Here is a 144179-nt window from a genome sequence, read left to right on the forward strand (position 1 = left end):
CCTTATCCGGAACCATTGAACTGGCGAGTACAGTACTGGTGAACTTCTCTGGGCAACCAAATTTTGTCATGATCTTCCACAAGCCCTCATGACTGACATTGTCAAAGGCCTTGGTCAGATCAATGAATGTTGCGTACCGGCCTCTGCTCTGCTCCTGGCATTTCTCCCGGAGTTGTTGGGCAGTAAACACCATATCGACTGATCCTCAGCCCTTTCTGAAGCCACACTGGCTCTCAGGTAGATAACCATCTTCTAGGTGAAGGATCAGCCTATTAGGGAGGACTCTGGCAAGACTCTTGCCAGCAATAATTAAGAGAGAGACTCTGCCCCCCATGATTGTCACAGGACAACCTATTTCCTTTTCTCTGTTCTATGAGGGAAGTGGGAGGGAAGGAGCATTTATTATTAAACAACTACTATGTGCTAGTACTATGCAAAGTGCTCCTCATTTGATCCTCAAAACTACACTGGGAGGCAGGTGCTATCATTAGTCTCCACTTTGCAGTTGAAGAAACTGAGGCAAAGAGAGGTTAAGTGACTTGCCCAGGGTCACACAACTAAAAAGTATTTGAGGTCAGTTTTGAAAAATTACTCTCCTCCAATTTCTGTCCCTTGAGGACCTTCCCTCCTTCAAGGCCTACTCCAGGCATCATCTCTGATTTTAAAAAGCAGAGAATCCAAGATCTCCCATGTTTATTTTTGCAACTCTTGAAAAGTTTGATTCAATGGAGTAAATATCCCCTTAAAGAATTATCTCTCAGGCATATCTGAAAATTATGCAAGATTCCTTTTAAGATGACAGGATATGACCTTGTACATTGACCTTCTCATCATTAATATTAGGTGATTCATAAAAATAGGGAGGCATATGCTTGCCAAAGCATTCCCCCCCTGCCATGGTGGACCTCCAGCGCAGGATCCAAGTAGAAGAGGGATTCCCTACAGATTCCAAGCTTTTCAATAGTCCCCTGCTTACACACGATGTCATATAAGTTGTACCCAGCTCCAGGACCTTTACTGAGGCTTCCTGAGCAAGACCCACAATCACTCAAAAGAGTTTGGAGGCCCCAGGAAAAGCCAGGTGGATGAAGAATGTTCACTGTCCAGATCATGACAAGTAGTTGGATGGGCTGCCTCTAGTGTTCATCTATCGGTATGATGAGGGCACAGTCTCTGGGAACCCCCTTGAATCTGGAACACAGTCTCTGGGAGCCCCCTTGAACTCTCCTTGAATCTTCCAACTAGATCTGGCCTTCCCCTAAGGCCATAAGCCTTACATTATCATTAGGCTCAAATCTCTACCTAGTCTCACCCTTTATCGCCCAGATACTTTTCACCCTCGATACTATCAGTATCCATGCCTTCAGCTACTTCCAACCCTTAATTCCATTCTCTTGGTTCCTGGACTCTGACCTCATCTTGTCCTCCTTAGACTCCTTCTCAAGACCCTCCCTAAAGCCCTTCTCTAGTCACCCCAGACCCCCCCTCCATCCCTCTTACAACCTTTGTGTATATAATCTCCATCTTGCCTCCATGAAGGCGCTCAGATTCAATCTAGCTCAGCTCAGATTGAATCTGGCCCGCTTGTGAAAACAGGCGTCACAAAGGGTGGGATTTCTTACGACAACCCATTATGGTGAATCCCTAATAAACTTTCTCTTTTCCCTTGGCTGAGAAGGCTTGAGTCAAATTCTTTCAGCGGGACCCGGCGTGTCAGTATTTTGGGGTCTCGAGCACCCCTAGAAACCTGTGGTTTCCAGCCATCATCATTTTTCTTAAACCTCTTCAGGTATACATATCTTAGACTAATATCACAAAAGAACAAGAGTTGGGCACCTAATTCAACAACAGAAAGTATGCTACATTGCTTCTATAGCCCCGAATCTGAGACAAAGCCAATCCGACTCAACTGCTCACTAGATCGCTCATCTGACTCTCCCAGTCCTCACCAACTTTCTTCTCTGAGGTGAATGGAGCCATGACCTGAGCCAAGTGCCCATTTCCCCTACACTCTGAGCAAGCATATGCCTCCCTATTTTTCTGAATCACCTAATATTAATGATGACAGGGTCAATGTAAAAGAAGATATAATGTACCTTCTCATATCTTGCCTTTGGGAAGTCTTAAACTGCTTTAATAACGCCAAACTTTTTCCTAAAACAAAAGGCCTGTATTTTCATGCAGATACTCTGCAGGTAGTGTTGTATGGCCCAGAGTCCCACAACACTACAGATTATGAAGAATTTAAAATTAATATTTCTAAGAGCCTTGGACTCCACCCTTGTATCTTCTGGCTCAGATAAGTGAGCTTTTGCCTAATCTTGCCTGGGCCCAGGCCTCCTCATCACTTCCCAAAGGCCTTCACACCAAGCTATCTGCCTTCCTCACCATCCTCCTCCTCCTGCTCCCATTGGAATGTAGATTAGGTCTACACTCACCCTTTATGTGTTGTCTTCTATTAGACTGTAAACTCCTCCAGGACTGGGTCAGTCTGGGTTGTTCCAATTTGTATCCTGAGGATAAGTGCTTAATTAATTATTTATCTCTCTTATCTATCTCTTGTTCTGCCCTCCCCCCCTTTTCTGAGCAGCCAGGTGACAGGATGGATAGAGCTCTGGTCCTGGAATCAAGACCTGAGTTCAGATCCTACTTATTAGCTTGTTCTTCTGACTTCTCTAGTCCTAGCTGATTTTCTTTTCCTCTGAAGTGAACAGAGCCACGACTAGAACCAAGGTACCTTGACTCCAAGCCCAGTGCCATTTCTCAGGTAACTTATTCCCTATCTTGGACCTTGGCAAGTCACTAAGCTTCTGTTAGCTTCAGTTTCCTCAACTGCAAATGAGATATTTGTAAAAAGTCCTTTGTACTTGGCACATGGTAGACACTATATAAATACTTATTCTCTTCCTCTCCTTGTAAGAGACATTTGTCACTGGCATGAGAGTAATTTTCTAATTAATTAACTATGTAGAGTCAGTCTTAGGGCAAAGATCAAGATTAATACAAAGCTAAAATAACAAAAATGATGCCCCAAAAATATGGTCTTCAGATAAAACAACTATAACCTGACTTATTTAGACAAGTTATTTATGCCGAAAATGGGAAATAGAACGTTGACACTATTTTATAATAATTTTCTGCAAAAGTTTAACTGATATAAATCAAATGGCCATAATAAGGAAACTAAAAGTCCTAAAACCATTTCATTCAGTAAACTCTTAACTTATTTGCCAAGAGTAAATGTGTTGGTAAGCAAAATGGGCTCTTAGCACATAGTTCAACCAAGTACCCTTGAAGAGTTTGGTTTTGTTTCCTTTGAGTAATTCAGTGTATTTCATTGAGTCTTACTAGGTGCTAAACCCCAGGCCCAAACCCCTATTAGGTGTAGAACCTATGTGGGTGTGGATTGGTGACTAGGGTGGGGCCCAAGGTGGGGCTGGCTAAGGGGAGGTGCTAACTCCAGAGCCATGCCCTCTTGAGTCTTACTAGGTGCTAAGCCCCAGGCCCAGACCCCTATTAGCACCCCTATTAGGTGCTAAGCCTATGTGGGTGTGGGTGTGGGTGTGAAGCTCCCAGGGTACCAAGGGGGTGGTGCTAACTCAAGAGCCAATCATAGCAGCCTAAGTTCTGGTCATTCAGATGACGTTTGATGACATCTAAAGCCCTATAAAAAGAGAGGACAGAGCCATTTGCACAGGGCTCTCACTCTTGGTGGCTTTTGGAGACTCCCGGGCAGCTGTAGCTAAGAAACCCTCCAGCTCGTAAAGCCAATGTTGGGACTTTGTTAAACTCTGGTAACTATGTATTGGGATTTGAATCAGACAAGGTCTGTCTGTTGATGTTTGTAATTTGTTTGTATTTGTTCTGAAGTTCAGGGTGCTGGCTTTTTCCCCTGAACTAAGTGAATGATATTTGTATGCTGAATTAAAGTAAGCTTGTCAACCCTTTAACGTTGCTTTCCTTACTAAAGCAGATTAAAAGAACCTGTGCTTTTGCAGGGTGCTGGTAGCATTCTTGTTGTTGGGCTTATGTTGGTTTTTCACCCCCACAACAGCTGCTAGCCAAATTGTTGAAAGGGTAAAGTTATAGCAACCGAAGGTAACATTGGTTTAGAATAAAATTGCTTTGTAAAATCATCATGGGAAAGATGATGGAAGATCGTGAGCAGTATTTCTTCATAAGGCAACAAGAGGCAATGCAGGGAAAAACCAGTTTGAAGGAATCTTGGTAAGAGACACAATTAAACTAAGCTATCACAAGGGCATCTAAGAATGAATCTCAAAGGAGAAACAATGAAGAGACAGAAAATGGAGAAAATCTGAAAAAACTTTCATGACTTTTTTTAACCATCAAAGTTACTAGAGTCACATTTGGATGCTAACTTAACAGTCATGGATAAGGAAGTAAAGATGGCGCTGAAAAAATGAAGAGAGGAACTTTCTAGCTGGACTAAGACAAGTAAACACGAAGGAGGTCCAGGCTGGAGGCATCACAACTCTTAGGGCCTCAAAGGATCACTTCCCAAGGTACCTGAAGGAAGTGAAGATACCAAAAGAATGGGAAAAAAATCTCAGACCTTATTATTTTCATTAAAGAGTCAATAACTGACAAACCATAAGTCTACTTTCTCATCTGTATCAAATGTCTATAAACATGTATTAAGCACCTATTATTATTGTACCAAGAACAGGGCTAAGCCCTGGGGATACAAATATGAAAAAAAGATAGCCCCTGCCCCCAAGAAGCTTACAATCTAATGAGGGAAGAACACATACAAAAGGAAGCTAGGAAGCAAAAGGGAGGGATGTGGGAATGTGAGAAACAGATGTTTGGCCTGGTCTCCCTCCTTAAATGGAGATTTTGGCTCTGCCCTCCGATCAGAGGGGCAGGTAAGGGGAGAAAACCAAATCTGGGTGAATCTTGAAGGATGATAATTCCCAGTGATGAGGTTTCTGGGGAGAAGGCTCAAGAAATAGAAAAGAGTGTCCTCAAACTCTATCAAGTCTATAGCCTCTTATTCTGTATTAAATACAGATCCTATGATCAGGCACCTAGCAATGGTAGAGACAATGATCATGTTGAAGATAGGATAGGAGGTAAGAACTAGATCTGTGACTTCATTGGAATAGGGTAGTGGTCCTCAAAGTATGATCTGCAAAGCCTTCCAGGGGGCCTGGCAGGTCAAAACTGTTCATAATTATCATAATGAACTATGTTGATGACTTTCCTCTTTTTACTTTCATTTTCTCATGAGTTTACAGTGGCTACATGACTTGTGAATTCAGGCTCAAGTCAAGACATCACTTTCCTGACGTCATTGGTCTTCTTTGCCAAGGAAGGACAGACAATAGATGAAGAAACAACAACAAAGCTTTAGCTACACGTAAAGACTGAGTTAATATGTCATCTGCAGAATCGTACTTGTGTCTTAGAAATGGACAAATCTATGAACATCCCTAGAGTTGCTGTTTTACCCGTATTCCTTGGAAATCAACACCAATTAATCATTGAAGATCCTTGATGTGAATGCTTGGCAACAAACTTGGGCTTGTTAGTTTTCCGGTACTAAGCTCAGTGCAGATCTGCACAGAGCAGATCAATTAATCAAAGCACATAACAGGTGCTTAAAACATGTTTACAGACTGAGTAATTTTGAGAGATGATTAAAAACAAAAACAATCCTGTTCCAAAACATCTCTCCCACTAGTCGGCTTCTTCAAGGATGTCTAATGTTATCAATACATCTTCTACCATATGCCGAAAAATATGCTGAAATATTTAGTGTTGAATCACTTTTTTGAATCTGACAGTTTCTCTGGGGACAACTATATTGACATTTGTACTAACACTACAAAAGCAAACTATTGTTATCCTAGCTTCAATTAAGGCAGCAGTAAGAATAATTATTGTATTCTTCATCCCATACTCAAAGTTTGTAAAAATGCCATTTTCACTTAAGAATGGCCTTGATGAAACACCAAAAATTATTAATTTTTATCAAATCATGACCCTTGAATATATCATTTAATACACTTTTTAATATCATGTGACAAAATGTAAAGTATGCATAACAAATTGCATACCCAAGTAAGCTGATTGTCTCGGGAAAACTACTTGTATAATTAATTATTCAAGTTGTGGGTGGAATATCACTATTACTTGAAAGACAAACTATGGTTATTCAGACTTGGGCATTTGGCAGATGTTTTCTTTATAATGAACAAAGTGATCTTATCATTTTAAAAAAAACCAACAAGTAGTATTGTCAACTACAAAATCTGAGCTTTCAAGGGAAAATTAAAAATTTTAGAATTCTTGTACCTATCACTGTGATCTTGGGCAGCTTTCCAATACTTAAAGACTTTTCTGAAGGGATTGGCCAATAATATTAGTGAATATGATTTGTTTTTTGGAGGGAGGAGGTGAGGCAATTGGGGTTAAGTAACTTGCCCAAGGTCACACAGCTAGTATGAATATGATTTGTTGATATCGTATAATGAAATGTATCCACATTTGCATAACTCATCCAATCAGTCTTTCCCAAACAATTAATTCACGATGCTACAAAATCACGCAGGGGTAAAAGACCTATTCAAGTATTCAAAGTACAAGACCAATGATTTTAATGTAGCAGAATATTAAAAAGTTTATTGATCATGTTTTAGATTCCACAGTGTAATTAATCCAAAAGAAAATACTACTTGTCTGGTTTTGATGTCTCAGAATATTCATAATTAACTGAAAAGGCCATTAAAATCCTCCTCCTTTTTCCAACTACCTATTTGTGGGAGACTGGATTTTATTCCCATACTTTGACTAAAACAACTTATCACAACAAATTGAATGCAGAAGCAGCGTCCTTTATTAAGCCAGACATTAAAAAGATTGGCAAAAATGTGAAATAGTGTCACTCTATCCACTAATTTTTCTTTTGAAAATATAGCTATTTTTGTAAAAGTGTTATTTATATTAACATGTAATATTCTTATTATTGCTATTTTTAAATGAATTAATAAATCTGTTTACATGTTGTCAGTTAAATTTCTAATATGGTAAATATTGATAGATATAACCCACATAAATAAGAGCTCTTTAGGGTTCTCAATAATTTTTAGGAGTAACAGCAGGTCCTGTGACCAAAAAGTTTGAGAATCACTGGTATAGGGAACTCTAAGATGAAGAAATTCCTTCTACCAATACAAATTGGCACCTTCTCTGCAATTTGTAGTCTTCAAAGTTTACCTAGGATTACAGGGGTGGGGGTGGGGGTTGGAAGTTGAGAAGGAAGGGAATAAGCATTTTTGTACTAAGCACAACAAACCTGGAAGATAAGGTGCCATTATTATCCCCATTTCACAGTTGAATAGTGGAAAAAGTATTTATCTTCTAGAGTGAGGGGAGGAGAGCTGGGGGGTGGGGGGGTTCCAACCTGGGGTGTGCATACCTCCAAGAAGTACAAGAAATTTATTAAGCTTGTACAGAATTTTTGATAAATAATTATATTATCCTATTGAAATGAATTCATTTCTCTATGTTATTTTTTATGTGCACATACTGGTAAACCATGGAATTTATTTCCTTTCATATAGAATGAGGAGTACAGGGACCCAAAAAAAGTTGGGAACCCCTGTTCTAGAGCTGGCACATTTTGTGTGATAATTTCAGAAATCATATTCATAAGAAAAGACTATTTAATAGGAGAACACTAGAAACTTCAGCCTTAGGATAGGAGAATTTGTTCTTCAGCAATCTGTAACTTTCCCGTGGGAATCTTATCTAAACTTTGTACTTTCTCCAGCACTAAGCACAGTGATTTACATAAAGCAGGTCAATTAATCAATCAAGCAAAAAGGATTTGTCAAATACCTAATATACACCAAGCATTGATTAGTCTCTGAGACTACAAAAGCAAAAATTAAACAGCTTTTGCCTTCAAGAAGCTTATATTCTATTGGGTGGAACCAAATGCTTTAGAAAAAAAAAAGTTTATTGAATTGCATTGAATGTATGTTCCCAGCAAATATTTTCTATTTTGATAAGTTTATGAATTCAGGTATGTGGAGGTAGTAGAGTTTGAGGGAAACATCTCCTCAGAAAAAGAACTTTAGAAACCAAAGAAACAGAGCTAGGGAGTCACATAAATAAGCAAGGACAGGAGGAGACCTCCACTGTCTTAGAGCTATCCAGTCCCACCAGAATATTCTGATGCGTTTAACTACAGAGAAACCTGATCGAACAAACCTGATCTCCAGCAACTCGAGACCCCAAATCACCTACCATCCTGTCCCTATTACACAGCCTCAAGACTATGAGTAGCTTCACCTGATAGACTCCTTTTGCCCTGCACACCTGGTGATCCACTTGGCAACTACCTACAAGTACCTATCTTTTTTATCTTCTTGGATAAGATAATTGGAGTCTTGTCTCTAGATTTACTGACCTCCAGTCAACCTCATCAAGGTTCGAGAAATTACTCTCTAGGAGGATTTTAGGACCTCTAGATTGAAGAATTCCCTAACAAATACTCCCTCCAATGGTCGGTTACCACCCAGGCATTGAGAGGGATCAGCAAATAATACTAAACTTGGAGTCAAGCTGACCTGAGTTCAAATCCTGCCTTGGATATTTACTAAGTGATTCTGGGCAAGTTACTTAATATTTCTGCATCTCAGTTTATTCATATGTAAAATGGGAAGATAATAGTAGTTACTTCACTGAGTGGAGATCAAATGAGATAACACATGTAAAGTGCTTTGCCAGTCTAGCTATTATTATTATTATAACAAGCATTTTTTTTGAGGCAATCAGGGTTAAGTGACTTGCCCAGGGTCACATAGCTAGTAAGTGTCAGAGGCTGGATTTGAAGTTGTGTCCTGTCTGACTTCAGGACCAGTGCTCTATCTAGGGCACCTAGCTGCCCATAATAAGCATTTATTAAGTGCTCACAGTGTGCCAGGCACTATGTTAGCCCTGAGGATACAAAGAAAGAAAAAAGTCCGTTCCCTCAAGGAGTTTATATTTTAATGAGGGAGACAACATGTAAAAAACTAGATACATACAAGACATATAGAGAGTGAACAGTTTAGTGGTAGCTGACTCTTAGTGCATGCCAATACTAGCCATGGGGTTTTCTTAGCAAAGACACTGGAGTGGTTCATTTCCTTCTCCAGCAGATTTGGGGCAGAGCTTAAGTGACTTGCCCAAGGTCATACAGCTAGTGAAGCATAATCAGCTAGTGAATAATACCAGCATAATCAATCATATCAACAACAAAACTAACAGAAACCATATGATTATCTCAATAGATGCAGAAAAAGCTTTTGTCAAAATACAACACCCATTCCTATCGAAAACACTGGAGAGCATAGCAATAAATGGAGCCTTCCTTAAAATGATAAGTGGGGCAGCTAGGTAGCACAGAGAGTAGAGCACTGGCCCTGGAGTCAGGAGGACCTGAGCTCAAATCTGGCCTCAGACACTTGACACACTTACTAGCTATGTGACCTTGGGCAAGTCATTTAACCCCAATTGCCCCGCCTTCCCCTCTCCAAAAAAAAATAATAAAATAAAATGATAAGTAGCATCTACCTAAAACCAATGGCAAGCATCATATGTGATAAGAATAAGCTAGATGCATTTCCAATAAGATCAGAGGTGAAACAAGCATGTCCATTATCACTCCTATTATTCAATTTGGTACTAGAAATGTTAACTTTAGCAATAAGAGAAGAAAAAGAAATTGAAGGAATTAGACTAGGCAAAGAGGAAACTAAGTTATCACTCTTTGCAGACGACATGATATACTTAGAGAATACTAGAGAATCAAGTAAAAAACTACTTGAGATAATAAACAACTTTAGCAAAGTTTCAAGATATAAAATAAACCCACACAAATCATCTGCATTGCTATATATTACTAACAAAGCCCAACAGCAAGAGATAGAAAGAGAAATTCCATTTAAAGTTACTGTAGACATTATAAAATATTTGGGAGTCAACCCGCCAAAACAAACCCAGGGACTATATGAACACAATTACAAAACGCTTTTCACACAAATAAAGTCAAATCTAAATAATTGGAAAAACATCAGTTGCTCATGGGTAGGCAGAGGTAATATAATAAAAATGACAATTCTACCTAAATTAATTTACTTATTCAGTGTCATACCATTCAAACTACCAAAATTATTTTACAGAGCTAGAAAAAATTATATCAAAATTCATCTGGAAGAACAAAAGGTCCAGAATATCAAGGGAAGCAATGAAACGAAATGCTAGGGAAGTGGCCTAGCCATACCGGATCTTATATTGTATCATAAAGCAGCAATCATCAAAACCACTTAGTACTGACTAAGAAACAAAGGGGTAGATCAGTGGAATGGGTTAGGTACACAAGAAACAGTAGTCAATGATTATAGCAATCTACTGTTTGATAAACTCAAAGACCCCAACTTCTGGGATAAGAACTCGCTGTTTGACAAAAACTGCTGAGAAAACTGGAAAATAGTATGGCAGAAACTGGGCATAGACCAACATCTGACAAAGTTCACCAGAATAAAATCCAAATGGGTATACAATCTAGGTATAAAGACTGATACTATAAACAAATTAGGGGAACAAGGAATAGTTTATCTGTCAGATTTATGGAGAATGGAAGAATTTATGACCAAACAAGAGATAGAGAACATTATGAAATGCAAAATGGATAATTTTGATTACATTAAATTGAAAAGTTTTTGCACAGACAAAGCCAATGCAACTAACATTAAGAGGGAAGCAGAAAACTGGGAAAGAATTTTCACAACTAGTGTTTTTGAAAAGGACCTCATTTCTAAAATATATAAACTGAGTCAAATTTACAAGAATACAAGTCATTCTCCAATTGATAAATGGTCAAAGGATATGAACAGACAACTTTCAGAGGAAGAAATTAAGGCTATCTATAGTCATATGAAAAAATGCTCTAAATCACTATTGATTACAGAGATGCAAATCAAAACAACTCTGAGGTACCACATCACACCCATCAGATTGGCAAACATTACAAAACAGGAAGCCAGATTTGAATTTAGGTCTATCCTGACTCCTGGCCCAGGGCCCTAGCCACTAAGCCACCAAGCTGCCTCATATAGAGAATGGATAGCAGGTAATCTGAGATGTGCAGGCATTAGTATCTTCCCACTCTAACTCATCCTCTACTCAGCTTCCAAGGTGATTTTTCTAAAGCATAGATCTCAGCAGAAGCTAGGTAGCTAGAACACCAGCCTTGGAGTCAGTAGGACCCTGAGTTCAAATCCAGCTTCAGATATTTTACTAGCCAAGTGACCCTGGGCAAGTCACTTAACCCCACTTGCCTCCAGAAATAAACTAAAGCCTAGTTCTCCTTAGGTCATTCCCTCCTCATTTCTCACCTGACTGCACTACTTAGGGACTTCACTGACTTTTTCCTCATGACTCCCCCCCAATCATTTCTCTCCTTTTTCAGCTTCTATATTGTCTTCTCCCCTAGATTGGAAGCTCCTTGAGGGCAGGGACTCTCTGGTTTTTAGTAATTGTATCCCCAGTGTTTAGCACAGTGCCTGGCACTTAGTAGGTGACTGATAAATGTCTACTGCTTAATGATTGCTCTGTGAGCTCTAATGGCTACTTAATCGCTCCAGGATCAAATGCCTGGCATTTAAAACTCTGGATAAGCTGGCCTGGTCCTATGCCTCTTCCGCACACTAGAGTCCAGCTCTACATGCTTGCCTGCTTTCTATTCCTTGAAAACAACATTGCATCTCCTGTGCCCATGTTGGCACTGGCTGTCCCTCAATGCCCTGCACCCTCCCCTCTTCCTGCTGGGCTCTAGACTTCATCAAGACAATGGTCAAATTTCTCCTTGCATAGAAGGCCTTGACTTATCCTTTGGGCTGCTAGTGCCTTCCTGTCTCCAGTTCCCTTATATCCATTCTGCACATATCTCATATGTACCCAGTCATTTACTGTGTCCATTAGAATGTCATTTCCTTGAGGACAGGGGCTACTTTTGGCTTCTATTGTATCCCCAGAGCTTAGCATAAGGCTTGTCATATAGTAATCACTTACTAAATGCTGATTGACCTACCAACTAGAAGGTAGGGAAACTAGGGAAGGCCTCCCGCTGAAGATGAGCTTTAAGTCGAGTCTTGAAGAAAGTCAAAGACATGGAGGTGAGAAGGGACAGCATTAAAGGCGTGGGGGCAGCTAGTGTGTCCTGTTTAAGGAACAGCAAGTAGACCAGTGTGGCTGGACCACAGGAAAGTACAATTTAACAAGACTGGAAAGGTAGGAAGAAGGGGCCAAATTAGAAAGAGCTTTAAATGCCAAAGAGAGGACTTTATAGTTGATCCTGAAAGGAACAGGCAGCTCATAGAGCAAGGGTTTTCATGGTCAAATCCACCTTGGCAGCTGAGTGGAGGATGGATTGGTGTGGGGAAGGGCTCCAGACAGTTAGAAATCTATGGTAAGAGGAGATGGAGGCCTGAACTAGGGTAGTAGCTACGTGTGATGGACATTTAAAGAGATGTTGTGAAGGTGGGGTTGACCTTGCCTGACTACAGAGCTTCAGACTGCCTGAGGACCATCTAAACCAGTTAAAAGGAAGGCTAACAAAGCCAAGTGAAGAAAGGAAACAAACGTCTCTTGACCCTCAGGACTTCGGCCACTCTTGAGCCTCTCCCAGCCTAGGACTTTTGGTTGTTCTGCAAAACAACTTCTTCTGTGCTTCCCTTGAGACTCCTCCCCCGTTGAAAAGTATTTCACCCTGCCCCCTCGGCCCCTCTTGGGCACAGCAACCCTTTGGTGCTTCGTGGGGGCCTTGGATTGCAATCCCCTCAACTCCATTAAAGATCCTCATTTGTGCTGCTTTGGCAGTACTCTTTATTTCAGGTTGCCAGTAGGAACAAGATTCGCTCTCAAAGAACTCACAATCTAATGGGGAACACAATCTACAAATAACCACTGCATACACACAAACATAGGTTATGTATAGTGGGGATATGTGGGTTAAGTGAGAGTGAAGAGTTGCGGATAATAACACATCAAAAAGCTTTTAATAAGCTCCTATTACGCCAAACACTTTACAAATCTTATCTCATTCAATCCTTGCAACAACCCTGGGAGGCAGGGATTATTATTACCCTCATTTTATAGGGCAGGCAGACAGGTTAAGTGATCTGCCAGATCCTATAGGTGGTGTTTGAGGCTAGATTTGAACTCAGGTCTTCCTGACTCCAGGCTCAGTGTCCACTGTGTGTGTCACCTAGGCACAGGGTAGACCGGGGTGACTGGGAGAATGGTAGTGCCCTGGATACTATAAGGAGGTTGGAAAAGGGAGGGGGGAGATAATGGTATAAATTTCTCTTTCCCCATTTTCCTTTCTCTTATCCCTGTCCTCCCCTACATCTTCCTGTAGCAGGGATGACCAGGAGCATCCTGGTCAAGGTCAAAGGGAAAGTCCTTTGTTCTGGTTTTGAAAATACCTCTCTTTGGAAGACGGACCCCCCACCCACTACCCACGTCAGTGACTGATTCTTAGTTAGAAAGGTATTCAGGAAACAGGGAAGGATTTTGCTCTAGAGGACCTTATCTGGAAGTCCAGATCAGGTACTCATCACCTGCATGAGCTGGGACAAGGCAACTCCCTTCTCTCTGCTGTAAAATAAAGGGCTTTAAGGGCCTCTAAGGCCCCTCCTTGTACTGTTCCTTGCACATTATTTTCCATCTCCCAACTCTCTGCATGCATCATCCCTCATGCCTGGAAGGCTCTTCCTTATCATCTCCATATCCCAGCTTCTTCCTTGTTCCAGCTAAAATCCCACCTGCTTCCCAGGGACACTAGTGCCTTCTCCCTAGGATTTCCTCCAATATCTCATTTGGATAGACAGCGGCTGTTTGCATGTTGTCTCCCCATTAGACTGTGAGCTTCTTGACAGCAGGACTGGCTTTGGTCTGGATTTGCAATCGCAGTGTTTAGCACAGTACCAGGCACCTACTAGAAGCTTAATAAATGCTTGCTCCCTTACTCCCAGTTTTAGATTTTGGCAAGAATAGCCTCCTAGATGGGGTGTGCTTGCCCATCAAAAGGAAGGGAATCGTTTCTTTTAAAGACTAAATCCAGAAGTGGGTGGAAGGCACACCCCACAGTGCCTCGATCTACTTTTCTCAATGAACAAAGTAAAAGAAAAGCATTTACTAAGAACATCTTTAAGTCTTTAACCCTTCAAGGAGTTTACTTTCTAAAAGAGACTACCGGGAGTAGTGGCCAGGAAAGGGAGTTAGGTTTTAGGAATTCTCCCAGAGGCTGAATGGAACAATAGGGCAGTCATCTGATTCACCTCCCTAACCTCCAATAATGACTCCATTTCTCCGGGGTTATCCGAGGACCAAGAATGCCCTTAGGGCAGGTAAACTCTTTATTTTCTCGTTGAGAGAGACAATCAAAGCCTGATCGTTTGACCTTGAAAAATTGACCTGGCTACTCAAAGCCACAACCCTTACGGTCCCTAAAGAATCTACCCCATGCCCTGTGGGCTTCTTTGGGCCCTCTTCAATCTTACTGGTCTACCCTCTGATATCTATAACATTTCTGTTTGAAGATGGTGACCAGCCCACACCTTTTTTGATCATACAGTTCTTTGAGGATAGAAAGGTAGGCATATGAGTTAGTAGTTGCTAGTATCCTTCCGAATGCTTTTTTTTTTAATGAAGAATTTTTCCTCTCATGATTTAGCATCTTCCTCTCTCCCAGATGCCTGGAAAATCGATCCTTCACTGCTTTCAAAATTGTATTGCCTCCAATGAGGTTTTATTCAGGGTGCATAATAATTTACAAATAGATCATTATTTTCTTTTTCATTGAGGAGGAAGAGGGGAGAAAAGTCTTCCAACCATTCCTGAGTAATTAGGCCGTTCATTACTCAACATTCTAATATATCCTCAGATCTGAGTCAATAAATCTGAAGAATTATCAGTGGCTTCTTGTCTGTCTTTTGAAATAAATTACCACCACATATGCACATTCACTGATCAATTCACTCAGTACATAAGGTGGAAAACTCGGCAAGCTCAATGATTTCAAGGCCGTTGCCACATTTCTTAACCTTTTAAACAATATTTTGTAAAATCAGTTATTCCTAGGGAAAGGACCACACGCAGACCCAGGGCTGTAACTAACAGATTTTAATTTTTTGTTGACTTTATAATCTACAAAGTCATAGGCAAGAATGCTGCACTAATGGGGCCACAGGAACAGTTACAGGGCCCATAAAGATAAATAATTGAGGTAGGGAACAATTTCTAGCTAGGGCTTGGGGTCATCACCAAACAGGCGGTGTTCTGAAAAACTCCAGTGCCCGAGAATGTGCCCATTCATTAAATATTTGTTAAACACTTATTATGTGTATGACACTGTGATAAACATTAAAATTACTATTAACTCTCATTAAGACAAAATATACAGTTCTCAGTAGAAAGATGGCAAACTTTCGGATTGTTTCTAAAATAACGTGGAAGGTGACCTTAAGTGCAACTTAATATCGAAGGCAGAAAAAGAGTGCATATGTCGTGGTTTCCACGACCAGTATTCGCAGTATAGGCAGAACTACCTGAGGGCAGGGACTGCTTTTACTTAGTATTGCCAGAGCTGCTAAGGAGTATCCCACACATAGAAAGCCCTTCATACAAGCTTGACTTGACTTGTAATAATTACACCTCACCTTCATTTGTGCCTGGGGATTAGTGACGTAAAGGTAACGCTTCGCTCGGCACACGGTCACAGTCTTCCCTGGGGCACTGATTTTTGCTCAGACTTGGGATTTAGACCCGCAGTTTGGGTCTAAGCGTGAAGATCATACTTCGGAGGTCAAAGGATTTGAGCACTAATCTTGGTTAGCTATAAGTCCTTGGGCAAAATCACCTCCTCCTTTCTGGGCCTCGGTTTTCCTCTAGGTAAAATGAGGATGGTCTCTAAGGTACCTTCGTGCATATGATTACTGTAGATCAGATGACCCTAGCTGGGCCTAGAAACCTAGACTTGACCTTACACGACCCAGGTCAAGCTAAAGTTCTCCGCCTCCAGCAGAGAGCCCCAGGACTCTTCACGTCCTGCTGAGGTCCCCTCGGAGGCAGGAAAAGAAGGAGGGGGAGAGGCGCGCGTCAGCAAAGACCCGACCCTAGGGGCCGAGAACTGTGGGCGGAGCGGAGGGGCCTGAGTGAGGAAAGGCAGGGACTCTGGGGTGTGGGGGTGGGAGTGCTGCAGAGGGTCCGCATAGTGCAGAGGACTAGCAGGGAAAGGTTGAAAGTGGGTGCGGGGTCGGGGGGAATAGGAAAGGGAACGCTAGAAGCTGAGTTCTGGGGTGGGGGTGGGGGGTCGGGGCAGGACTGGGCTGGGGCGGGACAGGGACGGCACTACGCGGCCCGACGCTGGGAAGCGAATGATGAAGGCGGGGCTAAGGGGCAGGACCGGGGAGGGGGCGGTGCGGAGGGATCGGATTAGGGAGGGGACAAGAGAGTTACGCGAGTGGGGCTGAGGGGCTGGGACTCGACTGGGGTGGGGTACTGCCCAGCCAGGGAGGGAGGGTCCAGCAGAGTTGGAGGGTGGGAGGCGGGGAAAACTGATCCAGAGGACCCCGACTGGGGAGAAGTGATGCTGTGCACCAGCCTGCTTGGAGGGACCAGATTAGCGAAGAAAAGTATAACTGTGGGGGCGGAGCTAGAGGGGGGCCGGACTGGGCTGGGGGGCGGAGCCGAGGACCGGACTGAGGATGGATCCCGAGGGGAAGGGGGGCGGTGTTCAGCAGGGGTGGGGGAGGGGGCAGCAATGATGCTCCAGACCAGGACTGAGGAGCCGGCGATGCCGTGGGCCGGGTTGCGAAGGGGGTGGCGTTGAGGGGCCGGACTGGAGACGGGGCGGGCAGGAGGCGGTGCGCTCGGGGCCGGGCTGGACTTGGGGCCGAGCCTGGCAGCGGGGAGGCAGTTCCGTGGTGTCTGTTCCGCAGGTGCAGCAGCGGCAGCCTGAGCAGCGACGGCTCCACGTCGTTCGGAGGAGGAGCAGAAAGAGAGAAAGCAGCGGAAAGGACCGGCAGTGCGCTGTCTTTGCGCGGAGACCGTGGCCTTCCTGCCCTGATCTCCACCGCCCGCCTGCACTGCCCTCCTGTCCCCGCGGGGCCGGGGCCATGTCGGGGCCGGGGCCGGGCCCGGGGGAGCCGGACGAGCAGTACGATTTCCTGTTCAAGCTGGTGCTGGTAGGGGATGCGAGCGTGGGCAAGACGTGCGTGGTGCAGCGCTTCAAGACGGGCAGTTTCTCGGAGCGCCAGGGCAGCACCATCGGTGTGGATTTCACCATGAAGACGCTGGAGATTCAGGGAAAGCGGGTCAAGGTGGGGCCGGCTAGCTAGGTCGGGAGGGGAGGCAGGGACGCCAGTTTGTTACCCCTACCCTAGCAGGGAGAGTGTGCCCCGGACTCCGGGAGAGCCCCTGGATCCTGGCCTCTGGGCTGGGAGGAGCGAATTTCCGATAGCGTTGCAGCTTTCTCCCCTACCCCCAATCCCCTAGAGCGAGTCTGGCCTTTGGGAAGGGGGAGGGGGTGTGTGTGTTATAGCTCCGGTGCCCTGGGGACTGGGGATGGAAAGAGGGGGCAGGACTGTGTTTTCTGCCCCCTCGAGAGACCTCTCTGTTCCCTCTTGACCTGAACCTGCCTTAGGCCTTGACCGGCGGTCCTGAGGCTGCTGGGTCCTCTTGCCCTAACAATTCTCTTTTCTCCGCAGAAGGGGGAAGAGCCAAAAAAGTTAGGATGGAGTTTAGGTTTCTTTTCGAGCTGGTCACTGAGAGACTTTACAGTGTTCTTTGTTACAGCCAAGACTCTCCTAGAATGTTAACTTTCAAATCCTGTTTGGCTCCACTCGGCCACCCCCTCCTCCACCCTCTTGTCACAGCAAGCTTGCGCCTTGGGGTTAATTTGGAGTTTGGTCTCCATTCGTTGCTGACCTGTCTGTTTCTTCCTTGGTGTTTCCTGGACCACTGTTAACTGGCTGGACCTCAGAAACTAAGGGAAGCTTACCCAGAATCAAATCCCCAGCCTTTTCCCCCTCCCACCCTTTTCACTCCTTCCAAAAAGGAAGGGGGGGTGCTTTTCACAGGATGAGGAGTGAGCTGGAAATAAACTCGGTCACGAAAGCTGCCTAGGGATAGAAACTTTCCTGCCAAACTGTCCGCCCTGTCTGGGACCTAGACAGAAACTTCTTTAGGCTATAGGTGGTGGAAGTGGTTTAAGGAAGTCCACACCCTCCCCACCCTTTGAGGGCCCCCTGGAGCCCGAGAAAGAGAGAGAGAGAGAGAGAGAGAGAGAGAGAGATGGGTGGGCAGGTCTCGGTAAACACTGACCCTAGAGCAGCTGCTCAGGAATTTTACATAGATGGAAAATTCTGGAAATTACTGGAGGATGGGAGTGAATTTTGACAATATAGCCTAAGGGACAGGGCAGTGTGGAGCAGTGGAAAGAGCTGTACTCAGAACTCATCCCAACTTTGATATTTTAGTGGCATGACCTTAGACCCTACACAACCAGGATCAACAGTTTCCTCACCTGTTAAATGGAGGTAATACTAGATATGGACTACCTTCCTGCTGTGAGAAAAAAACCTCTATATAAGCATGGATGTGACCAATTATTAGAAATCTCTGTAGACTATTGTGTGCCACCCTTGGGTCCTAGGCCAGAAGAAGCAGATGGCCAAGTGCCCTCAAAGTAAAATCAGAAAATTACCCAGATAACTCAAGGCAGAAGTGGAAGGAGTTTGGGCCTGGATTATTCACACAACTGCCTCCCAATAACATTTTACACTCACTTGGGGCTTTCCAATTTACAAAGCACTTTTCCATCTATGTTCACATTTGACTTTGTGAGAGCAGTGGACCCATTACTCTCCCCATTTGATGGATTCAGAAACTGAGGCTCTGAGAGGTCCTTTTGTATCCCCAGCACTTAGCACAGTACCTGGCAAAGAATAGGTGCTTCACAAATGTTTATCGATTAATTGATTAAACAACCTTTATCTGAGTGGTCCATCTAAAACCAGAGCCCAGCTAGCTTGGTTAATGTCTCAGCTCATTGTCGACCTTGGTCAGAGTACCCAGTTCTGTTTTTGTTTCTGGGAAAAAGTGAAGATAATGTCTGCCTTCCCTCTTCCTTATAGAAACTTTGATAAAACATGTAAGTCAATAGTGTTTTTGTGATCCTAGTGTTGGGAACGCTAGTAGGAGTCACAAAGGAAGTAGAAGATATTGTTCTTGTTTCAAGGAATCCACAATCTCCGTGTTTTTCTAAATGGTGTGTTTAGTTAAGGGAGGAGGACGGCTATAGAAAATTGCTGAGTAACTTTAAGAAGTGATCCATGACTTTCCCCTTTGGAACAGGTGGCTCATCCAGGTGGTTTGGGTGTGGGTGGGGGAGGGGGCGGTGCTCTAGGATAGGTGGATATTTTTGTGCATGATGCCAGCTGGTGGAGGGGGGAGGAGTGAAGGGGAAGAGTGTCAAAAAATACAGGTATAAATAGTGGTGGTGGTTTACATCTCTCAGACTGTCTGCCTACTCAGCAAGCATCTATAGTGACCTCATGAGAGATTGGTTGGGATCTGGGCTGGATGTGCCTGTTTACCTGTCAGTGATAACAGCCTGTACTTAGGAGGAAGGCTCTTGGTGTACTATGCCCCAGAGCACAAGTTAATGCAAGGTAGGTGGTTAGTTATTTGTTTCTCATGGTGATCTTAAAATGGTCCTTTTAAAGGTACCTGTTGACAGCCTGAAGCCTGGATCATTGGGAACCATCTGAGGTCTTTGATGTTCATTGTGAAGTTTCTAATAAATATATTTTAAAAGGTCTCATTAGAAACTTCACTTTGAATGTCAGTACCAAGAAACTTGTTTAGTAACTATTAACATTGAAATTAATTTCAATTAAGTGAAAGTCTCATTTCTGACACATTGGAAGTATGACCCAGCCTATGACACTTAACGATTAGTAGCCCAAGCAACATTCTTAAAATCATTTCAAAACAGATGCTGACTTGCTTTGGCAGAGGGAGCTTCTTCAATGGAAGTTCTCTATATCAATGAAATCATAAAATCTTGTCAGCACTTAAAAAAAGGGGGGTGGAGTAAGAATGGAAGTGACCTTAGCTAACCATCTCTGTGTTTTATACATGAAGAAACTGAGGGCCAGCAATGTAAGGTGACTTACCTTCCCAAGGCTACCTGGTTTAACTGGAATGGAGGGTGGAGTAGGAAAAGGCTTGGATCTTCCCAATTCTCCTATTTCTCATTCTGAAAATTTGGGTAAACTATTAATTTCTCAAAATCCCACTTTTTATCTGAACACTAGAGTGTTTAGGGAACTTCCCCATTCACGGATAAAAAAAAAAACTGAGGGAACTGGGCCAGCTCTAGTATTCTGTAATACTAACTACAATCCTCAGTGAACCAAATTTTTTTTATTGTTTTCTGCTCTTGACTTTCAGGAGAAGGAACCAACTCACAAGAAAAACAAAAGTCAGAATTTTATTTAAAATTTAAAAAGAAAACACTTCTGGGATATGTATTTGGGCCAGCACACGTTCAACACGATGTTCCATGCTTCCTTGACACTATACAATGAGCCTTTCTGTTGGGAACCAGTGACCCTGAGACACAGCAAGTTCCAGGATCATGAACCAAAAAAAAAAATTTAAACCTAGACTAGAAGTCAAGAAAGGTGGATTAAAGTTCTAGTTTGGTGACTAAATAGCTTATAGCCTTGGGCAAATCACCTGACTTATTTGGACCTCTCTTGGCCAAATATGTAAGATGGGAATTGGCTTGGATTGCCTCTGGAGTCCCATCCAGCTTCCAAGTTTTCTATTTCTAGTTATTTTTACTGCACTCCATTTAAAAAGTCAGGAAAATAGATTTAAATAATTTAGAAAGTTTTTCAACTACAGTTGAAGGAAAAGAGGGGGGTTCTGGCAAATCCTGGGGACTGTGGCACAGGGAATAAAATGCTGCATTCAGAATGCAGTCTAAGTTACAGCAGGTCAGCCTCCAACCTACTATAAGTTGAATCAGCTGGTTTTGGCCCCACTGATCAGAAAAGGAATCCAAAGACTGTTTAATGCTGATTTAGCAGAAAATGACTTTTCCTAAGGCCTTGAGGCTAGGGTGAATTGTGAAGTTACTATGACCTTCCTGCCTGGTGCATTGTGGGAGAATCAGGCTATCCCCCTCAGATCCAAACTTGGATCTAAATCCCCCAGGCTGCTACTTGGCCTGTTATCTCCAAGAACAGAGAGGTCTATTGCAGAAATGAGTGCACAGGACGAACATCTAATACATTAAGGGAAGAGCCTCACAGATGCATACCCCTACTCCTCCAATCTTAAGTTACAGAATTAACTTTCCATCTTCGAGAAATTTGTCAGATATCTCCTTGTGAGAAGGCCTCTAGTTTTAAGAGGGATACCCACTCCAGAGCTCTCCCTATGCTGAAATGTTCACCAAGTTTTGTTATCATCTGTTAACAGACTTCTTTAAGAACAGGGATGGGGTGAGGTCAAAGATCGTAAGTTTTTAAAATTTGTAGTCTGGTCTTCTTACAACTACCTTGCCTGTTTGGCTGTGACATGTTTCCATTTATTACGAAATTCTGGTTGGGTCTTGGCTTGGTTTGAATAAAAGAGGTTAGAAAATACATATACTGTTAGATAAGAGCGAAATTCTAGGTCAATGTGGGCTGGCTAACAAAACGAATTTAATTTGTGTCTGCCTTAACTGCAAAATAAACCATGCTTTGAGGCACATGTCAAAGAGAAAGTGAAACATTTGATATATATTTGATATACATGCTGGGCCATGCAGGAGAAATGATGGGCAGTTACCCATGGTCTTACTGTCATGTAGGTCTGCTTCCCTTTAAAATGAGAATGTTAAATATGGTCTTACCTACTGGACAACATTGGGAATATAGGAAATGACTTTTAAAAGGAGTAAAAGAAATAGATGAAAAGTCTTTAACCCTGAATGGGCTTAAATTCAAGCCAGTCTCAGTGAATATTCAGTTTTTTCACCAATAACTCAATTTTGTTTTCAGTTCCCAATTCTCTCCCTCTTTCCTCAACCCTTTGAGAAGGCAAGAAAAGCTGTATAGTCAGCATATTCATTTCAATGTGTCCTTTTTTTTTTTTTTTTGGCCGCTACGTGCCAGGCACTGTGCTAAGTACTGGGGATGTAAAGACAAAAATGAAAGACCAGGACCCTCACGGAATGATTCTCAGGAATAATTATTATTCCATTTTGGGAATAGTTAATGGCAGTAATTTTAAGCCACTTAAAACGTCCACAAGATGAGTAAGCTATTAGAAAGTCTTTGATAAACTTTGAAAACCTCACTGGAAGCAATACGAAGTGCTTTTTTCCCACAACTTAGTGAGATGGGTAACACAAGTATGATCCCCATTTTGTAGGTAAGAAAACCGAGGCCTGGATTTTAAATGACTTGCCCAAGTGTCAAATGGCTAGTAGGTGGCCAAATCTGGATTTGAATCTTGGACCTCCAAATCATGCCCTAGGTAGCAAAAAAACTCGATATTCCAACTTTGTAGGAAGGACTCCATTTAAATTGTAAAAGTTAATAATATGTAATATTCATATTAATTACTGAAATTAATAATACAATTAATGCATTTAAATTGTAAAACTTGCCCACACACATACTTTCTTATGTAGCCCCTATTTCAAATGCCTCTTTGGGCATCTCACAGTTCCTGATTATTATTGATCCATTGTGTGGTTAAAAAAAAATACTAGGAGAGACTACATCAAGCTGGTGAAAGTGGGAAGGGCCCTGGATTGAAAGGCAGAAGACTTAGATTACTATTTTAGCCACTTATTAACTGTCTTCACCTCTCTCAAGTCACTCCATTAGTGGCCTCAGTTTTTTTTTATCCGTGAATGGGAATGATACTGAGTTCACTGGTACAGTTCCGGGGAATTGTTTTGTGGACTCAAGTCACTTCATAAATGACTCATTAGAAGATAATGATTTCTTTATAATGGGCTATAAATGAGACCTCAGGAATGCCACCTTGTAGCCTGTTGGTTATACAAGATTTGTGTGTGTGTATACACACACATACATATATATACATATACGGTGTGTCACTGCAGTTTTTGGCTTTGTTTCAATTCTATTAATTATCTGCAGTGTGTAAACTAGGAAGCAATGTGGTGTAATGAATAACCTAGATTCGAGTCCTGTCTCCTACATATATGATCCCGGGCCAATCATTTTACTTCTCAACGACCACATGCAGTTTTCTTAAAACCTTCCTTAGCCTGACCTTGCTTGTAAAATAATTCGAAAACTACGTTTCCCAAGTAATTGGTTTCCTTTGTAACCCAAGTATTTTGTTTTATGCATTTAAAAACATCCTTCCTAGAAGGGCTCTGTAAACTTTCTCGGATGGACCCAAGGAGTGGATGACTCCCAAAAAAGATTAAGAACCCCTGGTTTATGTTGCAGAGAGCAGGTACCAATCTGCATTGATAGTTTTCTCTCTAAGTCCAGCACGTCTACACTTGACAGCCCCAACCCCCACCAGACCTTTAGTTTCATGGGTGTCCAGTGGGAAAATTTCCTCTACCAATGCTGATCAGGACCTTATATACAGAGAGTTGTGTGGGGGCTAAGAGATTAAGTGACTTGGCTAGAACCACATAGTATGTGTCAGGAGGGTGGGATTTGAATCCAAGTATTTGACATCCAGGCTATTGGGGGAGGGGGGTATGGAAAGCTAGGTACTATAAAGCTTTTTTTTTTTTTTAACAAATAACCGATTTGATCCTCAACAACCCTGCAAGATAGGTGCTATTGTCTCCATTTCACAGTCAAGGAAACTGAGGCAAACAAATTAAGTGATTTGCCCAGGGTCACTCAGCTAGTAAGTTTTGAACTCGGGATTCCAGGTTCAGGCATCCTGCACTGTGCCACCAGTCACTAATGTTTTAGGGCCAAAGACAACTCTCGTGACCTGTAAGACTAACATGGGAGCAAAGTTCCCTGTTGCTGAATCATTTAGTCACGTCCGACTCTGTGATCCCATTTGGGGTTTTTCTTGGGAAAGATACTGGAATAGTTTGACATTTCCTTCTCCAGCACATTGTACAGATGAGGAAACTGAGGCAGACAGGGTAAAGTGACTTTTCCCAGGGTCACACAGCTGGACAGATGAAATTCGCAGTTCGGGACAACAAAAATATTTTATTAGCACGTTAGAGTTTATGACCCATATTATGCCAGATTAATGGTATATTATATTATCAGTATCCTCACAGCAGGAGCTTTTTTAAGCCTTTCAAAGCCTGTCTGAGACCAGGATCACAGAAAATGGGATGATCTGAAGGGGACTTTGAAAAATGAGCTCCATCAACTCATGGAACAAATGAGGAAATTCAGGCCCCAAAAGAATCCTGGCTCTGGACTCCAGATCTCACATTGGTTCCACAAACAGCTCCAGTTGTGTCCGGGATCCATTGGGGAAATGACCAGGCTGAAGGAAATTCATGCCTTGTTATTACTTTCAAGTACTTGGGCAAGCAGAGCCAAGAGCTACCAGCACAGTTTTTAAAGAGGTCCTGCAGGACCTTTGGAACAGACAGATAAGAAATGGTTCTTGTTAATAGTGCTGTGTGTAAACATAATATGCCAGAATGCTTAAGCAGTTTGTTTACCTGAGAGGATTGAATAATTGCCATCTGGGTGACCCTGAATAGGTCAGCTACATGTACCTCAGACAGCTCCCTATCCTAGGCAAGATAGCTTGGTGGTTAGAGCATTGGACCTGGAGTCAGGAAAACTCCAGTGAAGATCCTGCCTTGGACATGTCAATGGGTGATCCTGGGCAAGTAGCTTAACTTATTGCCTTAGCTGTAAAATAGGGTGATAATAACACCTACTTCCCAGAGCTGTTTTTCCAGTCTTGTCCAACTTTTTGCGACCCCATTTGTAGTTTTCTTGGCAAAGATAACTGGAATGTTTTGCCATTTCCTCCTCCAGTTTATTGTACAGATGAGGAAACTGAGACAAACTAGGTTAAGTGACTTGCCCAGGGTCATATAGCTAGTAAGTGTCTGAGGCTGGATTTGAACTCAAAAGTCTTAACTCCGAGCCCAGCATTATGTCCACTGCCCTCTGAGTCATAGAATAAGATAACTCTTGTGCCAGTTGTTAACTATCTTTCCATAGATTTTAAGGTTTGCAAAATGCTTTACACAAATCATTTTTTTTGATCCTCAGAATCCATGTCATACTCCTAGTAATTATCTGAGGTGGCATTTGAATCCCAGATCTTTTTTTTCTCAAGTCTAACACCACCACCTGCCTCTTAAAAATTGCATCATGCATCACCCACCCCCTCCAAAAACAAAACAAAACAAAAAAACCTCTACTAAGGTGAGCAATTCCAGATCAAGAAAACTGGCCTAAATTCAAAGCAGTGAAACAGGTGAGGTTTGAATACGTTTTATTTATATAACATTTGGACTTAATGCAATCTCATCTATGAAATGAGATTTTTCAAGAGATGAATCTAATTTTGTTTTAAACAAGTGAAACAGTATTTCATATTTTATACAGTGAGAGAAGGTGAGTGTAGTGGCTGGGACAGGGGTGGGGAACCCATGGCCTTGAGGCCCTATGTGGTCCTCTAGGTCCTTGGGTGCAGCCTTTTGACTGAATCCAAGTTTTATAGAACAAATCGTTTTACTAAGGGGATTTGTTCTTTGAACTTTGGATTCAGTCAAAGGGCCGAACTTGAGGACCTAGCGGCCACATGTGGCCTCGAGGCCACAGGTTCCCCACCCTGGCCTAGGAATTGGCATCAGGAATAACTGGGTTCCAGTTCTACTTCTGAAAGAAGAGATGTGTAATCATGGTCAAGTTAGCTAACTTTTTAGTGCCCCAGACTTCAAAGAGTAAGTATCAGGGTAGAAGTTTCCATCCCAAAAGTTCTCTACACTGATGAAATTTCCCAGCTCAAGAAAACAACATTTATTAGCAAGGAGTTTATGAAGTTCATAGAGCAATGAATTAACCCCATTTTACAGATTTAAAAATTTATGCTCAGGCGTAAAACCTGAGGTCACACAGTCAGTAAGTAGCAAGGCAAATACCAAGCCTAACTAACTCTGCTCCTTGATAAGATCCCATGTCGTCACCTAAAGGGGTCTTCAAGAGGGGCTGCCAATTGGTGGCTTCCCTGCATTGAGTTGGGAACTGGCTGTCCAGAGCTCCACATGTTTCCTCTTAAGTAAACAAAAATGATCTAAATGTATGTCCCATGGATGGGCAGGAGAGGGTAAAGACTCCACTACATTAAGAGTTTTTAAAATCTCATTTATGGCAAACTTAAGTCAGCCAAATCTTTCCAATGAGGGTATTTTTTGTGTGTGTGTGTGTGAAACAGCCAAAAGGCATTAAGAATCAAGAGGGTTGGTGAAGTTTTTCCGTTATTGAAAACAAATTTGGTGATAATGTTTGTAATTGAAAGTCATATGCAATCCATGTGTCTCTGCATCGCCTGGCCTCTAGCTTGAATGCCTAGAAAGGAGATATATTTTCAGCAGCATTTGGACAACATCCTTGTTTGAATGAGAGTACCTCCCCAAGACGATTTCAGGTGTGCCAGGGATCTCTCAAGGTGTACATCCTTTTGGTTGTGAGTTGCATTCTATTAAACAGGTCATAATAAGGAGTTAGTTTTTGTTAGCATGTGTACACCACCTTCCAACACAGATCACAAGCCTGCCTGTGATATTGATCCTAATTTCTCTGAACTTATTTTCCTCTGGGAGGTCTTTGGGGAAGAGGGGGTTGGACTAGATGACCTCTAAGCCCCCTTCCAGCTCTAAATCTGTGATCCGATGAGCCTTACATCTTAACAGATGGTCTTTGAGGGTTGTGGGCCAAAAAAATTCATCAACTTAGAGTCCCCTTAGTAATCCTCTCAACTTGGCTGGACGGGTCCGAGGCTGGCTGGCATAGCGGTGTCTGTCCTTGGGCTCTAAACTGAAGTCTTTGCGCCATGATAAGACCGGTTCTGCTGGAGTAACTCGAGAACCCAGAGTTACCCCCTGCCACAATCGGCATCAGAGGAGGAAGTCAGTAGAGTGTCTATGGCTCATGAGTGTTTCCTTTAGAGGTAAGGTCTCTAAACTTAGAATGAAGACCGTACATTTGGATTTGGTTGTGTGACCTTGGGCAACTCACTTAATCTCTACAAGCCTCCATTTACCTCTGTAAGATGGTGGGATTGGACTTCACTAAATGATCTCTGAGGCTTCATCTGGTGCTAACAGTCTAGGATTCTACTTTTAAAAATTCTTTCTACGTAACAGGCAAAATGAACTTAACATGTTGTCCAGTTTGAGGACAACTATTGGCCATTTTTTGTTTAAAATAGCCTTTTAGACCCTTTCAACATGACTGGTCTGTATAAGGCAGATTGACATGAGCCCTCTCCCTACAACCTAGAATTCCTAAAGGCTTTGAATCATAGTTGTTCAGTTATTTTCAGTTATGTCCAGTTCTTTGTGACCCCATTTGGGGCTTTCTTGACAAAGATACTGGACTAGTTTGTCGTTTTCTTCTCCAAGTCATTTTACAGATGAGGAAACTGAGGCAAACAGAGTTAAGTGAGTCACCCTGAAGACTTTATTTTTGCTTTAATTTCCATGGGCAGAAGGAGCTAAACTCTTGGTATTACCGTATGTTTCTGTGGGTTTAGGCTTTTAAATTTTTTCATCATTTTCCATTCTCATTTCTTTCTTTTTTTTTTTTCTCCTTTTTTTGCTGTTTTCTGTTTCATTTTACAAATTGACTCGGTCTCTTTGAAAATAGATATACAATTCAAAGAAATATTTATTCATTTAGTAGACTTCAGAAGATCTAGATTCAAATCCTACTTTTGTACTGGGACCTATTTACTGCCCAGGTCCTGGGTTCTCCCTACATGTAAAATGAGAGTCAAACTAGAAATCCTGTGATCCTGATAGGTATATGCAAGAACCTGTACAAGGTGAGACAAGATCTGTGCCACATGGGAGCTCTTAGATAGCTAATATAGCATTTAGCAAATATCTCATTTGTTCCTCGAAACATTCCTGGGGGGTAGTTGCTATTATAATTATTATCATTTTATAGATGAGAAAACTGAGGCAGAGGTTAAGTGACTTGCTCAGGGTCACACAGCTAGGGTCTGAGAATAGATTTGAACTCAGATCTTACTACTGACTACAGGCCCAGGGCTCTATCCATTGAGCCACCTAACTGCCGCATGCTCAAAATGTGAGTTTATACACATGTATGGATCTTTTTATGGAAGACCAATTTGTTGAATTGCTTGAATCACTTCTTGTCTAGACTATTGTAATAGCTGGTGGATCTCTGAAGAGTTCAGTCTCTCTCCAGTCCATCCGCCACTTAGCTACCAGGTTCTAAGGCACTCCAGACTGGTCTTATCATGTCTCCCTCTCTTAACAGTTTTCACTGGCTCCCTATTGCTAATAAGGGAATGTACGTGTACACACACACACACACACACACACACACTCTCTCTCTCTCTCTCTGTCCTGCTGGCATTTAAGGGACTCCAACTCTCACCTCCCTTTTCAATCTTATTGCATACTCTCCCCACTCCCAAACTCTGCATTTCCAAAAACTAGGTTACTAGTTCTTCCTCAAATTCAGTACTTCCACCTCCTTGCATTTGCCCAAGGCATTCATCATGCCTGGAATGCACCCCCTTGTCTCTGCTTCTCTGTGTCTCTGGATTCCTTTAAGGCTCCCCCTCTAAAAGCTTTCCCTGATCTCTGATCTTTCCTTTCCTCGTATATTATACTTGTGTACTTACTATGGCATCCCAGTAGAGTATAAGCTACTTGAGGGAAAGGACTATTTCATTTTGTCTTCTGATGCCACTGCCTAACATCAAACGTACTTAACAAAAAGCCAATGGCTGTCGAATGCAATTGGTCTAATATTATGAGGCTATTAAGGAAGACATAAAAGTAAATAAGATCTTGTCTGTCCTCTAGGAACTTAGTCATGAGATCTAGAGTTCACCTAATTCAACCTCTCCTCTTACATAAAGAAACTGAGGTTTGGGTAAATAATTTACCCAAGGTCACACAGGTACTAAGTATGAGGGATATATTTGGAACTCAGGGCCTCTGACTTCTGAGTCAGTTCCCCTTCCCCTACATTAAATTGTCTCCTTTTGAAGGGAGTAGTAATAATAGGTAACATTTATGCAGCAATTTAAGGTTTGCAAGGCACTTGATAAATATCGTATTTGGATCCTCATAACAACCCCTTGGAAGTAGCTACTGTTACTACTGCCATTTTACAGATGAAGAAACAGGCCAAGTATTGTGTATATGTATCCATTAACAATTGGAAACACAATATACTTGTTGAATTACTTGTCATGATGCCATAGTAAATTTGATTCTTTAGGACCCTAGAGTGTTATTGAGAGGAGTGTACATAGATTTAGCCCAAGATGGTGGCCCTGAAACTCCTTGGTGGATGAAATGAAATAAAGTGGAATTTTAGAAGAATCAGGTTTTCCAGTTGAAATCAATCAATCAAGATGCGTTTAGGTGCCTAGTTTGTGCCAGGCACTGAGCTAAGTCCAGGACATACAAATGTAAAAAGTGACCAGTCCTTACTTTCCAGAGACTTTGTAGTCCACCCACCTTATTTGACTGCTAGGGGAGATGAAGCCCAAGAAATGTAAATTAATAAAGCGACTTGTTAAGTCATACAGGAAGAAGGCCAATCAGTAGCTAAGGATTCAACCAGGACCAAGTCCAAATGGGACTCCGACCCTGAGCTTCTAACTATAAATCCAGTGTCTCTTCCATTCCACCATGTTGCCCTAAAGAATGATCTTTGGGCCTTGACTCATGCTGCCCAACGACAGGTTCCCTAAGAATGAATGTATAGAGAAATAGGAGGACAAAAATAGATTAAAAAGCAATCTGCTGTCTAGGGAAACAGGCCCAGTGTTCCTCCACTGACCACCTAACTGCCAAATCTCCGTTTCAGATTTTCCTTCCTTTATTCTAGATCCTTTCTACCTTCATAACATCCATTCAGAAAAGAGTCTGAGAAATTTATTCACACTGAGGTCTAAGTTACTGATAAGGGTGGATGTTTGAGGGGTCTTTGTTTTAATGGAGGCAAAACTTTAAACAGCATTGCTGATTCTTTCCCTAATGATAGAATGGCCTGACCAAACAGACATAGACATGGTAAGCTTTAGAATCTTTGGCCAGTTGCCTCAGTTTCCTCAGATGCTAGTAGCCTTTGTTAGTTAAGTCAGAAGCTGAATAAATAATATCCACGCAATGTACCTAATTCTTTGGTCTGTGGTAGTTGGGAGTCCATCTCTGGAGAAGTGAAATGAAAGTCAGACTTCCACAAAAGGGTTCTGGGTAGGTTCAGGTCACAAATGGCACTCCCAATTCTGATTCATCTTGTCCTAGGAGGTGATGAAAAATAGCAATTTCTATTTGGGTCAGTGTGACCAGTTTTCACAAGGGTTGTCCTGGGAACAGAGTTTTCTGAGTTTCTCTGCTAGTTTGGAGAAGCAAGGAAATTTCCACTGTCCCTTTTACTGGAGAGAAAAATTGTTCAACCCAAGCCTCCTCTTGTTTAGATGGAGCGGGGGATGGTGCTTAGCCAAAGTGCTATAATTGAACTGGTGATGTCCCGTTAACCTAATAAGCAAGGATAATTTTATACAGAAATAAATAAGAATTTTACTCAGTGGGGACATCATGAAATCCCTAGAAAGCACTTCCTTGGCCTGGCTGCCCTTTTATCCCTGTTTTAGGTTTGTTTGTTTGTTTTTTATAGGAAGTACTATCCTCTCAGCAGTTCTAGGATGATAGAATGATGCCAAAACACCAATTAACACCTTCTAGTCATCCTTGGCTGTTGGTTGTCTATGTGACAACCACATATGAGAAAAGAAGAGTCACCTACTGTCTGTATGTTGCACGTACTTACCGACAGGTTTAAGTAGAAGATTGTAACATGTGGAAGGGACTTGCCCAGCACTTAGAGACAGTGAAATCGTCGTGGTTCAAATTCCACGGATGTCCCTGCCACCTGTGTGACCTTTGGCAAAATCACTTAATAATGTTCTAGCTAGCATTTGTCATCATAAAAAGATAGGGCTTTATGAGACAGGTGCGGTTATCATTCCTATTATGTAATTCAGACTGAGGCCCAGAGATGGACACATAGTTGGTAAGTGTCTGAGGTAGGATTTGAACTCAGGTCTTGACTCCAAGGTCAGCAAATAAGGAAGGAAAGAGATAAGCATTTATTAGGAGATGGGGTGCTTGTCTCCATAGCCAGGGTGATAGCTTTGGATGCATTGTGTACAGCTCCATTCCAATTCTGGGAACATGATTAAATTAACTTGTTAATTAACATTCCTGGAAGCTCCAAGCTATAGTAGTCTCATGGTATTCTTCCTATGGCCCTAATCATCATCCCAGCCTCTCCCTAGAAGGAAGGAAGCAAGCATTTATAATGTGCTAGGGCATCTAGGTGGCATAGTGAATATAGCCTGGCATCAAGAAGATCTGACTAGCAGCATGACCCTGGGCAAATCACTTAACCCTGTTTGCCTCAGATTCCTCATCTGTAAGATGAGCTGGAGAAGGAAGTGGCAAACCACTCCAGTATCTTTGCCAAGAAAACCCCAAATGAGTCACAAAGAGTCAGACATGACTAAACAGTAACAATAAATGATGTGCTAGGCACTCTACAAGTACTAACTTACTTGACCCTCACAACAGTTGCCCAGTTTTACAGTTGAGGAAACTAAAGCAGGCTGTGTAAGTGACTTGCCTAGGGTCACACAGCTACTAAATGTTTCAAGTTGGATTTGAACTCAAGAATTGCTAACTTCAGCTCATCTCTCTGTCCACTTCACTATCTGGCTGCTCAACTGACTTGTCCAGACTGGGTCTAGGGTGCTGAATACCACATTTCAAGAGAAATGATGACATGAAGTGTCCTCATTTTGAGTTGAAAAGGTTGGCCTGGGTGATGATCTCTGAGGGTTCTATGATACAATACCCTGGTGCTCCAGCCTCTACTTGGAATACTTCCAGTAAGGGCAAGCTCATTATCTTGTGTAGCAGCATGCTCCATTGTTAGGCAGCTGTAATGATTAGGAAGCCCTTTCTTACTTAACTGAGAAGAAATCTACCTCCCTATATTACCATATTTGTTGCTCAGTCCTGTCCAACTCTCCGTGGCCCCATTTTGGGGTTTTCTTGGCAGAGATACTGGAGTGGTTTGCATTTCCTCCTCCAGCTCATTTTACAGACGAGCAAACTGAAACAAACAGGGTTAAATGACTTGGCCAGGGTCACATAGCTAGTAAGTGTCTGAGGCCAGATTGGAACTTCCTGACATCAGACCTGGTGCTCTGTCCACTCACCGCACCACCTAGCTGCCATATTACCATTTATTGGTTCCTAATTCCTCCTTTTAGAGCAACACAAAGCTGGCATCCCTCTTCCACGTAACAGCCTTTCAGATATTTGAGAACAGTTTTCATACACCCTTTTACTATTTATTTCTCTAGGCCCATTATTGCCCTGATACCACAGTCCTGAGGTTCAGTCTGACACTAAATTTATCTAGAGTTTAAATCTGAAGACCCCATGGCATCCTAAGCCGGTAAAAGTCCTTTCTGTGCCTTCCGTGGCTAACCCTGCTGAAGGGAAGGTAGAGAGGGAAATGCAATTGGTTCACTTCTTCAAATATTATTAAGCTTCCTCCTTCTCAGGGTGATCTGGACAGCTTCCAAGGTTACCTCCTCTGAGGCCCTGGGATCCTGCCTTCCTAATTTATGAAAGATTTTACACCTTTGCTGAACCTAGTCCCCTTTTTCCCAGATGTCAGTGGTTCCAGGGATTTATCCTAAGGATGAGGCTTTGTCATGAAAAAGGCGAACAGAGAAGAATAAGAAAGGCTGGTTTGCTAGCTGGAAGTTAAGATTTTATTAAACAAGGCTGTGTGGGGAGGGGCGGGGGTGGTGGATAAATTTTATAATCCAAAGTCCGTGTTGATTCGCTTGGTTTGTTTAGATAATGTAAGCAGAGAACTGTTCAAATGGACTGTGTGAAGGGGGAATCTATGTGGCTGTTTAGACTTGGCTGTTGTTTTAAGTAGTTTGAAGTCTATCATGTGATCCCACAGTTTGTTTGGGGATGGGAATGGGTAGTGAGAGAAAGACGGAAGCCTGAGGCATCAACTGTGTATGAATTAATCAACCTTGAGTTTCCAAGAGCAGTTGATACCGCTTAAGGAATTTATTTAAACAGAGTTTAAGGCAAAGGAGAGAAGAGGAAACATCCACCCCCAGGCCCCTAAGGAGAAAAGGAAAATTCAATTAGAAAAAGAAGAAGGGAGGAAAGAATGCCGCAGATCATATTTTGAAACTAGGGGTGGAGGGAGCAATCAGTGCTAAGTTTGAGATTGTTAGTGCTTCTAGACATTGAAAGAGACTGGTAGAGATCATAGGGGTTGGTGTGGGAGGCAGAGTATTCACCTGATGAGGTCAAGGACAAGAGTGGAGGTTGGGCAGCTGTAGAAAGAGAATTGGAGAGAAAACCACCTTAGCCACCTTAGATTTCTGGGAAGAGTGAGATAATGATGAAGTGAAAGATGGCAAGGATCTGACTTGTCCTTTTCAACAGCCCTGGATAATTCCGGGCTGAGAATTGTCTGTATGTTTTGGTCCTCACTCAGCTGCTCCCTAAAGTGAATACTATCTAATCAGTCTCATTAAACTTTACATCTCTCTTTCCCCTGGGCTTCTTTGGAGACTGAAGTATCAGGTCTTGCTACTTAAACGGAGGGCTGGGATTTCATATTGAGTTAGAGCACTAATAGGAATAGGGATCTAATTAAGTAGGTAATTGGCTAGTGGCTTAGGTGTTGATGGTCATGTGGATCTGGGCTATGAGGGGAGTGGCCAAGTAATTAAGTTCCCTCTTTTCCTTCCCCTTGTTTTTTTCATCGTCTTGGGGGTGTATGGTAGGACAGTGTCATAGTGAAATGACTGTGACTTAGTTTCCAAGTTCAGTTCTTGGAAAGCTTGGTGAGTGGCATTTCTGCTGTTTTGACTCTCACTGGCTTTCTTTATCTCTTCCATTATCCTAAAGTCTTGGCAAAAAAGATTTACAGATCTGAGCCCTGGTGCCCAACCCACTGTTTCCCTCTTGCCCTGAATATGGGTAGGACAAAGGCACCCAGAAACTGGACATTGGGTCAGACGTACTCATAGAGCATTCAGTGGTGGTGGGCTGAAAATTTCTGCACAATCTGTAAAATTCAGCAAGGATTTACTAAGAGTAATCCTAGCGTCCAGGAGAAACTTAGAGTACATCTGGTTTGTTTCAGATGAGGACCGCAAGGCCCCAAAATGGGAAATGACTTACTTGCCATAGGCCATGTGCGCAGGTGGTCAGTGGCAGATTGGGATTCAAACCCAGATCTTCTGCCTCCAACTCTAGTATCCTTCCCACTGTATCTTTCTGCCTTTTGTCCCTTATTTTACAGAGGAAGAAACTCAGTCTAAATACATGAAATGATTTGCTGAAAGCCACAGTTCAAGTTAATGGCAGAGTTAAAGCTAGAACCCAAGTCTCCAGACTCCCACTAAAATAGCCTTTCCGTCATCCCACACTGCTTTGATGTAAGTGTCCACCATCTCTTGGGTTTTTTAGGGCTGTATGCTCACCCCTGAGAAGTTTATACTTAAGTGAGAACACAAAAATAGCCTTACTGGGCCAACCTCCAAAGCCATTTAGCCCAGCCTTTGTTTGGTCTCTGAGGACACCGCAGGTCAGATGGAAGAATCATGACTCTCCTCCTTGATGTCAGCCTCAAAGGTGGAGAGAATTAAGATCTTGTTCTGGGTCTTCTGGGTCCTAGCTAGGTTTGAGCATGGGTAAATTACTGCCTCTTCATGCCCATTTCCCCTTCTTTTAAAATAAAGGGAAATGGACAAGGTGATCTCTACGGTCATTGCCAATATTTTATGTTTCTGTTACTTTTAAAAAGAGCCCAACTTTCTTGAAGCATTTAAATCTATTATTCTTGTTCCTGTTTTCTTTGGGATTATTTCTGTTTTCAGGATTGACTACCTCCCAGGATACCAAATTTACTCCTTTCTTGTAATTTGTTTTATTCAGCCTGAATTTGTATGTTTTAACCTCGGTGAGTCCTGGAAGCTTTGAGTATCTCTTGTGGAAATAAGTATCTGGGCTAGGTAGCTGGGAGATACTAAAGGACATTGTGTTCACCTGCCCCTCAGAGATTGTTTGGCTCATTTAGAAGGTAGTCTGTCAGTGCTGGTGAGAGACAGAGGGTAGTGGGTAGAAGTATTGGAGTCAGGGAGACATAGTGTGGCTATGTGACCATTGGCAAATCTCTTTAAGATTTCCAGAGGTTAAGGTAATATCCTTATATGAACAAATTGTGGGTTTGATTTAAAAAAGACAAGAAGCCTCAAGAGGTATCATACCTGGATTACAGACATATTTACTATTTGGCATAAGTTAAACTTGGCTTTTATGAACTAGCAAGCTCATTCTTTTTAATTGTCTTTAATTTTTTAGCATCCTTTTAAAACTTTTAAGTTCCAAATTCTTTCCTTTCACTCCTCTCCCACGCACTGAGAAGGCAAACAAAATGATATCATTTAATTATACATGTGAAATCATGCAAAACATTTCCGTATTAACCATAAGGGGGGGAGGAAGTGAGAAAATTATGTTTCAATTTCCACTCATTTTCATCATGAGTCCTTTGAAATTGTCTTGGATCATTGTATTTCTAAGAATAGCTAAGTCACCCACAGTTTTATCATCATACAATGTTGCTATTACTGTATACAGTGTTCTCCTGGTTCTGCTCATTTCACTTTGCATCAGTCGGTATAGATCTTGCCATGTATTTTCTCAAACCACCTTCCTTGTTATTTCTTACAGCACAGTAGTATTCCATCACAATTATCTGCCACAAATTGTTCATCTGTTCCCCAATTGATGGACAGTCCCCTAAATTTCCATTTCTTTGCCACCACAGAAAGAATTGCTATAAATATTTTTGTACCTACAGGTCGTTTTTTCCTTTTTTCTTTGTATGATCTAAGATCCTTCAGGAAAATTGTATGGATTTCAAAAATTTAGGAATATTATAACAAACAAGGAACAGAGCTTGGAAGTCTTAAGTGGTATGTAGGATTCTTAACCTTCTCTTCTAGCCTGAAATTGTTCCTGTGTGAGTAGCTGGCATTTTCCGGGAATATAAGGTAGCATAGCTAATAGAGAAAAGAACTGGACTTGAAGTCAGGAAGAAAGACCTTCGTTCAAATTCTACCTCAGATACTTATTAGCTATACAACCCTAGACAAGTCACTTCATCATTTCATCATCTCTAAAATGGGGATGATAATAATAGCACCTACCTACCAGGGTTGTTTTGAAGATAAACTGTATATAAAACATTACATACATGTTAGCTACTATTTATTATTTACGTGTGATTTTTCCATATAACTATTACAGGACAGCATCATATATATATTTGTTTATGAATTGTTTTCCATTCTCAAACTTTGTAGCATTGAGATAGGGCCTCTTCTTCCTTTTCTTTAGTCATCTTGGGATCAGAGATCTAGAGATGGAAGGGACCTTAAAGACCAGCTGGTTCAACCCTCCCATTTTACAGATGAGGAAACTGAGGCCAGAAAAGGAGAAGCTAGTGAGTGAGTGAGGTGGGATTTGAAGCCAGGTCTTCCAAGTCCAGTACTGCCTACTACAACATGCTGCTTCTCCACAAGTCCTCCTGGGTCTCATTTGGGGGAAAACGAGCTTAGAGAGCCATGATGCCCTGAGGAGAAAAATGCTGGGAAAATGATGGCATGTGGAGTCGAGATCGCATCATTCATTCCAGGGCTACCTACAGCCAGGGGCTGATCTAATGTTTTTAAACGTGTAATTGTGCTAGGTGGTCATTAGACATAAAGAAAGGGAAAAGTGGGAGAGCCTTGAATAGTGGAGATTAAGGGTCAGGTGGCTCTCGCTTGTACTAGTTGTGTCAGTTAATCTCTGTTGACAGAGCCTTGGTTTCCTCATCCGTAAAATGGCTGGATTAATTTGTAGGCCCATCGTAAGGAAAGCTCTTTCTGACCCTTAAAGCACCATATAAATAAGCTGTTCCTACTGCTGCTGCGGCCACTGCTTCTGAAGATAAAATCTCTCCAAGAGAAAAAGACAAAACACATAATGTGGAGATAAGAGAGCTGAAAGTTTCTAGTTAACAGGTAACTTAATACAAAATAACTTTTACAAGATCCGGGATACAGATAATGAAACATCTCTCTCCTAGCACGGAGAAAAGGAACAGGCTACTTAGAAAAGGCAGTGTCTACAATGTCACTGTGATCACTGTTTCCTTAATTGTGTTTCCTTTTTTTTCCTTAGTTTTGTTTCTTTATCACAAGGGAAAACTTGTGAACTAGGAAAGACTTAGTTCAAACTATGCCTCAAATATGTGACTTTGGACAAGTCACTCACCCTCTTGGGCCTCTTTATCTGTAGAAAATTAGGCCAGACTAGAGATTTCCTATTGGGATGCTTGGGGAGAGAATTCTTGCACCTTAAAACTGAATCATTCCTCTATAAATACTTTAAGTGTATCTTGTGGCTTAATTAGTTTGCTTTCTTAATACCTAGCACCAAGGGAATGTGAATTTTTAGGGCAACGGGATGAAGGGTAAGAGGAAGAAGACTTAATTTTGAAACCTAAGAAAAGGCAAAAGTGGCCCTGATTGTAGAATGAAGGAAGGAGGAGGGATGGGGCAAGGGACTTAAGAGCAGAGAAACTGTTGAGTTCCGGTGCAAGACAAGCTTTAACATTTTTGACACTGGCCTCTCCTCCGGGAAACCAAGGCCCACCTGGTCTTGGGGGAAGGGGTGTGCTAGCTAGCCACACCAGGTGAACTTGCTCTGAGTTGGCAGTAGAGAAAGTTTCACAGGTAGAAAGGCTGAACAATATTAAGCATTCCTGAATAATGTTTTTTGTTGTTGCGTCAAAATATTGGGATTAAAATAAAAACAAAAACTGATTTAAGGGGCAGGTAGGTGGCGCAGTGAGTAGAACACCGGCCCTGGAGTCAGGAGGACCTGAGTTCAAACCCAGCCTCAGACTATTGACACATGTACTAGTTGTGTGACCTTGGGCAAGTCACTTAACCCCAACTGCCCTGCCAAAAAAAAACTGATTTAGTCCAGTCCCCATGAGGAAATTGAGGCCCACAGAGTTTAAATAACTTACCCCAGGTCACATAATTAGTAAGTGGCAGACCTTCCAAGTCTTCTAACTGCAAATCAAATACTCTGTATTTTCTAGTGGTCGTATATAAAAAACATCTTTGTGGAAATTGTCCATTGGGTTCATTGAACCCTAATAGTCTTAGACCCTGGTTAGGTCTCCTAATAGTGAACCCATGTACATATCCTTCTGCCCTCAATGAGAGGAGAAAAACAAAAACACATTTCTTTGTAAGAAATAGGCACATAGTCATAGAACAACCAGCCCTGGAGTCAGGGAGACCTGAGTTCAAATGTGGGCTTAAGACACCTACTAGCTGTGTGACCCAGGGCAAGTCACTTAACCCTGTTTGCCTCCAATTAAAAAAAAAATAAGCATAGTCAAGTAAACATTCGTGCATTGACCATGTCCAAAATGAAAAATGTCTCAATCTGCACTCCTGAGTCTATGATCTGTATTAGGAGGTGAATAAGGAGCATGTTTCATCACATGTTACTTGTTGCATTAAAGATTAAGTACTGAGTCTTTCAAAGTTACAATGTGGTTGTAGAAATTGTTTTGGTTCTTTCTGCATCAGATATATTTCACTCTGTATCAGTTCAGTTAAGTTTTCGAGTGGGGGCGGGGAGGGTGGCTCAGTGTTTCTCAGAAAGTCTGCCTTTGCCTCCTAGAACCAGCAACCTGGGCAGCAGTCTTAACTTTTCTTCATTGAGGAACAAACAGCTTAGCCATCCACTCCAGTTTATTGCCCTAGAGGCAGCTAGGTGATGAAGTGAGTAGAGCACCAGCCCTGAAGTCAGGGGGACCTGAGTTCAAATGTGACCTCAGACACTTGACACATTTATTAGCTGTGTGACCTTGAGCAAGTCACTTAACCCCAATTGCCCTGACTTCCCCCCTCCAAAATTTTTTTTTTTAAATTACCAATTTACTGCCTTAAACTGCCTAGGGGAAGAATTGAGGACAGAACCAAGCTTCTTCATAATTTCTTAAAACACAATAGTATCCCATTATATCCATATGCCAGAATTCGGTCAGCCCTTCCCTCAGTAGGGTTTCTATATTTTATTATGGTCCCTATATTTTATTGTATCCCACCTTCCACCACCAGGAAATACCTTTTCACTGGTGGTTTTATAGGCTTATCTTAGATAATGCCCCTGTTGGTCTAAGGAAAGGCATGAGGAAGCAAGGACTGTAAGATCCTCATATTGTTTGGCATGCCACATCTTCTCCTGTGGCTAGCCATAGCAACATTGCAAACAGAATTGGGGGTGGTATGAAATTTGGTCAACACAGGGCTACCCAATATCCCACCAAGGTCTGATACTTCCCTTGTAAATGTTTATGTCTATGATGGGTTTATGACTATGATGGATAATGATGAAACAGGGTATTTCCACAAAGCCAGGTGGTAGATTCTTCCCCCAGGAACTGACCATCTTGGGTTCTGGATACCTCTCAGTTTCTCCTTGGGAGTTTGAAAGGTGGGCGTTAGAGTTACTTCCATTGTCTTGTGAATGAGGGGGCTTAGAGAGACACTTCAGGATCAATCTACTGGTCAGTGGCAGTAAATGGGATTATTCATTGTTCTGGTTTAGAAATAAGTTTCATTGAGGGTGGGGGACTTTGCTTATTGTACTGAATTCCGCGATTATCAAAAATAGAAAAGCCAGGTAGTAAGTCCTAGGACCTTGGCTCAGGGACAACTCCCTGGGCAGCCTGAGGTAAACATTAACCCAGGTGCCTCCTCCCTTCCCTGACTGCTGTCCTGTGGCCAGGGGCTGTGTCATGAACCCTCTGCCCATTTCCCTAAGGCCCTCTCACTTGAAGTTCAAGATGCTTCCATGAAGCTGGGTTGATCAGGGTTAAGGAGCAGATCTCCAATAAGGATACCATCCATTGCTAGGGGTCCTGACTAGCCAGGTCAACAGAGTCCTTCCTTGCTGTCGGTATAGCTTGATGGAGGCTGCAAACAGCTAGATTCCTCCTGCTCATTGTCTTCCTGCCAGTTCACTAGTGAGTAAAGCCCTTTACATATCACTCTCTCCCTTGGTTTCCTTTGGTTCTCACAATTACCTGCCCTTCATTAGATGTCTGCCATGTTTTCATACAGCTGCAGATCTGGGACACCGCTGGCCAGGAGCGTTTCCGTACCATCACCCAGAGCTATTACCGGAGCGCCAATGGAGCCATCCTTGCCTATGACATCACCAAAAGGAGTTCATTCCTTTCTGTGCCTCACTGGATTGAGGATGTCAGAAAGTATGCAGGCGCCAACATAGTCCAGCTGCTGATTGGTGAGTTATATATAGTTAACTCTGACTTCCTGCCAATCAAATCAATTCAATAAGCATTTATTAAACACCTACAGTATACCAAGTGCTTTGGCCACCTATCCCCAAATAGGGCTGCTATGCCATAGCCTAATCCCCTCATTTTACAGGTGAGGAAACTGAGGTCCAATGCATAGTGGCAGAGCCAGAATTTCACACACACACACACACACACATACACATGCACACAAACATGTTAGGGATTTCTCAAAGTGTGATTTGAGACTAGAACTGTGGGCCAGCTGATGGGGTGGGGATCAGGAGCAGAAAGATGTCAAGGTGGTCATTATTGCAAAGGTGAGCTACAGTGCCATTAAATTAGTTAGCCTTTGACCTGGACTAGGTCCTGAAATACAAACTTGAATCCAGGAATCATAAAGCTGGAAAGGAGCATTAGAAGTCACCAAACCTAATCCTCTTAGTTTCTATGTAATACAGACAATCTGAGAAATGAAATGCCCAGAGTCCCCTGGGCAGGGAGAAGCAGGAGTTGAACCCAAGTCTTCTGACTCCGAATACATTGTGCTTCCTATCTAGCATGCCAAGGATTTAAACATAAACTCTTACTTTGAGTTACTGGTTCTCAGCCAGTCCAGGGAGAAAAACTGCTTACTCAGAAGGCATTTCATATTGAACCTTACTCCACTTTCATGCTTAAAATTGATTCATTCAATAACTAAGCACTTTGATTAAATTTATTGACTCCCCATCTCATTCGTCATGACTTTCTTTAAGCCCTCAGCCCCTCTCCGTCCAGAGTCATAATCATATTGCCTACTCTTTTGAGAAAAAGCCATTTTTCTTGTTCTCTCAATTTTTTGCATCTCCTCAAACCTCTGCAAACACCTTTTGCTCCTTCCCTCCCTTCTTAAGGGAAATCCTTCTTTTTTCCTAAAGTTCATACCTCTTCCTGTGCTCTCAATTAATACTTTGAGAATCCCAAGATTCTCCTCCCCTCCTCCAGAATTTTGTCCTATCAGTTACTCATGTGATACATCGTTAATCTCTCCCTTTCTCTTGGTCTCTATCCATCTGTTTACAAACATGCTTAACTCTCACAATCCTAAAAAAAAAAATCCCTTGACCCTTCAATCCCCTCAAACTGCCATCTGTTCTCCCTCTTTCCTTCCCCCATCAGATGCCACCATGACTTACCACCCACTCACTCAACCCCTATAGAAGCTGCTCTCAAAGCAAAGATACTGGCAGGATTTGTGTCCCCTGCTTACCTTTCTAGGATCTTAGATCTAAAACTGAAAGGGACCTTAGCCATCTAATCTAGTCACTTCAGGAAACTGAGACCCAGGGAAGTTAAGTGATTTATTTATCCAAGGTATTAAGTGGTAAAGCCAGAATTGGAACTCAGGTCCTTTGACACCAAATTCACTGCTGTTTTTCTACCATGATAGTTCTGCAAGTATATAGTAAATTCACCTTTCAAAGTTTCCTACTTGTCTGTTTTCTTCCGGCCTTCCTTTTCCAATGTCCTTTCTTGATCACTACCCCTTGCTTGCACTCTCCAAATGAAAAACAAAACCCTTGTAGCAGATATAAGGCATAGTCAAACAAAGCCAATTCCCACATTGGCCATTCTCGAGCCATGTTGAGCCAGAGATGGAACTGGTAAGTAGTTTTTTCTTATTTGAAGCTTCTTACTTGAAATGTCTACTCTGTGGTTCTCAGCCAGTCCAGGGAGAAAAAACTATGTATGGGGGTGCTTGTATGGGAGGTCTAGCAGCTCCGGTATAGAGGCTTGCTGAGCCCTTTTTCAGGACTGCTCATCCACCTTTGGGATCCACCTGTCACCCAACTCTCACCTGTGGCTCCAAGAAGCTGTAGCATACACAGAGGCCACACTCTAGTTAACTGCTCAGCAAACAGGCTAATCAAGTCAAGGGTAACCAGCAAGTCTCAAACCCATTGGTAAGTTAGGGGGATATCTATCCCCAGCATGTGAAGGCATCTCCCATAGTAACGGGCAGATGAGAAAAATTTGTTCATCTATTCTTCCAGACTCACCTCAATGCCTTCTACCCCTCAAAACCTGTGCACCCCCAGTTTCAAACTCTTCCGCCTCTTGATTGATGGCATTTTGTGTCTTGCCTCACACTCATTCTCTCTTCTATATTATGGTTTTTCCATTTCGTGTGTTTTACATGGTCCCCTACTGAATTGTAAATAAGGTCGATGACCTCAGGGACCACATGATAATATCTTTGTGTTTTCCCCAGCACCTAGTGAAATGCTTAATCGGGAGCCAATAATTATAATCAGATTAAGGGGGTAGTGAAAATAGAATGAAGGGGGATGGATGTGGACAACATTGTGGAGATAGGCTATCGAATAAATGGATGAATGAGTGAATAAGCATTTATTAAGCCTGGCCCTTTGCTAGGTAATTAATTGGGCTTGGGAGATACAGAGAGGAAGGAGTCAGAGGTAGCTTTGAGGAGTCCAGACAACTAGAGGGATGGCAGTGTCTTTGAGAGACTTAGAGAAGACGGAAGTTTTAGGGGGCAAGTAGTTTAATTGTGGGGTTAGGGGAAGATGATGAGCACCTTCAGGTCCTTAATCAGTGCTTATTGACTGTGTGCAGAAGTCTTGTCCCAACCTTCCTGTCTGCCTCCTTTCCACTCCATCCACCTCTTCCTGACCTGACCTGACCCTCCTCAAACCCCAGCCCTGGGGGTTTGTACAGAGAAGTACAGAAAAGATTCCACCTGTCTAACTGAGACAAACTGGCTTCTCCCTCCAGGAAACAAGTCAGACCTAAGTGACCTTCGAGAGGTTGAGCTGACTGAAGCCCAGCTCCTGGCCGAGCGTTACGAGATCCTCTGTGCCATTGAGACGTCTGCCAAGGACTCCAGCAACGTGGAGGAAGCCTTTGTGAAGGTGGCCACTGAGCTCATGATGAGGCACGGTGGGCCCGTCTTCAGCGAGAAGAACACGGACAACATCAAACTTGACAGCAAGGATGTGGCAGAAAGCTGGGGCTGTGGGTGCTGATGGCAGTGGGCGATGGCAGAGGGCAGGCCAGGAGGCAGCACTGATGCGAATGGAGTGATAGACAGTGCTAATACTGTAGTTTTCTTTGACCTAATGCTAAGTAGTAGTATTATTGCAATAACTTCTGTCCCAAAATGGGGGACCAATGATTCTGTAGCGGCCAGAGCAGTTATGATTGTGCTTTGCTGCTTTTTTTTTCCTTTTAAAAGGGACATAGTTAAAGCAATCGGGTCTATTGGTATGGCCATAATGCATAAGAGCAAAGTTTCCCTGAAGGAAGGATTAGGGGGCAGGGTTTAGCTTAGCCTCTGAAGTCTCTTCTGGCTCCTTTGCTATAAGGATGACCTGTAGGCTTACTGATTAGTTGACTTTGGTCTAGGTGCAGAAAGGAGGAAGGGAGGCCAGAGCATTCTCCCCCTCTACCCAGCATCCTTTGCCTGTGTCCCTTTAAATCTCACATTTTGGGAGTCATCTAAGCTCCCAAAGTTAGTTGGTGCAACAAGTGGAGAGAATTGTCTTCAGCTCTGAAAGGGAGATGATACCCATTGAGATCTCTGAGGTACCACTCCCACCTTCCTCTGTTTCCACCCATTCGCCCCTGCAAATCCTGATTTCTATCATGGTTATTTTGATCATTCAGACTATAATGAGGCCAAGAGCTTTTTTTAAGTCAGCTACCCAGTGGCCCACCTGGGTGAAGTGGAGTTTGAATAGGGTTTAGGTCCTTTTTTCCCCCCCTTTGGTTTCATACTGTTTTGATTGCTTAGTTGTTTCCAAGTGATTGGTCACTTCACAGTTTTCTTTTCTTGGCCCAAGGTGCAATCTGCCCTTTGCAGGGCCAGCCCTTCTGTAAACAGAATCGGATGAGCAGGGTGTGGTGAGTGCCATCTTGGCACCCATCAGCTCAGCCCAGCCTTCCCTCTCCTCTGAGGACCCAAAGTGAGAGGGTGGGAAGAGTCCAGACTCAGACTTGTTCTAACTTAAAAAGCTTTGCTCTTTTTTCTAGTTCTAAAAACCCCTTTCCCTCCTACCCCGGGGTTTTTCTGAGGAGCAGGTATGGAGTGTAAGGAGGCAAGGCTCAGACAAGGGCAAGGAAGGAGGAATTCAATTGCAATTCCCCCAGACCAGCTATGATCTTGTGTTCTCTTTCTCAGAGGAAACTAGCTCCTGAAAAGGTTTATATTTTTAGAAGAAATGTAAACCTGTCAATTAAATAGAAAGTGAAACTACCCCAGAAGCACAGAGGGATGTAAGGCCCTTCCAATCTGCTTTTTACTCATGGTTAGGGGAGGAAAAGACTCATTATCTTGAGGCCTAGGGATTCAGACTAGAGAACACTTGCAAATTTGCATTGGGAGCAGTCCCTTACACCTCATCACTGAGTCGGTGGCACACAGGAAAGAGATAGGGTGAATGATGGCACCAAACCATACCAGCTACCTGTTAGCAGAACAGTGGGCCTTGGGCCTCCCTGATTTCTAACAAAGTAGGGCCAGAAATTCCCCTTTGCTCCTTCACTGCCACTCTTCAGGAAATGGGAGGCCCTACTAAAAGGTTAGCTTTTTCTTTTCTCCAGACTCAAATCTGCTAAGACAATAAAAAGTTAGCTCATCCTATCTCCAAGTGAAAAATGATTTTAAAAACCCCACCCTCCTTGCGAAATTTATTCCCACTCTTCTGGGCACTGTAGGTCTCTTAAAAATAGCTTTGTGAATCCCTGAGAAGAGTAGCATTGAAGCTGCCTTTGGGCCTCCTCACAAGCCTACTGGTGTCACCGAAAGCTGCACAGAAATGGCCAACCCATCAGGAGTTTTCACATACACAGAATTTTCTCCTTGGCCTTTATCAGCCAAGTTCTATACCCCTAGTCCTCTGCCCTCATGTTTGTCCCTCTCTGGGATGCCAACCTTGGCCTGCCCATCACTGGCTCTCTCTTCTTCCCAGGTATCTGATGTTGCCCTCATTGCTACTAGGTACTGAGCCTCCTCTAACTTTGAAACCTAGCTTCCCTGCCTCTGATTCCTTCAGCACCCTACTTAGAGGGACAGTTTTTAATTTTTAGTCTGTGAGGTTAATGGAAAATAAGAGAAGGCTGTATCTGCTGTATCTCCAGGCCTTAGCTCTTGGGTACCTAGTGAATCTGGGCACATTCTCAGGGGCCTTCTAGAGTCAGAGTGCCCTGTTTTTGTTACCTCTGTGTAGTATTTTGAGGGGCAAAAAACTTACCACTAACTGTCTTCCCACTCTAATAATATAGGCTGCTTTGTGTCCTCAGACCCTTTCTTTGGATTTCAGGATTAGAATTCTCATTAATTCATCCCTGAAGGAGCTAGGCTCTGTGGCATGCTCCTGCCCTCCCTTCTAGGCTAGACCCTGGGGGTGGGTAGAATCAAGCCAGGCTGACTGCCAATATTACTGAGAAATGATAGCAGGTTGGAAGAATGAGCAGCTGCTAGCCTTCAGAAGGGGAATTCTGCCATGCTGAGGTCTGGCCCCGTTCTGGCCTCACAGAAGGCAGCTACACACAGAAAAAGGTAGTGATGATCCCAGATGGAGTTCTGGTAGTTAGCTGAACTTGTCGGGGGTTGAGGGGGGAGGGGTTCTTTTCTCCTCCCAGACTTTCCCCTCTCCCTCCCCCAAGCTCCAGACTTCTCTCTCACAAGCTGCCAACAGGAGGTGCAGGGCCCTAAGATATCTCAACTTTCCCAGAATCTCTACTGCCAAAATCCTGGATTCTGCTCAGTCATCAAATCTTAATGATTCTGAGGATGCTTGTAGATTAACTAGGCTGCTTACCTCTTCAGGATGTGGGGTAGGGGGACCAGGACCTAGTGCCTAGAAACCTTTTTTCTTTCTTGGTCTGGATGATCAGGAAGACTTCTGCATACGCCCAACAAAAAGTGCCTGGTCTCCACTGCACAGAAGTCACCTCTGTCTGGTCCCCAGTACAGAACCAAGTATCTAGACTTCTTAGTCCCTCAGGTAGCATCTGTTCGGAAGAGAGCTGCTCTATCCCAGATCCCTCTCAATAGTGTAAAGTGGGAAGGAAGGGGCTTTTTTTCTGAAAAGGACCCTGCGAGACCCCCACATCCTTGGCTGTTGCTACTACCCATTTGAAGGTGTAAACCTGCCTGCGTGTTGGGAAAGAAAACCACCCAGAATGGGTATCTGGAAGCCAAATCTCCCCCCTCTCTCAGGGTTATTGTGAGGAAAGGGCTTTGCATGAGATGCTGTAACATGGTGAACACAATCATTTCCTAGGACTGAAATGGGACCAATGGTTTTTCCTGCCTATCTTAGCACCTACAGATTACTGTTTCCCTAAACTGGGGAGAGTGCTATTACTCAGACTGTCATCCGCTGTAGAATTCCCCTTTTTTATGAGAGCACAAGTTGAATTTTTGTCAGCTCACAGCCACAGGAGCAGAACCATAGCTTGCTTTCTTCTTCTGTTGATTTCTCAGCCCCTCAACTTTTTCTTTTCAACCCCTACACTGCTGCCAAGTTAGAGTTTACTGTGTAGCTAATTGCATTTGGGCTGAAGAAAGGGCTTTGGTTAAAAATGTATGCCTTGGCTACAGGACTTGGGGGGGGAGGCAGTAGGGGCGTTCCTGGTCGCCTGGGACAGTGAAGAAGGAGGTTTATGGTTCTCTTGTAAAAGAGGGGGAACTCCTGGTATCTGTCATGACTTTTGTGGAGGATGATTTCAGCTTCTTGCTGCTGTTCCCTTAGTTTTGGCCTGGTCTCTTACTCTATTTCCCTTGACATCATGTCTTGAATTTCCCATGCTGAACAGAAGTTAAAGCCAGTTTTTAACTCTCCCTCCTGCCCCCCAAAAAACCCCAGTTTCTACTATTTCAGTGGCACCTCAGGTTTAGAAACTGAGTTACCCTTGTCTCTGACCACTTTCTTGCTTCCCAAATCCAATCAAATGCTAACCCTTCAGCATCTTTCAGAATCTCCTCCATTCCTTTTGGCTCCTGGCACCCCTGCCCCTCTACAGACTTTTTGATCACCTCAAGCCTGGATTACAGTAATCACCTCTTAACTGGGACTCTGCTTCCCTTCTCTTCCCCCTGGGACACATCCTACACATCACTAGATTTATCTTGCTCCAGTCCATCTGATATCATTCCCCTTGATACTCCCCATACTCTTCAGGTTGCCTGCTGAATCAATCCCAGATTCAGCCTGCCATTCAAGGCCTTCCATTTTTCCAGGCTTTTCCTACTAGACTCAATCTATTCCCAGCACTGTTCCTTTACTGATGTTATTTGACCCTGCCTGGAAGTCCCCCTGATGTGTGCCACCCACTGTCTCCATCCATCAAAATCTTAACCATCCTGGAAGGCCCCGATTAAAGGCTACCTCTTTTCCCCAGGTAACAAGACCCCCTTACCCTCCCTTTACTTAGTGGCATTGTGTATTCAAACTTATCAGGTGGTGGTGGTCTTGCATGGATAGCTTTACCCTTTGCAAGGACCCCCATCTCATTTAGCTTTACCCTGGGGCCTACCACAGTGCCACACATTGGTAGGTTCTCAGTGTGTATTAAATGAATGCAATATACAGATCTAAAAGGAATTGGGAAAATTTCATTTCACTTGGGCCTTGGGAAGAGCAGGTGAGAAGAGTAAGGCCTTTTTCTTTCCATCAGCATGGTGTTTACCCATTAGAAACTATTGGGTAACTGCTTAATTAGGTAAACCCCAACCTTCTTAAATGTCCTTCCCTGTGGCACCTCCCCCACCCCCTAGAGTGAGGAGAACCTGTTCTAATCTCTTCCTTGTTTATAAATGACCAAAGAGCAGGGGGAGGGGCTGCTGGGGCCAAGTGCAGCCAGCCAGGCCAGCGGGGGAGGTTTGCTGTTCTGGAAGCAAACAGCCCGAAATGGGCACTGGCTTCTGATGGAATTTCATCTCCAACCAGCTCTGACAGGCCAGGCCAGTTTGGGTTTCAAGTCATAGTTAACGTGACCCAGGGAAGCCTGGGATGCCTTGTCCTAGCGTCATATGGAGGCCTGAGAAACATGGTTAAGATTCTGTGGGTTTGCCTCATTGTCTCCCAGGTGTCTGAACTGTCTAATCTTGGCGATCTGCTGAGATGGCTTCTTGAATGGCCAGGGTTTGCGTGTTATAGTGTATTTAAAATAGAAACTGGAAATTTGGGCATTCTCTACTCTGAAGAGGTAGAGATGGAGATTCATTCCAAGACTGTTGAGGGTTTTTTGTTGTATTTTTTTTTCATTTTTGTGAAACTGCCATCCCCCAAAAAGATCTGCCCTGAATCTGGGGGACAGCAGAGATGCTCCCAGTCCCGTAGCAGTCTTGTCTGTTGGTCCCTCAAGGGCAGGAAGTTGAGATCCAGCATGTATTCTGGATTGCCAATGCAAGTGGGAGGGAAGAAAGCTCTTAATTCATATTGAATTCAATTATTTTATTTCCAAAATTACTTCAGAGATGACAGTGTTGGGTGGGCACCTTTGGGGTCCCCTTTTCTCTCTCTTCTGTCACTTTCTCTGTCTCCTGTAGCTCCTCAGTCACTTTTCTCCTCAGGAGAACACGGGGAACCATTCTTTTTTTGACTTGACCTACCCAGATAAGGCCAAGGCAGTTTGGAATGTGAGGCCTTGAGAGAACTTTGTATACTTTAGTCATGTTTTGATATTTTACCTTTCATCTATTTATGGATTTATAAACTTTATTAATAAAAATGTTTATTTTTAAAAAGATGAAACTTTGCCTTTTGGGAAATTTTAGCCGACCCAGAGTTGCTACACCCCTGTACACCATTAAACAGATTTCATTAAAAAAAAAAAAGCCAACATGCAAAGAGAGCTTTGTTGTTTCTCCACCAACCTTCCCCACTTGCATTAGGTTCAAGCTAACGTAACCACATCCCCCGCCAGATCTTCATTTCCTGCCAGAGGGGGTGTGTGTCTGTGTCTACGTCTGGGTCTATCTTATGGACAGAGGGAGGTAGCATTGTGGCTCTCCCTTCAAGCAAGAAACAGGAAAAAACTATAGTCTAAAGAACCACCAAGGAGTACATAAATTGGGGTAGGGGGCATGGATCTTGGATTTTGGAGTCAAAACAGAATTTTCAAGATAGAGATCAGAGACCCAAAGCCCAGAAATGTTGGCTTGCTCAAAGTTACGCAGACTTTAGGAGATAGAAATGAGACTAGACCCCAAGTTTCCTGCTCTGCGGTCCAGGGCACCTTCCCCTAACTATGTCATGCAGGTTTCTCATCCTAGCTCTGCCAGTGACTCCCTGAATACTTCACTTCTCTTGGTTTCAGTTTTTTTTTTATGTTTAAAACAGAGGTTGGAGCCATAGACCTTTCTGTCTTATTTATTTATTTATTCAGTGATCTGAAGGGTTGGAACCCCACGTTCTGTATTTGTGCCAAAAAGATAAAGGATTAGACATTTTTTAGTCTTAGATGTGACCTGTAACACACTCACTGAAGCCTCGGTTCCTCATTTGTAAAGTGAGAATAAGAATCCCTGCCTCAGGAAAGAGTGAGGATCAGATGAGAGGACAGACGTGACCAGACTAGGATGCTTTACAAATGCAAAGATTTCTTACAATTGTGCTGGTACAGCCATGGCACTCAGGAGCATTGGCCTCAAGATTCATAGGACGCCCAGAGCCATTATTAGTAGTTAGTGAAGAATAAAGCCTCTGGATTTGTTGAGCACTCGGTGGGAGACTGAAAGTAGGACGGTTGGGCCGTCATTCCCTCTACATCCCTTCTCTGAGACTCCTGGTTCCTCCACTGCCTCTAGGGTGGTGGCATATAGGGAGAACATTACCAAAGCTAACATTAAACAAACGATCCTGTACAACCCAGTGAGGGCTCTGGATCTGGAAGAAACTTTAGAGGTCATCGAGTCCAATCCCCTCATTTTACAGATGAGGAAACAGCCCCACAGGGATGGTCCTACAATGAAGGAAAAAGTATTAAGCTCTGTGGGTCAAACACTATGCTAAAAATACAAATATAAAAGCAAAGACTGTTCCTACCTTGAGGAGCTTATATTCTAATAGGGTGAAATAACACCTAAAAAGAGTAGTAGCCAGGGGATGGCGGGTGGCTGGGCCTAGAGTCAGGAAGGCCTGAGTTCAAATCTAGCCTTAAGATGCAGGTTATTCAACCTGCGTCGTTTCTCTTCACTGTAAAATGGGGATAATTACAGCACCTACCTCAGGATGGTTGTTGATGGTCAAATGAGGTAACTGTACAGTGCCTGGCACATAGTAGGCACTTAATAAATGCTCACTTGTTGCTCTAGAACTGCAATGGGGCTTCATACAATGCTTTCAAAGCCATTGCCCAGACCATGGAGATTAGTCTGGAAGTAGGGAGAGAAGTGAAGCGTGGGCAGGGCTTTTGAAATCAGGCTCTTGGGGCAGCTAGGTGGTATAGAGAGTAGAGCACCAGCCCTGGAGTCAGGAGGACCTGAGTTCAAATCCGGCCTCAGATACCTGACACACTTATTAACTGTGTGACCTTGGGCAAATCACTTAACCCTAATTGCCCTGCCTCCCCCCCCCTTGCAAAAAAAAAAGAAATTATGCTCTTACCTACTGGGAAGGAGGACAGCCCAGGATTGGGTAGTGAGGTTTTTTTTACAGACCTTTCTCAGAATCATGCTTTTAAATGCATAAAATAAACTATACAGGATTACAAAAGAAGCCAATGGTACTGAAAGATAGTTATGATTTTTTTTAAATTCAGGTTGTAGTTTAGACTCTTCATGACCCCATTTGGGTTTTTCTTCTCAAAGTTACTGGAGTGGTTTGTCATTTCCTTCATTTTACAAGTGAGGAAACTGAGGCAAACAAGATTAAGTGACTTGACCACGGTCACACAGCCAGGAAGGGTCTGAGACCAGATTTGAACTCAGGAAGATGAACCTTCCTGACTCCAGGCCTGGCGCTCTATCTGCTGTGACACCAGCTCCCCAAGGACTGGGTAGGAGGTCTTACAGAGAATAAAGAGTTAAAACCTCCAGGGCATGGCCTGTTCCTCAGACTGCTGGGCTGTGGAATGGTTGCCTAGTGGGGAGTACATTAGCAGTGAGTGAGAGAGCCAGAATTCCAACTTCAAACCCCTGTGCCTGCTTCCAAGTTCAATCCTCTGAATTTGACCCTCAGCGCACTGTACCATGAAATGAAGGATGGGACCTAGACAATGTAAGTCACTTGCCTGGGGGTAGCCAGCGGGTACTGGCAGAGCCAGCCAGGAGTTAAAACCCCAGTCAGAACACTGATTTCCAGCTCAAACTGGGCACAGTCTCTTCCTTTCATCTTGTCTTCTCCTCCTCTGATCTCCCCAGGCCACCACCCTCCTCCTACACAGCAGGGGCTGAAGGGAAGGAAAATGCCAGCAGACAGTCTCTACAGCCCCTCTCTGATCCAGTGCCCCTTGGGCCCTTGATTCCTCTGGGTTTCTAGGATTAATGCCTCTGGACACTTGTTTGGGGACTTGATTCCGTTTTAAAGTGCTTCCCAAGGACCCTAGGACTGTGTAGGACCCCACAGCACATGTAGCTAAAGTCAGCTAGAAAGAAACCCTAACTCTAAACCAGCTCAGTTTGATTGAACCTGGTTGAGTTTCAGCTGGGTGTGGAAGTGAATAGAGTGCTGGGCCTGGAGCAAGGAAGACTCATCTTCCTGAGTTCAAATCCAGCCTCAGACATCCTAGGTGTGTGACCCTGGCTAAGTCACTTAACCTTGTTTGCCTCAGTTTCCTCATCTGGAAAATGAGCTGGAGAAGGAAATGGCAAACCACTCTAGCATCTTTGCCAAGAAAACCGAGATGGTGTCATAAAGAGTTAGACATGTTTGAAGCAACTGATCAACAGCTGAATTGCATTGCTGATAGCCCCGTCACTTGGTTTGTTCAAGACTAGGCCCTGTGATAGAGAAAGGAGAACAAACTATAAAGGTAAAAACAAAACCCAGCATGAGCTGGGGAAAGTCCCTGGGGGTGCCCTAGCTCAGTCTCCAGGACCTCTTTTTTCCAGGGCTTTGAAGGAAGGGGAACTACCCTGTTCCTCAAAGAGTCTTTGTACACTTTAAATGTTAAAAAAAAAAAAGGCTCTGGAGATGGGAGCCCACCCCCTCTCTCCAGCCACCTGAAGCTCTCTTGGGGTCCAGGTCTCCAAGAAAGTTATCCATGTTAAGATATTCTATGTCAATGTTCTCCTTCTCAGAAGTATTTGTATTTTTAAAAAGCAAAGCAGAGGGTCTAACAGATCTGTGTTTAATTCAAAGGAATGAATCTCAGAAGGGCAATGGGAATCAGTAGATTTTCGTTTTTGGATTTTGGGGGCAATTAGATGGTACAGTGGATGGAGCAAAAGTCTTGGAGCCAGGAAAACCTGTGACCCAGAGCAAGTTAAAAAAAAAAAAAACCTCTGTGCCTCAGTTTCCCCAATGTAGCACCTACCTTACTGGATTGCTTTTAGGTTCAAAACACTATATAAATGCTGTTATCATTCCTGTTGTTTGTTAACAGAAGTAGCACTTTTTAATTAATTGAGGCACACTAGATTATAAAAGAAAACACTATATACTATTTATGTGGGAAAAACAAAAACAAAAACCCCAAAATAGATACATGTACAGTGGAAGTAGAAGTGTCCAGATGGATCCCTGAGTCCAATTCTGCTTCAGTCACTAACCAGTTCTGAGACATTAGACAGAATCTTTCCCTCTTGGAGTCAGTCAACCAACAAAGCATTTATTTTATATTATATATTATATTTTGAGGCAGCTAAGTGGTGCAACGGATGGATACAGCACTGGCCCTGAAGTCAGAAATACTTGAGTTCAAATCCAGCCTCAGACACTTCCTAGCTGTGTGATCCTGGGCAAGTCACATAACCTCCATTTGCCTCAATCTACCGGAGAAGGAAATGGTGAACCATTCCAGTATTAAGAGGGGTTGGGGAAGCCTTAAGCAGTAGTAAGAGGGATGGGGAGGCTTCCTGTAGGAGGTAGGCCTGTTTTCTTCCCTCTAAAATCAGGGGACTAAACCAGTTGATTCCTAAGGTCCCTACCAATTTAAATGTCCTGTGATTTTTATTAAAGCGCTGTTAATGAGAGGGGAATAGCCTTGAGTTGAAACTTCTTTTGAAGAGGACCTAACTGTGGCCTGGGGATCATGACGTTTGAAGGTGAAACCCAACAGGGGGACTTGCCTCAAGGGCTCAGGCTCTCTGCTAGGGTAGGTAGTGGTTTTGCTTTTCATTTTTTTGAGGCCATTTATAGTTTCTGAAAGTTTCCCTTCCAAACACCCGATCCCCATTCACACAGGAAAGGAGTGACACCTGGCAAGCCAGACTCTTTATGGCTTCCAAGAAGATGTCGTTCCTGCCTGAGGCTTTAGGTACTCACAGCTGGATGACAAACGTGTCTTCAGCCCTTTTGACTGGGCACAGTCCAGGAAGAGACTCTTTTGAACAGCCCTAATGGCTGGGGACGGTGAGGTGATGAGAGCCCTCGGCTCCCTTCTACCTCCAGGGTTCCAGACCAGGTCTGGACTTCTCCCAAGCCACCTCCTTTCTATTCCTTGGTGGGGGCCCCAGGGATTGGCCTAGCGTCTCCTTTCTCTACTGCTTTCAGCTAATCTTTCTCTCCTGCCTGGCCCCACTGAGGAACCAAAGGAGATTTCCCAGCTTTGTCCCTCCCTTTCCTTCCCTGAGGCAGACACAGCCCTCTGGAGGTTTTGACTAAACAACAAAATGGTTAGAAACAGTAGGAGAACAGGATAAAAATAACAAACCTGGGATTAAGTTACAGGGTTTCAAGAAGTCTCAGATGTGCCCCACTCCTATCCCCTAAATTATTCCTGGCTTTTATTTTAGCATCAAGAGAAAATGCTTTGAAAACTACACAAATTTAGGGTATTATTTTCTTCACATGGACACAACTGATGCCTTTGATTCCAGCCTCCCCCCCTCCTCTGATCTTCCATAGTACTTATTTGGTATCCACCCTGCTTTACTCTATACATGCTAGCTTTTCTTTTCCCTTTTTTTAAAGAGGTAATCATAGTTAAGTGACTTGCCCAGGGTCACACAGCTAGTAAGTATCTGAGATCAAATTTGAACTCAATCCCTGACTCTGAGGCCAGTGCTATATCGACTGCGCCACCTAGCTGCCCCTAAATTCTAAGTTTAAAAAAAAAAACAAACTTTGGTATATCTTGTCTCCCGGACTCTTGGCAAAGCTCCAGGAGGGGAGGAATGGTGTTTTATTCATTTTTACCCAGCCCTCATTGATTTATTGAAATATAGCTCTGAAAAAACAGGCTTTAAAAAATCCATTGTGTTTCAAATAGAACTACTTGACTAGTCTTCAAACCCAAATCAGTCTGGCTTCCATTGAATGGTCAATAACAGCCCCCAGTCCAAGCCTCCTTTGCTCATGGTTTAGTTTTGGATGGCTTAAAATGAGTGTAAATAGCAATTGTTTTCTATTCCAGCCAGAAACTCTGATTGTCTTCCCCTCCCAGATTGAAACTTTTGTGATGTTAAATTAGGCCATTTTTTTGTTTTCAGTTCTTACCTAGCTCTTAGTCATTGAAGGGGTGCTGCCTCAGGCAGACTGAGACCTGGGAATGACCTTAATTTAGAAAGGCCAAGGTCACCCACTGCATCTCAGCCATCCACAATCTTCTGGACTTTTGTCTTGCCATTGGACTCATGACAGTCTGATGACTTTGCTCAGTTCTGCCTCGCTTAAATACAATTCAGGCACCAGTCAAGACATCACCCGGTGATGCCATTGGTCCCCTTCTAGAACAAAGGGCAAACCATAACAATAATGCTGCCATCATCCTGGAGATCAAGGAAAGACCTGCCACCCTAAATGATGAGGGTTTGGGGTGAGAGGTGCTCGACACCCCAAAGTACCGACACGCCGGGTCCTGCCGAAAGAATTCGACTCAAGCCTTCTCAGCCAAGGGAAGGGATAAAGTTTATTAAGAGTTAGCCAAATAAGCCTGCCCCGAGAGATCCCACCCCTTGCAACGCCTGTAAGGAAAAAGGGCCAGACCCATCTGAGCTAGATTGGTTCTGACCCACCTCAATGAGGCAAGATGGAGATTATATACACAAAGGTTGTGGGAGGGATTGAGGGGTGGCCTGGGGTGACCAGAAGAGGGGTCTAGGGAGGGACTTAAGGATGAGGTCAGACTCCAGGGTGGGGGAAAATAGCTGAAGGCTATATGGAAATGACAGACCATAAAGGGCTAGGGTAACAGAGCTAGGGTATAGATATTTTGATCAGGATTAAGGATGGGAAACAGGATTAAGGGTGGGAAACAGCTGGACAATAGAGGACTGGGCAAGGTAGGCATTTGGGCTTAATGTTATAGCCTCAGGCCAAGGCCAGGTCGAGTGGGAAGATTCAAGGAGAGTTCAAGGATTCAAGGGGTTCCCAGAGACTGTGCCCTCATCACTACCACCACCACCCACCACCTTCTATCTGTCCACCAGCTGCCAACCAGAAGCAGTAAACGAAATTCAGAGGGGTAGAAAGGAGGTAGTGAAGAGGTTTAAAAGAAAAATAATAATGGTAAGGTAATCATAGGTTTTTAGGGGTGCCTGAGACCCCCAAATTCCCCCCTCAAACAAATAGGACCCAAATTCTTTTGGGGTCCAAGGGGATTCCCACAGTCTAAACCCCATCAGTAGCACATGCCAGGACCACTCAGAGATGGAGATGGCTGAAGACTCGGCTAATAACAGCGCTCTCACAATGATGAGGGCCCAGTCTCTGGGAACCCCCTTGAATCTGGAATACAGTCTCTGGGAGCCCCCTTGAACTCTCCTTGAATCTTCCAACTAGATCTGGCCTTCCCCTAAGGCCATAAGCCTTACATTATCATTAGGCCCAAATCTCTACCTAGCCTTGCCCTTTATTGTCCAGCTACTTCCCACCCTTGATACTATCAATATCCATGCCTTCAGCTACTCCCCACCCTTAATTCCATTCTCTTGGTTGCTGGAGTCTGACCTCATCTTGTCCTCCTTAGAACTCCTCCTCAAGACCCTCCCTAAAGCTCTCCTCTACTCACCCCAGACCACCCCTCAATCCCCCCTACAACCTTTGTGTATATAATCTCCATCTTGCCTCCATGAAGACGCTCAGGTTTAATCTAGCTCAGCTCAGATTGAATCTGGCCAGCTTGTGAAAACAGGCGTCACAAAGGGTGGGATTTCTTAAGACAACCCATTATGGCGAATCCCTAATAAACTTTGTCTTTTCCCTTGGCTGAGAAGGCTTGAGTTAAATTCTTTCAGCAAGACCCGGTGTGTCAGTATGGTGGGGTCACGAGCACCCCTAGAAACATATGATTCCCTTACCATCATCATTTTGCTTAAGGGTCTTCAACACCTCGAGCTTTGATTCCAACCTAGCATACCTGCCCCACGTAGCCATCACAGAGGGAATGGAAACCCTAGTAGAAAGGGGGCCCACCATCCCTGCCACCACTAACAACCACAAAAGAATGGACGCTGGTGGTCCCAAGCCCTGAGGAATAGCATCCCTCCCTCACCAAACTGCAGCCCCCCACCCCCCATAGCTCAGAGAAGCAATCCTTGTGGAGATGGGACCTGACCACTCCCACTTCCTTAAGAGCCATTGCTACTAGAAAATTCTCACCCCCAAACTTGATGCTGTGTTAGGGACTGGGGATGCAAATACAAAGAATGAAACAATCTCTAGTGCAGAGAAGGGAAGGGAATGAGCATTTATAAATCACCAGTGTGCCAGGCACTGTGCTAAGCACTTTACAATTATTACCCTTTGAGCTAAGTACTATTATTATCCCCATCCTACAGATGAAGAGACGGAGGCAGATGGAGGTGAAGTGACCTGTCCATGGTTACACACCTATTAAGTGTCTGAGGCTGGATTTGAACTCTGGTCTTCCTGATTCCAAGCCCAGTTCTCTATTTATTGTAGCCTCTACTCTAATTTTTCTTTCAGCCATTCATCCATCCATCCGGCCATTCATTTATTTCCAAAAAGCTGGGACAATTTGCTTTTTGTCTTGAGCAATTTTCATTTATGATTTCTTGAAATAGAGAAAAAACAGACTTTTAAAAAGCCTATTATGATTCAAATGGAGCTACTTGAGTATGCCTTTAAAGCCAAATTACTCTGGCTTTTATTGAACGACCAATAACAGCCCCCAGACCAAGCCTCTGCGCCTCATTGTTTAGTTTTTGATGGCTTTGAGTGTAAATAATAGCAATTGTTTTCTATTCTGATCAGAAACTCTGAGGCTCTTCCCCATCCAGCTAGAAACTTTCCCAATAGTAAACTGGGCCATCTTTTGTCTCAATTCTTACCTAGTGCTTAGTCATTGAATGGGTGTTGCCTCAGACAAAGTGAGACCTGAGAAAGACCTTAATTCAGAAAAGTCAAGGTCACCCACTGCATTCCATTGTAGATCATCTCGACTTTTCTCTTATTGCAGGATTCCAATGACTGGAGGAGAGTGAGGCTGCAAGGACTCTTGGTTTTCTTTTTCTATCCATAGAGGTCAGCATGATAATCTGCATATTATAAATACACACTTATTCATTCACTAGGTATCCTCCTGAATGCTTAGGTCCAGGTCTAACAGATCATCAATATTCAGTAAATGTTTGTTGAATGAATGAATAAATAGGTTATTTATTCCCATTCTTAAGAGCATAGATTTAGCACTAAAAGAGACCTTCCAGAACATCTAGGCCAATCCCTTCTTTTTACAGTTTGAACTGAAGTTGAGATAAGAGCTCTGTACTTAGCAGGAAGACCTGAGTTCAAATGCTGCCTTAAATACTAATATACTGCAAGATCCCCAGTGTAAGAAATGGGAGGAGGAGTTTTGTTTCCACAGAACTGAGGGTGTGCTTCCCCGCCCTCCCCCACCCCAGCTTTAGCAGAGACCAGGCCTCAAGGTCGGTCAGGTGAGAGGTCAGAGGCTTGTGCGCATGTGCATACTTTTTGAGAAGGCAGTCTAGGGAATTAGAGAGGCCAAACCCACTTGAACCAGTTCAAGCTTATCTAGGGTCTGGTCTTGGTCAAGAATCCAGGCCTACTGATTTGCATAATTTGCATATGTTAAAGAGGGAAAGTCAGGGAAGTAAAAGAATATAGTTTAATCCTAAACTAAGACAAGGAACATCTAATTAACTTCACTTTTGCTTCTGTATCCTTATTATCCTATTTACATAAACTGTATAACCTAGGAAAACTATGTAAAAAAACAAAAACTGTAAACTAACCATAACTCTAGCAGGAGTGGAGGGAATGGTTACCCCTGCTCCTGCAGCCATATTAGTGTGAGTGTTCTTATGAACACTACACCCACCCTCTCAAGGAGCGTAATAAAATATTTTCTTCCGCCCACTTTGGTCTTGAATTCTTTGGGTGAGAATGGGCAAATCACATAGACTTTCCTAAGGTCAAGTGAAGGGAAGCAACAGGAAGCAGAAGCTCCCTGGGCTTACTCCTGGATCTTGTCTTGGGGTATCCTGTGATCCCCACAGATTAAGGGATGGCTACCATTTGGTCTTCCTCTGGGAGTCCTGTGGTCTGTACAGCCTTCCCTAAGGATTATCATGGGGTTCTTCCTCAGGACTTTGCCCCTGCCTAGGAAGTCCAGTGATCCCCAAAACCACATTTCTCACACCAGCTAGTCCCTTGAACTGCTCAGCTTCAGTTTCCTCCTTTATAGAATAAAGATAAGATTATACCTAACTTGCAGGGTTGTCATGAGGCTCAAATGAGATAACAAAATGTAAAATTCTTTGGAAATCTTAAAGTGGCACATAGATCCTAGTAATTATTTGAAACCAGATCCTTTGACTCCAAATAAAGGATACTTTCCTTTGGATCTTGATGACTCCTGATTCTCCACCATAACCTAGTAACTAGCATTCTAGTGGAGATTAAGAATGTTTAAAGTAAAATGTCAAAGTCTTTCACCACTAAAGGAGCAGAACTCTGGACTACTTAAGCAGAAAGATACACAGTCTTTCAAAACTCCTAAAAGTTTAGCTCTCTTTAAAAAAAAAAATTTATGAATGTAATGATCACTAGCAAACAAAAATAGTCCAAGATACAAAGAAGAAGAAAGAAGAGGATGGCATAGGACTCTGAACTTCAATTATGTATAGTTTGGGTTTTTTTTTTTAATGTATATTACATTTAACAAAGTAGTGACAAATGTTGTAAAGCAGCAACACCATTGTCCTGCTTGTTCATAGGTTCATTGTTCTAAAGTTGGAAGGAACCTTAAATCCAGCTTTAGCTCTTCTGAGAGCATGTTATAGAGAGATCTGTCCCTTGGGGATACTCCACCCCACCCCACCCTCCACCCCCAGCCCCCAGAGGAAATATATCTTGAGATCACTTTGTAGAGACCTATGGTTTTGGGCTGCAGTCTTCTTCAGTGACTTAATCCTGAAATGGTGTAATTCCCCCAAAGTCTCCTAGAAACTGAAAGCTCAGCTATTTCTAAACTAGATTGCAATGGGAGATACTAAAGATTCCAGTACGTCCTTCCTAAAGACCTCAGTCCCTGTGTCCTCTCCATTAGTCTCTGCCTCCACTGGGGTTTAGCCGGCTTCTTACAACCACACGCTGCTCAGACCCAACCTTCACTCTGAGTCAGGATTTAACTGCCACCTGGATTGTAAGCCCCTCGAAGACATGGACTGGCTTCTCCATCTCTGTCTCTCCCCTCAGTACAGAGTACAGGGCTTTGTGAAGAGTTGGAAGGTTTCTGAGTAGTCTCTTAGTCCAACATCTGCATTTTATTGATGAGGCTAAAGAAGTGAAGGAAGCCAGGAAAAGGATTGGGACTCAAACCCAGGTCTCCTGATTCCTGGTCCAGTGTTCTTTTTGGCACTGCTAGGGAATTTGTAAATATCTGCCTCATATTTTGTTAGATAAATGACTATCCTCCTGTCCCACACCTGGCACACATCAACCAATCAACATGTATTAGGCACACCTACTATGTGCCAGGCACTGTGCTAGGTGCTGAGAGTACCTATGAGTAGGGTCGTTTGGTGGGAAGAACACTGGATTTGGTGTCAGGATAGATGTGACTGGCTACTTACTGTTTGTATGACCTTGGACACATTACCTAACCTTTTCTAGGTTCAAGTTTTCTCATCGCCCTAAAAAAAAAAAAAGTGAGGGGATTGGACTTAATGACCTCTCTGGTGCCCCCACCCCCGTTTGAAATATATAAGGACCAGGGAGGGCCGAAGTCCCAGATTTGACACTGACTGTGTGACCTTGGGCAAATAATAACCTCTGAGGATGTCAGTTTTCTCATCTGCAAAATGGGCAAAATTTGGGCAGAGGTGTGTTGGCAAATGTTTAAGGACCAGCTTTCCAAAAAAAGCCTTTTTTAAAATTCTGAACACTTTTAAGTTTAATCTGCCTTATTAACATTTTAGCCATTACTTTCTTAAGTCTATGCAATCAACGAAATAGTAAGATAAACCCTGATTTTTAGCATTTGCCTTTACTGGAGGTAGAAATGCTTATGCTGAAATTTTAACAGGATTGTGTATAAATTGATCTCATCCTCCTGGCTCTGTTCACTTCAATCTGCATCAGTTCATACAAGTCTTCCCAGGTTTCTCTGAAATCATTCTCTTCATCATTTCTTAGTGTTCCATCACATTCATATACCTTGCCTTGTTCGGGCATTTCTCAACTGATAAGTACATAAGCCCCTAGATTATTAAATTTTGCTTGTTATAACACACATTTGTGAAAGCCTTTTGTGTTAAGATTTCTTGTGTGTATAGTAAATAAATACCTGTCCCATACCGATTTACATTGTACGTTGATTATCCTTCTAATTATTCCCTACTTCAGGAAGATCCTACATATGAACCGAATTAAACTTTAAGTAATTTTCCCCCCAAGGTACCAGGGACGGGGGGGGGGGGGGGGGGGGGGGGACGGGCGGGGGGGGTAATAAAACTCGTCTCATTAGAGGCCAGGATTCCTTAGGACCTGGGTTCAGAGTAGAGCAGAAGGTAGAGGGTACAGCACTTCAACTCTCCTGGGCCCAGCAGTATTTATTATTGTTAGACTGTGAAATGTAGACTGTAGCAAACAACCAGACCAAAGAAAATTAGTATGTTACATACCCTATGACAAAAAGCATTGGCTCTGGCTTCAAATCCTACCTCTGACTTCTACAACCTTGAAAAAGTGACTTAGGGGGCCTCAGTCTCTTCTTTCATAAAATGAGATGGTTGTACTAGATAATTTCTAATATTCTTTCAAAGCTGACTCTTTTTTTGAGTAGATAACACATTGGCTCTTCCTTTTTATTGTTTTTCAACATACAAAGAACAAGAAAGATTATATAAGAAATGATGAATTTCTACGAATGGTTTTTTAAAGTATATATCGCATTTTACAAAGTAGTTACAAAATATCTCTAGCTGTTTGTGTCCCCTTCTATAGTCTTTTTGTTTTCTCCTGTGCATTTAAAAAATGCTTAATTTTTTTTTTTGCCTCCGAATTACTGGCTCTATCTTTCCTTAGATGCCCCCTAGTGGTATGAAAGCTAACTTTAGTGATTCCATTGCCTTCCTCTTCAAAATGGTAACTGACATTTACAGGGCCATTACCAGCAACCAATGTTCATCTGGGCAGAGCAGGACGGAGCTGAGCCTGGAGTCTGGGGGAGAGGAAATGCATCCAAGAACACATCAAGGTCTACCTTGGTTTTTTTGTTTGTTGCTACAGTTCTTTAAAACTGTTTAAGTGGAATAACCTTGGGCAAACAGGAATAGCTTTGGTTTTAGCCACATACCACTGAGAGAGAGAATCCATAGGGCTAGCTAGATTTGACAGTTTGTATGTCTTTCAGAGATCTTTGCGCTAAAAAACATGCCTGCTTACATACATTGCCCTCTCTCGAGCCACACGCCATTTCTTAAAATTAGGACCCTTCCACATGAATGATACAAGATACTTTTCTATTGACACTTGCTGTTCATGGCTTCACTCATCATCCCTATGAGTTCCCAGACTAAGAGGTAACAAGGTCACTTGTTCTTTCCTACCTCTCAAGGTCACTACCTCTCATGGCACAAAAAAATGGTCGGAATTCCATTTTATGAACTGGATTTCTAGAAGCTGCTGGTGGTATTGGAATGTCCAATAGGTTTCTTTTCAAATGAGGCTGACAACATAGTGATGGGTTAGGTTTATAACCAAAGCCTCAAACTCTGTTGTTTTTTAAACTGAGACATTAACATTACTGGGGAATGATTGCTAAGCCTTCATCCATGTGAGATGCAGTGTGTTCTATAAAAAGAATGTAATTTACTCAAGAAATTAAATTGTACTTCTGTTTATGAAGTAATTTGATAGGGCCGTTTTTCTCTAATCTTAGCGTGTCAGTTTTTGCAACTGGGGCATGGAAGATCTTATGACCACATTCATGTTTCTAGAAAACCTCTAAATGCCAACATGGCATCTGGATGATCCTAGAGCAGATTTCCCCAAATAAATTCAATCATGGAACACTTTGGAGCTTGACATACATTTACTGAAGACTTGGGTTCAAATCCCACCTTCGACACTCTGTAATCATAAGTGCATCATGGCTTCTCCCAGTCTCACTTTGTAAAATGAGGATCATAATATCTACATTATGTTCCTCACAGACTTGTTGGGAGGGTTAAAGCAGATGCTTTATACAAGGAGCTTTGTAAATTTTACAGTATTGTATAAATGTCAGAAAAGCAGCATGGCATGGTCTTAGAGTCAGGCAAACATGGGTTCAAGTCTTATTTCTGACTATTAACTGTATGACCTTAGGTAAGTCACCTCAATTTTTGGTGCCTCCATGTTCTAGCGGTATTGAGAAACTGTTTGCGCTGTTGGGACTACAAAGGGAGTGAAAGTAGCCACAATGGAGCCTTTATGGTGTTGAGAAGTTATCGATACAGAGAGGGCTATGGGAAAACAAGGCTTTGTACAACTCACCTGTGCAAGACTGACAAAAAAAACAGCAGCAACAACACCTTTTCTTTTGGATCATACACACCTGTGATTTCCTTGGTACAGGGAAAGAAACTCCCTCTACCAATGCAGAGTAGTACTCCCTGATCTACAGCTTGTAGTCCTAGAGAGTTGTCTTTGGCACAGAGAAATTAAGCCAGGATGTGTCAGATGTGAGACTTGAACCCAGGTCTTCCTGACTCCAAAGCTAGCTCTCATCTGCTATGCTACCCTTCCTATTTAGTAGTGAAGATATTATTCAGGTAAAGTACTGTCTCTTAGGACGGCTTGGGTGGCACCATAGTGCACAGAGTGCCTCCTGAATTCAAATGTGGCCTCAGACACTTACTAGTTGTGTGACCCTGGGCAAGTCACTTAACCCTGTTTGCCACAGTTCCTTTTCTATAAAATGAGCTGAAGAAGGAAATGGCAAACTGCTCTGGTATCTTTGCCAAAGAAACCCCAACAGGGGTCGCCAAGAGTCCAGACTGAACAACAACTGTCCCATAGAAATTTTTGTGGCTGCTCTTAGCATGTCTGGGGTGGGAGGGGGAAGCATTTATGTAAAGAGCAGTGATAAAGTTAGCTCAAAGGGAAACAGAACAAGAGTTTGAAATATACTTCAGTGGATCTGTAATCCCATTGATGCGAGCACACCCTTCCAAGATGCACATAGCAGCCCATTTGTGCCCTCTCTTCCCATGTGACTCTTGCCCATGTCCTCCTATGAATCTTCTATGCTAGGTCCTTTGACCAGGCTGGGGGCAGGCCTCTTGTCCCCTGTGCCGACAGCACATGGGCTGTCTGCCAACGGATCTTTCCTTACAATTGCCCAGCCTACCTTCATTTCTGGTCAGACATCCCTCGGGTGATGTCCTGCATTTCTTGCACAATTCCTTGGTCGGCTTTGCAATCCGGCCACCTCATGCCCATCCTGCATTTCTCCACTGCCCTTTGGGTGACCCTCAACTTGGATTCATCAGAGACAATGGCATTCTCGCTTCGAAATATATAACAATCAAATTTATAACTTGTTGGGATGTTTTATAAATTTTCCTTTTCACAACTTTTGCTCAAAATTGCCAAAAGAATAGGTTCTGTGATGAACCAGCTGGTAAGCCAGCTGGTTTGATCCGGTTTATCGTGCTTTGTGCTTTTTATCTCAAAAACTCAATACTAAAGTTTCTTTAGAAAAAAATCCAGCAGAGTGATAAAGGGAACATTATGAATCCTCCTCAATAAATGATTGCCCACAATATTATGTTTTATATGTTAAAAGCAATTGTTTTTCAGATTATATAGTTTCAGCTTTAATACACATGAGGGAAAGAATCAGAAAGCGATACAAAACTATTATAAATAAAGCAGGCCTCCAGACCCACTCTAGGTTCTGGGAGGAGAGTTAAGAGGAAGAGGAGGTCAGAACAGCTCCCTGTTCAGTTAACAGTCCCCAGATTGGTTGGCAGTCAGTAAGACGGAAATCTTCTTGTGCATCTCTATCCTTTGGGTCACAAAATGAGTTTTAAGGATGTAGTCTGGTTATAAAAACTGTTCATGATCCCCAAGAATCATGACCTCCGTGAGAGTACCCCTCCTCCAGCAGGGAGGCTGCTGGTGTTGTATTCTCCATGGGGAAGAGTGACCCTCACCCCAGTGGTGAGAAGCAACATGCAATCTTAGAGGAGGGGAAATCCAACTCACAAAATTCCCTTCAGTCATCCGTCATCTTGCTAAACTGGAATGAGTCAGTGAAATTCAGAAGATAATAAAGAAAAGTCATCATCAGATCAACACCCTCTCATAAAAACAGCTGATGTGGATAGAGCACGCTGAGGTTTACATACAATCTCATTTAATCATAGGATTCTAGGGGCAGCTAGGCCGAGTCACCTAACCCTTGTTCCTCAGGTTCCTTATCTGTAAAATGGGGATGGTAATAGCAGCTACCTTCCAGGGTTGTTGCATAGATCGAGAGATAATAACTGTAAAGCATTTAGCACAGTGCCTCACACATAGCAGGTGCTAGATAAATATTTATTATTATCATTATTCACACATTTTCATTTACTTGTAGGATCATAGAGGGCAGCTGGGTGGTACAGCAGATAGAGCACCAGGCCTGGAATCTGGAAGACCTGAGCACACGTCAGAGTACATGCCTACAGTGGGGAAAACCACCCAAACCAAGGCTATAGGATGGGGTCCCTGGCAAGGAGGGAACGTTATGTCTCTGAGGACACACTCACCACCTAGACTGGGAATAGCTATGAAAACTGACAACAATTTAGCAAAGGGTCAAACGTACTCTGCTCCAGGAGGAAGCTTATATACCTGCTGGCGGTCAGGGTTTCCTGGGAGCAAGCACCCCACTCATTACAGGAGGCCTTACATGGATAGGGTGGGGGCTCGTGAGGTGGGTGCAACTGTTTGTGTAACCCCACCAAAGAAGACAAATATGCAATTCCCCGTGTTCTCAACTCTAATTGCTTGTGATACAATCTTAACAATACAAACAGTCGTCACTTTAAATCATATAATCCCCGAATTGACTCAAAGTTCCATGTTAATATATGAACCAGGCAGCCTAACAAGCTCCTTTGTTCATTTTCTCAGGACCTGTCCTTAAATGTGCCCACATTTTAAATAAACTCAATGCAAGGAGGGAATGGAACTTTGGTCAAACTCAAGAGCTGATGACCATACTGCCAGAATTAAAGGGCACATCATATCTTTCTGTTAATAAGAAACAAGCTAAATTTGAAAACGTTTTACATGACTTCACACATATAATCGATACCGAATTGCTTGCCTACTCAAGGACTGAGGTGGGAAGGGAAGGAAGGAGAGAATTGGGAACTCAAAAACTTTTTTAAAATGCTTGCTAAAATTATTTTACACATAATTGGGAAATATTTAAATATAGTAACAAATATTTAAATATATCAAAAATAAGCAATCTATTGGTTTTCCGGGAATGTATTCATTAAGGGCTTTGTTGGGCAGTATCTATTACGTCAAAATGGAGTGTTTTGTTACAATTTTAAAGAATGCTTCTATATTTAAGAGAATTTGTATTTAAAATTGGAGAATTTGTATTTATAATCAGATTGACGAGAGAGCCCATATTCCTGGTTTTTATTTTAATTAAAACCGGTAAGAATTTATAAAATGCTTGCCATGTAACAGTACTACACTAATCTCTGGAAAGACAAAAGTGAACCAGCTGCTGTCCTCGAGGAACTTGCATTCAATGGGGGAGACAGGATGTATACATGTTAAGTATCTACAATATAGGAAATGAATACGAGGTAGCTTTAGGAGGAAGGGCACTAGCAGCTTGGGAAACGCTTCATGCTGAAAGTTGCAACTGAGTAGAATTTTTTTTTCTTTGGATTTTTTTTTGGCAGGGAAATCGGGGTTAAGTGACTTGCCCAAGGTCACATGGCTAGTACATGTGTCAAGTGTCTGAGGCCAGATTTGAACTCTGGTCCTCCTGACTCCAAAGCTGGTGCTCTACTCACTGTGCCACCTAGCTGCCCCCAACTGAGAAGAATTTTGAAGGAAACTAGAGACTCTAAGAGGCAGATGTGAGGAAAGAGGCATGGGGGGGAAGCAGGTGCCAAGACAAAGAAATTAGAGATGGAACATCCTGTGTGAAGAACAGTAGATAAGCCAACATGGGAGAACCCACAGAGGGCATGGATGGGAGTGGTAAGAAGACTGGGAAGGTAGGAACAGACCAGACTGAGAAGAGCTGCAGATGCCAATGGTTTATCCCAGAGGCAATAAGAAACCACTGGAGTTTGATAGAATTGGCTCCTCTCATCAATGCAAGGTTCAAAGACAGCTCCAAAAGACTCATGATAGGAAAAAGCTATGCACATCCAGAGAAAGAATTATGGAGCCTGAATGCATACTGAGGCAAACCATTTGCTCTCTCTTTTTCCTTCTTTTTTGGTTTCATTTCTCCTTTCTCATGATTCATTCCATTGGTTATAATTCTTCCTTACAACTGGATTATTATGTAAATAAGTTCAATGTGAAGGTGTATGTAGAACCTATATTGGATTACATGCCCTGGGGGGGGGGGGGAGGTTTGGGGGAGGAGTGGGAGAGAAAAATTTGGAACTCCAAAACTTGTGGAACTGAGTGTTGTAAACTAAAAATAAAAAATAGATTTATTAAAAAAACCGATCCAAGACAATTCCAAAGGACTCATGATGAAAAAAATGCTATCCATCTCCAGAGAGAACTGATGAACTGAGTCCAAATCAAAGTTAAAAAAAAAAAAAAAGGAAACCACTGGAGTTTACTGAATAGAAAAGAACATGGTTAGTAGACTTTAGGAGAGAGATTGCTGACAGCTGTGCAGAGGATGGATGGGAATGGGGACTGAGGGGATGTGTGGGATGAGTGAAAGAAGAGAGGTGTGCCTGGAAGGATGGTGATGTCCTCAACAGTAATGGGGAAAGTAAGAGAGGGGTCAGCTTGAAGGGAAGGAGGCGTTCTGCCTTGGAGTGCTGAGTTTGAGATGCCTCCATGACAACCAGTCTGAGATGTCCAAGAGGCAGCTTGGGGTCTGGAGACTGATACACAGATATGAGTGTCAACTACATAGAGATGACAATTGAGCCCATGGGCCTTGAGGAAGGTCACCAGATGAGAGTGCAGAGAGAAAAGAAAAAGGATCCAGCAGAGGAGAGTGAGAAGAAATAGATAGGATGGATCAAGAGATACCAATGTCAAGATACAGACCTTCAGTAAAATCAGACCAATGAAAACATGGCAAATTTTCTTTCCTATAAAAGTATTTAATAAAAATATCTTCACAGTGATTAGATATTACAAACTTCAAAAGCAAAATTATTTATACAGTAATAAAATATTTATACAAAATAAATTGCTGAAATGTTCAGCACATGAACAACCCAACCAGGAACACTTAGGGACAGCATACCAAAACAGTTGTAGACCATCTTTTGGATGAAAAAAAAAATGGATTTTTACAACTTAAGGATGGAACTAAAGGAAAAATATTACTATCAGGCAACCCCCAAAGCTAACAGGAAAGTTATTGGAGAAGGACCACCTTTAACCTGTTGTGACAGTTTGTGTCTGTTAGTGAACAAAACTGGGTGGATGGTGAGTGTGTGTAGGACCACTGAGGAACTCCAGTCCAGGCGACGCCAAGATCCTAAAATCCCAGAAGCCTCTTGGCCTCCTCACTCTGGGCCAGGAGGGTTTCGCTGGCATACTTCTGCAGGAGTTCCATCTTCTTTCTTCGTACAAGAGCTTCCTCAATCTAAACATACAAATAATGAAGAGTCTCACTCTGTGGCCAAAGAGCATCTCAAGCCTCTTCTGCATAAGAGCCTGGTGCTAAAAGCTATGTCTACACAGAGCCAAACATCCAAGTGGAAAGTGGAAAATGACATCAATGGTCACACCAGCCCACTTATGTTACCTTTCTGCCTCAATGTTCTCATGTGTAAAATGGGGAACTGGAAGATGTCTAAGGGCCCTCCCAGCTCTGAAATTCTTTGAACTATTATCTCTACTTATAACAGTAAGAGTTAGTATTTATGTAGCATTTTAAGGTTTGCAAAGTACTTTACAAATATCTCACTTGATCCTGGGATGTAGATGTTACAGTTATCACTATTTTAGAGGAAACTGAGGCAAAGGTCACGTGACTTGCCCAGCATCCCCCACTAGTAGGTAACTCTGATCTTCCTGACTAGTCCAGTGATCTACCCACTGCACCACCTGGCTGCCTCAGAAAATGCCAATTAGTAAATGCCGATTTTCATCCATTAGCTTAGTGTCCTGTAGAATTCAATTTCCTTACCCAACCCACAACCCCACCAAATGCCTGGAATGACCATGACACACCTCCTTAGTTTGAAAAGGAACTAAAATGTCAACCGAGTCCCATGGAGCCCCCAAGATTGGGCCAGGGTCCCTCCCTAGGCCAGCACTTGCCTGTGAGGGAGATACTCTCATCCAGATGTTCTACCCTTGGATTCTCGCCAATTCTTATTCAGAAATAATGGCTTCCTCTCTCAGCCCCCAGGAAAAGCACTCTCTTTCAGTGTCCAATTCTCATTCACTGCCATTTCTACCTGAAACAGGCTTCTTCCCCATGACTCCAGCTACCTCAGACACCTGCCTCTGGGGATGGGCTCATTTAGCGGGGTGGGCACAGACAGGGGTCATGAGGCAGACAGGGACCCAAGGTGTTCTTCCCTCTCCCTCATACCCTACATCCACAACTGGTTGCCAAATCTTGTGATCCTACCTTCACCATCTCTCCTGCTCCTCTCCCTTCCTCTTCAGTTACACAGTCCTCAAAGTATTTTAAGCCTTTACCATTCCTCATCAGACCAAAGTAAGAGCCTCCTAAATGGTCTAGTCCAGGAGTGGGAAACCTGCAGCCTCGAGGCCACATGTGACCCTCTAGGTCCTTGGATTCGGCCTTTTGACTGAGTCCAAGTTTTACAGAACAAATCCTTTTATTAAGGGGATTTGTTCTGTGAAGTTTGGGTTCAGTCAAAAGGCTGCACTTGAGGACCTAGAGGGCCATGTGGCCTGAAGGCCACAGGTTTCCCACCCCTGGTAGTCTATACACTCTTTTCTTCATCCTCCACAGGGCAGCCACAACAGCCTTCGTGAGGTGCAGGTAGGGTCACGTGCCTCCTCTGCAGTCCTTCACTGCTGGAGGATAAAGTAACGACTTTATAAGAATATCCTTCACCTCCTGCATTCACAGTCAGCCTCCAGTGCTCTCCATGTGATCTGGCCCCCAGTCCCATAAGGAACAAGGTCTTTGAAGGAAGGGGGTGGCTTCTTTGGCTTTGCAGTCCAGTGCTAGCACAAGGAAAGCCTTTAATACAGGTTTACTTGAGTGGAACTAGAATATGTTAGATCATGTTCACTGGAACAAGAAAAAAGATTTTTTTTCTTTCAAAGTAATTTCTAAGTTACTTCCTAATATTTCACAAGATAAAATGCAATTCCGTCAAGAAAACAAACACGTTACACTATGGGAAGAAAATGAAGACTAGATGAGCAGAATGAAAAAGGAAAACCTGGACACTTCTACACGGACACGCACCAAGAAAGGTCATGAGAGGGCTATGGGAAAGCTGGGGCGCTCATACTTTCAACCAGTCAAAACACTGAGGAGTCACTCAAGCAATCCTTCCTAAGGATTCGAACACCTATACCAGAACCAAGGCAAACTGTCTTCACGGGAAGGTTGGCAAAAATGATAGTGAAAAGCAAGAAGCTTTTTCCTTGTTCTGATGGCAGCTGGGCTTAGAGTCAGGAAGACCTGAGTTCAAATCTAGGCTCAGACACTAACCAGCTACGTGACCCTAGACAAGTCATTTCACATAGAGATGAAGCTGCCTCCATTTCCTCACTTATAAATTGGGAGTGATAACAGCACCTACCTCCTACAGTTGTCGTGAAGAACAAAGTGTCTAGCACAGAGGAAGCCCTATGTAAGTGCTAGCTGCTGCTGCTACTACTACCGCTCCTGCTCCTGCTCCTCCTGCTGCTGCTGCTGCTACTATCACTACTACTGCTGCTGCTGCTTCATCCTATGAGGAAGACAGCAGAAATACTAGGATTCCCAGCTGAGGAAACTGAGGTGCAGAGGGGGGCAGACTGGACCATGGGTCACACAGCTGGGCCCTGCACCAAAATCTCCTTCTGCTACATCACAGAATCACTTCCTGAATCACTCGTCAGCACCATCATTTGAAATAAAACATGTTCTGAAAGTAAGCAGTCACCAAATAGGCGCCAAAGCAAGAAAGAAACCCCCTCTGCCTAAGCCGTGACTGAGCCAACCTCCTTTGGAAGAAGGCCGTTGAGAGGAAAGTATAAACGGATGTGTCATTATTTTTAGAAAGTAGCTGATGATAAAGGGGGAGATCAGGTCCTTGGAGCATAAAGGGAAGGAAAACAAAGAGTGATCTGTGTGCACTCTGGGTGACAAACATGGCTCGAGGGATTTGGTGACAATGTTTTTAAAGAAAACTCTTCCCTCTGAGGCCACAGCTTCACAGGTCTACTCCTTACCTCTTGCTGGGAGGGCACTGGGACGTGAGCAATAAACTTCTGCTGCCCTTCTTCTCCTTCTTTCTCCTTGGCACTCTCCTCGTCGGACTAGAAAATGGAAAACGTACTTCACAAACCACCCAACACAACTACCTCTAAGTTAGCACATGGTATTGATTAACCCCAATTACTGTCTCACCTTACAAGTACTACATGTGCCAGAAAAATGATGTCCTTGGTTTTTCAAACGCTGTGCTTACAACTCCAGAAGCCTGAGCTCTGCTCCCCGACCAGGATCTGCATTTCTGACTCAATAGATTCTCCAGCAGGAGGACTAAATTTCTGTTTCCCTGGGCCTTCTGATGCTTCCCACTTTTCCTGTATCAAGTCAGCCCATAGGAACAGGAACAAGCTTCCTTCCATAAATAAAGCTTGAGCCAGAGCACAGGTTGGTATTTTGTTGGTTATATTCACTGATTGCTACCATCATTGAATCTGGGTCTCTTTGCCTTCAGTTTCTACCCTATCCTATCCATCCTGTATAACACATGTATAATAGTCCTAAAAGACTTTCTATGATCTCCTTCCCCTTGCCTGGAGGAGTCATTTTACTCCTCTGGGCTGGGCCTCAGTTTCCCATCTATGAAATGAGAGAGACAGACTAAATGATTTCCAAGGTTTTTTCCAGTTTAAAATTTTGAATCATCTCAACATGTTTTGTGACGGGCTGAGCTTGATTTAATAAAAAGGCTTCACATTGTACAGGTCCCAAATGTCTTCATGCAAAGAATAAAAAAATATAGTGCTTCTACAACCTCAAAGGGACCAAAGAGAAACTGAAGGTGAGCAGGTTCATCCCCTCGCCATGATACCTCATCATCATTCACAGCATAGATGTTTATCTCTTCCTCCTCCTCTTCTTTGTCACCTCGTGCAAGCCGGGCCTCTCTCTCAGCTTTCCACTTTTCTACTGCTTCTGCTATGACTGAATGAACACAAGAACAAGTGTTATTCACTCCCCCTTCTAGTCTAAGTTTATTAAAATCAAAAGACTGACCTTCTCCAGCTGTGCTCCTGGGAGGAAGGAGAAATAAGTGAATGGATGACCACCTGGGGGATGCCCACCTTTGTTCTGAACTTCCTGACCACAGAAATATCACAAAGCAATCCTGTACTCAAGATGCTTTCATTCTATCCAGTTCAATGACTCAGTGTCTATCAACTTGTTTGTGGGAAAACAGCCACAGAAAAGTGTCTAAGGGGGCACCCATCACTAAGTGAACTGGTATTATTTTTCATGACCATTACTTACCTATGATGTATGCATTACTATAGATGCTGAATGTTTGCTGAATGAATACAGAGCTCTCAGTTTCTGTGACACTTCAAATGTTTACATTTCTAAGACAAAAATTTTTAAGATATGCTTAAGTTTACCTTTTTCTTGATTCACCCTTTTATTTGAACAATTTGACATATAAACAGATCTGGAAGTTAAGCAATTGATTACCTTTTGGACTCTCAATCAGATGTAGAATGAAAAAAGCAGCCACCACAGAGCTCAATTTCCTTTTCCCTTATCTCATTATAGGATCAGATTTTTTAGATCTATAAAGAAAAGGCATCTAGTCCAAGTTTTTTCATTTTATGTTTTAGAGATGGAACAAAATGAAGCCTAGAGATATTTGGTGACTTGTTCAAGGGTAGATCTGGGATGCAAACCCAGATCCCTTTGATTCCAAATCCAAGTCTCCCAAGTGAGTTTGGCAAAATTACTAAAAGTACTGAATGGGGTAAATTCTGATGGGGGCAAAAAAAGGAGAGCTGAGTACTAGTGGGCCACCCCAGGTATCCACGGGACAGAAAGAGTGGCCTGGGTACCAGGGTAGAGAGGTGTCGGAAAGGAGGAGTGGAAGTTAAAACACGGTAAAGACAAAAAGCTTTGAGGGCTCTAAGCACTCCAAAGACTGTGATGGCCAAGCCTAACGCCAGAGACCAATGATGAGCTCAGCTCCCCACCTCCTAATGCAGAGGGAGAGACCCAGACGCAGAAGGAGACAAGTATTCTGGAGCCCAGCCTATGAGAGACCCTAGCCCTGACACTTACATACCACGCGGCCACAGAAAGTTACTCCCCTTCTCTGGTCCTGGTCTCCTCCCCTGCCAAAGGAAGGTGCGGGGCAAAATGCTCTCCAGCATCCCTTCCATTTCTAGAACAGCATGAGTCTGTGATCTAAGGTTTGTTTAAAAACAGGATGAACAAAGGTCATTCTCAAAGAGTCAACAACTGTATTTAACTTATGTTTAAAGTCTTGTAGTAGTAAGTGCTAGGTGGGTGATGTGGTAAGTGGAACAAGCTGGGGAGAAGGACTACCAGGTGCTGGCATATAAAATGGGGCGGGGGAGGGGGGGGGAATGGGGTAGGGGGAGGGACCCACTAAAAAGTGAGACAGACACAAGAATAAATGAACAAATTTCAAGAAAAGATGTAAGCATAGGAAAGAGCACATCTCTACAAAATTACAGAACTTAGAAACAAGGCCAATTTTTACATGCATTTATGAGTAACTTGTTACACAAGGAAATCAGTCTTCCAAGCATAGAAGAGCTCAGATAGAGTGAATGGACTAAGGGAGAAGCCACCATCAGAGACATGTCAAGTACAGCTGTGAGGGAGGACTGGCTCAGCCACAAAGGAGAAGGGGAGCACTTCAAACACCCCAAATGGCCTGTGCAGGGGCAGGCTTGGAGGTAGAGTCCTGACCAAAGGTGGCAAGTCAGATAAGCAGTGACCATTCAATGGAGGCTGTTAATGCAGAAGCTGAAGAATCTGAGATGCTAAATGTATAGAAAGTCGAAGACCTCCAAATGACCAGTGTGAGTGAAAACTCTCTAAAGAATAGTGGACTCAAATTCCCTTCACTTTCACCTTCTGGTGCCTACAAACTGGGCTGCAAGAGACCAGCCCGTCCAGAGGAAAGGTTTCACCAGAATGCAGGGGTGGGGGAGGGGGTGTGTGGTGGTGGTCAGACTTGACCCAAGAAGACAAGGGTCAGTCTACTCCTGCCTCTGATGGCAGCTATGTGACTCTGAGCAAGACATCTAACTTCTCTGAGAATGTCTTTTCTGTCATTTAAAAAATGAGGATGACAGCTCATAGGATTTGTATTCAAAGTCAAATCAAATATTTGTGAAGTGCTTAGAAGAGGGCCTGGCACATAGTAGGTGCTTAATAAATGCTTATTCCAAAAGAACTGATGAAGTCTGAATGCAAATTGAAGCATACTTTTCAACTTTATTATTATTGTGTTTTTTGGTCTGTATTTTCTTTTGCAACATGGCTAATATGGAAATGTTTTGCATGACTGAACATGTATAATCTATATAAAATTGCTTGTCTTCTCAATGGGGGAAGGGGAGGAAGGAAAAGAAAGAATATGGAACTCAAAATTTTTAAAAAATGAATGTAAAAAATGTTTATTTACATGTAACTGTAAATGTCTGTTTACATGTTTACATATAATTGAGAAAAAATAAATGCTTATTTCCTTCCCCTGAAGGGTTTTACAACTTTTAAAATATTATATAAGTGTCAGTTATTAAAATTACAGTTAATTATTATTAGAATTATAATCCTAGCTTAATGAATCAGGCAAATCACTTAGAACTCCTGGGTGGAGAGATATTTTTGGAAATGGCTATGATATAAAGCAGAAGGCCTCAAAAAACTGAGATATTTTTAAAGCACCGAGCACCATGCCTGGCAGGGACTAGGCACCTAATAAATGCTTGTTTCCCTTACCTTATTATTATAAACAAATACCTCTGGACCTCAATTTCTTTATCTGTGCAATAGAAAACATTGTTCCTATAAGGATCAAACGGGCATAGGAGATAATGGATGTAAAAGAACTCTAAGAAGCACAGATCACTTGACAGTGTAGGATAACAATTTTGCCCCAGGGGTGGGGAACCTGCAGCCCTCTAGGTCCTCAAGTACAGCCCTTTAACTTCCCAAAGTTTGGGTTTGATCAAAGGGCTGCACTTGAGGACCTAGGCCACATGTGGCCTTGAGACCCCAGGTTTCCCACCCCTGATTTAGCCTATTCATTTCCTTATCTGTAAAATAGGATAATGCTAGCTAATTTACAGGCTTATTCTAAAGATCAAGAGATTAAAAAAAAAACCCTAATACTATCTTAGGAGGCATTAACAAAAGTGCCATGTTATTGTAGGGTCTATTTAACTAGGACTGGCAAGACTGATTCCAGTGTCTGGTTTGTGGTTTCTATGATCTTTCATATAAAGTGCATCAGTCTATGCTGGCTTTTTGGAATTTTAGAACTGGATGATTCCCTCCTTCTGGGAATGCAAATGAATTTATATTCTTTGCTCAAGAACTAATAAATACACATATGCATTTACACATAGTGATACTGATCACTGAGGATTGAGGTCTTTCTACTCGTTAGAATCTTTGTGCATTAAAAAGTTCTGTCTCAGCCACAGATAAATGGATTCTGTGATGACTAACCCTGATAGACTTGGCTCTCCTCAGCAACACAAGGTGCGAAGACAACTCCAAAGGACTCATGATGGAGAATGCTATCTACATCCAGAGAAAGAACTATGGAGTTTGAATGCAGATTGAGGCACATTTTATGCTTGCCTTTTTTTTCCCTTTTCTTTCTCTTTTGTTTTTGGGTTGTTTTTTTTTTTTGGTTCTGTTTTCTCTTTCTCATGATTCATTCCATTGATCATAATTCTTCTTCACAACTTGACTAGTGTGTAAGTTCAATGTGAAGTAATACGTGGAAGATATATTGGAAACCATGCCGTCTTGGGGGGGGGGGAGAAAATCTGGAACTCAAAATTATGTAGAACCGAGTGTTGTAAACTAAAAATAAAAAAATCTCAAAAATAAAAATAAACAAAAAGTTCTCTCTCCATCCCTGACAGAATATGAGCTAACATTCAGATGTAGAATTCCAAGGGGAAAAGTTGTAAGAACCTCTTTTTGAGGCTTTTTGACACTCACTTGAAAGAATAACCTAAGGTCATATGATTCCTGGCACTGGCCAGGCAACTTACAAGTTAGAAGCTGAAAAGATGCTTACTATCCTACATATCTGTGCAGTTTTCATTGTTTCTCACTTTCTTTTACTTTTATGCCTAAAACAAGTCAGGATGGTGTCTGATTATAACTTTATAAATAAGTGTCCTATCTGTTCTCAAATCTCCTCATCTGACTTGGAATCCTAAAACCCTTCACATCCCCTTGGAAATCTATTCTGCATAACTGATATTATGTTGTTTGCCTTCTCAATAGCTGTGGGAGACACTGGAGGGAGAGAGAGAATTTGGAACTCAAAAATTTTTTAAATAATAATGTTAAAATAAAGTATTTAAAAAAGAGTAGAAAGATGCTGTTCAAATGGCCATCTATCTATTTACCTTTCTTTTCATGCTCCTGCTCTAAAGGTTCCAAAATGCCATCATCTTCATCTCGGTAACCATAATATTCAGCATCAATAGCCTTCATGAGCTCAGCTCGAGTCTTCCTTGGAGGAGGAAGGGCTAAAAGAACCAACAGCCACAGAGTCACCTTGTTATATACAAATAAAACCTTTAACTGGTAAGAAATATCAGCATTTTGTTCACACCAAATTTCTAGAATGTAATATAGTGTAATATAAACTTGGTCTTACATTCTCTGCCTTTCTTTTTTTTTTGGAGGAGGGAAGGCAGGGCAATTGGGGTGACTTACCCAAGTCACACAGCTAGTAAGTGTGTCAAGTGTCTGAAGCCAGATTTGAATTCAGGTCCTCCTGACTCCAGGGCTGGTGCTCTACTGACTGCGTCACCTCACTGCCCCAAGTCTCTGCCTTTCTTAACTGATCCTTAGGTAACTTCACATAGATACAAATGGATGCTACCTTTAGTAGGCACTTAATCAATGCCTACTGACTGATTTTGTACTTCTCTTCAATCAAAGCAGGCACTGTAGTGGAAACTTCAAAACCTGACAAATCCTTTAATCTTCCTGGGATAAAGTTTCCTCATCTGATACACGAGAACTTGGGCCAGATAAGATTTAAGGTCCTTTCCAACTTTTAATCCTATACTACAAAATACAACTCAAGTATTTACCAAGAAACTAAGAGGAGCACCTCGCTTTTCCTCTGACATGCCTGGTTTCTATAACAGTTTAATAAACCTTCCAGCCCTCAAGACTTCCTCCAAAAGCTGGGTTCTCAAAAGCTAGGCCAATGAAGCTTATATTCAGATCGTTTTACCACAGCTCGCAAGGCAAATGCAGAGCTGGTGATGGACTCTATATGTGTGTGTACATATATGTACACACGTACACATATATACATATACACACATATGATCAAAGAGAAGCTTAACTTGGAAAATCTCAGCACTAGGTCAAGCCAAAGAGGGATGAATTTTATTAGTTACATCTTGTGAAGACCATCTATTAAATTATGGACCATTTTATATGTTTTAGTAAGGGGCATACCCAGATGCATAAAATATTTGAGGCACTGTCAATCAATAAGCATTTATTAATCACCTACTGTGTGCCAGGCACTAGGCTAAGCACTAAAGATACAAAAAAAGGAGCTGCCCTCAAGCTGCTCACAATCTAATGGAATATGGATTATACCAAACTATAATTATCCTCCCACCGCTTATCTTTCTCTCCCTGCCTCCCTCCCTCCCTCCCTGATACCCTATACAAAAATAAAATTTCAAACCTACAAAAGAGAACTTAGGAAATGAGTAACCACATGAATTTTAAAATTGCAGCATTTTAAAGGAGAAGGGACTTAGGAGATTGTGGAGTCCTGACCCCATTATTTTTCAGATGAGGAAACTTTTGTCCAGAGAGATGGATGAGCCAGGCCTTAGGGCTTCTAGGTCCTAAGCCAGACTCCGAATCTGCTTCCCAAGCTCTTCCCAGCACAGCAGCCTGCCTTCTTAATTCAATTCACAACTTGAAAACGACCAGCATTAAGATATAACTAGGCTTTTTTCCTTACTTTTGTTTTTAAACTGACATAATTGTGCAAACTGAAGTATAAACTAAAGAAGTTAGATACATAATACTGAGAAGTAAAAAGAAACTCAAGACTATTCTAAGTTCTATGCTGGAACTAAAGAACCCCGAATGTTGAAACCTGAGTTATCAATAAAACTGTACAAAGTATGTATGAAGTTACTTACGTTCTTTTTCAAAAAGTTCTCTGACACCCGGTAGGTCTTTAGCTGCTCCAAAGTATTTGTAACCTCGATTTCCTGGAACTTCTTTCCCTTCATGGTCTAACATTTTAGGGCCAACTTTCTTATGTTAAAAAAAAGAAAAAAGAAAGAAAAGAAGAAAAAAGTCTCATTTAAAAAAAGCTCTCAAAGAAGGTTCTTTTGCCCTAATGTTTATGAAGTCTTCAAATGAATCATAACAGATAAATTTATATCCTGACATGGCAAGGTACAGAATATTCACCAAAATTCATAGACTGCAAACTCCTTGTGGACAAAGACTGTTTCTGCTCTTGTCTTTGTTTCCTAAGCATCCAGCATAAAGCCTGTTACATAAAAATTGATTAATGCATGGCCATTAAATTTAAAATACCAGACCCCTAAAAAAGAGATGTATGGCAACACAAAAACACAATTTACTGGGCCACAGCAAGCTCTTTTCTACCTACTCTCTTTAAATTAATGTATAGTCACTTTTTCAAAACACCCCATTTCTTCAGAAAGTGACAAGACTCTGAAATGGCAAAACATGATTTATTTCTTTTATCCTTGTAACTCTGGCTATCCCTGGCTTCTATAGGAGAAGGCTGCAGGAGGAGAAAGGTGAAAAGAGGACTTGATCCAGAGGAGAAGGAAATCATAAGGGGAACTTGGAGAGGATATGGACTAGTGATGCAGGTTTAATCTACACAGAAGAAATCGAGGGGGCAGCTAGATGGCGAAGTGAATAGAGGCCCTGGAGTCAGGAGTTCTTGAGTTCAAATCCAGCCTCAGACACTTAACACTTACTAGCTGTGTGACTTTGGGCAAGTCACTTAACCCCAACTACTTTGCCTTCCCCCTCCAAAAAACCAAAACAAACAAAAAAAAAACAAAGAAAAAATTGAGGAAAAAATTTTAGGAGTCCAATCTCAAGGCCAAAATCAAAGACAACTAAGGGACTATGAAAGGACAGAGGATAAAACATCATTAAGGAGTGACACCTGACGATAAAGAGAAGCTAGTTGACAAGGCCAGGCCACATAGGTCAGAAAAGGTAAGTAGAAGAAATATGGAGTTAAGCGACAAAGTGCCCTGGTGAGGGGGCAAATTGGTTGTAAACAGTTTCAACTTCTAAAAATTAACAACAGGCTGTAAAAACTTCTAAGCAAGCACTCAGGAATGAGGCATAAGCACAACAGGCAATTTTAAGACACAAGGCTGAAGATCTTAACCACTGCAGAGTCTGCGGTATTTCTACTTCTGCCCACCTGTGTGACCCCTTAGGGCTGTGAATGCAGGCTCACCTACACCCCAGAGAAAGCAAAGGGTCAAGAAAAAGGCTCCCTCCCCTGCCCCCAATTGTTAGGCAGGGTGAAGATTTCTAAATGAAACAGAATCAACACTTTAATGGAGAAAAAGGGTTCTGAGGTGAAGGAGGGGAGATCTGACCACAGGGAAGAAAGAGCTGGACATTTCAAGAAAAAGCAGCAGCTCATCCTCTTAAGAAGGCTACAGCAAAGCCACAGACACTATCAGGTGAGATGTCATCCATTTGGAACATGAAAAATAGACCAGAGCGGTAATCATTGGTGATAATTAGAGATATTAAAGCAATTATTTGTCCAGCTGCTAACAACAATAGAGAGGTCTGTCATATTCCTATGTCATGTATCCAAGACATTCTAAAGAAACTTCCTAGACTTATCAAAACAGATGACAACTACCCACGCATGGTAACTCATACTGGTACAAAGAACAGTTCCAGAAAGGCACTTTAAAGTATTAAGTCTTGAGCAATAAACTAAAGGCCATAAGGACACAATGTTTTTTCCTCATACAGAAGAAAAATAAAATGAATTTGGGATGCAAATAGCTGTGGCTTAGTTGGTAGTATCCAAGAATGAGATCCAGTTTTCTGTTATCAGTGATATAAGACAGGACTGACAGATCCCTGGTAAGAGACGAAGTACACATCAAATGCTGGAGAGAATGTATTTGTTAGGTGTTTTGCAATCTAATCAAAAGGACTTTAGGCTAAAAATGGTAGAGGGAGAACATCATCTTTGTAGAGTACCCAAGTTAGACATTACGGGGGTAACTAAAAAGGAACAGCAGCTAAGATATTAACAAATTCATGGAAGGCAAAACACAAGAAAGAACTAAGTAATAAAAGCCCATAGCCTCTTAAGTACGTACTCAAATGCTCAGAGTTTAGGCAACAAATAAGTTGAACTCAAGGACCCAGTACAAAGGAGCATATTTGACATTACGGATATCTCTGAGATTTGGGGAGAGGGGGATGAAAAAATCTGGGCAGTGTGACATGTATCTCAGATTTGGGGAAAGCAGATTTCAAAGAGTTCAAAAGAAAAGATAGGTAATGGAGTAAAATACTTCAGTGAAATTAGTCCCAAGGGATGGCAGATGCCCAAGAATGATATTCTGAAGATATAAAGGGTATCAATTCCAATGAAAAGGAAAAATGGGATTTATCTGAGGAGATCAACGTGGACACATATGGAACTCAAAAGCCAATTCAGGTTTAAAAAAAGAAATATCCAGAAAATGGAAGCAAGGCCAGGTAACACAAAACGAATATAAGAACATGACATAGTCCTATAAAAATGGTATCAGGTATGCTAAGGCTAAGAATGAGCTATGGGTAGTGAAGGAAGGTAATGACCAAAAAAAAAAAAGGGTTTGGGTTTGTTTGGGTTTTTTTAGCTATATTTGGGGAGGGCGATTCAAAGAAAGAACAGGACCTTTTCTGGGAGTGAATATAAAGATTGACAACAAAAAAAAGGGAAAGGTGCTCAATTTTCATTTTGTTTCTGTTTTCTCTTTCTTTACACTGGAACAGAACAAAAAAAAAACTAATAGGGAGCTGCCAACCAAGATTAGTCAGGAGATAGTTGTAAGAGAATGCCCAACTGTCCTTCAAGCAGTTGGTCCAGATGAAAGGTATCTTCTGGTCCTCAAAGCTGGTATATATGATTGCTGAGTCATTGGTAACAAAAGATCACAAAAAACTGAAGAATCATTAAGGTTGGAGATTTTTTTTAAATGAAAAGAGAATAGAAATTGCAAACTATAGGCTAGTGAATTTGACTTTGATTCCTGAGGAAATTCTGGAATACACTACTGAAGAGCTAGCTAGCAACTATCTATCTACAAAGGGAGGCTGTGATTACAAAGAGCCAACAAAGTTTTATAAAGAACAGATCAGGTCAGACTAACCTCGTTTCTTCTTTTGACAGAAAACTAAACCAGAAGACGAGAGGAATGCCACGGATGTAGTTTGCCTAGATTTCAGCAGAACTTTTGATACCTGATAATATTCTTATGGAGGAGAGATAAAGATTAGAAAAAAAGGCAAAAGATTTATTAGAAATGAAGAGAAACCTGAGAATGGATCAGAAAATAATGCAATCAGAGGGATTCAGAACTAGCTGGATGGCCAAATTCAAAGAGTGATTGTTAATGGCCTAATGTCAACATGGCAGCAAGTCTGTAATAGAATACCCCAGGAATCCGTGCTTGGCCTCTTGCTATTTATCAATGATGCAGACAAAGGCCTAGATAGTATGTTCACCAAATTTGCAGATGAAACAAAGCTGGGAAGGATAGCCAATACTGAATCGCAGTTAGCATCCAAAATCTTGAAAAGCTATAACACTGGGTTGAATCTAATAAGATGAAATTCAAGAGGGATAAATATAAAGTTATTTGGGTACAAAAAAAATAAGAGAGAGGAGGCAGGGATAGACAGGAGGTATTTTGTAAAATATCTGGGGATTTTAATGGACAGGAAGCTCAATGAACCAGCAGTTTAATACAGCTGATTTACCCTTTGGTTGCATTGTGAGAGGCATGGTTTCCAGGAACAAGGAAGTGAAAGCCTCACTATACTCTGCGTTTGTCAGGTCTTACCTGAAATACCATGTGCAGTTACGAGTGTCACAGTTTAAGAAGGACACTGACAAGCTGGAAGAAGAAGTCAATCAGAATAGTGAAGGACATTAACAACAGCGTACTGTTGTAGTTACTGTGTTATTGGCTTTGCTTACTTTCACTTTACCACTCTAAAGGAAAAGCCATCATGGACATTTGCCAGCTTGAAACTGGAACACCACTGGTTCATCCACCCAAGATGTCCACAGCTGCTGCCTTTAGAGCAATGAGCCTCAGGTCCAAATTCAAGTCCTCTGGATAATTACTGTTGGCTCTTTGAGACAAGAGTATGAGGAGAGGTTCCAGACCCTAGAAGCACTGAGCCTGGTAAGCATCTTGATGAAATATGGAAGCCCATCACTTTTCTTGGGTTGTCTGAATTCAATGAATTTCAAACGTTGAATGGGGATTTTTAAAAATACCACATTGAAAGGTCAGTATATGTAACAATTTAAAAAGTTATTTTTTTCACCCTTTTTTGTGAATTTTCTTTATCCAAGATATGCTTTTTCAACAAATTCCATTAAAGTTTCATTTCACTTACTCCATAATCAGGACCTCCCAGCTCCTTTATCCGAACCTCCCAGTGTCCTTTCTCTCTTAGGAGTTTATTAATTTCATCATTCAGGTCTCGAATTCTGAATTCACCTAAACCAGCTAAAAATAAAAAACATTAAAAATTTTAGTTCCATTATAATTTTTTTAAAATTTCCCCCATTTAGGCTTTATTGAAAAGGAAAGAACACCTCTAGAATTTTCCCTAATGTTGCCTCATCTTTAACTCTATCAACTACCAGAGTAAGTCACTGCAGTAAACACTGGGGAAACCACCCAAAGGAAGGGATGTGTATAAAACACATTGTTTCTCCCTTGACAAGTAAGGAAAGGTGGGCATGTGATTCCTATCCAAGATACACTATATAGAATCGCGGTGGTTAACGCCTGTGCCTACCCTAAAGTTATAGTCACCAGCCAATCAGCTTTATGGAAGATCCTGCTGCACTACAATGCCATCTTCACCATAATGCAACTTTCTGAAATCCTACCATAAAAAATGCACAGTTTTCTGTTTTTTTCTAACATTTTGGTACAGTGAGAAATCACACTGAGTCACCCAACACTGGAGTGACTGATTCAATTTCCTGCAGTACGTGCATGAGTAGGGAGGGGCTCTCACTTTGCTGGCCCTGGTTATTAGGATACTATATGAGCTACAGTTGCAAAGAACATTTAACAATCAAGGAAAAGACAACATTCATTCTTCCAAAAAGAAAAATCACTTCTGCCAACAAAATTCATCTAGGAGGAAACTTGTACATAGATCTGAAAAGGTTAATAAATCTAACTACCTTCTCCAATACTCAGGAAACACATGAAAACAAAACATATTAAATCATTAACTCCATAAAAACAGGATAAACAGGAAACACCTAAACCTGCAAAATGAAGAATATTTGAGTAATCAAGTGATTCTATATTTCAAAACAACCGGTAAGCTCAGATAAGACAGGAGGATATTCAGGGGGCAAATTAGGCCACACTGGGATCCACCTGTAACACAAACTGAACTTGATTCAAAAGGATTTTCCTTGTCTTTGGGTCCCCAGCATTTAGCCCCAAGCTCCACACATAGAAGATGATTATCGAATGGCTGTTGACTGATTGATTCTCCTCTCCAAACCAGAGAAGATACATGTTCCCCAGCTGGATTCTCCCCACTGCCTTTTGCCACACCCTCTACTCTGGGTCTCTGCACTCATTTGTTTAAACCCCAGCATCCTCAACCCAAGCCTAACTGTGAAGAACAGTGAATAAGACATATTAACTTATACTTCTCTCCCACTAAAATGCAAGCTCTCTGAAGGTAAGGACTGTGTGCTTTTCACCTTTACATTTCTTGTGCCTATTACAGGCCTCTGTCGATGCTAAATAAATATGCTGAATTAAGAATAAAATCTAGCTTACCATTTTGAATTTGTGCCACTTTTTTTGAGATCTCCCCAATAATCTGCAACAAACAAAAATATTTTTGCATAGTTTTGATACTACTAAGAAAGACAACTTTATAAAGGTAATATAGGACTTTTAAAAAAAAGTTTTTGCTAAATGCATCTTTAAGTTTTCATAAAAGTTGAGAAAAAATTAATCCCTCAAATTGGGAAATGCAGGTTTTCCTTCAAATTGTGCCAATTTTCAGGTCACTTTCTACTATGGTTAAGTTAGGATTTTTTAAAAAAATCACTACCTAGAATGGAAAAATCAAGAGGAATGAAATACAAACAATACTTTCAGAAGCATACTACTACTACTTCTCAGTGACTTAGCCTAGTTGACAATTTTTATGAATTGCTATGACATAGACAGACAGATAAATAAATAAGTAAATAAATAAAGCATCTAGCTGGTGAGTCTTCTTTAAATTTAGTTAGGATGGTCAATGGACAACAGACATCGGTGGAGGAAAGAGGAACAACATTCCAGCATCAAATCATATAAACAGTGCTGTAAGCAGTGGAAAGAACAGCATATCAAACCACAGAGTTGAATAAAAGCAAGGTCTTCCATCAACCGTTCTGAGCCTCAGTTTCCTCATCTGTAAAATGAGGGGGAATACTAAGGTGCTCTCCTCTTCTAACAGTGAATCTTATGATAGACGGCAACATCCATATACCACTGGAATGATCACTGAGATACTAACACATAGCCATAACCTCCACATTCGTTTTTGACAGAACCACTACCTGTTGAGTTACATGACAAATACTCATCTATACCAAACATACCTGCCGTCGCCATTTCTCAGCTTTAGGTAGCTCATTACATTCAGAGGCAAGAAAAGGTCTTCGTTCCTGAATGGGAGGAAAATATCAATGTTGACGCTGCACTTATTCCAAAACTCATATGATCTTAATAATTGGCTACAACTGTGGGGAGCCTGCACATTTGGCAATCCCAAACCTCCCAAGCAAAAGGTCCTTCTCCTCAGCCTGGCTTACTGAGTTTATTTCAGGTGTGTCTGCTTTAGTTGCTTTGGCTTATGTTTTTGAGCTTGTCTTTCCTTAAAGCGATTTTCCACCAGCTATAACTGGAGGGAGGAGGGATGTCTGGGGGTTTCTTTTAAAGTACATTTTGGCTGAAGTCACCATAGCCATCTAGTGCCACCATAGGAGACAAAATGGATGAACCACGGCTCTCATCACATTTGGTAATTTTTGATCCTTAACTAGCTCTTTAGGTATAAGATGGTATCAGAAACTGGAACTCAAATATAAGGACCCATAACACCTTCAAATATTATGGATACAGTAGAGACCACACAGGAATTCTGGAGCAGTGAATGTCAAACATGATCCAAGAGAGAAGAATATTTGAGTCTATTTGTAATACATTCAAATTTTACAAATAAAAATAAAGTAAACCAACCTTAACTTTCCCTTCTTCAAGTTGAGCTTGGCGAAATCTTGCCAAGGCCGTCCTAAAATTGGAAGAGAAAATTCCATGAGTTTCAAAGATTTCCCATTATGCTTATTAATTGTGAGTCAAGTGGATAACACTAAATTGGTATAAGAATCTAAACTACTCCTGCACATAATGACTAAAATAACGTACAGTGACTAAGCAGTGGTAAGAAGGTAGTTGGAGGGCATTCCATGCTGTTAAGAACTCTGTGTTTATCCTGGCGCTTGGATAACCATCACTAGAGATACTAGCATCTTTATTTTAAGGGTCACAAACTTATACAACTAAGAGTTACTATAAGGAACAGGGGAGCTTTATAGCCTTTAGTGCGTTTGTACCTCTCTATTTCTGGTAATAAGAATAAATAACCTTGAATAACAATCCTGAATAGCTACTCCAGGAATTGCCACTCTCTATAAATGCTTTTCCCTGAAAGTGAAAGGCACTGTTTGTTCTGTTAGCTGTGTACTAAACATTACATAGGAGTGGTGATAAAAAGGGCATGCTAGTGAATTTGGGAATGGATGGGAGACAAGTCTGCTTTGGAGGCTGGTTTAAGTACTATGCAAAGGGCATATAAAGATAATGATTCTCAAAGCTTTCATAATCTAAAATGACAACTACAATACAAACAAGTTCCAGAAGGATATTTCAATTTGGAAAAAAGTTGGTACTTACATGGCCTTTTCTGCATTTCGAGCCTATGGAGAGAAGAAAGATTGTCCACATTTATTTAAAATATTGCATAGCAGAGTGCAGTTTTGCATAATACAAGAAGGGTGCACAGATACAAACAGAAAATAGGACCCATTAAACTTGTGAATCAAATTGGTAAGATAACAAAATCAAGGAGTGACCTCCCTCTAGGATCCAGACTGACCACCACAATGAACAGTGATAAGAAGGATTCTTAAATGAGGAACTTCAGAATTATTATGAAATAGGAAAGAGGATGGTATTCAAGTAATTTGTAATTTAATACTGTATTCCATTTCTCAAACAGAAGGTTTCCAAAGGGGAATCGAAATGCCCTAGAGAATGAATAAACAAAATTGCCCAGCAGTGGCAATAGTGGAGTGAGCTGTCCAGCTTCTTTTCTCTTTTGGATCTTCTTATTTGCCTTCGTAAACCTTCCCTGCTACTACCTCTAGTCCACACTCTGAATTCTTACCGAAATTATGGTTAATACCACAAAGTTTAGCATTTAAATTTAACCACACTTGTTTTGTGTTTTTAAATTTTGTGTCCCCAACAAGACTGAGAGAGTCATTCAGTGAATATGACTTACGCAAAGAGTTACAAGGGTTTGTTTCTCCTTTTTTCTAGTTCAATGATGGGAGAAGGTAGGAAGGAGAGAAAATTCATTTTTGTTAGATGAATAAAAAAAGTCTTAATTTTAGAAATCATCAACTACATATAGATAGATCTATCTACATCTATTTATCTGTTAATTGTGTATATCAAGTATATCAATTTTGTCTGTATAGAAACTTTTCAGTTGCATGTAATTAGTTATCTCTTTTCTCTTTTTTAATTGCCTCTATCCCTGGTTTGGTTAAGAATATATCTCCTTCCCAAGGCTGTGTGAGATACGTGATCTGCTTCTAATTTTTTAATAGTATGATCTTTAATATTAAGATCTGGTATCCATTTAGAATGTATTATGGAATAGGGTATATGGTATTGGTCTAGACGCAGTCCCTAATGTTATGATAGCTATCATCCCATATTTCTCCTGCCCTTTGTGGCTAAACTCCCTGAAAAGGCCATCCAACAAACTAGGTGCCTCCATTTCCTTTCCTCTTTACTCTGTTCAGTCTGACTTCTAACCACATCATTCAAACAAAACTGCTGCCTCCAAAGTTACTAGTGCTCTTTTAATTACCAAATCTAATGGCCTTTTCTCAATCCTCATCCTTGACCTCTCTGCAGCCTCTGACACTGTCGATCACCCTCTTCTCTCTAGGTTTTTAGGACACCAATCTATTGTTTCTCCATCTACCTATATAACCAATTACTTCTCAGTCACCTTGCTGGATCTTTATCCAGGTGATGCCCACTAACTGTGGGTGTCTTCCAGGACTTTTTTTCCCTCTACACTATTTAGCTTGGTATCTCACCAGCTTCCATGGATTCAATGATCACTTCTATGCAGATGAATCACAAATCAATTTGTCCAGCCCTAACTTCTCTGCTGACCTCTAGTCTCCCACCTCCAGCTACCTGTTAGACATTTCAAACTGGATATCCTGCAGACATATTAAACTCAACATGTACAAAATCAAACTCATTATGCTTCTCTCACACCCTTCCCCTTTCCAAACTTCCCTATTACTGTTGAGGGCACTACCATCTTCTCAGTCCGCAAGGCTGGCAACCTAGGGTCATCCATGACTACTCATCCTCTCATTCCTCATATCCAATCTGTTGCCAAGACCTGTCAATTCTACCTTTGTAACATCTCCCACATCTCTAATATATGGTCCCTTTCTCTCCTCTGACACTGCCACCATCCTGGTACAAGCCCTCCTCACATCACACCTAGACTACCACATAGCCTGCCTAACACAAGGCTCCCCCGACTCAAGTCCATCCTCCACTCAGCTATCAAACCATTCTTCCTAAGACACGGATCTGACCATGTTATCTTCTCCCCAGTTCAATAAATCCCAGTGGCTTCCCCACCACCTCCAGAATCAAATCTAAAGTTCTGAGTTCTGCTGAGTATCAAAGCCCTTTAAAATCAAAGCCCAACTCATCTTCCCAGTCTTTTTACCCTTATTCACCCGCACATATTCTGCAATCCAGACACTGACTTCTTTGCTTTTCCTCAAACAAGACAGTCACCTCCCAACTCTGGACATCTTCATGCCTGGAATTCTCTTTCTCATCCCTGTCTCTGAGCTTCTTTGGTGGTGCCATTCTCTGCTGATTATCTCCACCTACCCTGTATATATCTTGTTTGTTCATAACTGTTTGCATAATTTCTTCCATTGGACTGTGAGCTCCTGGACAGCAGGGAGCCTTTTTTATTGCGGGGGGCGGGCAGATTCTTTGTATCTCCAGCACTTATTCTAGTGCCTGGCACATTAATAAATGCGCACTTTTAGTTTAAAATACTTTTAAATCAACATTTTAAAAGTACTTGTAAAGCATTTAATACATGCTTGCTGACTGAACAACAAAAAATTACTGAGTACTCAGGAAGATGCTGTGGAAAGAATGCTGGACTTAGAAATCAGAGAATGTGGATTCAAATCCTAGTTCTGTTACTACCTGTGTGAACTTGAGCACATCACTTAATCTCTCTAGACTTCAGCTTCCTCATTTATAAAAAGATGGGGTTCATCGGATGAAATGACCTCTGAAGTCCCTTCTAACTCTACATTTGTGACCCAACTTCTGATCAACCCCAGCAGACAGCTAGCTCCTCTCTCTTTTCATGTATTCTCTAGGGTGCAACATTATCAATAAATAGCTGTCGAATTAAATATAGCTATAGACAGCAGACCAACTACTAATGTTGTACACAGACGAGTGACAAGGGGATCCAGCTTCAAGGTACATTAAAAAAAAAAAACCAAAGAAAATAAAGGACAAACTCCTAATCTAGACACACAGGTGTTTTCCTTTCCTCCCAATAACCCCGAGTCAGGTAATACTAGTATTGTTTATCCATTCTATTTTGTTTATTAGTTGGGATTCAAAGCCATGTCTTCAGATTCCAAATCCTGCTCTGCTGCCCAAAGCAACAGGGACAGGTGAAATCCTATTGGATTCGGCAAACGCTTACTTTGTAAGGGGGAAATGCACAGGTAAGAGAATGCCCGGTTTGTGGAATAACTGGAGAGAATCACAGAACTTGAGAGGACTCAGGAGAAAAAGAAAAGACAAGTCCCCTGCCCTTTTCTCACACCTAGCAGACAATGCAGGTGTTTTCTAAGGTCCGTTTGACAGAGGAGGAAACTCAGGCTCGCTCTGGGAAGGCGGGAACGGTTTCCTTCCATCTCCAGTACTGACACCGCTCCTGGCACAAGGCAGGCGCCGGATAAGCGCTTGTGGATCGCTGCCCCTATCCATCAGTTAATCAATCGACATTTATTAAGCGCCATCTCTGCGCTGGGCACAGCACTGAGCGCCAGAGAGAAGAGATGGCCCCTGCCTTCAGGGAGCTTACCATCTACGCATTGTCCCGGGACGCTTTTTCTGATGGTCAGTGACCTCTGCCCACCGACCCCGCGGGGGTTCGCGGCTTCAATCTCCCACGTCCCCCTCACTCACCATGGTACTCGCGCTTCCCTCGGGGCCGCCTCGGCCCCCAGCACTTCGACTTCACCGGAATCTGAAGCTTCTCCAAACCTTCGCCTCTCACCTGGAGCAGGGAAAGGCAGATATGCCCAGGTACTGGGTTGACCCGGAAGTAATAAGAGGAAGAACAGGAAGTGGAAGGAGAATAGAAGCTAGAAGGGAAGCTCGGACCCGGGCGCGTGCGCACTAAAACACCCGGCCAACGGCGTCCACTACGCTTGCGCAATTCGTTTGCCGTGGCGGCAGGGAGGGTGAAAGGGAGCGAATGTCGCCTGGGCTTCGTTTACACCTGCGCAGTAAGGGCCGAAGTGTTCGTCGTTGGGAAAGCCGGCGCCCTTGCGTAGCATGATACGTGACGTAGAGAGGAATGGCGACTTTAAACCGGCTTTATCTCGTTTCCATTCTTCAGCCGTCTTCCTGTCTTGTATGCCAGTACCCTCATAACTGTGACAGAATCTCATCTTATCCAATTAAATAAATTGATTCAATTTAACAAACATGTACTAAGTGCCTACTGTGTGTAGGGCTCTGTACCGGATCTAGAATAATGCCCTCCCTTGCCCAGGAGCTTACATTCTGGAGGCGGCGAGGCGCAAGCGCTGGCTCTGGAGTCCTCTGCGACGTGGGTTCAAATCCCACACCTTATTAAGATTTACTACCTGTGTGAATTTTAGCCAGTCTACCTTTTGGTGCCTCAGTTTCCCCCTCAGTAATGGGTTAAGCAGGTGGACTGCACGTTCTCCGAGGTCCCTTTCAGCTTGAAGTCTTGTCATCCCATAAGGACGAAATGTCCTTCGAAGAAAGAACAAGCCTCCTTTTCTGGCAGTCATTTAGCAATATTTAATTAAACAGCTGCTTTTTGGTAGGTCACCTGCCCCCAGTTAGATTTTACCCATCCCATTTAGCACAGCTCTCCTCCTGCCCTGACAGCTTAGGGCTAATAGAGTTAAAACAGGAGGGACGTTTTTTTCAGAGACCAAGTTGATGCCACAGATCAGGAAGCCAAGGCTCAGGTTAAATGATTCTTTGAATTCAGGAGCTGACTTAGGATCCAATGGTCTTTCCAATGTACTGCATAGGATTATAATTAAGTATTTAAAAATAATTACTGAAGTTCGATAAATAATTATACATGGAAGTTGAACCAAATGACCTAAGATAGGGTCCTCTTATGAACAGAGCGTTAAGGCAAGGTTGCAAAAGACTAGTGATTGATTGTATTTAGTAGTTGTTCCCTAAGTTTCCAGATGTTGGTCAGTGACAAAAGATGTAGTTCTAGATGTAGGAGTCAGAAAACACAAGTTCATGTGCCAGCTTTGCTATTTATTGTCTGTGGGACTCTACAAACTTTCTTATCTGTTTGGATCTGTTACTTCATCTGCAAATGGAAAGACTGCAATGGATAGTCTATAAATCACTGAATCACAGTGACTTTGAAAGGGACATCAACCTGTACCTGAAAAAGGATCCATTCCACAGCGTAGATGATGTTGGTAAGGAAAGGGTTTCGATGAACAGCACAGAAAGATGCTCTGAGATCATCACCGTGAACCTTGTTGAAGAAAATTCATTTCCTCCCGAAGGAGGGAAATGTGACCTTAAAGAGCTGTCATCACAGAGTATGAGCATCCAAGTAGGCTAATCCAAGACTTCCCTTGGATTTATTTAATTTCAAATGAGCTGGAATAGTTGTTTATTGGGCAAATCAGATAAGCAAAAATGCATCAGAATACACCCAGCACATTTGTACCTTTTGTGCATCACTCATTGTTGCCATTCAATGAGATGATGACAACGCTGTCAAACAGTTTGGTCCTGAGAAGGGGAAATTCTAATCCTGTGACAACAGCCTCTGTAGAAATGGACAATAGAAAAGTCTCTAAGAACATTCATATTGTCTTCTTCTCTCACGACAATTTTGTAGTCTTTTTATGAGGAGAAAAAGCTATGATTAACATGATGACAAACGTAATTTTGAGATTCAAACAGAAGCATATTGCTGAAGGTTTCTATAAGGTGAAACGGAGATTGAAACATGGCATTTCCTAGGTTCCTTAGAAACAATGGAGAAATTGCAAGGAAGCAGATTTCACAGGACCATAAATTTTAGACCCGGAAGGTACTTTAGAGGTCACGTAGTCCAACCTCATTTGACAGATGAGAAGCTGAGGTCCAGAAAAGTGAAATGACTTCCCCAAGATTACACAGCTAATTAGTGTCAGAGTCAAAAATAGAACTCTGGTTTCCTGACTTTCAACACAGTGCAGTGTTCTGGCCACTATACATGTAGTGTGCTCTATCTCCATTTTGTGAGAGTGAAACTGGAAACCTCATAAATTAGAGGTGAAGACCTGGATTATCAGAGCACCTGAAGTCACTAGACCTGGATTTGAATCTTGTTATCCAACTTACCATCTGTGTGAACTTTGGTTTTGAGTTGGTAGAACATTCAGGTGGAGTGATGTAGCATGTAGTTTAAAGTGTGGAACTCTTGGAAGAGGGCAGCGTGGAGATACGGATTTGGGATTAGTTTGTACGGAGTGATAATGGCAGGACAAAATGGCAGGAGTGGGGAGGGAGGAGAAGGACAGAATCTACACTGAAGAAAAATGTGCTGATTTTTTCTTTAATGTCATAGTTACTTCCTAATGATTCCTCATCTTACCCCCAACAGAACACTCTCTTGTAACAAAGAAATAGAGTTAAGCAAAACAAAACAATATGTTGGCCATGACTGGTAGCTTATGCTTCATTCAGCACCTATAGTCTACTACTTTTCTACCAAGAGGAAGAAGAGGTATCCTTCATGGTTGGGATTCTGAAGTCAACACCATCAGAGTTCTAAAGATTTTCATTGTTTTCCTTTACATTACTGTAATTATTATGTAGATTGTTCTCCTGGTTTTGCCTCATTGTGCATCATTTCATACAAGTCTTCCCAGGTTTCTTGAATTTTTCGTCTTCAATGTTTCTTATATTGCAAATATATTCTATTTTTATGCAGGTAGTCTTCAATTAATGGGCACAAAAAATACTGATATACATATTCTGGTACATGTGAGACTTCTTCCCCTGTCTTTGACTTCCTTAAGTATGTGCTCAGTAGTAGTATCATTTTGTCAATGGGTAAGTACAGTTTATAGTATAATTCCAAATTGTTTTCTATAATGTTTCAACCAATTCACAGTTCCACTAAAGGAGTATTAATGTACACCTGACTTTCCATAATCCTCCTAACATTTACCATTTTCATGTGTTCCCATCTTTGCTAATCTGATGGGTATGAGGTGAAACCTGAGAGTTATTTTTTTGCATGTCTATTATTAGAAACCTGGAGCATTCCTTCATATGGTTGTAAATAGTTGAATTTCTTCTTTCGGAAACTGTTTACACCCTTTGACCATTAATCTATCGGAGAATGGATCACATGCATAATGGCATCATTTTCCTATAAATCTTGGATACCCAGCCTTTGTCAGAGATATTTGCTTTGAAGATTTTTGCCAATTATTTTGCCTCTTATTTTAACTACATTGATTTGGTTTGTGCAAAGCAATGTTTCACTCATGTGCTTGACACTGTCTATTTTATCTTTTACAACCACTTCTATTCCTTGTTTAGCTAAGAAATCTTCACTTACCCAGATTTCTACAAGGTATTTCTTTTCATTTTTTTTAATGACATGACCTTTCATAATGATGTCAAGTACCTATTTAGAGCCTATTTTGGTGTTTGGTGTAACACATTGATGTAAACCTTATTTCTTCTTCATTGTGTTCCAATTTTCCCAGGATTTCTTATTGAACAGCATATCTTTAACCACAATAGTTTATATTATTAGCTTTATGAACAATAAGCTACTATGGCCAATTTCTTCAGACTTTTTCTTACTTAATATATTCCATTGATTGACTTTCCTATTTTTAAACTAGTTCCAAATAGTTTTGATGATTACCATTTTCTAATACAGTTTGAGATATAATAATGCTAGGTCTCCTCCATTGTTACTTTTCCCTCATGTCCTAGCTCTATGAAGTAAATCTTTCATAATTTAACTGGTATGGCACTAAATGTGTAGCGAGTTCATTTAGGTAGTAAAGTCATTTCTTCTAAGAACAATAAATATTTCTCTAATTATTTAAGTCTTCCTATAATTCTGTAAAAAATATTCACGAGTCCTCAGTATGTCTTGGCACGTTCACTCCCAGATATTGTATACATTTTGTAGTTATTTTTAATGGAATTTCTTTTTCTATCATCTCCTGCTGATTTTTAATAGCAATATACAGAAAAGCTGATGATTTCGTGGGTTTTTTAAAAACAATCTACTATTTTACTGAAGTAATTAATTGCTTCAATTAACTTTTCTGTGGAACCTCTGGGATTCTCTAAATTAGTCTCATATCATCTGGGGATGCCATATTTAAAAAATAAGAGAAAGGGTAGCAAAGGAAAAGTTATCAGGTAAGTAATAGCACAACCATGGGCATATAATGTCATGATAGCCTAGAAAGAGTACCAGGAGGGATTGATCATTAATAGTATCAGATGCTATCAAGAAGTTAAGGAAGATGAGAATCGCCCCCCCCCAAAGTCACTGGATTTAATGATTTTTAAAGTAATTGGTGATTTTGGAGAAAGCAGTTTCAATAGAGTGGAGGGGATGAAAACCAAATTATAAAGGAGTAGAAGTAGAAGTAAACTACTCTTTTCAAATTTGGGGAGGGAAGGAGAATGGGCAAGATAGGAGGATATTATGGTCAATAGAGTGGTTGTTTTTAGTCTAGAGGTAGCCTGAACAAGACAAAATGAAAAGAACCAATAGTTGTTGTTCAGTGGTGTCCAACTCTTCATGACCCCATGGACCACAGTATGCCAGAGCCAATAGAGGTGGTGACAAAAAGAATATGTGAAACAGAGGGGACAATTGATGGAGCAAGATCCCAGCAGAGACAGGAAAGGATGAAATAAGAGACTTGGGTATAAGAATTAGCCTCAGAAAGGAAGAGGGACAACTCATCATCTAAAACTGGACAGAAAGAGGGCATAGATGAATGGCATAAGGAAGACATGGAGGATGTTGAAAGAAGCTATATCTGCTCAAGAAAATGAAAGGTGAAGTGGTTAAAAGGGAGGGTGAGCAAGTAGAATTGGAAGCTTGGGGAGAGAAGAGAATGAATGGAAGAAGTGATGTGGGGAATTTGATAGAAAGTGAACAAATGATGAATAAAAATATTGCTATATTCCAATGAGGTTTTATAGCATTAATTTGTAGTGAAACCAGTCAATTTTTCTCCTATAGCATTTTCTTTTTTTCCCCATATTAAACATATTTCCACATTAGTCATGTTATAAAGAAGAATTAGAACCAAAGGGGAAAAGCACAAGAAAGAAGAAAAAAGAGAGAGAGAAAACAGTATGCTTCAATCGCATTCAGACTCCATAGTTCTTTCTCTGGATGTGGATAGCATTTTCCATCATGAGTCTTTTGGAATTGTCTTAGATCATTGTATTGCTGAGAAGAACAAAGTCCATCAAAGTCAGTCATCACACAAGGTGGCTGTTACCGTGTATAATGTTCTCCTGGTTCTGCTCATTTCACCCAGCATCATCAGTTCATGCAAGTCTTTCCAGGTTTTTCTGAAGTCTGCCTGCTCATTATTTCTTATGGAACAATAGTATTCCATTATATTCATATACCACGACTTGTTCAGCCATTTCCCAATTGAAGGGCATCCAGTCAATTTCCAATTCTTGGACACCACAAAATGAGCTACTATAAATATTTTTGTACATGTGGGTCCTTTTTCCCATTTTTATGATCTCTTTGGGATATTCCAATAGCATTTTCTTCAGGAGTTCAGGAATAAATTTGGAGAAGTAAAGTAACAAAGGGGGTTAACCAAGCTGGAAGAGTGGAAAGATAAAAGAAATTCAAGAACAGAGCAGAAAAGAGTGTATTATTCAGTTCAACAAAGACTGATTAAGCAAAACACTATTCTAGTTATTGGGAAGATAATAGGATTAGATAAGATGAACTTTGTCACCCACAAATACAATCAAAGAAATTTATTAAGCACCTAATATGAGCCTGGCACTGTACTAAGTGCTGGGGATATAAAAAGAGGCACGAGACAGTCCCTGCCCTCAAGGAGCTTACAATCTAATAGGAGAGACAATATGTGAACAAATGTATGTTTCTGTCGTTGTTGTGGTTCGGTCGTCCTGCCAGACTTTTCATGACCCCACTTTGGGTTTTCCTTGGCAAAGATACTGGAGTGGTTTGCCATTTCCTTCCCTAGTTCATTTTACAGATAAGAAACTAAGGCAAACAGGGTTAAATGACTTGAGCAGGGTCACATAGCTAGTAAATGTCTGAGGCCAGATTAGAACTCAAGATGATGAGTCTTCCTGACTCCAGGCCTGGCACTCTGTCGACTACACCACCTAGCTGCCCAAACAAATGTAAATACACAAGTTATATAAAGGAAATAGTTAACCTAGAAAAGACATAGGAATTAAGAAGGGATTGGGAAAGACTTCCTGTAAAAGATGAGATTTTAGTGGGGATTTAAAGGAAGCCAGAAGGCAAAGTTGAGGAAAGAGAGTGTTCCAGGCATAGGGGATAGCCAGAGTATGTGTAACAGCAAGGAGGCATGTGTCATACAACTATAATACACAATAATATGCACCATAATGCAAAATAATGTCGTTATTGTGCAAAACATGTGTAAAATAAAGTAAGGCCCAAGGAGAAAAGATGGAGACTATTCTGTGGCTGATAGGAATTATAGTAGTGAGTAGAGAGAGTAGTGGAGGACAGTAAGTTTAGCAGAATAGGGAGGAATTTAGGGACTGAATGTCTTAAGGATGGTGAGGAATAAGCTTGAGATTATTAATAGAGGGGAGGAGTTGAAAAGACATCTTCTAGGGATTTCAGAATTGAGGATTTTGGAGATGGACCGTTTTCCATCAGCAGCTCTGCTTGGTTTGGACTCCACAGAACATCATGCCCCCAAGCCCTTCCCTCCTTTGGTGTGTTGTCTCTCCTATTAGAGTGTAAGCTCTCTGAGAGCATGGACGTCTTTTTTTTTTTTAGTTGTATCGCTAGTACTTAGCACAGTGCCCAGCACATAGTAGGTGCTTAATAAATGTACTTTCAAGTATGAGGTCTAAAGTAATGACCACCTTTGTGGGCAACTGAAGCCAAATAGTGATGATGACTGAGTTGTCAGGGCAAAGCCACTGCAAGGAATTTTTGCAATAAGGGTAAGTGTTACCAGATGTGCCTAAGTCAGGTGGAAAAATAAAAACTCTGTGTAGAGTTGGCAAAAGTCAGTATCCAGTAGCTTCTCATTTTAAAAAGTTATTCTTAGCTACTAGGTGTTAAATTCTCATATTTTCATACTGCTGAAGGAGTGCAAGTGTTCTCTAACACCCTAGGACAAAGACTCAGTCACCCTGCCCTTAGTCTGGTTCTAATCAGGGTACTAAGAAGTGTCATCAAGCTACATATATTGAAATTTTCAAATACGATGGTAGGTGGAAGACTGGAAGACTGAGTTCCTGTGGAGCGTGTTTTCTATTTACTACTATGGCAAAACTATAAGCAAAGGGGGAGGGGGGCATTGCCAAGATGGCATCTGGAAAACAAGGACTCACATAAGCTCTCTCCCAAATCCCTCCAAACACCTGAAAAAATGGCTCTGAACAAATTCTACAGCTGTGGAACCCATGAAGTAGCAGAGAGAAGCAGGTCTCCAGCCTAGGACAGCCTGGATGGTCGCTGGGAAGGGTTTATTGCATGGTGCTGGGAACTGAGCACAGCCCAGCATGGGCCATGCCAGGACAGACCAGGCACTGAGGGCCATGAATCACTGAGCTGTAGCAGTTACCAGACTTCTCAACCCACAAACGCCAAAGACAACCGAGCAGGTCAGTAGAAAAACTGCTGGATCTGGGTGAGAGAAGTGCATGGCAGGGTGGAGACAGCAGCAGGAAGTTCTTGTGGCTGCTTTCAGAGCTCCAGCTGTTGATGCTTCTGGCCCCTTGCCCACATGGTGGGAGGAATCAAGTGGCAGATCAGAGCGGGAGTGCAGGGATTGCTTTGCTGGTGCAGAGGCAGGGTTCTCTTGCTTTGCCCTGCTTGGATCTGGGTTGCGGTCCTGGTTGGCAGTTCTTGGGGGGAAAAGGAGCGCTGGTGTGGCGGAGCTTGTGGTGACACTGGAGTAGAAGTAGCTCTGAAAACAGCAGTGCAAGGCCCCTAAAGCTTAGGGCTACTCTCTACTCTAAAAGCAGTCATACCCTGACAAGGCTCAAGGTTCAACTAGTTGGCTGGGAACATGCACAGGCAAAAAAAAAGGACACAGACTCAGATTACTGAATCTTTTTATGGTGACAAAGAAGATCAAAACATACAGCCAGAAGAAGTCAACAAAGTCAAAGAGCCTACACTGAAGACCTCCAAGAAAAATATGAATTGGTCTCAGGCCATGGAAGAGCTCAAAAAGGATTTGGAAAAGCAAGTAAGAGAAGTAGAGGAAAAATTGAGAAGAGAAATGAGAGTAATGCAAGAAAACCATGAAAAACAAGTCAATGACTTGCTAAAAGAGACCCAAAAAAATACTGAAGAAAATAATACCTTAAAAAATAGACTAACCCATCATGATTTAGGAATAAAGGCTGATACTATAAGTAATTTGGGAGAGCAAGGAATAGTTTACTTATCAGATTTATGGAAAAGAAAAGAATTCATGACCCAACAAGAGATAGAGAGCATTACAAAATGCAAAATGGATAATTTTGATTATGTTAAATTGAAATGTTTTTGTACAAAAAAAGCCAATGCAACAAAAATTAGGAGGGAAGCAGAAAATTGGGAGAATATCTTTACAACTAGTGTGTCTGATAAAGGCCTCATCTCTAAAATATACAGGGAACTGAGCCAAATATATAGGAATACAAGTCACTCCCCCAATTGAGAAATGTTCAAAGGATATGAACAGGCAGTTTTCAGAGGAAGAAACTAAAGATATCTCTAGGCATATGAAAAAATGCTCGAAATCACTACTGATTAGAGAAATGCACATCAAAACAACTCTTAGATACCACATCTCTCCTGTCAGATCGGCTAAAATAACAAAACAGGAAAATGATAAATGCTGGAGAGGATGTGGGAAAATTGGAACATTGTTACATTGCTGGTGGAGTTGTGAACTGATCCAGCCATTTTGGAGAGCAATTTGGAATTATGCCCAAAGGGCTATAAAAATATTCATACCCTTTGACCCAGCAATACCACTTCTAGGGTTGTATCCCAAAAAAATCACAAAAGCGGGAAAAGGACCCATATGTACAAAAATATTTATAGTGGCTCTTTTTGTGGTAGCTAAGAATTGGAAATCAAAGGGATGCCCATCAATTGGGGAATGGTTGAACAAGCTGTGGTATATGAATACTATTATGCTATAAGAAATGGGAATGATACGGACTTCATAACAACCTGGAAAAACCTACACGACATAATGCTGAGTGAGTGGAGCAGAGCCAGGAGAACATTATATACAACCACAGATATATGGATTCTGTGAGGACCAACCCTGACAGACTTTGCTCGTCTCAGCAACACAAGGTAGAAACACAACTTCAAAGGACTCACAATGGAGAATGCTATCTACATCCAGAGAAAGAACTATGAAGTATGAATGCAGACTGAGGCACACTTCATGCTAGCCTTTTTCCACCCCCTTTTTTGCTTTTTCTCTCTTTTGTTTTTGTTTTTGGGTTTGCTTTTTTTTTTGGTCCTGTTTCTTCTTTCTCATGATTCATTACATTGGTCATAATTCTTCTCCATAACTTGACTAGTGTGTAAATTAATTCAATGCAAATTTATATGTGGAAGTTATATGGGATTCCATGCTGTCTTGGGGAGGGAGGGAAGAAAATCTGGAACTCAAAATTATGTAGAACCGAGTGTTGTAAACTAAAAATAAAAAAAAATGTCTTGAAAGGCAGAATTAGCCAAATGGAAAATGATGTCCCAAAGACCACTGAAGAAAATGCTACCTTAAAAATTTGATTGAAGCAAGTGGAAGCTAGTGACTTTATGAGAAATCAAGATATTATGAAACAGAACCAAAGGAATGAAAAAATGGAAGACAATGTAAAATATCTCATTGGAAAAACCACTGACCTGGTAAGTAGATCCAGGAAAGATAATTTAAAAATTATTGGACTACCTGAAAGCCATGATCAAAAAATGAGCCTAGATACCATCTTTAAAGAAACTATCATGGAAAACTGCCCTGATATTCTAGAACCAGAGGGTAAAATAGGAATTGAAAGAATCCACTGATTGCCTCTTGAAAAAGATCCCCAAAAGAAAACTTCTAAGAATATTGTAGCCAAATTCCAGAGTTCCCAGGTCAAGCAGAAAATATTGCAAGCAGCCAGAAAGAAACAATTTGAGTATTGTAGAAATACAATCAGGATAACACAAGATCTAGCACTTGACCAGTATGTGTCAGAGGTGAGATCTGAATTTCCTGCCTTCAAGCCAGCTCTTCATGTATACTATGATACCTCTAGGTATTATTAGTTTTATATTAACTCTTTGTATTAATTTTTTTTCATTCATATGTATAAACAGAAGATGGTATATTCAATACCTACAGTCAGTGAGTGACTAAATCCCAATTTCAGCTGTTACTGTGCATATTACCATAAAAAAAATCTGTTTTCTACCTATTTCACCATGTGAGGAATGAGAACAGTATTATTTATGGTAAAACCCTACAAAAAGTTCAAACAATTTGGCTATTTTAGTTCAAGGATTTATATTCATTAATTCAGTAAAATGCCCATCTGCATTGCATTATTCAAAGTATACAAATTGAATTTGCTGGTTCCAATTCTAGGTAAATCAATTCATTAAACTAATTACCCATCTGTACTGACTGTTCCAGGTATACATACCATGCTCAAGATAGTGTCTAGTTTTCTAGGCACCACAGCTAAAGATACCAATAAACTGGCCAGCATGGAGTAGCAAAGTGAATGGTGCCATTTGGGGCCTTGAGTCTGTGATGACATTGTACCTGGACATATTATGTCTACAGAAGAGAAGATTCAGGGGAGCCGTGATAGCTGTCTTCAAGTATTTTAAGGGTTGTCATTTAGAAAAGGGATTCAATTTGTTGTTTGGCTCCAGAGAACGAGGAGCAATAGCCCAACTTATGGGTGATGCTAGGAAAAGTTTCTTCATCATTAGAATTGCCCCAAGAATTGTATTGGCTTGCATGAAGAAGTGGTCAGTTCCCATTCCTTGGAGGTCTGGAGCTGGACAATTAATTTTATAGTGGAAATTCCTTTGTGAACAGGTTGGTCTTTTGTGAAGGGTTGAGGTCTTTTCCAATTTGCAAATTCTGTGACTGATGGAGTAACCCTACAGGCTGCCTACCCACTTATATGTCTTTAGTCTGCAAAATTTTTATCTAAATGTTCCATCCTTGAAGTACCTGAATTTCAAGGGTGAGCCATGTAAGGGTTATATATACTTTCCAATGTGGCTGGAGATTGGAATAGTTCTTTCCTAAGGCAGGCTGGAGCCCATGCTGCGGATGATGGTATGAGCTAGTAAGACTCCCTCCTCTCCTCTCCCTGCTGGAGCCTAGAGAGGGCTGTGTGTGTGTGTGTGTGTGTGTGAACGTGCGCTCATGCATTATATCTGTGTGGGCAGGATACAAAGATGAATAATGCAAAATGCCTCCCCCCTCAGGACCTCTAAAAGTAAATGAGATAATGCATGAATATTAATATAATTATAGGCAGTATTCTATCTGATATGTGGAGGAACATTTCTAGATGGGGAGAATCAAGGAAGGCTTCAAGGAGGAGGTAGCATTTAACATGGGACATAATAGTTTGGTTTTTTGTCAGGGAAAGTAAAAAGGCAGAATATTCCATATTAAGTTAAAAACTGGCTCTGGTGTGGGAAAATGCAAGTCATATTCAGAGAGCAGTTTGGTTGGAAATTAGGATGAATGACTGGTATGTGATGAAGTTGGAGAGGCAGACCATTGCCGAATAGCGGAGGTGGAGTGCCAGAGTGAGATGTTTCAATTTTCTCTTCTGGGTAGCAGGAAATGAAGAAAGGTTTTTGATCTCGGTAGTGACATAATCAGAACTGTATTTTAGGAAGTAATCTGACAGCGCGGCCAGAATGGACTGGAGAAGGGAGTGAGCACATGCAGGATCATTTACCTGGCAGATTTACTATTTTATTTAACTAAGATAAGTCTGTTCTCCAGCTAAAGTTCTTTGTTCAGTTGTGACCTCATTTGAGATTTTCTTGGCAAAGATACTGGAGTGGTTTGCCATTTCCTTCTCCAGCTTATTTTCCAGATGAGGAAACTGAGGGCAAACAAGAGTTAAGTGACTTGCCCAGGGTCACATAGATTTAAACTCAGTTCTTCTTGCCTCCAGGCCCAGTGCTCTATCCTAGCTGCCCCTAAGGTTCTACTATTTATGGCCAAATATTAATTATAGTGATATTTTGTGGCTTTATAAGAAATTGGCCTTGGAAACAAACAGAAAAATGAATGCCCACAAATCTTGCAAGTGTTGTAACGCTAACACTAAACTGTTATGGTCTGCTAGGCTGTGTACTAGCATGGCCACTCATGACAAACAGGAACAATTCTGGGCACAATTCCCACAATTAATGTTAAATAGCAAGGCTGGCAGGTTCTTAGGCAAACTGTGAAGACAGCCAAATTTTTAGGCTCCCTTTGCTGAAAACCTTTTCCCCTTTCAAAGGGGGTCTCCTTTCTCTGCTTCAGACACACTGTATCTTCTAAACAGGAAATAAACTTAATTTGTCCTATGTACTTCTTTTTGACGGAAACACTTTCATGCGAATGTACTATGTGAACCAAGAATTTTATTTTAGGACCTTTTATCTCATTTATGAAAATCTTTGCTCCATTAAATTGAGGTGGGGAAGATATTTGAAGACCCAAGACCACACTAATTTCGATTTACACAAAAACAAATTATGGCTCAACGTAAGAGGAAAACTTCCTAACAATTTCCAGCTGGCTCAGGGTAAAACAAGCTGCTTCAAAAGACAGATCTTTGTGGATCATCAAGGGGAGTCCAGGTGGCTATTTGGGATCTTGCAAAATGACTAAATGGTCTTGAAGGTGTTATTTTATGATTCTTTTTTAAGGGAAAACCCTGAAGCTAAACAATAAGACCAGTGGTTTTAGAGTCAATGTGCTCTAATTCCATTTGTTGCAGAACCACTCTGGGGATGTATCACCTGTGAAATAAGGTGTTGCACTAGATGACCCAGTTTGAGGTTCCTTCCAGCTCTAAATCTATGTAAAATCCAAATCTCTTAAATTGAAACACAGGGACAAAGAGCTTAGAATCCTAGAACTTTGTACCTTTTCTACACACTTAAGTCAATCTTGTACCTCCCTTATCTCCACAGGGTGTGTAAGCTTTTGTTTTAATTCATCTTTGTACTGCTCCCCTGCCAAAAATGGTGTAAATAGTTCAAGCTTAGTGTTTTTGAACTGGAATCCAGCCTTCCTTAGCCTCTTGCTCCCATGGTTGAGGGTAAAGGGAAGCACATATCCAGTTTTCCCCATGGAACACCAGTTTCTTCTAGGACCTGGAACTTACGCATTTGTACAGGTTTTCTTTCCTAGGCAGCCTTCTACCAAACACCATGTGCCCTCCCTCTGCCCCTTTCTCCTTTGACCTGTCAAACAACTGTTTTCCTGTCTGCATGTGACATTATCTTAGTTAGTATTCAAGGCTTTTTGTAATTTCTTGACATTCTGCAATGGACTTAGTATTTTATCTGGTAATGACATTTCCACCTCCCCACCCCCCACCCCAGAAAAGAATGCTGCTGTCCTTGAGAACACAAATTTAAAAGGTCCCTGCCCTGAAGGAGTCAATATGTATACAAATAAGCACATACCAGATAAAGTAACTTTAAATGGAAAAGGCACAAGTAGCTGGCAAAGACCTCCTGTAGGTGGTTTGTTTTTTTTGAGAAAACTGGAACACTAATGCATTGTTGGTGGAGTTGTGAACTGATCCAACCATTCTGGAGAGCAATTTGGAACTATGCCCAAAGGGCTATAAAATTGTGCATACCCTTTGATCCGGCAATACCACTTCCAAGTCTGTATCCCAAAGAGATCATAAAAAAGGGAGAAGGGCCTCATGTACAAACATGCTTATAGCAGCTCTTTTTGTGGTGGCAATGAATTGAAAATTGAAGGGATGTCCATTAGGGGATGGCTGAACAAGTTGTGGTATATCAATGTAATGAAAAACTATTGTTCTATAAGAAATGAGCAGGTGGATTTCAGAACAACCTGGAAAAGATCGCACAAACTGATACTAAGTGAGCAGAACCAAGAGATCATCGTAGAGTAACAGCAACATTGTGTGACGACCAACTTTGATAGACTTAGCTCTTCTCAGCAATACAAAGATCTAAGACAATTCCACGTTATAATGGAAAATGCTATCCACATCCAGAGAAGTTATGGAATGGAATGGCATATTGAAGCATATTACTTTTTCTTTTCTTGTGATTTTTTCCCTTTTGTTCTTTTTGCACAAAATGACTAATGTGAAACATGTTTAATGATTGTACACGTATAACCTGTTATCAGATTGCATGCTGTCTTGGGGAGGGTGGAAAACTTGGAACTTAACTTAAAAATCTTCTAAGTGAATGCATAAAACTAATTTTTTTAAAAAGTAGGTGACATTTGAATTGAGTCTTGAAGGAAACCAGAGATTCTAAGTTGGGGTGGGTGCGAATTTGAGTGTTTCAGACATTGGGACAACCAGCAATTTGGGAGATGAGCATCACATGCGAAAAGCAGCAAGGATGACATTACCGTTCAGCACCATAATGCATGAAGGCAAACGACGTCTAAGAGCCAGATGGTGCTTATAAATGCCAAAGGATTTTATATCTGATCCTAAATCTAAAAAGCTGGCACTGGAATTTATTGAGTAAAGGGTGTGGGATGATAGTGATATGCATCAGACCTGGACTTTACTGGTGAAACTAATTAGTAAGCTACAGCAGTCCAGGTAGGGGACAGGGACCTGATTTAGGATAGTTGCTAAGTGGAAACAAGGAGACATTATAAATGGTCTAATTCAGATTCTGAGATGTTTTAAAGTTCTAATTTTGTTTGACAAGTAACATTTTCCATTGATACCACTGCAAAAATATTGTCTCATCTCTGTGCCTGGGATCCTTGTAAGTCCAGTGGGATTTTTTTTTGCAAAGGGTTTGAAAATCCACAAGACACCGAGCATTGTCACTTTCATCTTTATTTCCAACAAAATATGTGGGTGACCAGTATAAGCAGCAAACACATCTTCTGTATAATGAACATATAATCTTTTACAATGAGTTACTGTTATTTATCAAACTTACACAGATGTTATTGTTGATTATAAAATGCAAATTAATTTTTCAAGTGTTACTAGATTCATAGAAACCTTTTATGATCATGTATTTTCCCCACTAAATGCCTACTATGATGCTTTACAACAGCCTGAGGCAAATCCCAGTTCTCCAGGGCCATGCAAGTGAGCTCTAGTAGGTTCCACCATGAAAAAATACAAGGAGATGCTCTATCCTTTGGCCCTTAGTTGCTCCTTCAGTGGTATTAACAGAGTGGTGGGAAAAGGAACAAAGGGTGTTAAGAATCACAAAAACCATCTATGGACATTGATTTAATTGATGATATTCTTAAAAGTGGGACACTGGACCAATTACCTTAGTCAACATATTATGTGAAAAACTGAAAAATCACATCAATATTGAAAGTCTTGCTATAAATAAAACCAGGAGCTAAAACCTGCAGAGATAGTTTCATAATACATCCCAAAACAAGTAACAACTTACTGTAACTTAGTCATCTCACTTGGCAGAGCTCATGACAAACAAGGAAAAAGCAAACATAAAACATTTGTTTAAAAGGAGATGATAAGAGAAATTATATGAATTTAAGACACTCCAAATTAAACAAATGTATAGATACTTGATTTCAATGCAAAAGTGAGCACAAGAGAGAGGCTATCAAAAATCATCAAAAAAGGCAGCAAATCAGAATAAAAATGATAGGATATGTATACAAATAAAAAATTCTAAATCTACTTAAACTATTGATGCTGGAAAACGGGTAAAAAAGGAATATATATCAACAAAAGACCAGCACCATTTTCTATAGAAGTGGAATAAGCAACTTAAAAGTTGCTGAGCTCAAAACTGCCTCCACTAGCAAGTATCTGACCCTCCTTGCCCACTGAAATATGGCAGCCAAGGGCCACAACAGTTGGCAAATACAAAATCTTGTGTTACAGGATGGTGAAGAGTATCACCTCACAAACCAGCGAGGGGCAGTAGAGAGAAACTGGTTTATAGAAAGTTTGACAAGAGACCCATTTAAGCCAGATCATGTCATTAACATGTAAGGAATGACACTGGAAAGTTGATAGATATAAAAATAATGTAACAAAAGCCAACATACAGAGGATGTCTGTGCTGAAGGCAACTTGTACAATTATTAGGGCACAAAGGTACTGATGTTCAAGACATCTCAAGGAGAGAAAAATACTGAATAATTAAAAAACCCAAAATAGATGATGACTACCAAAAAGGGGAGATCATGAAAATATCAATAACCAACCCAAAGGCCTTTTTTGTCTCCACTAAATCTTTTGGGATAATTTATGCATATATCAGTCTTTAGGAAAATATCACAACAGGCAGTCTTTCATGAGCCATGCTCCAGCAGAGACCACATCATCAAACAGACAATTCACTGGTGAGGATATGAGGCAGGATTATTTTTGGTAAAATAGCCATCTTATAGCCTCTACTTAAATGTCCCACATGTATGTGGTAAGATCATCATACAAGATTAGTTGGCGAAGAAAAATTTTATGCTCCTCTGATTTATCAACATCAGGCATAAAACAGGGAAATGTATGCTTCCCAAGGACGCTGTCTGCAAACAGGTAATATCCGCACTTCGCTAAATGAGATTGACAATCACCCCCAAATTTTGTCTAACTATCCATGCAGGACAAAGCATGTAGAAGACACATTCCATCTCTGACATGCAATTAGATGAATGGCCCACACAGCTGCTCCGCTGACACAACTGGAGATGGACAATGAGCTGGGCTCAGAACAGAAGAGAAGAAAGAAGGCACTTGTTTGCCTTTCAGAAAATGGACAGTACTTTGAACAACCCTTATGTCCTTTATACAAGATCTCCCTTAAAAAAAAAACACAACACCACATAAATGTTCTTTCTTCTGGCGATGCTATTTGGATGTAAATAATGGAATACCACAATCCCTGAGGAATCAATTACTGGTCACCCAAAGGGCACTGGAGAAACGCTTGGTGGCCTTTCCTGAACAGGCTGCAGTATGTGACCAAGGACACATTGCACAGACAAACCAAGTACCATGAGATATATGACCAGAAAAGGGATGGGTCAGTCATAAGAGCAATCAACGGTCATATGTAGTAATGAGGCCCATCTGTCTAAAGTCTGCAGAACTTGGGTGGATCTCCTGTGGAGGACTGAAAAGAAGGCATGGACTCATGGTGCACAGGACGGGAAAGCATCAGTAGATTACAATTTGAATTGCTCAAGCACATTCCATGTCAAAGATATCATAGACCTACTGTGGCACTGGTAGTGTCAGAAGTATTATTATGGAGGCTCACCTTTTTTTCGGGGCGGGGGGGGGGGGGGGCGTGGAATAAGTCCCTTTCGTTGGCAAACATTTATAACCAAGAAACTTGTTTGTAATGTTATCTCAGTTAAGGTGCTAGATAGTGAGCTTAATCACTCCCATCTAAGGTAATATGCCAGTATTAAGTTTCCTTTGAGGGCCCATGTCCAACAACAATACCTAATTGTTATTTATGTGTTTAAAAAAATAAAAAGCAAAAACATCGTTGACAGTTTTAGCACACTTAAGAAAATAGGGTCCTGCATACATGCATGCTTTCATCTCTCTGGCACTATCTCCTTCAGATCAAAAGTCACAACACGTGGACTATGAGAGTGAAATTCTGAGATAAATGTTAGCTCTTCGTCCTAGACAGTCCATGGTCCAAGTTGTAACAATTCTCTTTAAAATTCCTCTATAATGAACAGGTCATAATAGAAGTTAAATATCACCTATTGTTTGTGGAACTGAAGTAAAAGTGCTTTTCTTAAAATTGTCTTTCTAGTAGATTTTGACAAATTTCAGGTTTAATTATCTAGTTTTCTCATTTGCAAGTACCTTATGGGAACAGAATGGAAGAGTGACAAAATGCCTATCTTTTCTGGTCCATAGAGCTTGAGCAAACAAACCAGTTAACCATTCTGGGATTATTCACTGCCAGTGAAATAATAGGATTGAACTAGTTTTAGGATGGATTAAGTTGGGACAGGAAGGGACAGTACTTTTGGTCTCTATTCAAGAAAATTAACAGGACAAAGAGCATTATCCAAACAGAATAAAATTGTCTACACCAAAACACTTCTCTGCAGACTTCCTCTGAAGCTATTAGAGTTAGTTGTAGCAGAATAGCATGAAAACATGTAACAGCACTCATTGGTATGGATTTTGGTTTTGGCTAACAGAACCAAAGAAATACTGAATCAGCCCTTAGTTTTGAATATTTGTGGAAAAAAATACCATCAACAAATATTTAACAAGTAATTTGAAGTAGTCAATGGAGTGGTTTTTTAATGATTCTATAAAAAGCCATCCACATAGTGAAATGTATCAGTTAAAACTTCCAGGGCCACTCCAATAACTTTCAAAAGCATCTTCCAATTTCCATAGCTAGGAAAATTACATGTTAGTCATTTATTAGAGCTAACATATTAAAATTGGGAATAACAACTGAAAGCACTGATGCACATTTCATCTCTATTTAGGTTCCCAGGATAACCAATGTACACCATGCGTGTTTCCATTCTTTAGGCACTGGAGCATATTACTTCCTATCTTTACATTATTACAAAACACTGAATTGCTTTCTAAATTCTTCAGGGCCTGGCAGTTATATCTATAGAGCAGAAAGGCATGACTGCAGCTTTGTTTTCAGGATATACTGTTATCTATATTTGCTTCCAAGTTCTTTAGGAAGTCAATACTCAATTATAATAGCACTAGTTCCATGGCAAAACAGATATTACAACAAAACTTTCCAAGAAATGTCCTGTAGCAACAAAATAGAAATGGCTTAATCCACCCAGACCAGTACATGAACATAACGTGCTACCCTTACTCTTCCCTGTAGCCAAATTTCAATTAAAGAAATACAACTGTTAACGTGTCATCAAGTTCCTATTCAATCTAGGTTACCAGAAAGCTGAACATGGTTCTCATCATAGCATTTAAATAATTTTTGAATAAAAGTAATTTCCTAAATAGTCATAGGGGTGCTGCATTACTTTTTCAGTTATATTTTAAAAGAAAGTTATTAAAGGGACCATTTCTTTGATATGGCACAAGCTCGAGCTAAACAGTATTTTTCATTACATCAAAACTACTGTCCATGGATCAGAAAAAAAAAATTCCATTTTGAAACATGTTCGTGGGATACAGTGTTCATGTGAAACTTAACTGCCTTCTATCAGCTCTGGTTTATTTATAAGGGCAATTCAGAATATTCCTAATACACACAGGATATTCTGAATGTTAAGAAAAATTTTCAATGCTAAGTTTAAATTTTTTTTCCTATCCATCAAGTCTTAGTCCTTAGCACAGGAACATTTTATAATCAGAAAGCGAACATTTGCCTTAGATTTACCATCCCACGCTTATAACATTAATCATGTCTTTGGATAACTTAGTTTTCTCAAAACAAAGTGTACCAGTTTCTTTGTTTCACCTTGGAATGATAATGTTCAGGGTAGCCACATTCTGAAAGTGATGTGAAAAATTGCTTAGGGTGAGTTAAGCAATATGCAAAGTATTCAGCTAAGAGGAGAACTCTCCCAGACAGAACCAGGCTAGCAAACAGCAAGAGTAGCTGGCTTAAGGGATAGTTACAAAGCAGCTGGGAAGCCAAAAGGAGAAGGCAGCCACAGGATATATTCTATATCTTCCCCCCAAACAGGGAGAAGAGGGAGATAAAAATACGAAGTAGCATTCTTTTGGCATCCCATTTTCAAAACAAAATGCTTTTCATGACATATTTGTGGTATTTTAAGATTCCTAGCATACCTGTAATCATAAATTTCCCCCCAAGCCAAGTTATCATTTTCAAAATATTATCTGATCCAAACTCCTATATTTTTAAACTGTAAGTGGATATGCTTTGAAAGTTGCCAAATTGAAGTACTCTGTTGATCCAGAGAACAGGTCATTTTCTAATGCTGAGTTGGATTCCTGAAAGCACAAACCTATCATGAGTCCTTGGTGCATTATTTGTCTTAGATGTAACCAATGCGTCAGTCAGTAAGTTAATTCCATCACCGAAGCCTTTCGTTGCTGAAGGTCACATTAATTCTTTGGGGCAGGAGTGAAGTTCTTGACCTACCACCTAATACAGAGGAAGAGAAAGGGGGAACCTTTTCAATTAAAAAAAAAACTCAAAACAAGAATACACAGACTGATTAAATTAACAGGTTATTTTATTATTAAAATTTATTTTAAGAAAAAAAATGCTGGCATCATGGTAGATGAATGGCACTTGATAGCAAAATGTTAACACAAGGTAGCTTCCTTGCTGGGCATACCTGGGTTGAAAGTAATACTCAATTGGTAAAGAGCATGGTTTAAGAGGCTGACCTTTCCAGAACCCCTTAACTTCGAAGAGCAACTGTTTGAGAATCAGTAAGACCCCCAGGCACCTCTCCCATACGTATGCCTCCATTTCTAAAAGAACAGGTGGCCCAACACAAACCAACTCACTACTACTAGGAAAACAATTCTGAAGTGCCAGAAAACACAGAACTGCATCATGATGTCAGCTAATTACCCTAACCCTAACAGACACTAATAACTACTTCCTTCTTCCTTTCACCTCTTTGATGGTACTGGGCACAACTAGACTGGCTTTCCCCCGAGAACTGGCATATAAATGAGAAAAATGACTTACCACATTGAATGTTTCTATTAAACTCTTTTCCCCTCAAATTCTTCAGTAATGTTCAATAACATTTTTATTCAATAGTACTATAGACACACTTAAAGTTGAATCTTTCCTCAAAACAGAATATAAACTTGCTAAGTTAGTGGAAGAACTCTGCTCCACACTTCTAGCAAGCCCATGCAAAGTGACATCCAGGAACTCACAGGCCACTTGCATTAAGGCATTGATGTGACAAGATTACACTTCAATGAAATTTGACTTAGCTATGAATATCTGTCATCCCAAGAATTTCTCTTCAGGCACTACACTACTTCTCTCCAATTAAATAAGCAAATAAATGTTACCAACATGTCAGGGCAGTGTTATGAGTAAGAATGATCAAAATCATTAATATGAAGAGAAACACTGAATCAAAAAGGCCAAGGAAGAAAATGGTGTAATAGAAAACACTGGGTTTTATACTCCTGGCTCTGGTTCCCGAAACCACCTGTGATTCAGGTCTGATTTTATTTTTAATAATCTACAAAGAGGAAAAATAAAGGGGCTGAAGAGAGGAGGAAGCAGAAAATAACATTTAATATTTTCCCCAACAAGTATATTAAAGTTCAGGAAGGACAAAAAAAGGTACACTAAAGTGCTTCTGAAAACTCCTTAGAACATGTCTCAAAGGTTAACTGTAAGGTACTGTATTTCTTGTGTTTATGTCTCTCCTCTGGTGGGAGGAATCAATTTCCAGTTAGATAACCCTGCTGATTCAAGGGGAAAAGTCACCTCTCCCCAAAACAGACCACACATTTATAAAACACCATTCATACATACATCAACAAAAATTTTAGATCCAACAGTATTTCCTACACAGGCTGGACAGTGCCTTCATACATTCCATGGCATCATTCCACACTGCTCTTCACACACCCAATTACTCAGGCATAGTATACCAATACTGTTTCACCGGAAAGTGTTTATACACACAGCAATCCATACACAAACGTGCATCAACACCCTCATTTAGATTCTGTCCAAAAGGAACATTTCCATGTTTAATGTGTTCAGGCTACATGAAAGCAAGGTAAACTTAAAGCAAAAATGGATATGTATAATAGAAGGAAAACACTTTGTGCTCTGGTAAGAACAGGTTCTTGTTCCATGCCAGCTTCAAAAAGTTCTCCATATACAAACTTCCTAGGTACCACCAATGTAAAGATGGATGGGAGAATGCAACAGCTTGAAGCCCAAATGAAATTCCCTTTTGCCTTCCCAACATCCAGTTCACAAAGCCTGCTCCCAGTCTTGGCATATGCCTTTCTATCTGGGAGGAAAGCACTGTAGCCTTCAAGACCCTTCACCTGCCAAAGCGGGGCTTAAGTTGATGCATAAAGCTGTTTTACAGTGATAAACAACTAAGGCTTATACCAAAACAGGCTTAGACTAATATATTTCTACAGAAAAAATTAACATTTGCCCCGCATGGGCCACAATTTTGTCACCTTGCATTTCACTTAGTGTTTACGTTTTGTTGGCAAGCAGTACCCAATGATTCTACAAGACTGGAAAAATAATCTTCAACTTCCTAAATAGCAGAACTGTCTTGAGGTGTCCACTAAAGTTTTGCATTGCTTCATAGAAGTGTAGAAGATTTAAGTCATTATTGTTTTTATTGGTGTTAATACCCCTAAGCTAACTTGCGGGAGTTTTTCTAAAATAATTTCTGCTTTTCATTTAAATGTTACTTCAGCATCCATTCAACACACTGGGAAATATAATAAATGTATTTATAATCATGTTTTCCTTTCATTTTGGCCAAATCATGGTGGCCTTAATATAGTCTTCTGAAACCCTCAACTCAATACAAAGTTGGAATGCCTATACCACCATGGACCCTTAAGCTGAAGGAAGCACCAAGATCTCAACTCAAAATTCGCATGAAGTAAATAATTGATAGAAAGTGTTTTAAACACCCAAATCAGAAGAAGAAAAAAGCAAATTTACTTTCTTGGGGGTAGGGAATGTTTTTCCTTTTATCTTTCTATCCAAATGGCTAACCAGTGCCTTATTTACAGTAGGCACTTAATAAACGTTTGTATTGGACCTATCAAAAAAGCTCCCCAAATGAACCCCTAACTATATCCACAGTGGAGCTGCAGTGTGGTACTTGAGTTCATAGGAGACTCGAACTTGATTGCAGCTCTGCCCCTACCTTCACTGGGAAAAATCACCAAGGGAGAGGTTCTAAAGGTTCTTTCCAGCTCTAATATTGTGGAGGTACTGTTATTTCAGATCTACATAAAGGCCAAAGAATATGAATATATATATATATATATATATGGCTAAGCTGAGGCAACTGCGTACAGATCACTTAAAAATACGTAAAACCTAAAAAAATGCATATTATGAATATGTAAATGGATGATAAAAACCAAAGCTTTAAACATTCTCTATTCTTTTGCAAAATAATCTGACACAATTTTTAACCCCAAGCCTTTCCATGTTTTAATTGCTGCTAACTTTAGCCATTGAAGTCATGATTGAGTTAGTACAAAAAAAAAGTCCAAACTGTCAGCTTTTCAGTCCTCCACAGTCCCCTCTTTAATATGGCATTTTGCACTATGTACATTAATGAAAATTTGAAATAAACAAAAGGAACTTTAGTCAAACTCCCCTTCCTCCTCCAGCTTTATTGATAGTTTAAAATTACATTTCTATGTTCTAGGACTTCAGTTGCTTTTACCATCTGACTTTTAAAAACTGATTACAGCAAATGAAACTCAACAGTTGTCTAAGTGATATAGTATACAAAAATAACATCTTGATTTCTGTGAAAATGCATTTCTCTGCAACTCCTGAATAGCTCCAAATTATGCTTGCTCTGAGCATTGATGTTTACTCTGGGTTTTAGTTTTAGTTTTTGAAAAATTTATTTCAAACCTTGCCTTCACCATCTGTATCTCCAGCATTCACATTGCGACGGAGTTGTTACTGTTTAGGTTTTTATCCTGATTTCTCTCTCTCTCATGGCCATTAACAGGCATATACATCTTTTTACTCCCACTCGACTAGATGCTCTATGTAGGGCCTGATACAGATGTTACTCGATGTTATTTAACAGCTACTGAGGTCAGACAATCCAAGGCCATCATTATACTACAATTAAAGTTACTTATGGAAGTTCAAAGACACTTCCAGAATCTGTTTTACCTCCTGCATGGGATCACATCCAAGAAACCCAGAGAGGGTTTCCTAGTCTGACTCAACTCTTCCATTCGTTAATCCCTATTCACCAGTGGCGCGGAAAGGGGGTTCTTTAACAAAGCATTATACATAACACCTCTACCAAACTAAACATAAACATTTTTTTGTAGTTAAATGCAGAAAGTCGATTTTTCCACCCCTTTCCTCCTTTTACACGGCAAGTAAAGCTCACTGGCCTGGGAGTAGCCTCTATCTGCCAACCTTTGGCCAGTGAAGAGGATTCAGAGAAAATAATACAACCATCAATCAGAAAAAGGAGGGGCGACAAAGGAAAATAATTAAGCTGTAGCCTCAATTGTGCATTCCCGTGCAAGATGCCCTGACTCGCCACAGCGATAACAGTTGACTTCACTTGTCTTGCTGCAGTTGATGGCTACATGACCAGTTTCACCACACCTAAAAAAAGAAATTAAAGAGTTTTCACATTGGTGCTCAGAAAATGTGAAATTGTCTACCTAATCATTAGCCGTTGCACAAAATTAAAGCTATGATGTTTAATGCCCCAGACAACTCTACTGGGTCTTTGAAACAAGACAATATCACACTAATCAAGCAACTAAGGGGAGGAAACTTAACACTAAGGATGAGAATGCTTTGTGCTATTATTCTATTCAAGCTTTGTTACCTAGTTCATTCAAAGTTCACTCTAAAACAACCAAAATCAAATCCACACGACTGGCCCAAATTTTGTCATTTTTGTGCACATTTAGTTCTAACCATACATTGTGACAAAGTAGAGCAAGGAGTTTATCTTTTGATACAGCCTCACAAAATGACACACACGGGAACATTTGTAAAGATATTTTTTAAGTTAGCAAAACTTACACATGTAATAGATTCACATTTAAGAATCAAGTCAGAACTGGGAAAAACCATAAGTTTAAGAACATAGAGCCAACAGTATAGCAGCAAAATCCATTTGTCAAACAAGTACTAACAACTCTGCTACCATCCGAAATTTTATTAGTTTTCATCTAGACTAAATAGGCTTTTTGTTGACTTGATGCCTAAGTAAGAGTTGGAGAGGAAGAGAAGCAGCTCACTACTTCCTCCAAGAAACAAGCTTCAATAAAAAAACCCAGAACTGACTGCAAACATAACTAAAACACACCCAACACCTCAATATGGGCCTCACTTTTACTACTGATCTAGCAAATCTAAGTTCTTGTTATCTGGATAATTTCTCATTCTTGTGTAATCTGTTAGTATCTAATCACCATCACCAGGTTTCATTCTCTACTAGAGTTGTTAAACCAGACCTGAACTCTATAAAAGTCATTCTTGAAGAAAACACCTGGACATCAATCCTCTGGGAGTTTTTACAAAATGCTTCAGTATAAAGCCCTGTGATCCTGACCTAATTCAACCACGTTAATATTCCAGCCAATCTAAACCACAAGATTTGTCTTAGATTGAAGTCAAAGTACCACACCACATGATTTAGGAACATACTACTCAATGTCTCTCCTAAATATTCAAAACCAGGAATTTCCTATTACTTTATCAATCTATAAAAACATGAAACTTTCAATTAAATGAAACCAATTTCCACCTATTGACCCAACTTTACAAGACAAAGCTTATAGTCAGCAAATGAGTTTTTTTTAAAGTATCCATAACACTTATTTAACAATGATCAGGAAAAGAATTAACTTTATCAAAGAACTTAAGACATCCCAGCACTACATGGCTTAAACGGCCACATAATTGTAAGACACTAACTGGCTAAACAGGCAAAATTTCCCCTTTGATTTAAGATAGGTTTTAAAACTGTTGACCTCAAACTTCTAGTGTTGGATACAAGAGGAACTGAAGGTGTTAATTCTACAATAATTTCAATTAAGATTAAGATTACCCACATGCACAATTGAATAAAAATCCCTAAAATTCAACCAATAAAAAAGCCTTCCTCACATCCACTTCATACCAAAAGTAACACTGGAATTAGAAGTCCAAAGGCAAGGGTTTTAACGAGGGCTCCACTGTTTCCTGGTTGTGTAACCTGACAAATACCAATCTCTGATTCTTCATGGAAAAATGGGAACTAGTATCACCTAAGGGCAGCATATTGCAGCAGACAAGGCACTGCTAGATTTAAAGTCAAGAAGATTAAAGATGTTCAAATCCTACCTCAGACATTACTTTATTTGACCCTAGATAAGTCACATTTCTCTGGTGGTGCTGCGATAGGTCTGGGAACAGTGAGACCTGAGTTCAAATTTCATCTCAGGTACTTACTATGTGACCTAGGGGAAGTCACTTCACTTCTGCCTCAGTTTCCTCATCTGTAAAATGGGGATAACACCACCACCTACTGCCCAAGGATGTAAAGATGACACATATATTTATAAATTGCCTTAGATAATAAAGCACTACATAAAAACTATCAGCTCAAATGTTTCATCTGCAAAAAAGTTGAACTTGATGGGCTTTCAAGCCCCTTCCAGATTGAAAATCAAGCATTCTATGCCACCCCCCCATACTTAGGTTACCCCAAAAGTCTTACTGCAGTTTAAGCACCAAGTAGTGGCACATCTATTTGGGGGGAGTGGGGATGGAGGAAGAACGAGACAGATTTTATGAACTATTAGGTTGAGAAATGCTATGTAGAAATTCCTAAAGAGGGATGAGAACGACTCTTAGAGTAAGCTTTCTAGGTGAAGAAAAGGAAGAGGCTAAAGAACAGGAGTTTGCAAGTAGCTACACTGTGCCTCACTGACCCACCTATTCCATTTCACTTTTTCCTCATTGTCAAAACCAGAAAAGGTGCCGATGATCTTAAACAAGCAAATCTTTTGCCCCATATTTTAAGGAACATAGCTGTAGGATCTATCAAGTCCAGTTACAGATATTTTTGTATTTATCATCTTAGAGACCTTTCTACTTATAAAATGAACAAATATTAAGTTGCATGTAGCTGTAGAATATTTTGTTTTGCCCCAAAGTCCAGCTCACATGGCACCAGAGGACTCTTAGGACTATGTCAGCATCTCACCTGGCCACTAACAAAACCACAGCGCATGAAGTTCTTCAAGGTGCAGGAATTTAACTCCTAATTTCAGGACACTGCTGCTGTCCTTGATATTTCTAATTGAAGATTACACAGCCACTCTTACCTATAGCATTTCACTTTGGTGCAATCTTTCTGAATGTGCCCAAACTCTCCACACGAGTAGCACTTCTGCTCATCTGCATGGTCGCAGTCTCGAGCCAGGTGGCCGGGTTTGCCACAGTTGTAGCAGCACTGCTCTCTCTCCCGCTTCGGTTCCTTGCAGTCCTTGGCAATGTGGCCACCTCTACCGCAGTTATAGCAGGCTTCAACAATAAGGAAAAGAAGCAGACCAAGACTATAAAACCTTGATAAACTGAAGGTAAATTTTATACAATGTGCTACACCAAAGTTTTAAGTCGGGCTTCTTTTTATGCTTACCGTTCTCCAGAGAAGTAGGGAAAAGGAAGTGTTAAATACTTACCATCCTCCTGAAGATCACAATCCTTGGCAAGATGACCAGACTCACCACAACGGTAACAGATGTCTGGAAGAGATGAAGAAACAAACTGGAAACCTATTACAGACGGGAAATAAAGAGTTGGGAGATTAGACCAACCTTGGTAATTGTAGATTTTGAAATTTCAAAATTTTTTCCAACAAAAATACCTCTCGCTGAGGTAAAACCACCTCTTCCACGGCTGCGCATTCCTCGACCACGGCCTCCTCCAGTAGGGCATTCTCGGGCCCAATGGCCAGAGCGTCCACACTTGAAACACTCGTTGCTGCTCATTGCTGCACTTAGACCTTCTAAACATTAAAGAATAAAACCATTAGAACAGCAGCAGTAACTTTCAGTGACTTTCCCATACTCAAACATGCCATTGGAAACTGATAATGGCCAGGAAAGGCGAAGGGACAGGACGACAACAGCCCCTCACATTAGTAATTTCTTACAAAATATTGAGTATGTGGAACCACGGGATTTAGGAATCTACACAGAAAGTTAAACACTCTCAGCTTATAAATTATTAGTAAAAGAGTCGTTACAGTAATTCTTGCATGGCTTCATGTTTTTCCTAATTTTATAGTTTTTATTTTTTCTTATTTAATCAAATTACTTTCTGTGTTTTACTGATGATCCAAGCTGCTTCAGGGGTTAAGTGACTTACCAAGACTCATAGATGACAAGTAGCTGGTAGCAGACAATAACCCTAGTGACTAGAATTCTGGTCTGCTGGTTTTTAAATTCAATCCTTTTTCTACTAAGAGAGATTATTTTAAAGTCAAAACAATGTAGCTCTAATTAGGAAATTTTGAAAGACCACCAGTCTTCATTTGTACTGAGCACAGAAGCATTTTTAATGTAAAGAATTCAAAGCATGAGGCCTTATGTGTCATTGCATTCAGTAAAGCACTTACAGCTAATTTAAGATTTAAAAAAAAAACCATCTTTCTTGAAATCATTGTTATAAAATATTTACATGTCAGAAACTTTAGAAAAACAAACAAATCCACTCCAATCAATAACTGAAAAAGAACTTAAAATACATAAAGGAAAATACTTTTCTAAATTATAAGAGATGGTTTTTCCAGTACTGACTAAATTCAGCTTACATGGTGTTGACATCACAAATGCCAAATATTTTTATGCTTACAATTAGACTAAGAAACTATCCCTTAGCAAAGAAGGGTCTTAACTCCCAGCAATAACTGTTTCATAATAATTTGAGCAAGTACTTAACTATCTGCTATGACTGTTCTATCATAGAAATACCTTTGCACTACCCACACAAGGCCAAGAGTTTACCAAGATATTTAAATCAGGCAAGGTTCAGTTTCCAACTGGCCTAACACCATAGTGGGTTGTGGAAGGGGCCTGAACAAGTTTACTCCCAGTAAGTTTTGGGTTGGTTTTTTTGAGGACCTTAAGATCTCCTTAGCCCTATGTCATTAAAGGATAAGTTCAGGATAATACAGCAAGTCATATCAGAAAGGGGCAAGCCCGGGGGCTTTTAGGTTGTAGGTCTTTAGTTATTATTCCCTCAATACTAGAGATCATAAGCTACTTAAAAATCAGATTGTCTTATTTGACCCTCCCAAATTTATAAAACCGTTGTAACTGTATTCCAAATCAACACGTTTTTCTTAGGTTAACATGGTAACCTCATGTTGGACAACTTGCTATTAATTAGCAGTATGATAATTAAACCACCGGTGCAAGGTACTAATATTCATATTTAATTGGGAATTGATACCATTGAAAGAATTTTGAAAGGTCAAGTTATTTTAAGTCACTGTAATATAAGAATTAGCTATTGATTATTTACACCTCCTGGTTTCCTAATTTCTGCCAAGTAATACTCAGGAAAAAAATTTTTAAAAGGTTTTTTTTACCCAACACTGCTAATATACAGCATGCTAATATTGTCTAGGTTTTTCAAAAATAAGCTTACCAATTGATAACTTACAATATGACAGTATTTTTTGTATCTCATAATAAGCATTAAGAATGTTTCAGGGGCAGCTAGGTGGTGCAGTGAGTAGGACAGGCCCTGGAGTCAGGAGGACCTGAGTTCAAATGCAGCCTCAGATTTGACACACTAGCAGTGAGCAAGTCACTCAACCCCAATTGCCCTGGCTTCCCCCCTCCAAAACAAAACAAAACAAAAAAAAAAAACCACGAAGAATGTTTTCATGAAATGAAATACAATTCATTCAAGATTCCTCTTAGTATGAAATCTGAGAGGACATGTCAGATTTAACATAATGGGAGGATGAGGGTGCCTCCCCCAACCCCAAGCAGAAATGCTAAAACAAAAACAAAGTAACCTCTGTACCTGCCAGTTTCTGCAAGTACATGTTTACGTAGTTCAACAGTTTTAACTTTGGTGCCCAAGCCACAATGCAAAACCTTTGAAAAGAAGCAATTATAGAATGTATTGAATAAAAACACCAAGCCCAAAGCCAAGAAGCTTAACATAAGGAAGCCTCAAGCATACTACTACTGTGCCAGTATATCACAATCAGCCAAACTAATTCATTTCTTCATCAACAACCAGTAGTTCAAAAGTCCATTCTACTTCACGGAATAAGAAGAGCTGTTATGTCTGCCTGTTTTAGCTTTAAAATTTCTTTGAAGCCCTACTAAATCCAGTTATAGACAAGATAAAAATAGATTGGGATATCTACAGTGCTACAGAAAACACACTTGTACTAATGACCATCCTAAAAAGAGTAGCTACTTAGTGGCTATTTTTCAGATTCTGTATGCTGAGTGGAATTCCTCCTGTACAACAATATATGATTAGAATTTAATTTTTAAGTTGATCATTGATTTGTATGGTTTTATATTTAGATATATACTTCTGCTGGAAATAATACATTATAAGCTTTCCATTGGGGGGGGGGGTGTAAGAGGCAACACAAAGCTCAAAGTACAAAGGTGGGCAAGGGGACTCCTGTCTGTGGCTCCAGTACTTGGTTTACAAGATCCAAAACTTGCACACATAGGCCAAAACTTAATTTGAGTTCTCTGTGTTGGATGCTGTACCAGCTTTTAAGAGGGCTAATTCAAGAAGAGTTCCTAGTAACACTATTAAACTTGGTAGGTAGCTGGTTTTGTTGAACTGCTATTTTTAATTTCTCTCTTTTTAAAAATTATTAATTATTATAAGGGATAATTTTCCATGTAGGGGGGCATATGCAAAAATGAGTAAAACAAGAGATATCAATAATTCTTTAAAAGAATTTCCAGTATCATCTGGTCAAACTTCTTGATCTGTGATTTCAGGGTAGGAAACCCCTCCCTAGCTGCCACACTGAAAGGTTTTTCAAAGCTGGCTAGGCAGAACTCAAAACTTAACTGTTAGAGACACCCTCCCCACCCCCTACTCTGTAACTGGCTATCTACTGCTGAAGCCTCATTGAGTCTTTCAAATTAATTGTGGAAATTGTGAATTTTGCACATATTTCAGTAAGGAAAACAAAGTCCCTGACATAGATTAGCATTAGCCCCTGTTCAACTCAGGACTCTAGATTTAAAAACCAAAAGTTCCTATTCAAGTGTTCTATTCACAATGTATCATTATAGATGAAAAATTTGTATTTAAAATTACAGTATTACCTTTTTCAACCGTCAATTTAGAAAATAAGTTTCCAATAAAAGGAGATTCTCAATTCCGTTTCCCTTCTTAATTTAATTCTTTTGATATATTACTTTTTTAAAAACATGATATATCCTGTGTGATCTTAGGAAGAAAATACTTAAGACCCACAACATTTATCTGGGATGCATACAGATCTACAGTTTCTATTTATAAAGGTAAACCTTTAAATAACAAGTTTTAGAAAGGTAATGAAATGTTATTTATTGATTACTGTCAAATTAGTAATTATTTTTTAAAAATACTATGTTCTAACCACCCACTGATTCCTGACCTATAAGAGGCAATATCTTATCCTATTTGCATTTCAAGTCACACCTAGTATAATATACTATTCTTTTCATATACGTAAATGTGCTTGAAATTAAATTGTTTTGATTGAATAATCAAGTTCTAAACAAGCATATTAAGTGGCCCAGATCCAACCTAAATCTAACTATGAATGTCAAATCCTAAGAGTTTGAGAGAAAATCAGAAATTCAGAAAAGCTCCTTTCATGACAGGCATACATGCAATTATATATTTGCTAAGTACCAAATAAAATCGCTGTGGCAAAACTCCCTCAAATACTGGCAAGTTAGGCTTACCCCAAAATTTTTCAACACCTACAGAATCCTTTACCTACCATCAAAGACTCCATGTTTGTTACTCTCCAAATAGGTCAACATACATATAATTTCCAGTGGCATCCAGCCAATGAACAAACTTAGAAAAAGGAACAAGCAGTTCTGCTTAGGCTCTACTACTTTCCTATATTACTAAGCTAGGCTGTCCAATGCTATTATGGGCCAGCAACGAAAAGGCTGGTCTACAGAAGCTCTCTGAAGAGCTGCACATTTTTTGCTCTAAGTTTAAGGTTATGCCACATTTTCTTAGAAGTGAAGCATTTTTGTATTGTTGGGACAATCACTACAGAATAAGAGTTTATATGGAATTTTTAAAAAATCTTAGTTTCCCCAAGATTCTTGAAATTGTTCAACAGGCAAAGACAGACAAACAAGTAAAAAAATAAGCTATTTGGGTCTACTTTGCCAGCACATTATCCTTGGGGTTGGACATGAAGACTGTGTATCCTCCTGGTGTCATCTCTACTCCATAAGGCACACAATTATAAAGAAATTATAACATTTTGTCTTTCACATGTCACTATAAAACACTTCTGATATATTCTAAGTATCATAGCAATTCAAATGAATCAGTTTTGTTTAATATGGAGTATGTACTGGGCATTAAGTGCTTAACTTATGAATAAAAAACCCAAATAATTTGACTTCCTTCTTTTTACCAGATTTTTCACATGAATAATGGCAGTAGGAAAACTATTTGAATCTTTTTCATCTAGGTAGGAGTCAGCTGTCTCACTATAATTTTAAATCTTGCTTCATTCAATGTCAACTTATTCATGGCTATTCCAATTTTTACAAGTTACAGTACAGACCATTTTCCTTGAATAGTATAAAACAGATTAGTTTATCTTAACCTTCAATTTATTAGTTCTTTTGCCAGCTGAAAAACTTTTTTATTTTAAGAGGAAAAATTAGCAAGTTTATTACATACTCTACCTTTATTTTAAAGATCCTTAAGAACATACTCCTTTTATGGCCAACTCTGAATTACCAAAAATACCTATGAGTTCCATTATCACAGAGAAAAATATAAGCCAAATATTATAAAATTTCATTTTACCCAATAGTTTCAATCTTCTCCCCTTCAAATCTTACCAAACTTGCTGAAAATTTTCAAAATTGTCTTTTAAGTTTCTTTTCATTGGTCCATCCTCTGATGTAGGAGCCTAAGCAAAAGGCAACTGATAAGAAGCCAATGACAAGGTAATCAGTCATTGAATTATCAAGTAAAGATACTATCTACAGAGCAAGACTTAGGAGTTTGTTCATACCCGAAGACTGGCACCCCCTCTTATCTTATGTAAATAGTTACAAACTAATTAGGTAAGCAGCTTTTATAATATGAAAATTCTCTATATATAGGATAGGTGATCAAATGAAGTAGTTTAACTGAAAAGAACTGACTATATCACCTTCCCCAAAGAACTATGTACTGAATGGCCTCTGGTGCTGCAGAGGTGCCCCTCCTTATCTGCAGAATGAGTGTTGGCCCAGAACTGAGATGAACAATTAAAAAAAAAAAAGAATGAGTCACAGTGAGGCCCAATTTAAAAGAAAATCTTCTAGATAATCTATATGGTGTCGTAGAACCTTTGATTCTAGTCACACCACATGAAATAAAGAAAAACTGGCAACAACCCAAATGTCCAACAGAATGGCCACAAAAATAAATCAGCTGCACATTAACATGACAATAGAGATCATGGGGGGGGGGGAGGAGAGAAGGAATATGGACTCAGATTAAGGTACCACCCCCATTTTTAAAGATTAAGAAATCAAGCTCCAAAGTTTAAATGTCTTACCCAATGTTCCATAGCTTTGAGGGGTGTGGGTAACAAGAGGTGCCAGTATACTAAAGCCCTAGCTATATCAATTGTCAAAAGGTAGAAATGAAAATATGAAATAAAGTTATGAAATAACATTAAGTGGGGGGGGGGAAGGGCAGGACAAGTTATATTCAGATTATAAAAAGTATACACTAATCAGAGTTTTCTATGATGGCATCCCATAATTAGAGTTAGACATAACTTTGGCAATAACCTAGTCCAACCCTCTAATTTTATAAATTAAGAAAACGGAATTAGATTATTTAACAAAGATTTAAAAAAAGATCTGGAGTGGTACCTAGTTTTAAAAGAAAATCTAATGTTAAAATTTTTTTCAAGGTCCAATTTTTAAAAAAATGACTATCCATAATATAGGGCTCTCATTGCTTTAACAGCTACTTACATCAAAATACAGTGCATAGTCATTCTTTGTTTCCCCATCTATAAAATGTTTCCCCATCTATAAAATGAGTAGTCCATTCCACAACAAAGATGTTTCAAAAACTTAAGCAGGCTAAATTAGAATGTTTAGTTTGACCTCTCTGCATTATCCTGACATCCAGCTTAATAGCTTTAAAGTTATTAGGCTACAGGAGAAAACATTGTAATAAAATGCACATACTTTGTTGAAAGGAATTTGATTGCATCCCATACTGGTTACATTAAACAAGTGGTCAAGTACACTGAGTTTTGAAAATTGTTCCAATACTGTATGTAACTAAGACTCTGGATGAAATGAAATTTGGCTTTACACTTTTTTCCCCCAGTGTTCAAGTATTATACTTCTTGATTAAAAAAAGCAAGCTGCTTTTTGAATTGGGGGGGAAAACCCAATGAATTTCTCCTCTTACCAAATACCTGCAGGAATCTCGTTAAAATGTGAATCTATAGTTAGGCATGGTGAGTTGGATGAAATGTCACTCCTTAGAATAGATCAGCAACAGTGATTCCACTACGAGTGGTAAGAAATGTGACAATGGTGCTTTGCAGAACACTAAATATCATTTAGAGGACACTCAATTTTTAAATAGAAACGTAAAGTCATACACACTTCATACCTGAAATAAAAATCATTCTCTCTCTTAACAATAATCTTATATGATAGTACATTTTTACAGATTTGACTAAATTCTTTTACAGGCACAGTCTACATACCTTGCTGAAAATTTCATTACCGCGAATTGTCAAAATTCAAAAGAATATTATGAATTAAAATACTGCAAAATAGTAACTTCAACATGGAAGAATATATATTCAGCATTTTCATGGAATATATTCTAAACAGAACAGCTTTAAATCTGCTTTTAAAAAAAAGGATGACCTCATAAGAGCATAAATTACTATTTGAAGTGATGCAGATCTCAGCCTCTTACCCCTCCCCCATTACATCACATAGGCCAAAGGCCAGCGAAGGGGGGGGGGGGGCCCTAAAAAAAGAAAGGCAGAGAATTTGGTTTTAGGGAACCAGGAGAGATAAGCACTAATATTATGACTTTTAATTTAAATTTAATTGAGCTAGTAAATTATACAGTCATACCCTAAAAAGCTCTACCAGCTTCCTCATTGGTCTATACTATATTGTTCTGATGTTCCTCTTTGTGGGAAAAAGCGAACATTACCTACCAACTGCCTCAGTCATAGCCAATTTAGGCTACAATTATTTCAATAGGTTTTTAAGACCCTCAGGACCAGATGTAGCTATTTTACTTTAAAAAGTGCCTTCCAGCTCAGGCCATGTGGATAGCATGTAGAAACAAGGCTATATTTTATACAAATTACAATCTCAAAACTTCAATTTGGATGATCATCTAGTTGCAAAATAATTTGTGACCGGATATGGAGTTGACTAAATCATTTTTAAATCCTTGCAAAACCCATACATTTAAAAACCACCTTATGTTAAAATTTCTGGAAATTTTTTTAGGAAGCTTAAACGCTTGGAATAGATTATGAAACGGGTGGGCTTTTGGGTTTTCTGGCTAACTTGTTTAAAGAATTTGGATTACGTTGCAAAGACCACAGCCATAAAATGCTCACCTTACGTCAATAAAAGCGCAAGTAAATCATTTGCCTTTGATAACCTTAGGCCCCGAACGAAGTTCCCAGAAAGACTCCCAGAAGCCAAACTTCCCAAAGCTCAGGCTTAGCCCGCGGGGCACCCCCTTCCGCCAGCCGCCCCGAGCCCATCGAGGCACGTGGCCCTCACCCGGGGCCCCTCCGCCCCGAGCACATGGTCGGCGCGTAGCCTCCACCCCTCCCCCCCGCACCCGGGCACCTTCCGCCGCCACATGGCCACCTTCCCGCAGGCTGCCCACCCACCCCCCGCCCTTCCTCCCCCAGGGACGTGGCCGCGGCCGCCCCGAGCGCCGCGGAGGCTTCGCCGGGCCTAGCCTCTTTTCGTCGTCCGCGACCCCGCGCTCTGGCGGCCTAGAGGCAAGGGCCTGTGCCCCGGCCCAACGGGCTGAAGGGCGAAGGGTCGCCCTTGCGCCGCCACCGCCGCGCGGCCGGGCCCGGGGCGGGCGCCAGTGGCGGCGGCTGCTGCAGCACTTCCCGCCTGACGCAGCGGCGGCGGCGGGCCAGAGCTTGGCCGCCATCGCTGCCGCCTCAGCGCACCACCCCCCCCACCCGCCGCAGCCGCTTCCCCCGCTGGCCTCCGGCAGCGCGCCCGCCCCGGCCCTACCCGACCTCCGCCCCACTCCCCGAAACCAGGCGGGCGGTTACCTAAGATGTCGAAGAGGGCCCGCGGCGGTAGCGGGGTCGGACGCTTCAGCTCCCGAGGAGGATAGAGGGACGACGGCGGCAGCAGCGGCTGTTTATTTTCGGGGTCCTAGCCTGCGCCACACGCGGGTCTGCACACGGCCCCACACACGCCGTTGCGCACGGCCCCTCCGCCTCGCCCACGCAGCCAATCAGCGCCCGGATTCCGGTGGCCCAATCAGCGCCGTCCGCAGGGAAAGGCGGACTTCCCCCTCCCCCCAACGCCTTCCTCCACCTCGACGCGGCCCCTCCCCTTTCCCTTTCCCGCCTTCCCCTCAGCCCCCTCCCCTCCGGCTCCAGCTTCCAGTCCCTCGCTCAATCAGTTCCCATTTCAGGAGCGGCTGTGGCGTGGCCGTGTGCGGAACCCCAGCCTCGCCCCGGGGGTCCGCTCTGCCCAGCGGCCCGCCCGCCCTTCCTGGCGGTCGGTCCTTTCTCGCCAGGGCCCGGGAGGGAGCCCAGGCCCCTCGCTCCCCAGCCGGGTTTGGCTGTCGCTGTGGGGCGGGTCTGCAGAGGCGATGCGCACATCACCGCCTCGGTCATAGACTGCGCCCCGGGCCTGCGCTCCCTGCGCGCCGCCGGCTGCGCGGGCACGGCCGCCGCGCGTCATAGTGCGCCTCTGTGAGCGCTCCCCCTCCTCCTGTAACGGCCCCTGGGGCCGGGGTCCCGCCCGCAGCCTCCCTGGAGGCCCGAGCGGGGCAGACCGCCGCCTCCCCGGAACCGTGCTCCAAACACTGGGGACAGATACACCGTCTACTTGGCCGTCCGGGGAGCGGGCCCGAACGAGGCCCTTCCTTGAGGGGGATAGGGAGCCCCGGGACAGAACGGCCCCAGCAATCGGTGCCCTTTCCGCGTATGCCCGGGCCCACCTGGCCCTGGCACGCGCTCCAGACTCCTGCCTGGTTACCCAGGAGCGAAAGGCTCTAATGTCCGAGGGACGGTCACTCATACCACATGGCCTCTGAACAAACTCTCAGTGTTTGAAATCATTTCTCGAAGTAGCAAGAGTGAATACGTTACTCTGAAAAGCCATTACTGGGGGAAAGACAATTAGCTGCTGTTAAATTCAGTGCTTTTGGTGGGGAGACCCTGGTCAGGACCTGTGGCTTCATTGGAGTATAAATGAGTGAAAGAAAAGGCGTCTCTTAGGTGCCAGATGTGCACTTGGCACTCTGCTAAAGCGTGGGGATTCAAATGCTAGCAAGGTGGCACCAGGGATACAAACCCTCATTTGTGGGGAAGTTCTTGCCCTCAAGGAGCTTACCAGGGGGAAAACAAAACTTGTAAGCGAGTGGGGATGGTCAACAAGCACCGTCCAAGTGCTAGGCCAAGTGGTCCTGTCTGTCCTTCGTTTCTGAGACCGACGTCACAGGTGATGTCTTGACTTTTGTGGGTGAACTGGATTTCAGTGAGGCAGAGGTCCAGAGTCATCGAAAGGCCAGTGGCAGGACAAAAGTCCAGAGCGCTGGCCATGGCCCGGGATGCAGGTGACCTGGGCTTCTGCAATTCCTGACCAAGCTCTAAGTGCTTCAGTTGCTTTCATGACCATCGGAACACATTGTTCTCATCTACCCATTCCAACCCAACTTGTGCTAGATGTCCCCTTAACTCACAGACAGCTTTGAGGCCGGTCCCTTACCCTCAACCTGGTTTAGCCTGTCTGCTGCCTGTGCTACAGTTTCTTGGAGACACAGGTGAGAGCTGGGTGACAGGTGGGCACCAAAGGTGGATGAGCAGCCTTCATACCGGATATGCTAGTCCTCCCCAAACATCACATACACCCTGAAAGAGGGAGTGTTTTGGAGGGGTCAAAGAGAAGGTTGATTAGAGGGCACATGATTGAGATATCCTTGCCCTGCCATATCTATATCACTTACCCATTACTGTTCTGGGAAGGGGGAAAGAGAAGGCTCATACCATGGCCATTACCTAGAAGTTTTGTGGTGCTGGGCCTGAGGCATTTAGATGACCTGGAACTCCAATTCAGAAACTTCTCCCAATGCAAACTGACAACCATTTTATACTCTTAGACCTAGAAAGGTGTCTGGGGCACTGAGGTTGTGACTTGCCCCAGGGTCACTGCTGTCAATATTTATTTAATAGGCAAGTCTTTAACATAGGTCCTCCTCACTACCAGGCTCAGCTTCTCCATTCACTAAGCCATGCTGCTGCTTCTCCATGAAAATACAACAAAGAAATTAATATAGTTCCCATTTTTCAATCATATTGAATAAAGTCAAACATTACTTGCTGTTACAACATATACTTACCTACTAAGAGATAACAATTTCTGAATAACAATACTCTTTTATTCATATAGGCTTATTTCCAAGGAACTTACGTAGCTTTATACATTTTTTCCCTCTAATTTTATTAATCTGAAAACTGTACCCTGAGATGGGTAGGAAATAATTTTTACTACTGTCTTTTCCAGAGGAAGACTGAAAGTAAGGTTGTGAGTTGCCTAGGCTCTAACAATATAACATAATAATTCACATTTAAATGGTTATTTATAGTTTATGAAGCTCTTTCCTTACAAAACCAAATGTAATTTATCCACACTTTACAGATAAGAAAACTGTGAGTTAAATTGGGAAAACCCCAGAAAATTAAGTGACTTGTCCCATACAACTAGGAAGGACTGGGAGAAACCCAAGTAGAGGAATTCAGGCAGAACATGGACAGGAGTTACAGGGCAGGAATTATGGCTAGTAAGTCCTGATCTGTATTGTTGGGGAGAATTCCCACACTGGAAATCACAGTCCCATTATAGGATCAAAGAGAAGATTATATGTTATAAGGGTCTTATTAGCCTGTTAACCCTTCCCTGACACAGTCCCTTGCATATACTACTAGGTGGTTAATAAATGTACATATATTGAATAGAATTGAATTGCCATCAGTACAATGTCTTTAGTTATTGAAACACCACACAGTGAAAGAGCTCCAACCCTGGACAGGGCCATACAATTACTGTCCTATCTCTCATATCTGTGGGGTTATTTGAGGCAACATGGTTTTTAATAGGTTAAGCTCCATACCAGGAACCCATATTTTTAAAGACCTAGTTCTTTAATTAATCTATTCATTTGATAAAGGGACATTGTGAAAAATGGTAAAACTATGATTATAAGAATGAGTTAAAAACATCATACATCAAAACATCAAATAACTTAATGTAGGGTTTTATTATTGAGTAGTCTAATTTTTAGTTTGACCTTATCCATATTCATAATCTAGCAATAAATACTTTATAAATAACTGAAAATTAGTCATGCATTCATATTTCCTTTTTTTAAAAGCTGGAAACATTATAATGTTATAATATAGTTTTATAAATAAACCTGAGCCAAGGAGGTACCAAAGCCTAAGAAATTTAGTTGGGAAGGTAAATAGTGGAATAATAATAATTACTCTAACTTCAAATTATACCTACCTTGGGGAGGGGGGGTTTAAAGGGGTTATTTTTAAAGGGACTAAAATGCATATTTTAATATCTGTGATACTGCTACTCACAGAATTTGAAGATTATAAAGCGCCTTACAGATCATCTGCTCTAGCTGCCTTATTTTTATAACTGATGAAACAGAGGTGTGGAGAGTTTAAGTGCTTTATTCAAGGTTACACAGCTAGTAAGAAACAGGGCAAGACCTAGCACTAAGTCTCCCAAATTCTCCAGGTTACCCAAAATACGCTATTCAATGAACCATGCTAGAAGTACTTCTATAATGTAGTTTGTAATGCTGAGGGCTTTTTTTTCTTTCTCTACCAGTAAACAGAATTCAGCTTTACCAAGTAATAAATATTTTAAAATCACTTTTCTAGTATCCTTACACTGATAATCAATTTTAAATTTTGCTTGGTTCAAATAAAGACTATAAATCAAACAGTCTAATTGTTAGGTAGGCATTAGAGTTCTAAAAGTAAGATCATACTTTTTCTTACTGGAACTTCCAGCAGGTTGCCTTCTAATCTACATATGGGTGTAAAAATACATTTTCCTACATCTCTGTTACAGTATTATAAAGATCGATGAGTTAATGGTCATAGAGTACCACTAGCTCAATCAGTTTAATAATGTATTCTCTTAAAATGGTCTTAGGATGATTTTCTTGGCATAAACAGTTCTTGAGGGAAGTAAACCCTACATATGATAGACCCTGAGGATTTGTGGACAAGGTTTGAAAGAATGATAAACTTAGAGAACTTCTATAAATATGTTACTTATTCAAACTAATATGCTTCCCAAGTCTTATCAAGGTGTCCCTGCCAAGAAGATTAAGGTGTCACAGATTTCTTCAAAGAGAATTAGGGGTTTCCATGTCTCATCAAGAAGAATAAAAGGAAACTAATGTATGACAAATTATGACCTAATTATATTGGTGTTCTGCATAGAGTCTAAAGAAGGAGTTTAAAAAGTCTGAAAAAAAGAAGAGACAAAGAACAAGAATTTGTCAGTATGTTTCCATCACAATCTAGGATAGAAGGTCCTCCAATTTAAAGTCCTGAAAATGGAAAAAGGCAATTCCTGAAACCACCATTGTTTAATGGAAATATCCCTTAAGACCATACAAGCACCTCTGTTTTAATCTATATTCACTAAGCAACTTTCTGATCTGTAATTTGATGTCCTTAATGGATGTCATCACCAGAAAAAACATTCTTTGTGCAAATGAATGGTAATATAATCATGCCTGGTATGTCAGCCCTGTGATGAATACAGGTACCCTGGCTTTATACATTTAGTTAGGGTGAACTAATTCTTGGAGCTTGATTGTTTCTGGATGAACTGACAAAATTGAGTTTCTGCCTTTTCAAAGATGAGGACCAGGCCCTGGACTGAAACAGTGTCATCAGATATAAACCATGTCTTGCTACTCTACTGCTACGCATTCCCATCTGGCAAATAATATTCTCCCATAATACTTTGATTTATCTCACTGAGTACTATTTTGGAAAGTTTAAGTTACCTTCTGGGATTTTGAAGGCTGTCTCTTTCAAATTTACTTTAAAGTTTGAGAGGATTTCTCAAATTTGGATTTATATGATCAAGAATGGCCTTAGGACTGACTTGTTTCAGCGATGTTTTTCTTTAGTGAAAGAATAATGTCAACCGAGCAGTTCAAATAGCCCACCTGAAAACTCTGCAGCCTCAATCCTACAGTGTAAGTGCAGTACCCTTCAGTGAGACTTCTTTGTGATCTAACATCTAGGTAAAATGTATTTATAGTTACTAGAGTTCCTAGTCTGGAGGATGGAGAGCCATTCATCCATTAATATTCTTTCAGAAGATGTTTCTACCATTTCGTAAGACATACACATCCCCAATGCAGCACAGGATTTGTCTGCTGAAACTGAGCAGTCATCTTGATGTAGACTATTTCACTGACCTTGCATTTCTGAAGCACAGCTAAATGATATTTAAGGTATTTATCTGTCATCACTAAATCTCAGGGAAACTGGTTCTTTGGTGCTGTCATATGTTACCTTCAAAGAGGAAGCAGCTTCTTGTTGTCCAAAGTCAGTGCTGCTTTCTGAGAATCTTCAAACTTTCCTCTCCTTTTTCACTTGTTCCTTCTCCTATTTTTTTTCCCCTCTGGCCAGAGAGAAAACTGAATTTCCTCAGTCCTGAAGAAAAAAAAAAAGATGTTTAATGTATGAGCTGGCATTGGATGCTTAATGATTGCTACAGTCAACACCCTCCTTCAAAGGCTGAGTCATCTTTGCAAGATCTGCACTGTGAGATTCCCTGATGTGGTGCAATATTTATGGAGAAATAGTCTATATACTAGCCAAAGCTGTGTCTAAAATATAATATTTACTATTATTTTGATAAGGCATTTCATAAAACATTCACTCATTAAAATCGCCTGTGATGTAAAGGAATATTTTTAACACCACAGTGCTTGCTGACGGGGAAACTTTATATCAGTATGATCTTTCTGTGTGTGAAATAGTTAACCATTGGATTTAGTGTAGCAATGATTTATCCCAAGCCATAAGAAAAACATGAAGACAAAGATTAAGGCTTCTAAGGTGCCTATGCTATTAAAATAAATGCCAATTACCATTCAAGATATCTTTATAGATATCTTTTTTTTTGCTTTGTTTTTTAAAAAGCTTTGTCAGACGCAGCAAACTGACCAAAAAAAAAAAAGGGAGCCAATGTTGAGGACTATGGAAACACAGACATACTAATACACTATTGGTGGAGCTGTGCTAGGAAAACATTTAGAATCATTCAAGAAAAGCAAACTGTCAAAAAGACATGAGAAAATGTGCCTCCCTTCCCTCTTTTCAGAGGTGGGAGGACTCTGCATATGGAATACGGCATTTACTGTCAGAATCCAGTAACAGAAGACTGGCCACTGGGGACACTGTCCTTGGAGCATGCTCAGATTTGCCCTTCCCATTGAGTTATGCAGAGCATGAATAATATTCCTTGCCTGGCTTCAAACCAAAATGGAGAGGCTTGGTAAACCCATTCCTAGCTGAGTGACTGAGGGGCTGGTGCTGTGTGGCAACATGAAGTTTTTTTGGTGGGTCAGAGAAGCCAGAACAAAGTTTCCATGTAAAAGTGTTGAACATGTGATCTCTCACTCTCTCCCTAGGGTTTTTGAAGGAGCTGCAGGATGATAGGGGTGGGGCATCTGACCCCTTTTTCTTCCTACCCAGCTGCCAAATATCCCTCTCTATTTCTTTTGTACTTATTCTTCTCTCCTGATCTTAGGTGAATGAATATGTGGTGGGGAAATTAACCAGGTTATGGCCTTGTGAGTTTCAGAAGGTCAAAAGAGGCAAGTTCCCTTAACAACTGGAGTCAGTAGAAGAGATCCCTGGAACCAAAGGCACAGCAGCCAAAGGCCCTGCTTAATTCAGCCCAGCAAGCATGAGTCAAGACAGTGCACCCAGCAAGGAGCCAGCTGAGCTGAGAGCTGAGCTAGGGGATGACTCATCAATGCCAATTCAAGGCCCCAACACAAACCTTGTAGGGAATCCAAAAAGGGGGAGAAAGGACTACCAGGGCCAGTAGTTACAAGGTATACCACAGCCTCACACGTTCTACACAAATATGCCTGCCTTCCTTTGTACTAAAAGCTTGGCTCAAATCTCCCTAGGTACCTTCTATATGCAATGGTAAGATACACCCCTACTTTGAAAAGATGTTTTTGCTGCTTTTGATCTTGCTATACCTTCAAAGTGAGCATTCCTGTAAAAGCTAACTGAGGCAATACCCTGATGCTTGATCGCCAAGCCACAAGCTTCTCTCCACTGCAGTCCATCGTCCACTCAGTGGTCAGTGATCTTCCTAAAGCAAAAGTCTGATCTTGTTAGACACCCCCCCCCCATAAATGCCAGCGACTCCCTATCACCTCAAGGATCAAATACACAATCCTGTTTAGCATTCAAAGCCCTCCATAGAGTCATCAGGGGTTCCCTTAACAATTGGAATCAGTAAGACAAACCACTGGAACCAATAGTACAGCAGCAAAATGACCTGTTTGACTCCACCCACCAGGCTTAAGTCAAAACCATGTACCCAGAAAGGACTCAGCTCTGCTGAGCAAGGGAGTGACTCAGGGCTAATGCAATGCCCAAAGCAAATTTGGTGGGGCGTCTAAGAATGTGAGAAAATAAACTATCAGGGTCAGGAGTCATGAGGTATGCCAGTCCTACATATCCATAACCTTCAGAAACTGCTCCCCTTTCTAGTCTTCTTTCCCCTGTACCACCCCTCCCTCCCACATAATCTCCCACCCACCTCCAGGCTCTGGAGAATCCTCTCCCTCCTCGTCTCTACTTCCTGGCTTCTTTGAAGTTCCAGCTAAAATCTCACCTTCTACAAGAAGCCTTTCCTGATCTCCCTTAATTCTATTGCCTTCTTTATATTGATTATTTCCAATTTATTGTGTTTCCCCCTCTCTTTTTATTCTTTGGGATAAAGAAACTATCTTGGGATGGGAAGCAGTGACAAAAAAACAAAAGATGCTAATTAATTTTTTTTTAAAGAAGTGACTAGAATTTTTATACCTTTGATCTAGCGAATGATTCCAATCCTGAGAAGCCAAAAAGAAAACAAAAGGACAAAACCAAGGAAGTCAAAAACATCAAGTTCCAATATATTCCAACACAATCATAGCAGCACTTTTTGTGGTAGCCAAGAACTGGAAACAAAGTGAGTGTTCATTAATTGAAGAATGAATAATATTGATGTAAAGGAATGTTAAGATTCAATTAAAAATTACATTAATCATATATTAAGAATTCAAATTGATGCAGCGTGAATAAGAACACAGAAGAATATATACAATGACTACAAACACAAATAATCAAAACATTAAAAGGAATCTGGATTTTGAGTAATTGTCAGAACCAATCTTTTTTTTTATGAGAATAGATAATAAACCATATCCTTCTTCTCTGGACAGAGAGGTAGAAAAGACTAGAAAGAGAGGAGTTTGCAGAATGATGCATATGTTGCTTTTCTGTCTATTGTTGTCCAGCTATTTTTTCTTTTGTTACAAGGCAGGATTCAACTCCAGAATAGAGGTGGGGCTTGTATTCAGAAATGACTGTGATATCAATAAAACTTTAAAAAAAAAGCTTTGGATGTTTTCAACTTCTTTAGGCCTATTAATTCAAGTTAGTTTCCCTTCCACAGTCATTTACATAATATATTTGCATATGACAAGACAATTTTAAGTTTTTTTATTACATTGAAGATTATTTGCAAGTAGAACAAGTAATTTTTTTCTATGCTTATTTTAATATTTTAGACAATAGGAAATCTGAACTGATTATGAAAACATACATGGTATGTGTTTTTATATTTTTAAAAAATTGAGAAAAAGTTTTGACAAAATATACCACTATTATTCAATATTGTACTAGAATTGCTAGCTATAGCAATAAGATAAGAAAAAGAAATTGAAGCGGGGCAGCTAGGTGGTGCAGTGAGTAGAGCACTGGCCCTGGAGTCAGGAGGACCTGAGTTCAAATCCAGTCTCAGACACTTGACACATGTATTAGTTGTGTGACCTTGGGCAAGTCATTTAACCCCAATTGCCTTGCCAAAAAAAAAAAACAACAGAAAACAAAAAAGAAATTGAAGGAATAAGAATAGACAATGAGAAAACAAAACTATCACCCTTTACAGATGATATGATGGTATACTTAAAGAATCAACTATAAAACTAGTTGAAACAACTTCAGCAAAGTTGTAGGATATAAAATGAACCCACATAAATCATCAGCATTTCTGTATACTGTCAACCAAACCCAGCAACAAGAGATAGAAAGGAAAATTCCATTTAAAATAACTGCAGACAATATAAAATACTTGGGAGTCTCCCTGCCAAGACAAATGCAAGGATTATATGAACACAATTACAAAACACTTTTCACATAAATAGATATAGATCTAAACAACTGAAGAAATATTCATTGCTCATGGGTAGGCTGAGCCAATATAATAAAAATGACAATTCTATTTAAGTTAATTTACTCATTCAAAGCCATACCAATCAAACTATCACAGAAGTATTTTGTAGAGCTAGAAAAAAATAGTAACAAAATTCATCTGGAAGAACAAAAGGTCAAGAATATCAAGGGAATTTAAAAAAAAATGTTAAGGAGGCAGCCTAGCAATCGCAGATTTCACATTCTAGTACAAAGTGATAATCATTAAAACAATCTGGTACTGGCAAAAAAATAGAGTAGTGGATCAGTGGAATACATTAGGTACACAATAGGCAGTATTAAATGACCATAGTAATCCAAGCTTTTGGGGTAAGAACACAACATCGGACAAAAGTTTCTGAGGAAACTAGAAAGCAGTTTGGAAAAAACTAGACAGAGACCAACATCTCACACTGTATACTAAGATAAGGTCAAAATGGATAAATGATTTAGACATAAAGGATGATATAAGTAAGTTAGGGGAGCATGGAAAAATGGATATCTATGGATAAAGGAAAAGTTTATGACCAAAGAAAAAATTGAGATTACAGGAAGTAAAATAGATAATTTTGATTACATTTAATTAAAATGCTTTTGCACAAACAAAACAAATGTAGCCAAAAAGAGAAGGAAAACAGGAAACTGGGGGAAAAATGTTGCATCAAGTTTCTCTGATAAAGGCCTCATTATTTCAAAAATATAGGGAATTGAGCCCAATTTATTAAAAAAAAAATAAGAGGCATTCCCCAGTTGATAGTCAAAGGATATGAACAAGCAATAGTCAGAAGAAGAAATCAAAGCCAGCAATAGTCACATGAAAAAATGCTCTAACTCACTACTGATTAGAGAAAGGGAAGTTAAAACAACTCTGAAGTGTCAGGGCAGCTAGGTGGCACAGTGAGTAGAGCACCGGCCCTGGAGTCAGGAGTACTTGAGTTCAAATCTGGCCTCAGACACTTGACACACTTTACTAGCTGTATGACCTTGGGCAAGTCACTTAACCCCAATTGCCCTGCCAAAAAACAAAAAAGACCAGAAACAACTCTGATACCACCTCATACCTATCAGATTAGCTAACATGACAGAAAAGGGAAATGATAAACACTAGAGGGGATGTGGAAAAATTGGGACACTAATTCACTGTTGATGGAGTTGTGAACTAGTCCAACCATTCTAGAAAAAAATTTGGAACTGAGCCCAAAGGACTATAAAACTGTGCATACCCTTTGACTGAGCAATACCACTACTAGGTTTTTATCCCAAAGAAATCAAAGAAAAGGGGAAAGGGCCTATTTGTACAAAAATATTCATAGCAGCCCTTCCTGTGGTGGCAAAGAATTGGAAATTGAGGGAGTGCCCATCAACTGGGGAGTGGCTGAACAAGTTGGGTTATATCAGTGTGATGAAATACTATTGTGCTATAAAAAAATGACAAACAGGATGGTTTCAAGAAAAACCTGGGAAGACTTATATGAACTGATCCAAAGTGAAGTGAGCAGAACCAGGAAAACATTATACATAGTAACAGCAATATTGTAAGGATGATCAACTATGAGAGACTTAGTTACTCTGATCAAGCAGTGACTCAAGACAATTCCAAAGGATCTATGATGAAAAAAATTATCCAGAGAATTGACGAACTCTGCATATTTTGTTCACTTTCTTTATTTTTCTTGTTTTTTATGTGTTTTTTTTTGCAACATGACTAATACAGAAATGTTTGGCATGACCCACATGCATAATGGTAAGCAAATTGCCTGCTCAAGGAGGAAGGAGAGAATTCAGAACTCAAAACTTTGAAAAATGATTGTTAAAATGTTTTACATGTAATTGGGACATATTTAACAAAATAACACTTTAAAAAATAAAATAAAATATGATTTTGTTAAGTATAAGATGTATATAGAATTAATTTAAAGAATACAAAAATATAAAAAGTTAAACATAAGGTCAGGAGAGAGGGCACTAGCAGTTGAGGGGGATCAGAAAAAATATAGAAGGTGGTATTAAGCTGTATCTTGAAGGAAAACAGGGATTCTATGAGGCAGAGTTGAGGAGAGAGGGGATTCCAAGCAAGGGGAATGCTTAGTGTAAATCTACAGAGATAGAAGATAGATTTCCCTATGTGAGGAACAGAGAGAAGGGCAGTTTGGCTAGATCACAGTGACGTCAAGCAAAGAGCAGTAATTATATCTGGAGATATAAAAGCTGTTCTTTTTATCCTAGACGCAATGAAGAGGCACAAAAGTTGACTGAAAAATCACATTGGCAGTAATGTAGATGATGGAAGGACTTGAGGCAAGGAGACCAATTAGGAGGCTATAGCAATAATCTAGGTGAGAAGTGACGAGGTTCTGAACTAAGATGATGGCAATATGAGTATTCAGGAGACAGGTGCAAATAATGTTACAGAGGTAGAAATGTCAAGATTTGGTAACTGATTGGTTATGTGGGGTGAGGAAGATCAGAGAGTCAAGGATGAGACCACATTTATGAACATGGAAGACTGGAAGAATGGTGGTGCCTTTAACAGAAATAATGAAATTTGGAAGAGAGGTGGGTTTAGAGGAAAAGTTAATGAGTTCCATTTTGGACATGCTATCTTTGAAATGTCTCTGGGACATCTAGTTTGAAATGTCCAATAAACTGTCAAAGGGCCAGTTTGGACAGATTGAAGATTAGAGGAGGAGCGATAAGGAAGGATGAACTCTAGTGGAAAAGATAGGAGGAAGAGGGATCGAGGAACATGTAGGAGATTGGCAGAGAGAGAGGCCACCTCACTGTCAGAGGCTGGAGGGGGAAAGGAAGAAAGAAGAGGCTTTGAGATGAAGTGAAGGGGAAAAGAGGGAGTTCCTGTCAAATGGCTAGGAAGAAAGGGGGCATTTTCTCAATATTTTTCTCAATAAAGTGAGATCCTCATCTGAGAAAGAGGGGGAAGCATGAGAAGCTTGAGGACAGCAGAGAAGGTTTGGAATAGCTTCTGCGGGGAGTGAAATAAAAGAATCAATTAGGGAGGAATAAAAAAATGTGTCTTGCTGCAGTGAGACCTCAGTTGAAGTTAGATAACATGAACTCATGACAAACCCAAACAGCAAGGCTGTGTGATTTTTCTCCATTTCTGTTTAGTAGCAGATGAGTATGAATGAAAGAGTCATATGGGGAGAATAATGCAAGGCTGAGGTGTCCCAAGGGAACAGACAGCAGAGAAACAAAGGAGTAATAGATTTGAGAGTAGAGGAAAGTGCAGAGTTGAATTGGAGATTAGAAAGGGAGGAAAGAGAAATCAGAGCAGGGATAATGGACTTAGAAAGTGCTGAAAGGCAGAGAGACAAGGTCAAGATAAGGGCAAAGGGCTTAGGAGGGTTGAAGCAAAGGGAGAAGATGGAATGATGGAAGTTTATGGTCAGGTAGAGAATTAAGTTTTTCACCAGGGAAAACTTAAAAGTTATCTTTCTAGCCCCTTTATGATGCCCCCTTTCCTCCTAGCACATATGCAATCCGCTCCCCCAAAGTCCCTGGTGTCTTCAAAGTTTCCTTTAGAGCTGCTTTACTCCAAGCTGTGTATATTCAAAAACTTACCTAACAAAACGTATTATTTTTTGATCAGTTCTTGGATAATGCCATAGAAAACATGCTCCTCTAGTTCACAGATAATATGAAAGTAGAGGGGAACAACTGTCACATTAGACAACGGAATCGGGATCAAAAAAGGTGGAGTTTAATAGAGATAAATGTAGTCTAAAGATCCACCTTAAAATTAAAAGACTAAGTCTTTTTAATTTGTTAACCCTCAAAGATAATATATTTATCTTGTGACATACCCAAAGTATTAACAAATGAGACTTTTTAGAACCTTCGGTAGTGGCGGTAGGGAGAAATTTGGGGAGGGCTCAAAACAAGTCATATTAATACTTACCCAATCTGCCTGCTTATTTAAAGGCCCAGAGGAACTGCAGTGATTTGTGCACTAAAGTTTTAAAGGAAAGCCCTAAGGAATACATCATTGCTATTTAAAATAAAAACAGGTGACTATTTTTTCCCCCAAAGTAAATCAATTTGCAGATTTAACACATTAGTCAGCTTCCAGGAGGAATAACTGCTTTTAAGTTAAGGAAAACCATCAATTATTGCTCTGTGGAAACAAGTTCCAGCCTATATTTATTATGTATGTGGGTACTCTCAGACAGACTAAAGAAAGCTAGGGAGCTTGGAATGTGCATGAGGAGTTTGGAATGTCTGTGTAGTGTCAGTTAAACTGGTTTTTCCTGTTTGCTGCTATCCAAGAGATGTGCGGATGGGTCAGAAAGAAAGCAGTATCAAAATGACTGTTGGGAGAGCAAGGATGAAGATGATAATAAGAGAGATTTTTAAGCATCCTGGCAGTTTCCACACTAGTTTCGGCCTCTGAATCCTAAATGAGCATACAAGGTTAGTTTAAGTGGCCATAGATCCATAGATCGCACCCTTAACCCAGGACCCATAGCAGTCCTGCAAATTCACATCATTGGTTAGTGGAAAAATGTTTCTTAAGGACACTGGGTCACAGGGCTGGCCCTACTCCAAATTGTGTAGTAAATAAAGATAACAGAAATCAGATAAGACATAATCTCTTGCCATATCTCCTATTCCCAGGAGCTTCCAATGCAGTTAGAGAAACAGAGTAAAGCCTTCCAACCAGGATAGCAGGAGACAGGCAACTCTGCCATATGAGGATTAACAGAAGGAACCAGAGTTCTTTAGCCCGAAGAAGAGACTCAGGGCAATTCTAATTACTACCTTCAAGTAAGTGAAGGGCTTTCATTTAGAAGAATAGATTAGACTTGTTCTTAGAGAATGCAGGTAAAGAATCAGGAGTGAGAGGTGTAAGCTGTAGACAGACTTAGATTTGATACAAAAATAATAATAATATTATTTTATGATTTTCAAAGCACTTTACAAATACGTCACGTTAGCCTCACAACAACTCTTGGAGGTAAGGGCTATTATTACCCTCACTTTACAGATGAGGAAACTGAGGCAGATAGAAATGAAGTGACTTGCCCACTATCACACAACTAGTAATCATCTTAGGCTGGATTTGAAAGGAGGTCTTCCTGACTACAAATCCAGCACTCTATGCACTGAGCCACCCAGCTCTAAGGAAAAGCCTTCTTTGAAAGGGATGTTCACAAGTGGAATGGTCCACTTCCCCAAGGTTGTTGGGTTCCCCATCACCAGTCACTGTTAAGTCGGGACTGAATGAACACTCCTCAGGGATGTTGTTGAGAAATGATTCCCACATGGGTAGCAGTTGGCACTGGATGACCTTGGAGCTCTCTTTCAACTTGGAGATCTTACAAATTTTAAGAGTATCCTTACGAACCTCCTACCCAGCTACTGGTTAGCTTGTTAGGCAATTCCAGAGTATTTGAATTTAAAAGTGAAGAGTCAATTGATTAGCAATTATTAAGCACCTACTATATGCCTGATACATGTGGGGAGGGGGGAGGGGCGCAAAGAGAAAATTTAAATGGTACTTGCACTGAAGAAACTTACATTCTATTTGGGGAGACCACAAATACCTATCTACTGAAGGTATTTGCAAAATGAGATGATTTTGTTGGGAAGTCACTAGCAGCTAGAGGGATTAGGAAAGGTTTCTGGTAGAAGGTAGGACTCATTGAAGTGACAGCTGAACAAGTTTAGGGATTTTCCAGGAGAGTGGGGAAGGGAAGCACATTTCAGGTAAGGGGAAAAGCAAATAGATCAGCATAGCTAGACTGTAGAGTATTTGGAATGGAGTAAATCGTTGGAAGACTAGAAAAGCAAGACAGCCAGTTTGGGGAAGGGCTTTACATGTCAATGGTATTTTATTTTGATCTATAGGTGACAAGGAGACAATGGCCATGCCATGGTCAGCCCTGTGCTTTAGGAAAATTTCTTTGGAAGTTGAAGCTTCATGGATGGGGTGGGGAGTGACTTTAGGAAGGGGGAGCAAGTAGAAAACTTGCTATCATTGAGGCACCAGGTGAGCATAATTGGGCTGGTATTGGTGTGGTGGCTGGCTAGGTGGAGAAAAGTGGATTTAAGAGTAACTATCACATCAATGGGGCGTTTCTTGTCTTATAATCATTTATGTGAAGTTATATGGTCCTTGTCGTGTCCAGCCCCTGTCAATTCTTTTAGAGAAGAAGGAATTCCCAATACATTGGTAATCTACTTCCATGGTGTCTACAAATCTTTGGCCTCTCTCATAACTTATTCCTGATCTTTGTTGACCAAGAGAATTCTCACCTTCCTCCCCAATTCTCACCAGGTGTCAAAGTGTTTACTGATTTAATATGGATAGTCTCATCAAATTCTTCATAGATTTTTACTTCCTCTTTAACCTCTGCAATAGATGTTGGTACATCAGTTAAAATCACATTCATGGCAGTCTTTCTGTACAAACTTATCATGAGTATTTTAATAGATGACCAAAGGTTCCATGTGGACTGTTTGTCATTGACTTTGTGCACTCATTAACACCAATTCCACCAATTACTTCATCTCTCTCTCTCTAAGGAGAGTCTGTGAGCATCATTTCATTTAGCTGCAGCTTCTTCCTTCTGGTTTTGTTCATAACAGGAATGTCAAATTTGACACAATTCAGCTCCTCCAGTAGTCTATCCATTCAACGGAGAAGGATGTCACATCAAGGATTGAGTTTACATAGAGTCTAAAGACTAGTGGTTTTTATCATAGCTTTGATCCCTTTTCTGCCATCTTCCTACCACTGGCTGTATGATATGCAATGCCATTTTGTATTTTCCTTTGTTTTATGGTCCATGGTCAAAAAATTCTTCACCAACTGGCCAACCAGTAAGCCTCTCTGCATGTAACTAGGCTGGTCCTCAGAAAGCAGACTTTCTCTGTTACTGGGACCATACCTGAAGCCTTTCTAGCATGGTAGAACCTGTTAGAGCTTGAGCTCCACTGACATATCCTTTGAGAACCAAAGGTCACATCCATGCCACAATGAAGTTTCAGAATAGGACTCTGTG

General features: G+C 41.1%; 3 protein-coding genes across 6 annotated transcripts; 1 reads left to right on the forward strand and 2 right to left on the reverse strand.

The window, feature by feature from the left end:
* Positions 1-16873: 16873 nt before the first annotated feature.
* Positions 16874-49553, forward strand: RAB43 (RAB43, member RAS oncogene family). The gene is given in 6 exon segments (XM_036738083.1): positions 16874-16903; positions 16906-16950; positions 16952-17029; positions 17031-17399; positions 40597-40780; positions 43572-49553. Coding segments are annotated over 6 exon segments (957 nt in total). The 3' UTR covers positions 43823-49553.
* A 19141-nt stretch (positions 49554-68694) lies between these two features.
* Positions 68695-91017, reverse strand: LOC118830645 (pre-mRNA-splicing factor ISY1 homolog). Its single transcript, XM_036737544.1, has 11 exons — positions 90893-91017; positions 87290-87312; positions 86576-86627; positions 85936-86001; positions 85118-85160; positions 83697-83809; positions 79187-79304; positions 77408-77530; positions 72826-72938; positions 71975-72061; positions 68695-69188 (listed from the first exon to the last, which is right to left on the reverse strand). The coding sequence occupies exons 1-11, from the start codon at positions 90893-90895 to the stop codon at positions 69081-69083; spliced, it is 849 nt and encodes a 282-aa protein (XP_036593439.1). The 5' UTR covers positions 90896-91017; the 3' UTR covers positions 68695-69080.
* A 20592-nt stretch (positions 91018-111609) lies between these two features.
* Positions 111610-128301, reverse strand: LOC118830894 (CCHC-type zinc finger nucleic acid binding protein). 4 transcript variants are annotated; one of them, XM_036737967.1, is made up of 5 exons: positions 127666-128301; positions 119017-119136; positions 118811-118903; positions 118454-118652; positions 111610-115733 (listed from the first exon to the last, which is right to left on the reverse strand). In XM_036737967.1, the coding sequence occupies exons 2-5, from the start codon at positions 119117-119119 to the stop codon at positions 115616-115618; spliced, it is 513 nt and encodes a 170-aa protein (XP_036593862.1). In that variant the 5' UTR covers positions 119120-119136; positions 127666-128301; the 3' UTR covers positions 111610-115615. The 4 variants fall into 4 exon arrangements, with proteins under 4 accessions (XP_036593862.1, XP_036593860.1, XP_036593859.1 ...); XM_036737965.1 differs by having other exon boundaries at positions 118996-119136; positions 127666-128245; XM_036737964.1 differs by having other exon boundaries at positions 118454-118655; positions 118996-119136; positions 127666-127826.
* Between the last annotated feature and the right edge of the window lie 15878 nt (positions 128302-144179).

This window comes from Trichosurus vulpecula, chromosome 9 (assembly GCF_011100635.1).
Source record: "Trichosurus vulpecula isolate mTriVul1 chromosome 9, mTriVul1.pri, whole genome shotgun sequence".
In the NCBI taxonomy this organism is placed as follows: Eukaryota; Metazoa; Chordata; class Mammalia; order Diprotodontia; family Phalangeridae; genus Trichosurus; species Trichosurus vulpecula.

Bases quoted from the DNA above. Each gene is read 5' to 3' on its own strand.
- LOC118830645 (XM_036737544.1), bottom strand. The intron at 85,161-85,935 runs GTATGTTTGGTA...TGTTTGTTGCAG, and splicing joins CTGAGAAATGGCGACGGCAG to ATTATTGGGGAGATCTCAAA. The intron at 69,189-71,974 runs GTAAGGAGTAGA...TTGTATGTTTAG, and splicing joins CAGTGCCCTCCCAGCAAGAG to ATTGAGGAAGCTCTTGTACG.
- LOC118830894 (XM_036737964.1), bottom strand. From the start codon at position 119,119: ATGAGCAGCAACGAGTGTTTCAAGTGTGGACGCTCTGGCCATTGGGCC. The intron at 118,656-118,810 runs GTAAGTATTTAA...TCCTTATTGTTG, and splicing joins TTGTGATCTTCAGGAGGATG to AAGCCTGCTATAACTGCGGT. The intron at 115,734-118,453 runs GTAAGAGTGGCT...TTCTTTTTTTAG, and splicing joins ACCAAAGTGAAATGCTATAG to GTGTGGTGAAACTGGTCATG.